Source organism: Brienomyrus brachyistius, chromosome 20 (genome assembly GCF_023856365.1).
Source record: "Brienomyrus brachyistius isolate T26 chromosome 20, BBRACH_0.4, whole genome shotgun sequence".
In the NCBI taxonomy this organism is placed as follows: Eukaryota; Metazoa; Chordata; class Actinopteri; order Osteoglossiformes; family Mormyridae; genus Brienomyrus; species Brienomyrus brachyistius.
In genome coordinates, this window is record NC_064552.1 from 58,346 (window position 1) to 202,524 (window position 144,179).

A 144,179-nucleotide genomic window follows, 5' to 3' on the forward strand; every position below is an offset into this window, starting at 1 on the left:
CATTCCCACATAGGTATGAATTTCCCATCTAGTGATTTTTAGATGTATCTGATTTTAGATGTGCGTTTACACATACACAATACCTACAGGCACACTGCAATTACTCATAGACAGTGGTCACACAGACAATGTTATGTCAAGGCATGGATCGCGGTCCATAATGCACCTTACTTATGGAGGGAACTTTATTGCAAACCAAACACTAATTCATGCTATAAAGATAGAAACGTCATTTAGATGGAAATCTGCCAGAGACATAAAGAAAAAAAAATGTTATAATTATCATCATCAATTTCATCCAGACAGATCTGATAACTATAAGCAGTTTCCACCTTGCGCTATGAAATATATATATTTTATTCCTGTTTCTCCTTTGCACATTATACACATTATGCGGTAAGTCCTTCAGACTAAGAACATCAGATGAAATAATTATGAGCTAAATATGAATGCAGTGTAGCTCCCTGTTGACTCAAATGCTTTTCACTGGTCAGGAGCTTTGTGTTGATTTCAATGTTCCTGCAGTGCCTAAGGTCTTCAGTGAGATTATTCTTGCTTCTGGCAGAGCTGAGAGTGAATGATTAATGCAGTACAGCACCCAGACTAATTTCAACTGCTGTGATGACTTCAAAGGTATAATGAAACTGGTTGAGCAAATGTTTGTTTGTGTGTGCGAATCTATTTGCATGTGTTTGTGTGCAGGCCTATATCTGATTGGAGACAAAAAGAAGTTAGAATGTTCTAACATGGACCTATCCTTTCATTTCCCTAGAACTTTAACAATTGAAGAGCTAACAAACAGTAACTGAGATCTTGCTCAGAATTTGGAATGCAGTCTGCTTGATTTTTGCACTGCTTATTTTATTATAACACCTGAATAAATTAGAGCAGAATTTAAACGTCCTTCCTGCTCGCCCTCCTGCCTCTGATATCCTTCCTGCCTGCCCCCCTGCCTCTGACGTCCTTCCTGCCCGCCCCCTGCCTCTGACGTCCTTCCTGCCCGCCCCCCTGCCTCTGACGTCCTTCCTGCCCGCCCCCCTGCCTCTGACGTCCTTCCTGCCCGCCCCCCTGCCTCTGACGTCCTTCCTGCCCGCCCCCCTGCCTCTGACGTCCTTCCTGCCCGCCCCCCTGCCTCTGACGTCCTTCCTGCCCGCCCCCTGCCTCTGACGTCCTTCCTGCCCGCCCCCCTGCCTCTGACGTCCTTCCTGCCCGCCCTCCCGCCTGACGTCCTTCCTGCCCGCCCCCTGCCTCTGACGTCCTTCCTGCCCGCCCCCTGCCTCTGACATCCTTCCTGCCCGGCCCCTGCCTCTCACTTCTTTCCTGCCCGCCCTCCCACCTGTGACGTCCTTCCTGCCCCCCCCCTGCCTGTGACGTCCTTCCTGCCCCCCCCCCCCCTGCCTGTGACGTCCTTCCTGCCCGGCCCCTGCCTCTGACGTCCTTCCTGCCCGGCCCCTGCCTCTCACTTCCTTCCTGCCCACCCTCCCACCTGTGACGTCCTTCCTGCCCCCCCCCCCCTGCCTCTGACGTCCTTCCTGCCCGGCCCCTGCCTCTGACTTCCTTCCTGCCCACCCCCCTGCCTCTGACGTCCTTCCTGCCCGTCCTCCCACCTCTGACGTCCTTCCTGCCCGCCCCCTGCCTCTGACGTCCTTCCTGCCCGGCCCCTGCCTTTGACTTCCTTCCTGCCCGCCCCCTGCCTCTGACGTCCTTCCTGCCCGCCCCCTGCCTCTGACGTCCTTCCTGCCCACCCCCTGCCTCTGACGTCCTTCCTGCCCGGCCCCTGCCTCTGACGTCCTTCCTGCCCGCCCCCTGCCTCTGACGTCCTTCCTTCCTGCCTGCCCCCCTGCCTCTGACTTCCTTCCTGCCCGCCCCCTGCCTCTGACGTCCTTCCTGCCCGGCCCCTGCCTCTGACTTCCTTCCTGCCCCCCCCCCCCCGCCTCTGACATCCTTCCTGCCCGGCCCCTGCCTCTGACGTCCTTCCTGCCCCCCCCCGCCTCTGACGTCCTTTCTGCCTGTCCCCTTGCCTCTGACGTCCTTCCTGCCCGCCCCCTGCCTCTGACGTCCTTCCTGCCCGCCCTCCCACCTCTGACGTCCTTCCTGCCTGCCCCCCTGCCTCTAACATTCTTCCTGCCCCCCCCCCCCCTGCCTCTGACGTCCTTCCTGCCTGGCCCCTGCCTCTGACTTCTTTCCTGATCACCCTCCCGCCTGTGAAGTCCATCCCGCCCCCCCCCCGCCTCTGACGTCCTTTCTGCCTGTCCCCCTGCCTGTGCCATCCTGCCTGTGGAGCATATAAATCAGGACTTTGCTACTTTGATTTCCTCTGACAGCCCAAGGAGGATGGGCTGGCCCTTTGAGTCTGGTTCCTCCCAAGGTTTCTTCTTCCTAGGGAGATTTTCCTTGCCACTGTCACCTCTGGCTTGCTCTTCCGGGGCTTTGGGCAAGGGATCAAGTAAAGCACTTTGACACAATGCAATGCTTTGAAAATTAACTATACAAATACAACTGAATTGAACTGAACTTCTTTTAGTTAAGTGCATAGACTATTGAGACAAACATTTTTGAATTTTATGTTTCTATAGCAACCATCCACGGAACCAATGTCTCACCACAAGGCTCCATATTTTATGTACAACTGGCATTTTCCCCAAGGCTGAAATTGAATTTCATCATCAGAATGACAGAATATGACAGAATAAGACTTCTTGCTTGCCAGTGACTCCAGCAGATACAACATGCTTTGGGGTGAACAGGGGAGCCAGGAGCAGAGATAAAATGAACACAATGCTGGAAGCTGCAAAAGGTGCTGCTCCTTTGGCTAACTGAAGCATTTCCTGGAGTCTTCAGTGTCATGGGCTGCCCTCTGCTGACTTACAGCAATAAAAGCTGACTGAAAAACAGGTTTGTATGAAAGGTACATGTATCTATTCACAAGTGCAGAAAACGGCACTTGGAGGCATATCTATAAGCAGTCTGAGTATGAATTTGAATGAGATCAGGGCATTTTTCCATTTTGTTTATGATTGCTTTTGCCATTTGTTCTTTTACTGTACTAAAGCTAATGAATTCTAGAAAAGCATGGTGGCAATAGATGTAACCAGGTTGGGTGAGAATCCTTTATAACAAAGGAAAGCAAAACAAAATGCAGTTCACTGTGTGAAAGCTATGCCAATGCACCTGAGTACAATATGGCCAACTAAGAAATGCAGAGCTAAAGGCCAATAAATAAATCAGAATAATGATTTGGGAATGATCCCATGTATCACCTTACATGGATAAGAATCAGGGCTGGATTCTGTTGTATATTCAATCCAACTTTGAATGAATCTTGGTATAAATGATACTTGGTTGCCATGGAAATGGTTTTTGATGCAACAAAATAGCATCTCTGTGTGGGTGTGTGGATGTTACAGTGTGGTTTAGAGCTATAAACAGTGTCAATATAAGACTACATAATGGCTGTAGTAGCTAAATTTCTACAGAGGTTAGCATTGAACTAACATGGTATGAGGTATCATTAAACTAACATCTTAAGTACCACTCAAAACAGTTATTACACTCTATTAGTACAACTGTAGTTTGAACTATGTTAGTTTGAACCACCGTAATTCAAAGTACAATGGTCCCACATATGTTCAGTCTAACTTTCACATAGTGAAACATGCAAAAACTTACAAACTTCACAATATTATTTGTAAATATGACAGTTGTGACAATATTACATAATTATTATTATTATTATTATTATTATTATTATTATTATTATTAAGACAATTCATATTCTAATCATATAACAACAAAAATAATTTAAAAAATTAAAACAGATAATAGCAGCCTGGCTTCTCTAAACAGGATAGTCTCCATCCTAATTGGAGTGGATGCTGAAACATGGCCTCTCTGGTACAGCCTTAGACTGGTTCAGATCATATCTAAGTGGGGCACGAAGACTGTGTTGCACTCACCTATGTCTCAAGGCATCACACTATTATGAGTCCGCTAAGGCTCAACTTTAGGCCCTATATTTATATATTTAACTTTTACATGGTACCACTCTCAAGTATAATAAATAAACATAAAATCAGCTTACCTTAGTATCCAGATACAGCCAATGATGGGGACAGCTAACTGAAAAGCTTCAATAACCATTAATCTGCTAACTCCAAAGTTTAATTTTGTAACACAAAACCGATAAACCACTAAAACATCTAGAGGTAGCTACTGATAACCACTAGCTTTTACAATATGAATTTAGGCTTGGTTTGTTTTTGGGCTCTGAAACCCTTAAAAACACAACTACAGGATCAGCATTTCATTAACAGGCGGTACAACGTCACATTTGTATGGAGCCCCTAAGAGGTCAGGGTGGGAAAATATTTTTTAAAATAGTTTTGTGTTCCCTCACAATAGTTTTGCGTTTCTAATAATGTACTGTAACGTTTAAAGTGCAAAACATACATTGAATGGATTAATAAGTATAAACGATACAGACATGTCCACTTTAGTTGAAAGATATTACAGCCAGAAAACTGAATGTAAAGTTAACTTTAGCATAGTATCATAGTTGAGGTTTAGACCCCTGGTATTGTGACTTGATGATGTATGTGGTCGACATGCAGATTTATCCTGAAATATTCCAGAAAGCGGGTTCAGCTTTAAACCTTAACTTCAGCACCATGCTACAGCTAGCTTTATATATGTAGTTTTCCGGCTATGGTATCTTTCAGTGTTTGTATTATATTTCAATGTTTGTTTGTGTGCACTTCACCTTTAATAGCCCAGCTGTCTTGCTTAAAGTCACTGGCAGTGAATGGACATTGTGCAATTATTAATAAATACGTATAAAAACACATATTAAAGTTATATGGTGTACTTTGTTCCCTATAGTTTAATGTTGAAAGCTCATTTTATAGGACATGTCTGTGTTATTTAGTCTTATCCATGTTGTCACATTGCAGTAAATAGCAATTTAATGGAATTGCAGAAGTATTGTGAGCTTTAATGTCACAATGAAATTATGATCATGTCCGTCTGGGAAGTATGCACTAATGCAGCACGTTGCCGCCCACACCACATAACAAATGCCTCAGGATCCCAGCTGGTGATCACCCCAGGCAGACTCACGGTCAAGTCCCACCCTCTGAAAATGGCCATCCATCTGCCACAGCCAGGTGTTACGTGGGTGTCCCCTTGGCCTGGTCCAGCTGCTTGAGTTCTCAGCAATGAGGATTCTGTGAACCGGATCACCCTCAGGGAAACGTGCCACATGGCCATAGTGCCGTAACTGATGCTCCCTCACAATGCATGTAATGTGTCTCATTAGGGACTCCCTGAGCAACTGCTTGTTCGACAGAAAGTCAAACCAGTGGTACCCAAGGATTTTCCAAAGAGATACAGCACCAAAGGAGTCCAGTCTTCATCTCAGCTCATTGGACAGCGTCCATGTCTCACAAGGGAGCACTAGGGCTCTAAAAACTTGGACCTTCCTCCACTTGCAAAGATATAGGAAGCGTCACACACCCCTTTCCGTTGACCTCATGACCCCCCATGCTCTCCCAATCAGTCTGCTGACTTCATAGGTAGAGTCATGAATGTCGCTGCCGAAGTAAGTGAATCTCTCTATGAGGTCGACGTTCCCCCCGTAGACAGACACACTACTGATGGCTGTGCCTATTAAGTCATGGATCTTGATTTTTATCTGGGACACTCATAATCTCAGACACTCAGACTTCTTACTCAGTCTCTCTCAAGAGAGCCTGAGTAATATCCATGCAAGCATTGAACAGAGTAGGAGCAAGAACACATGTGATGTTGATATTAATATCACACATCGTCCTGCTGTATAACATAATACAGCCATTTTTCAAATTCAGCACAAAATACCCTGGTTTATGTTGTGATGTCATTCAACGCCAGTACCAGTTTTTATGGCAATGCTGTACTTTTGATACTTTCTTAAGTGCGTGAGCAACTTTTCAAAATCATCCATCCATCCATCCATTTTTATCTAATGCAGTATCAAAGCTTCTATATGGAAGCAGAGTCAGGGAGATTGGGGGGAGGGTCCAGGGGACCCTGGATTGCTGATCCATAGGAAGAGTACTGACAACTACACACTGGCATAGTATAAAAATGCAGCCTGCTGCCTGTTTTCTGCAGTCAGTTAGGTCTCGATATGCGAGGACTGGCAGTAAAAAGAGCTGTATCTTGGTTGCAGAATATTCATTCGTGAACACATCATACGTCAAACCACTGTAAATCCACTGTTATTTGTACTATATTACCGAATAAAAAAATGTCACTTAGTCGCAAAGATTCTGTAAGTCTAAATGAAAAATGATAAATGTACATGTCTGTGTGTGTGACTCTGGGTCGTGTCCTTCCTTCTCTGTAACACTGCTCACATGACAACCACCCCAGAGAGCACGGAGTCATTATTTAAGATTTGTGATCACAAGATGTGTGTTTCTCTGCATTGGGCACAGTGGCAGGAAGCATGTGAAATGCTTGACTGATACACAGCTTCTCATGGTCTCATGGTCTGATTTCATCAGCAAGCACAGAAAGGAAAAAGATTTGGTTTCAACAAAATGGCTTATTTAAAGTTTAAGTATTTTAATCCATCCGTCTATCTATCTATCTATCTATCTATCTATCTATCTATCTATCTATCTATCATCCATCCATCCATCCATCCTTCCATCCATCCATCCATCCATGTTCTCATACATATAAACACACACTTTAAATACATTTCACACACCGATGTCCTTCAATAAACTGTCTGTGCTATTACCGATGTCCTTGTGTAATGTGTGTGGAGACGGTCTGTGCTGTTACTGATGTCCTTCTGTAATGTGTGTGAAGATGGTCTGTGCTGTTACTGATGTCCTTCTGTAATGTGTGTGGAGATGGTCTGTACTGTTACTGATGTCCTTCTGTAATGTGTGTGGAGATGGTCTGTGCTGTTACTGATGTCCTTCTGTAATGTGTGTGGAGACGGTCTCTGCTGTTACCAACACATAAGCCTAAAGCTAGCAAGGTATGAGCATTGTTTATGTCTTAGACTCTCTCTCTCTTTCTCTCTCAAACATAAACACACACATTTGTATTTATGTCTTTGTGGGGACTGTCTATTCATTTCTATTCAAGACCTTTAGCGTGTTATTTTTTCGATTGCAGTCACAGACTTTTATCAAATTTAATTTCCCCTTGTGTGGACAAAAAAAAATTCAGTCACTTGCATATCTTTTTGGCACTAATTCTAAAGTTAATACAATGTTTCTTAACCCAGTTTTCAAAAAACTGTTATTTTGCTATATCCCTCAGGAAAATTATCCAACCATCGATCCATCCATTTTCTGTATCTGCTTGTCCCATACATGATCATGCGTGTCTGGAACCAGAAGTTATGGGTGCAAGACAGGAATAACCCAGGATGGGGTACCGACTCACCACAGGGCATTGCTGCTACGTTGCACTGGTTGTGTTAACAAAGCTGGATTCATCTTCTGCTGTACCATGCTGAAGGTGGGGTCAAAGGTAGAGGTTTCTTCTGTTGTATCATGCTGAAAGTGGGGTCAAAGGTGGTATCATCTTCTGCTATGCCATGATGTAGGTGGAGTCAAAGGTGGAGGGTTCTGCTGTACCATGCTGAAGGTGGTGTCAATGTTGGAGACTTCTACTGCAGCATGTTGAAGGTGGAGTCAAAGGTGGTGTCTTTTTCTGCAGTACCATGCTTATGGTGGGGTCAAAGGTGGAGGATTCTGCTGCTGCACCATGCTGAAGATGGGGTCAAAGCTGGAGTCATCTTCTGCTGAACCATGCTAAAGGTGGGGTCAAAGGTGGGGTCTTCTTCTACTGCATTACTTTGGAGGTGGGGTCAAAGCAGGAGGCTTCTTATGCTGTACCGTGCTGAACATGGGGTCAAAGATGGAGGCTTCTTCAGCTGTAACATGCCAAAGGTGGAGTCAAAGGTGGAGGCTTCTGCTGCCGTACCATATTGAAGGTGGGGTCAAAGCTGGAGTCATCTTCTGCTGCACCATATTGGAGGTGGGGTCAAAGATGGAGGTTTCTTCTATACCATGCTGAAGGTGGGGTCAAAGCTGAAGTCATCGTGGGGAAGATGGTGGCACAGGAGGTAGTGCTTTCGTTCGGCAACTGGAGGGTTGCAGGTTCGAGCCCTGGTTCCTCCTGACCCCATCAAAGTGTCCTTGAGCAAGACACTGAACCCCAAATTGCTCCCGGTGAGCAGGTTGGCACCTTCCATGGCAGCCTCCGCCACCGGTGTCTGAATGAGTGTGTGGATGGGTGAATGTGAGGCATGAAATGTAAAGCAGTCTGAGTGCTCGTAGGAGTAGAAAAGCGCTATATAAATGCAATCCATTTACCATCTTCTGCTGTACCATGTTGAAGGTGGGGTAAAAAATGGAGGTTTCTGATATACCGTGCTGAAGGTGGAGTCAAAGCTGGATGCTTCTTATGCTGTACCATGTTGAAGGTGGGGTAAAAAATGGAGGTTTCTGATATACCATGTTGAAGGTGGGGTCAAATAGCTGGAGGCTTCTTCTGCTGTACCATGCTGAAGGTGGGGTTAAAGCTGGAGGCTTCGTATGCTGTACCATGTTGAAGGTGGGGTCAAAAAGATGGAGACTTCTTCTGCAGTACCATGCTGAAGGTGGGATCAAAGGTGGGGTCTTCTGCTGCTGCACCATGCTAAAAGTGGGGTCAAAGCTGGGGTCATCTTCTGCTTTAACATTTTGTAGGTGGGGTCAAAGATGGAGGCTTCTTAGGCTGTACCATGTTGAAGGAGGGGTCAAAGCTGTAGTCATCTGCTCTACCATGCTGAAGGTGGGGTCTTCTGCTGCTGCACCATGCTAAAAGTGGGGTCAAAGCAGGAGTCATCTTCTGCTGTACCATGTTGGAGGTGGGATCAAAGATGGAGGTTTCTGCTATACCATGCTGAAGGTGGGGTCAAAGCTGGGGTCATCTTCTGCTTTACCATTTTGTAGGTGGGGTCAAAGATGGAGGCTTCTTAGGCTGTACCATGTTGAAGGAGGGGTCAAAGCTGTAGTCATCTGCTCTACCATGCTGAAGGTGGGGTCTTCTGCTGCTGCACCATGCTAAAAGTGGGGTCAAAGCAGGAGTCATCTTCTGCTGCACCATGTTGAAGGTGGGGTCAAATATGGAGGCTTCTTCTGCTGCACCATGTTGGAGATGGGGTAAAAAATGAAGGTTTCTAATATACTGTGCAGAAGGTGTGGTCAAAGCTATAGTCATCTGCTGTACCATGCTGAGGGTGGGGTCAAAGGTGGAGGCTTCTGCTGCTGCACCATGCTAAAAGTAGGGTCAAAGCTGGAGTCGTCTTCTGCTGTACCATGTTGAAGGTGGGGTCAAAGATGGAGGCTTCTTATGCTGTACCATGTTGAAGGTGGGCTCAAAGCTGTAGTCATCTGTTCTACCGTGCTGAAGGTGGGGTCTTCTTCTGCTGTACCATGCTGAAGGTGGGGTTAAAAGTGGGGTCTTCTTCTGCTGTACCATGCTGAAGGTGGGGTTAAAAGTGGGGTCTTCTTCTGCTGTACTATGCTGAAGATGGGGACAAAGATGGAGGCTTCTACCGCTGTACCATGCTGAAGGTGGAATCAAAGGTGGAGTCTTCTTCTGCTGTACCATGCTGAGGGTGGGGTCAAAGATGGAGGCTGCTTCTGCTGTACCATGCTGAAGGTGGGGTCAAAGATGGAGGCTTCTTCTGCTGTACCATGCTGAAGGTGGGGTTAAAAGTGGGGTCTTCTTCTGCTGTACTATGCTGAAGGTGGGGTTAAAAGTGGGGTCTTCTGCTGTACCATGCTGAAAGTGGGGTTAAAAGTGGGGTCTTCTGCTGTACCATGCTGAAGGTGGGGACGAAGATGGAGGCGTCTTCTGCTGCACCATGTTCCCACTTAAAGGGAATCTGAGCTGTGGTGGCAGCATAAAATGTACAATTTATAATAAACAAAATCTCCTATAATAAAATCCAAAAAATGTATTCCAATAATTTCACCCTGTAGACTGACATTCACTTTAGCAATATTTCATTTATTTAAATTTCTCAAAACTCTTTTAAAGATTTTTGCTTTGAGGTTGTTAAAGAATTGTAACAAAAAACAAAGCAAAATACTTTGCTTTGTACAAAAAATGTACATTAGAAATAAAATTTAAAAGAAAATGTAAAATTACCATCCTTTTATGGAGAATTTTATTCTCTTCATGTATATGGTTTATATTGAATACATGACAGCAAAGAACGACACACGTGGGCTGTATCCTCTACTCATAGGGACAAAATTTCTGTGCTCTGGGATAAGTTAATTACAGCACAATTGTCATTCAAAAACAGCCTCATTCATACTTGACTCTCACTGCATGTGACGGGGTAACATATGTTACCTGACCTCCTATGAGTGAGAACATGTCATTGGGTAACTGACATCTCACCTATGTGTGAAAAAATATCATTGGGAACCTGATACCTCATGTGACTTTCTATGTGTAAGAGCCAATGATAAATCAAAGTGACAAATCACCTGACTTCCTGTCACCAAAACTATTTGGTGTCCTTGGGGTGATGAACATAATATACTTTTGTTGATTCCCAGATGCTCAGTTAATTTTATCAACAGGTGAATGAGGCAAAATATTTAGACATGGGCAGAAATAATTAACCAATAATTAACAGCTTGAAAAAACATATTTATAAACGCATAAAATGATACGTAACTGAATATTTGAAAATAAATGCTATCATCAAAAACCAAACTTGTGTCAATACCATGAGTTAACATTTAATTTTTTTTATCATTTTGACAATTCTTCTCTTTTAATAAAAATTTGTGAAGAGCAGTTATACCGTAGCATCATCTATACAACAGGCTATAAAACACCACCAGCCACAATCCAGATAGCACACAGAAATGTGTTTTACTGGATAGAAACATATATAATATAATATACTTTGCGTGCAAGGAGTTTTCCCCTCATCCCTGTCAAAAGAAATATAATCCTTAAACTTCACATTAGGATTCAAATTAAGGCTTCCATACTTTTTTTTCTAGACAACATTATTTGCTCTCTTTTTAAAACAAGTCTATTTAGTAACTGTTTTGACAAATTAGCTGGTTGGCATACTCTTGTCCTTTTCATTTGCCTCTTCTACTAGAGACAAACAAAAGGGTTGATTCCACATACTTCTGTTTTGTTCCCCCAAACCAGTAGTTGTGCACAGTTGCCCAAGAAACCCACAATAATCACACATTGATTAGTTATATATATATATATATATATATATATATATATAAAATATCCCAGTAACACAAACAGAAGAAACATTATTGAAAACACTGGCATTTGGTCCCTTCACCCACCCCCCCCTCCCAGATTAGCTGGTTATCCAGCAACAAGAATGGCAAACGGCTCATTTGCCGTGGTTTCTTTCAAGTTGAAAAGTAGTTTTTTTCTTTTTGATGTGCTGTTCTTTTTTGGATAGATGTGCTTCTGTATAACATATTAGTTCTTTTTTACAGTAAACCAAGTTGAAAAGAAAATAAAGCGTAATCTTGAGTTTTATTACTGTACAGAAGACGGCCTCTCCTCTTGGTGCTGAGGCAGGGAAGCCTCAGACATAGTACTCCTTGTCCTTGTTCTTCTTGTTCTTACTGGAGATCTTGATGCCACCCGGTGGTTTCTCCTTGATCACGGCACCATTGGGCTGCGTTGCAGAGTTGCTGATGTAGTTGCGGCTCTCATCCACATGGTAGGAGCCCTCGTCGCGGTTGCGGTATTTATACATGGCGTAGAGCAGGATGAGAATGCAGAGCGCGGCAGCAGCCACGATGCCCACCACCATGCCTGTGGTGCTGCTGGACTCCCGGATCACTTCAGAGGGGCCTGGGTATCCCTTTGCTCCCGGAACAGTGGGGTTTGCTGTAAATGAGGACATCACAGATGGATTTAAAAAAACCATATAGCTATCTGTAATTTAAAATGAATGAAGTCTAAGGGCTATTTTAGCCATTAAATTAATAACTCTAATCAGTCAAAATATAATATGCTGTGCATAAGACAATAAATCTTAAAACAAACTTTTGTATTATAGAATTGGTATATAAAATAAGGTTATCCATCCATCCATTTTCCAAACCGCTTATCCTACTGGGTCTCGGGGGTCCGGATCCCATCCCCCGGAAGCTATAGGGACGAGGTTTACTAGCATTATATGCTGCAAAATAATAATAGATCTCTAATTTAATTACATAGCATTTCACAATTATATATCCTAATATACAACATCTGTTACTTGCACAAAATAACAACAGCACATCTACTGGACACTTTTTGTCTTATTATTCTTAATTTACCAAACAGAATTCTACAAATGGTTTCAGGTCTACGATAATACTGCAGGCACACAAGACACAGCTTGGTAGTACAGTAGTATAAGAACGTAAGACGGTACATCCCTATCAGGGACGGATTACGGACCGGGCCAGCGGGGCCGCTGCCCAGGGGCCCTTGGGGTGCAGGGGGCCCGTGGGGCCCCTAGCCCAAAACAATTTGCAACGCTTATCAACAATGTATTTTCGTTTGTCTATTTTAGAGGACCTACATTCTTTGATCCTCTGCCTACAAGGGCCCCTGACCCTATAGGGAGGGCGTTTGGCTGCCAAGGGCCCTTGAATTGTGGTGGTTGTGGTGGTGGTGGTGCTGTTGGTGGTGGTGGTGGGGGGGGGGGGGGGGGGGGCCCTCGCGAACGTTTTGCCCAGGGGCCCACACAACCCATAATCCGTCCCTGATCCCTATACCTGACCCTGACTTATGTTATCATGTAGAACCTGCAGTCAATTACTGCTCTGGCTGATTGACAAGGGCTGCACATCTTCAGCAGACTAGGTAGCAGCTACCTGCCAATGCTTGTGCATCTATGTGATAAAACGGGCTGGAACCAGTCAAGCCCATAATTCCACCCACCTGAAGGGCACTAATTACCCCAGCTGGTTCCATTCAGACTCTATCTGATGGCAGTAAAAGAAAGAGCACCATCTAAGCCCTAGCCAAAGACACTGATTCCTGAACAGGGCACCCCACTGCTGACTGCATTAGTTGATTTCAACCTCTGAACTGGTAAAGGAAGAGAGTGACTGGTGGGCTCACTGGCTGAAAAGTTCAAGCATTTTAATTCCTGTCACACTATACTGGTCTACTATAGGACCATAAAGTCCCTTTTTCAGAGCACACATACTGTTATGTGCTAATTTAAAGGGCTTGCCTTAGCATAGAGATTATGTTCGCAGTTCGGATCCTTTTTAAAAATACATTTTAAACTAAAGGTGCCCTTTGTATTATGATTGCGACTGATGGATATACTACATGTATTGTGACTAATCTAACCCACCTGAACTTGGCTCACAAGGGTCAATGTCCTCATCATCACTGGGACATTCAGCTGAGGCCACCAGCAGATCATCTGTTGGCTGTAGGAAGATAAGGGCAGGAATGGAGAATAAACACAGCTGTGAGCCGAAGACCCATAACAAGACATGTTGCACAGACCCACTACTGCAGCCTAGACATCACAAGAAGAGAAATACAATAGTATAATAACAGAGGAAGACCAGCATCAGAACTGAAACCCAAATCAGGCATTTTTAAACAGACATTTTGATGACTGGCAAATACAATACGAGTATAACTAGGGTCCCTTAAATAGGACTCATACCAAACAGCTCACTCAGATTGCTAGTTTAACATGTAATATATATTAATTGCATATACAATGGTCAAGATCAGTGCCCATCTGACCCTGTCCTACGTGTCTTGTCCCCATTTGGCCAGCAAGTGCCGCTGGCTATCCTGTTCCTTCCTCTATGTCGTAGCCCCGCAGTTCCTAATGTATTTCTCTACTCCCCGGGCCCTTGTGTAGCTTAATGGACTGAGCCGTCAGTCATCATTCTGTTGTGGGCTCAAGGCCGATCAGAGACCAGCCACAACTAGTTTTTTTCCCCGTGTCTAACATTTGTTTTGTTCTATTGGTTTATTATGGGTATGTATTCCATTTACTGTCCCTTGTGTTTGCTTCCTGCTCCCTGGTTGCATTATGTTCAGTTTTTCTTGGTTTAATTGCCCTTGCTGTTTTTACCTGCTGTATCAAATAATTGACCTCACCTGTCCTTAGTTCCTTATAGCCCACTCCTGCCCCTTGTTAGTCCTAATTATCTGTGTATTTAAGTGCCTGCCTTTGTTGATTTTCTCACTCAGTCATTGTAGTTGTTACTGTGTGCTTGTAGCTGTGGTTGTTTCCCAGTCTTGTTCACAGTTTTTGCTCATTTCCATAGTGTATTACTTTGTGATTCTTTTAGTTATTTCTTATTTTCCCTGTTTTGTTCTTGATCCCACCTGGGCACTTTATTTTCAGGTTTTCCCCTTTGTGTTCTGTTTTGGTTAATAAATCCTGTTTTTTTGTGAGCCACTGCGTGCATCATCCCTCTTTCCTCTTCTTTGCCATGCCATGCCGTAACAACAATATTGCCAAATGTTTAAAATATGTCAGCTGTTATTATTGGTGAAGTCAATCTACATAGATGCACGTAGAAATACATCAAATTTGACAGGACACATTTTTGGAATACAACATTCCGCATGGTCAAAGTGCTGTAAACTGGCCATTATGGGCAGCATGTGTGTGATATCCTTGGCTGCGTGCCGAAGGTCCGACCATCTGGATTACATGCCACAGCTACAAGTTATGGCTCACATCAGTTCCCGAAACTCTATTTTGAGTAAAACAGTTAATCTGATCTATCATTTCCATAGGCATCAGTGTTTCAAAAGTGAATCTGAAGTGAGAAATCGCTCTTATAACACACCTTCCTCAATCCTCAAACAGATTTGTGTGGCTCTGTGGGCTAAGCCTGTGTTCCTGTCATCAGAAGGTTGCAGGTTCAAACCCAGCCTCAGCCTGTGGGTCCTTGAGCAAGGCCCTTAACCCCCAGCTCCCTGGGCGCCGCTACGGGTGGCAGCCCTTCGCAGACAACTTCCTCTATGAAAAAAGCTGATACAGTCATTTTGTTACAAAGGCCATCAGATATAAAATGCCAGAGACCCTGGATGCTGTTCGGCCTGCCTTTTCGCTGCAGCTCCACCCATTAGCCCACAAATCAACCTTAATCATGACACCACACACTGTCCCCAGCACCTCCCACACATCATCTCACACCTTCCAAGATATGTGATCAAGTAAAAGTAAAGAAAAGTGAGAGAGAACAGAAGAATCATGATAGAAAGTGTAGAACTGTGAGAAGAGAACGATGGAGGAAGATGAAGAGAATTACACAAATGCAGGCCAGGAGAGACACTGGCCACCTCTGTTTTAGGAACATTGTACAAAAAAGTGCCACGAAACGTGAGCTAAGGCCAGTTTCTGAGGTTACCTTATGGTAACCAGGATCTTACACTATTCAGGAACATACTAAGCCTCATTCCCGGCTTTCTCTCTGTTCAGCCACGTTATCACCCTGCCATATCTGTAAAAGCCTCGGAATAAGCTTGTCAAGCTTCTGAGTATTTGATCCAAGCCTCTGCAAGTAGGCCACTGCGGGTGAATAATTCAAGCTTTCCGCAAAGCCTCCTCAGAACACCTGGGACGGAATGCAGTGGAATGCAGCTGCCCGTGTTCCAGTTCTGAGTTTGATTCCAAATTGCAAACGGCTCCATTAAAAAGCTATGCTGCCTTGACGACTTTTATTGCGATGAACATTCGGGCTGTGGTGATAAGCTAGGCATCGGCCTGTCGGGATTACCCACTTACAGGTTTCTGATAGCAATTCAAACCCATATGGATCCTAATACTCCAATAAGGTGAATACGGGAAAGAAACCCAACCTTAAGAAGCATTCTTTAAGAAAGAAAAAAAACTATTTATTTTGTAATTATTCCCAGTAGGTTACAGGAAGATAGTGATACAGCAAATGAGCCACTATACACACTCCTCTTTGTCCGTATTACGTGTGTGTTCATGTGGTTCAGGCTTTTCAGTGTATAAATGTTGAGCTTGCAGCAGCTACATTATGCATACTGAGTTCCAAACTGACTCTGATCCAAAAAGGTCTTGAATCAAAAATGCTTTTTCAACTACGTCATGTATGCTAGTCAGTATATAAATGTTTTATTGAAGGAAGCTCAGTGATAGCAGAATGGTTAATGATTTACATGTTTATACTGGGAACGAAGCCAGCTTCCTCCCTTTCATCATCACTTAGTGCTGGTGGGTAGAAGCTGACTGTTTAATTTATGGAGCACAGTGACTGGGGGAGGGTGGATGGAAGGGCCACCAATGGGGAGGTGAGTGGTGGAGGTGTGCATCATGCCTGAAGCTGCCTGAGAACTCTTCTAGTGCTCAGCCACTCTGCATCTCTAATTGGACCTGCTGGGTTCAGACACAGTTGTTAAGATTCTACATGTCCGTAGTGACCCATGAGTACGGTGCCTCCCCTTGTTTATGCTCAGCTGCTGGCTGATATTCAGCGGGAAGCCTGCTGCTACAAGATGTAACTTGGCACATAGTCAGCTAATAAAATTACTAGTTTGAACCCCCCTCACAATCTACTTCAGCTGGTCAGCAAAATCTATGAAACAAGACCCCATTGATTGGTGAAATCTACCAACTCAATGTAGGGTAGAGTCACCAGACCCCCCAAACACTTTACAGTTACAGGCCTGAGGTACACACACATGATCATCCATAACTTTAAATGACTTACAGGTGAAGCAAATATCACTGAATATCTTCAATCTACCTTACCTGTTAAGGGTGCCATTACTGGTAATATCTACCTTACCTGTTAAGGGTGCCATTACTGTATATATTAGGCAAGGGAATGGTCAGTTTTTGAATTTTATGTGTTGTAAGCAAGAAAAATGGGCTAGCGTAAGGATACGAGCAACTCCGACAAGGGCCAAATTGTGATGCCTAGATAACTGGGTCAGAGCATCTCCAAAACAGCAGGTCTTCTGGGGCTTTCCTTGTATGCACTGGTCAGTAACTTCCAAAACTGGTCCAAAGAAGGCCAACTGGCAAACCGGCAACAGGGTCATGGGTACCCAAAGCTCACTGACGTGCATGGGGAACAAACAGTAGCCTGTCTGGTCAGAGCCCATAGGAGAGCTACTGTAGCACAAACTGCTGAAAAAAATGACTATTGACTATGATGATCAGAGCATACAGTGCAGCTCACTGTGTATGGGGCTATGTAGTCACAGACTGGTCAAAGTGCCCATGCTGATCCCTGCCCACCACCAAAAGCCTATAATGGACGTCAGACTCGACCATGGAGCAACGCGAGTAGCCTTGTCTGATGAGTCACATTTTCTGGTACATCGTATGGACAGCATGTGTGCTGTTTACCAGGAGTAGAGATGGCACCATGATGCACTATGGGAAGATGGCAAGTTGGCAGAGACAGTGTGATGATTTGGGCATCCTTAGGTACTGGCATTCATGTGGATGTTTTGACATGTACCTATTACTTAAACATTGCTGTAGACCAAGCACACCCATTCAAGGCAATGGTATTTCTCAATGGCAGTGGCCTCCTTCAGCAGGATAGTGCACCGTCACACTGCAAAAATTGTTCAGGAATGGTTTGAGGAGCATGAAAAAGAGTTGACTTGGCCTTAAATTCCCCAGATCTCAATCCGATCGAGCATCTGCAGAATCTGTTGGACAAACAAATCTGATCCTTTGAGGCCCCACCTCACAACTTATAGGATGTCATGCATGTTCTGGCGCAGCATTTATGAAATGACAGGGACTTTATTACAGGAGCAAACACTCAAACAGAAGCATGAACCAAAGGACCACGAGGAGTGAATACGGGAGGCCGGAGTGGACAAGGCAGGAGGGAAAAGGACTAACTGAGATAGTGGGAAGATTAGGAGCTAAGCGATTGGAAGGAGAGTCGGCACCGGCTTGTCATCACCTCCCTGCTCCCCGGTTGTGTCTCAAATCTTATGATTTGGACAGTGTGACTTGGCACTTAACCATCTCTCCTATTTGACTATCCCTGCCGGCCCCTGGAGGATGGGCTCCCCCTTTGAGTCTGGTCCCTCCCAAGGTTTCTTCCATCTAGGGAGTTTTTCCTTGGCACTGTCGCCTATGGGTTACTCACTGGGGGCTTTCGGTGGGGATGCTGTAAAGAGTTTGAGACAATGTAATGTCGTGATAACGCGCTACACAAAAAAAAATTTGTTTTACTTATTTAGCATGGGAAGACAATGAGGTTAAACTAGAAGCAGGTATGGGTCACTGACAAAACACTGATCACTAGGAATCATACAAAACAGAAAGTAGGTGAGGATAATGGGAGTCAGAGAAAAGGAAACAGGAACACAATCGGGCTGATGAAGACAGATCATCACACAGGATTTAAATGATCTGCTGCTCACATATTGGTGCCAGATACCATGGGACACCTTCAGAGGTCTAGTTGAGTCCCTGACTCGGTGGGTTAGACCTGTTTTGGTGCGTGACAATATTATACAGTTGGTGTTCATGTTATGGCTGATCGGTCAACATACCCTGATGCATCTTTTTGCATTTCATCTAATCTGTATCTAATGGTCCAGTAACATTTGATCATGGGTTACATTCTTCATAATTAAATTATTTCACACTTGCCTTTTTCTCCTCTTTATCAAGGCAGTAGCTGCTGAAATTTGGCTAAATTGCTGTTAATCATCTCCAGAAATAGTCAAAGTGAGATTTGAATAACTGAACAACTAGGCTGTGAGGCACTTATATTAAAGGTTTCATCATCTTCACTTTGACATGCTGCCTTATTATTGCCATGGTGATCAGGATACAGGTTATTAAAAATTAAGAGAAATGCAATCTATAACATGTTTCAGGCTGCAACAGTGAACCAAGCATCTGAGCAGGAATATCAAATCAAAGATACAAGTTTTATTTCACCATATAGTCATTGTACTGTGAATATTCATGAAGGGTCTTTGGTGCAGTTACACTCTTGTACAATGATGAGTTGTGTATGAAATACAATACAAAAATAGAGGCAGAACAGACTGGTCAAAGTGCCCTGCCTAATCCTCTGTGTCTGGTGACTAGACGTGCCAGCACCTTGCAAACTGAATCATTTACATACCCATCACTGGGCTGCACCGGTACCAAATCACATCCAGATCAGACCATTACTTCTGGGTGCTTAATTTATTTTGTCACTGAGTGCACATTGCACTTCATTGTCGATCTGCTTTATACTGGTGTGATCAGAACTGATATCAGCAGGTGAAGAAGTGAAACTAATGCAAGTTTCTGAAGTTCCTCAATCAAAGCATTACACCAGTAAGGTATCCAGCTGTATAGATATACATTCCTGTACTCTGCTTATTTTCATAACTAAAGAAAACTTCAATCTGACCATCCATCCATCCATCTTGCATAACCACTAATCCAACACAAGATCACAAAGACCCTAGAAGTTAGCAGGAAACACATGTGTGGACACTCTACCCTCAGTTGAGTTCTAAGGGGAAATTCTGGGCCTGAGGCAGCAGATAACCGTTTGGAAGTTCCATTCCATGGATACAGATATGATTCAAACATGAAAAGTCCCATTCCATGGATATAGATATGATTCAAACATGAAAAGTCCCATTCCATGGATACAGATATGATTCAAACATGAAAAGTCCCATTCCATGGATACAGATATGATTCAAACATGAAAAGTCCCATTCCATGGATACAGATATGATTCAAACATGAAAAGTCCCATTCCATGGATATAGATATGATTCAAACATGAAAAGTCCCATTCCATGGATACATATATGATTCAAACATGAAAAGTCCCATTCCATGGATACATATATGATTCAAACATGAAAAGTCCCATTCCATGGATACATATATGATGCAAACATGAAAAGTCCCATTCCATGGATACATATATGATGCAAACATGAAAAGTCCCATTCCATGGATACATATATGATTCAAACATGAAAAGTCCCATTCCATGGATACAGATATGATTCAAACATGAAAAGTCCCATTCCATGGATACATATATGATGCAAACATGAAAAGTCCCATTCCATGGATACATATATGATTCAAACATGAAAAGTCCCATTCCATGGATACATATATGATTCAAACATGAAAAGTCCCATTCCATGGATACATATATGATGCAAACATGAAAAGTCCCATTCCATGGATACATATATGATTCAAACATGAAAAGTCTTGCACCAGTCAGTTTATCAGTCATACGGTCTATCTGCCTCAGGTGATGGACCTTCATAAAATTACCAGCAGTCTGGATCACACATACACCGAGGACAGAGAATCACTTTAAGGTAGCATGATATTCATTAGTGCAATCTGCTGATCACCAGAATGGCCAACACTGCTGCTGTGGAATAAAAAGCACTGCACTGGGTTCCACTGGGAGCCAGTGTCCCCAACGCCAAGCTAACAAATTACAGCTTCATTTGCACCAAAGCCACACTTTCAGTCCAGGGGAATCTGATTAAAACTTCACTAAGAGTCAATAAATTCGGCCCAGGAAATTGAATTATCATTATTTTTATGATTAGGAAAGAAGCGTAACATGGGCTTTGCTTTTCAGTTGCTTTATATAACCAGATATCCTCATAAAATTATTAACATTCCTGGTATTTTAATTAACCAGTCAGTCACCTGTATTTTCCCAGGGACAGAATGAGTGCCCAGTACATGTAACCCAGTAAAACACAGCAAACCACAGAAATGCCATAAAAGGTCTTACTTGACCATCTTGCCTTTACAGTAACCCAACATTCAGCAGCTGCCGCCCATGACGATGTGATGAGAAACAAAGAAGCTGGACTTGTACAGATGATCTGAACTGCATCCAACCCCTCCTTTCCGTATTAATCTAGTGCTGGAGGGATGCACTATCTATTCCATTCACACAACACCCCCGCACCCCGAAAGGGAGGCATGCACAGACCTTCTATCTACTTACAGAACCCCCCCCCCCCCCGAAAGGGAGGCATGCACAGACCTATCTACTCACACGAACCCCCCCCCCCACACATGGAGGCATGCACAGACCTTCTATCTACTCACACGAACCCCCCCCCCCCACACATGGAGGCATGCACAGACCTTCTATCTACTTACAGAACCCCCCCCCCCCCCCCCGAAAGGGAGGCATGCACAGATCTTCTATCTACTCACACGAACCTCCCCCCCCCCCCACACACACGGAGGCATGCACAGACCTTCTATCTACTTACAGAACCCCCCCCCCCCCCCCCCGAAAGGGAGGCATGCACAGACCTTCTATCTACTTACAGAACCCCCCCCCCCCCCCCCCCGAAAGGGAGGCATGCACAGACCTTCTATCTACTTACAGAACCCCCCCCCCCCGAAAGGGAGGCATGCACAGATCTTCTATCTACTCACACGAACCTCCCCCCCCCCCACACACACGGAGGCATGCACAGACCTTCTATCTACTCACACGAACCCCCCCCCCCACACATGGAGACATGCACAGACCTTCTATCTACTTACAGAACCCCCCCCCCCGAAAGGGAGGCATGCACAGACCTTCTATCTACTCACACGAACCCCCCCCCCCACACATGGAGACATGCACAGACCTTCTATCTACTTACAGAACCCCCCCCCCCGAAAGGGAGGCATGCACAGACCTTCTATCTACTCACACGAACCCCCCCCCCCCACACATGGAGACATGCACAGACCTTCTATCTACTTACAGAACCCCCCCCCCCCGAAAGGGAGGCATGCACAGATCTTCTATCTACTCACACGAACCCCCCCCACACACACACACATGGAGGCATGCACAGATCTATCTACTTACAGAACCCCTACTCCCGACCCCTCCTAAACGTGGAGGCATGCACAGACTTTCTATCTACTCACACGAACCCCCCCCCCCCCACACACACACACACACATGAAGGCATACACAGACCGTCTACCTACTCACACTAACCCACCTTACACACTGAGGCATGCACAGACCCTCTATGTACTCACACGAGCCGCTGATACAGCTACAGTACACCCCCAACCCCCACCTCCCCAACGCCCTCCCAGCACGAAGCACGAAGACTCTGCGGTTCAAAAGGAGCACGGGAGGCAGGCTACCTGCGAGGAGAGGCAGTGCCACCTGGCATCCATGGCGCTGGGCTACCAGCCGTGTCTTACACACGCTGCTCTGTGACGCACTGCTGCTGGGCCGCTGGCTCCCTGGGCTACGGGCACATTCACTCCATCCTCAGTAGCGGCTAGCGCTGCTGGGGACGCTCCACTCTGGGCAGGGACATGAGGAGGATAAACGGTCTGCGTATCAGCAGAGCCTATCAGTGCCTCTGTGCGGCGAGGAGAGAGAGAGCCAGAGCTGCACACTCCCAGCAACTCTGCTCAGATCATGTGACCCATGGCATCCAATAGCAAGCCACTAAGCTCACACTGCCAGCCCAGTGATGGGGGGCTCATTATGTATCTGACTGTGGGAGAGAGGTAGCCAATGTATGGAATCCTGGCCAACCAACGATCCGGCGCCCAAATCACAGGGCCAGCCAATTATACCTGAGGATGGGGAAAAGGAATAAACAGCCAAAATGTGCAAACACACTAGGACCAGTGTGTAACAATGACACCCTCAAGGCTACTTAGTACACGAACAAAGTAAATTAAACAGTCACAGAATCTCTTACAGATCACCTTTGGTGAACATGGTGCAAAAGAAAAGTAAAATAAAAAATATCATGGATCCCAGACTGTTATGTCTGCCCTGGCAGCTGAGTAATCTCAGTAATTAGCATCTGTGTCGCTGTGTCTCCTTGCTTTTGCGCCCCAGTCATAAACCCAGGCCAGGCATTTAGGACCCTCCTCACCTCCCACAACAGAGCTCTACGGAAATACCATCTTTAGTCTAAAGAACATGAGTGCCAAGTTGCCATGGCAATATGGGGAATATTTCAAGGTTCAAGGTACTTTACTGTGTCTGCTTCTTGCAAACAGTACTTTTACGTAAGAACAAGACAATAAATATATAACAAAATACACAATAAGTTCACCAGCTAACAATATATAATAAATAACATATAACACAAGATAATACCACCATAGAGTGTATATAGTATGAACATTATTGCTGGTGAGCTGTAGTGATGCCGTCAGTGATGGTGGCTCCCCGGATATTGAAGTTCTGGACACCGTCCACAGCATCCCCAGTAAAATGGAATGGAAAATGGCACTCGCTTAGAAGAGCCTTCGCTTCATGATGACCATCTTCTTAGTCTTGCTGATATTTTGGATATTTCCATTAACTAACTACTTTTTTCGCAAGTAGTCGTGTTATGTAGCAAAATATTACAGTTTTTTTTCTTTGCAAAGACTGGTACTTTCCATTTCCAAGTCTATCATTTCTGATTGATGTTGAATTCACAGGACGTGTGGATGGCTACAGCACCCTCGATGTCAATTGTGCAAATGCATCACATCACGCACCAGGCAGCTGAATGTCTGAAATTGGACTTGGAGAAGCAGAGCTAGATGTACGAATCCATGGTTACACTTATGACTTTGAAACTTCCACCTAAAACTTACATGTGGAATAAATATATTCTTTCACTACATTGTGTGTACTAAACTGAAAATGATGCACCAAATGGTACATGACAAATATGCGGACTGTTACAACTTTAGTTAATGTTAACAGCAGCTATCTGTTGGCCTATTGTTGGACGTTATTTAATTAGCTGACCTAAATGCAGAAAATGCTGACTTGATTGATGTCTTTGTTTCACTTTCAGGAATTCATGCTTCAATACTGTGGGTGTGGCTACTACAGAGTTGGAAAAAGACATTTTTTGATAGGAAACCAATCTGAGATCTTTTTGTTTCATCAAATTGCATGGGAGCATTTTTGTTTTTGCACAGATCTCTATCTGTCATTTTTTTATTTTGCCGTAACAATTCTTCTGCACACTGGAGCCTGTGCAGATCTACTCTTGGTTTACAAATAAAGTAAACCTTTTTGAAATCATATTGTGATTGTTATGGAATACCTTTCATAAAAAATATAGATTTTCATATTACTTTTAACATTGTGTACCACAGTTTTGTATTCAGTTTTTTTTAAGAGTAGCGTACAACACAAATACTTAGTATTGCCACTTGGAGTAGCTTTAGTGTACTCAGCTACATTTTCTCTGGAGCCTGTAGTGTACTTATGCACCTTATTAAAAGAGTAGCTTCCTTGTAATCAGCCACATTTCCTCTGAGCTTGTACTGTAATTACCCATCCATCCATTTTCCAAACCGCTTATCCTACTGGGTCACGGGGGGTCTGGAGCCTATCCCGGAAGCAATGGGCACGAGGCAGGGAACAACCCGTGATGGGGGGCCAGCCCATCGCAGGGCACACTCACACACCATTCACACCTACGGGCAATTTAGCAACTCCAATTAGCCTCAGCATGTTTTTGGACTGTGAGGGGAAACCGGAGTACCCGGAGGAAACCCCACGACGACATGGGGAGAACATGCAAACTCCGCATACATGTGACCCAGGCGGAGTCTCGAACCCGGGTCCCAGAGGTGTGAGGCAACAGTGCTAACCACTGCACCACCATGCGCCCCCTACTGTAGTTATGTACCTTATTAAAAGAGTAGCTTCAATGTACTGTACTCAACTACATTTTCTTTGGAGCTTGTAGTGTAGTTATGTATCCTATTAAAAGAGTAGTTTAGCTGTAGCTTAACTACGTTTAAGAGTAGCTTGAAAAGCAACCGGTTTCTCCAAGTTACTTTATGGACTCAAATGGAAAAGTATTTTAAATAGCCTAAGACTAGAGCTGGGCAGTATGACCAAAAATTTATATTGTGGTATTTTTTAAAGTTATATTGGTTTCACGGTATATAGTGGATTTTAAAAAAGAAATATGACTGGGCGTTTACCACATTTTACAGGATTTTTTTGTGTTACGTTTTTGCATTGTTCCCACATTAACTATATTATTTTATCATTAGCCATTACGCTTATCCGCTACCTTAATGATAACATACGGCTAACGTGTTTGTCGGCTAACTGCCTATAGATATATAGCTAATGTTAAGGTGTGCGCCGGCCAAACTAACATTTTTGATAAGTGTTTAATGGTTTAGTGTTGCTGGAACGCGAGCTTTACTCACTTTGTGAAATTTCTCATAACGGCTAGGATGTCGGTCTTTAAGATGCTTCGCGAGGTTTGACGTACTACTTGACTTTGTAGCACTGTTTGCATAGAGGTTTATCGACATCCTTAGCCTTTCCATGCTCGTCTGCAAAATACTTCCAAACAGCACTTTTGCGTTGTTTTTTTTACTAAAGCAGCTTGCGAAGTGCCTTCAACTGCAGCACATGCCATGTTTGAGTAACTCGGTATGTGTGTGTTAACCAGCACAAATGCGTTCAGCGGCTTTTGAGAGGAGTGGAGGGGCTGCATGAGTATGTGTGTGTGTGTGTGTGTGTGTGGGTGCACGCGCGCCTGTGCTGTAGTGGTGCTATGTGAAGTGTGGCAAAAACTGCACTGTTAGTATCACTAATAGTGAAAATGAGTATCTAATCAGATACAAATTTTGAATATCGATTAGTATCTGAGAATCTTAACAACCCCAGTGTCTCATTATTTTCAACTCCAGTGTCAGCTGTATCTTCCGTTTCTGATCTTTCGCGGTACATGACAACAATAAGAAATGGTTTTTGGTATGAAACTGTGTACCGCCCAACACTACCTAAGACTCTTACAAGCTTAACCCAGACCATATACTGCAAGCTCTTTATGAGACACTCAAAATAAATGTACAATGCTTAGTATGTCCAGAGTTCATGCAAAATATATATAAAATGCTCATGCTGGAGATCGCACAGAGTGTGACATTTACACAGACAGTGACAAGTAAAATCCTTTTCTGTCTCGCATCGATGTCTAGCACATGGTCATAAGAGACAATTAAATGGGTGAGATGTACAAACAAAAGGAAATCAACACTCACGATTTTAGAGCTTTTTCATGAGGAAACCAGTAAGAAATAAGTATTTATGATGACAAACATATACAAAACTGCAGACGTAAAATTAGCATAGACTGATATCATTACTGGGGACTATTCATACTTGTCTCTGAATTCTTCACAATAATTTGTTTGTAAAAGTACATCCAACTTCCTTCTATTCTTCCTTCCATCCATCCATCCATCCATCCATCCATCCATACTCATGAAAAAAGTTCTATGGGGGGAAGTGGCTTAGGTTTTTGTGCCTGTGATTAGAAGGTCACCAGTTCAAATCTCATCCTCAGCAGAACAGTCACATTTCTCTTTGGCCCTTGAGCCAGATTTGGAGTGCGAGTTTCACTCTAAACTGTATACATGTGTGTATATCTCTCAAAGGAGAATAGGATAGGATTTGCAAAAAGAAGCATTCCAATGTACTTCCACTTGTGCAAATAAAGCATCATTTCGTGTCAGAATCTATCCCAGACAGCACTGGGCCATCACAGGACACACATGATCAAATAATACGGGCCCAGTTCACCTAAGTGCATTTACAGTATATATCATGGACTCTATCCTATTGATCTATTCCTTTCCATATCTTTTATTCTGTAAAAGGTCCCATAGTAAGTATAGTCCAGACTTACTTTGTGTTAAGATGTTAAATGAGTAGTTAATGCTCATAAATCCTCAAATTCCACAGAATCGAAGCACTTCTGGATTAATGAGTGGGCAAGAATTCCTGAGACACAATTAGCAATGTAATCAATAACTACAAGAATTACTCCACTGCCATGATTGCCGATAAGGACGACCAGTTTTCCGCACAAGAACATTAGTTGTTCTTATGTAATATCCATCCATCCATCCATCCATCCATCCATCCATCCATCCATCCATCCATCTTTCATCTGCTTATTCAATTCCGGGTCATGGCAGGTCTCCTGCCCATTTCAGGAAGCACAGGGCATACGGATGGGGACTTTGGAAGGAATGCTGGACTACAGCAAGTCACACATTCTCACAATGCTACACTTTAAATGATTAACCTAAACAAATGTTTTTGGACTGAGGGTGGAAACTGGGATATCTGGAAGAGACCTTCATGAACACATGTTATCTAAAAAACTTAAAATTAGAGGATTTATTTAGAAGTTCTCAATATCCACAGATGACAAGCCTGCACTTACACACTGATATATTATAAGGGTAACAACATAAGACAGGTTGAGGCAATGTAAAAAGCAGGTAGCGGGCTCTCGCCATGCTAACAATGTCACTGATTCAGATACGAGTCAAAGCTCAGAGTCATGAGAAGGTCAGAGGTATGCAGCCTGTAAGGAAGGCAAATCTGACCTACTGGGGGTCTCTGATAGTCAAGGTCAGAGGGATGTGGACTGTAAGGAAAGCCAACCTGATCTGCTGGGAGTCTCCGATAGTCAAAAGAAGGTCAGAGGCATGCGGACCATAAGGAAGGCAAATCTGACCTACTGGGGGTCTCTGAAGATCAAGAGAAGGTCAGAGGCATGCGGACTGTAAGGAAATCCAACCTGATCTGCTGGGGGTCTCTGATGGTCAACAAAAGGTCAGAGGCATGCGGACTGTAAGGGAAGCCAACCTGATCTGCTGGGGATCTCTGATGGTCAAGAGAAGGTCAGAGGCATGCGGACCGTAAGGAAGGCAAATCTGACCTACTGGGGGTCTTTGATAGTCAAGAGAAGGTCAGAGGCATGCGGACTGTAAGGAAAGCCAATCTGACCTGCTGGGGGTCTCGCGGGGCGGGCTGGTTCCTCCGGTTGGTGGCGGTCGTTGTGCTCATCCCGGTGAGTGAGGGGTGGCTGTCTGAGCGGTTTCCTGCAGCGCTGGACTGGGGTGTGTTGGAGGCCGGTGAGTCTCCCACGAGCCGTACACTGCCCTGAACCCTGATGTTGGAGTCTCCCTCAGCTGCCATGCTGAACACCTTGAGGCCATTGTAGTACATGCCTGAAAGTTGGCCCTGGAATGGGCGGTCACGGTCCAGGCCTCCCACTTTTATGGTGCTCTGACTGTTAAAGATGGTGAGCTGTCGCCCTGCAATATATCGCCACATAGAGGTAGGAGGTATGAATTTCAGTTTTAAATGATGGATCTGGAAAAAAACATAATCATGGCAGTAGAGGATTTTTGTTATTCGTATAATGGGAATGATAAAGTAACCATTGCTGTTGACAACAGTCATTTATCACCTTATTAATGATGAGATGCCTGTGAAATGCTGGCTAATAAATAAGGGATAAGCTAAAGCTTCACATTATGCAAATATGGGCTTCACCTCTGTGATGCCTTCGAGAGTATGTGTACATTTAGATACACCAAAAACAAAATAGGGTTACATTTATTAACTCAATTATTGAAACCTTTTTGAACGGTAGTATAAGCATGCTTTTATTTGAATGCAGTTCCACCTTTCTGAAATTATTTCACTGGCTTGCAGTAGAATTTGTTTCAGTTTAAAATGAATATTAATAAAGATTTCACACCATAAAACTAATCAGCTAAGGCTTTTGGTGGTCTGTGTTGATGACTATAACTTCCTCCAGACTGTGTATATATAAAAATATATCAAAGTAAAATAACGTGTAAATTTCATAAACTACAACAAACTGTCTGTGTAAAATAATGACAGCAAACTGGTGACATCACACATCACTGTGACATCACAAAACACAAGTCCTGTGTTTCTATGGTGATGAATGAAATGGAGTCATGGTGACATAGAACAAAATAGCTGAGTGATGATGCTGCTCATGAACAATCACCTTCATCATGAAACACTGGTAATTCCAGTTCAAAGATTACTTTAGCACACACAGAGAGACATGCACTAATAATATTAATGTGTATGTACTCAAATATGTCTTAACTGTCCTCTTAATTGTCAGTAATTTCCATAATGTATTTAAATTGGTGTTAAAGGGACTTTGTTTCTTTAGTCAATACCGTACATATTTTCCATTCTATATGTGACTGTTACAAATTTTCAAATGTGTGGTTTTCCCACAATTCATAATAAATAATAAACACAAAAACAGCACATAAATGCATAAAAGCTGTATGTCAAATTGTGTTTAACAGGATTAAAAAAAATTAAGAAAAGAATGCACATATGTGCATACACACACACACACGTGTGTGTGTGTGTGTGTCTGCACACTTATGTATAGTTGTACTTGCTTTACTTAGGTTTGCATTTACTTACAGTCCCTTTAACCTGAACTTTATATGGAATCATATTTAACATACAGTGCATCATTACAATTTAGCACAATGTTACAACAAAGTGCCAGTATTTCAAACTACATTTTGATTTCCATTTTTATTGTCTAATTTTACTCATAATTTATTTTGGAGGTTTATCGATGATGCAAACTTTGACTCTTTTATGTTCAAATTAATTTTATTTAAAATTTTAATGCGTTTTTACCTTTGTCGAGTAGCCATTCATCAACTACTCGACCGAGTCGATATGGGATTCGCTGTCTAGCAATCGCCAGGCGTTCGTTATCAATGTTGCCTTTAAAGTTTAAAGAGACATTTCATTGGTTAAAATATGTAAGATCAAATGTTAAGTCATAATACTTAATCCTTAAACTATACAATTACCACATGTTGTTTTCTGTTTTGAAAATTTAAAAAATTCCATCTACAACATTTCTCTTATCAAACTTTTCACTCAAACACCTATTTTTAATTATTTTATTAACAAAATTAATCCTATATTAATAAAATATTAGTAAGTTAAACCAATATCTATGTTAATAAACTTGAGGTATAAAAAAAAACAAAAACCACCTTCAAAGAAGCGCCTTCAAGGTACCTTTTTAAGTTTTTTTTTGGAAAAAACTTTATTCTATTTTGTGTAAATCGCTCTTGATATTTATTGTATCTCAAAATGCATTCCACCCTTTTTTGTTTATAATGGGGAAAGCACGTTTCCATTCACAGACATTCTCACAGGCCATTCATCGTTATGAGAAAAAGGGAGATTCAACTTGTTAGCTGGTTGAAAGAGTAACTTAGACAGAAAACACTGAGAGCTAAACTAAGAATTAAAGAGGCTCCTTTGGCTTTGACAAAAACTGAAACAAAGAAAATTCAATTTAAACATGTATTTGTGAAAAACGTAATTCTAATCTGAAACTGATTCTTACGAAGCCCCTGAAGGGACCTGTGCAAACAAGTAAAATGCTCTTGCTATATCCGTGTGCAGACGAAAGTCAGTCGTGCGCACAAAGTATCTCGTGCACAGGTGAAAGTAAGAGCATTTTATTTGTTTGTACAGGTCCCTTCAGGGGCTTCATAATAATCAGTTTCAGATTAGAATTGCAGCACTGACTCTGTTGAACATCTACATGTAAATACAGGGAAAGAGAAAGAGGCGAGAAAGGAAATAACCTTGATTCCATAAATTACATGGGTGACGCCAAATATAAACAGTAAAGAAAAACAAACAACAGGGTTTTAAAACAATCTGATTCCAAAGACTAATGTAGACTAATGAGGAAGAAGTAACTTGCCTGGAAGATCTGAGTTTATCTTTGAACAAAATTACCCTGAATGATAACAGCTGAAGCTGCACTTATATTTTATATTTTTACACATATATTTTACACAGATCTATCCTTTCTGACTAAAATGTTCCCTGCACACACAAGCTGTTCTAGTCTCTGTTTCAATGTTATGTCTGCTTATGTAAACAGCACTGTGGGTGTTATTCCTTGGATTTGGAATCAGAACAACAGCGGTGTGTGTGTGTGTGTGTGGAATGCTTTTCCTCCGTTACTGAAGTACTGATATATGTCTGTGAGTCAGGTTGATATGAAGCCATGCACAGAATTATGTGGGTATAATTCAGTTGTCTGAATTGTCATGTAGGCTTATTTAGGTTCGACTAGATGGTCTAAAAGGCCATGGAGGCGGCAGAATTCATAACTTGTCCATGTGACAGTTCACATGCACCTTAGATAATTTGCACTCCAGCTTTATTCTATTGTTTCTCCCCGCAGTCAGTATTTGGTGAGTTCTCTATATATTGTCATGTAAATCATGTGTTATAATTGCAATATAATTATTAATGAATGGGCATCCTGTCCTGGGTGTACCCTGCCTCATTCCCAGCATCCTACCCTGGCTGTTCCCTGCCCCATTCCCAGCATCCTGTCCTGGGTGTTCCCTGCCCCATTCCCAGCATCCTGTCCTGGCTGTTCCCTGCCCCATTCCCAGCATCCTGTCCTGGGTGTTCCCTGCCCCATCCCCAGCATCCTGTCCTGGGTGTTCCCTGCCCCATTCCCAGCATCCTGTCCTGGCTGTTCCCTGCCCCATTCTCAGCATCCTGTCCTGGCCGTTCCCTGCCCCATTCCCAGCATCCTGTCCTGGGTGTTCCCTGCATCATTCCCAGCATCCTGTCCTGGCCGTTCCCTGTCCCATTCCCAGCATCCTGTCCTGGGTGTACCCTGCCTCATTCCCAGCATCCTGTCCTGGGTGTACCCTGCCCCATTCCCAGCATCCTGTCCTGGGTGTTCCCTGCCCCATTCCCAGCATCCTGTCCTGGCCGTTCCCTGCCCCATTCTCAGCATCCTGTCCTGGCCGTTCCCTGCCCCATTCCCAGCATCCTGTCCTGGGTGTTCCCTGCATCATTCCCAGCATCCTGTCCTGGGTGTACCCTGCCTCATTCCCAGCATCCTACCCTGGCCGTTCCCTGCCTCATTCCCAGCATCCTACCCTGGCCGTTCCCTGTCCCATTCCCAGCATCCTGTCCTGGGTGTACCCTGCCTCATTCCCAGCATCCTACCCTGGCCGTTCCCTGCCCCATTCCCAGCATCCTACCCTGGCTGTTCCCTGCCCCATTCCCAGCATCCTGTCCTGGGTGTTCCCTGCCCCATTCCCAGCATCCTACCCTGGCTGTTCCCTGCCCCATTCCCAGCATCCTGTCCTGGCTGTTCCCTGCCTCATTCCCAGCATCCTGTCCTGGCTGTTCCCTGCCCCATTCCCAGCATCCTGTCCTGGGTGTTCCCTGCCCCATTCCCAGCATCCTGTCCTGGGTGTTCCCTGCCCCATTCCCAGCATCCTGTCCTGGGTGTACCCTGCCCCATTCCCAGCATCCTGTCCTGGCTGTTCCCTGCCCCATTCTCAGGAGAGGCTCCAGCTTGATTAAGAACTTTTACTAGCTAGAGGAAGATGGAAAGATGGAATTCAAAGTTGAGAGTATTTTTCCTTTCAGAATTACTACAGCCAAAAATAAAAATATTTCTTCAACCTGTCCAATTTTTCCTAGCATAATCATACTTTGATCTTCTACTTTAGGGGACATTTTATTTACAAATTTGTTTTCAAAATAATGTACCCCCATATACAGAGACTCAGGAAAGGCACAAATAAATGCATGTTTATGAAAACATTTTATTTTCATCTTGATCAAATTTGTATTTTAGTTGAGTTAGTCAATTCTATGAATTAATTTTATTATGAGAGTTGATGGTAAGTGTCAGAGAGAAGCACAAAATATACTTCTGTATTGTTTGCACAAAAACTCTTAGCTCTGCCACAAAACATCTCTGTCTCAAAACAGTAATTACTTTCAAGTGAGTCAAAGATTTTGTCAAAGCCTTTAAGCCCTTTAAATAGACAAGTAAGCTGTTCACCTGTGTGAACGTTTTCACACTTTACAGAAGCACTTCTCTGCAGATAGGTAGCACATTTCCTCGACATTCATTCATGTAGTACTTGTCTGGGTGGAGACTCACCTGTGGGGTAATGCTCCATCACAGGCAGCTCATCTAGCTGCAAGGTAGCATTGCCGCCACTCCTGGTGAAGCGCACGATGTGGTACTTCCCGTCGTTCACAAATTTGCTTGTTTCTTTGATGGAGATGTCATCAGTGCCAACATTGAAGATCACACCAATGTTTCCCTTTTCCTAAAAGGAAAAAAATGTGAAAAATGCTTTTAGAACTTTACATATTTGGGCTACCTATTTTAATGATCTTAGCTGCATGGCAAAAGTTCTTTTAGGATACAGTCAACCTATGCACAGATAGACATTACCAAATTTACAAACAGTCAAATAATACAAAATAGTACATTATACATCATTATACAGTACTGTAATCTCTTAAATGAAAGGGTATATCACTTTTAGCCTAATTCTCAAGAAAAAAATATAGCAATGGAAAATATCATGTATCAAGGAAGACACATCAATGGAAAATATGCTTTTTATACCCCTGAATGGACAAAGTAGAACAATGTCTACTATTCCGGATGTATTGAATGGATATATATATATACACATACAGTGATACCTCAGTACTCGAACTCCTTAAAAGTCACACCAACCAGTTCGAAAAAAAAAATACCTAGAACTCAATCTGAATCTCAGAAGTCAAACCGTGAATGTCAAGCTAAGATAATGAGTCACGCGGCACGTCTCTCGGTGGAAACAACGCTTCAGTCTCAGCCTCACATGTGCTGCCATAGCATCGTTTGCTGGTCATAGTGCTTTTTAGTGAAAATATCAGGTAATACACTGAACTTTATATCATTTTGGTAGCCATTGCTCACCAAAAAGTTATGCAATAGTTCTACAAATGTTACAACCTAAAAGTTTGTGATTTACGAACAAAATTTATTTAGTAACGAATACGGAGTAATAATAAAAATAACAATGGAGCGCATGGCATAGTCTAGTGTTGGCGCAGTGTCTGGGTTTATGAAAAAGGTGTCATTGGTTTTTTTGTAACTTTACACATTGTTTGGATACATTTATTTTCTTATATTACAAATTACCGTTTTGATAAATGTGCTTAGATGTGTTTAGTATGTGCTCTTCGTGTTTTATCCTGTTCATTTTGTGTTTATACACACACACACACACACACACACACACATGCGCGCGCACACGCACAAACACACACAGATATATATATTTTCCTAGATATACATATATTTCCCCTGTATCTTTACTGCCTCAATATTAGCCCTATAATATTTATCTTTAACTCAAACTTGTTCATCTTCATTGCACAGTCTCAGGGCCGAGTCAGCGTACATTTCACTAATGTTATACTTTTATAACAGTGTATGTGACAAATAAAGAATTTTGAAAACTTTTCTTACAGATTTTACAATGAAAATGTACCTGTACATAACCTACAGTATAATGAGAAAAAAGTAGTTTTAAAATATCTCATCCTTTTGTGAGTGCTTACCAGTTTATAGTACTCTTGGCGCATGGTTTACAACTTACAAACTATTTCTGGAATTCTTAAACACGGGGTCCCACTGTAATAATTAGCAAATTTCGTCCATCATTACAGCAATTAGCTGATGAATATTGTAACTAACTATTATGACATAGATTTCTTAAAATATTTTGATGTACACAATGATCTTTCACATTGTAACCTTTTTTATCCTTTGCATGTTTGTGTGCTGCTGTGCATACCTGTGTATGCACACTGCACATGCGACGATGCAGGAGCATGTTAGTAAAGTATGTAAAAAAAACAGCCCTTACTTGTGGTCAGTCAGCTCAATTGTGTGATATCCACAGATACAAGACACCTGCAAAGCAGAGACAAATCCACCGAGTAGAGAGGCACCCACAGTGAGTAGACACACCCACCGAGTAGAGAGGCACCCACAGAGAGTAGACACACCCACCGAGTAGAGAGGCACCCACAGTGAGTAGACACACCCACCGAGTGGAGATGCATCCACAGTGAGTAGACACACCCACCGAGTGGAGATGCATCCACAGTGAGTAGACACACCCACCGAGTAGAGAGGCACCCACAGTGAGTAGACACACCCACCGAATAGAGAGGAACCCACAGAGAGTAGACACACCCACCGAGTGGAGATGCATCCACAGTGAGTAGACACACCCACCGAATAGAGTGGAACCCACAGAGAGTAGACACACCCACCGAGTAGAGAGGCACCCACAGAGAGTAGACACACCCACCGAGTAGAGAGGAACCCACAGAGAGTAGACACACCCACCGAGTGGAGATGCATCCACAGTGAGTAGACACACCCACTGAATAGAGAGGAACCCACAGAGAGTAGACATACCCACCAAGTAGAGATGCATCCACAGAGATTAAACATATCCACCGAGTAGAGATGTATCCACAGACAGTAGACATACCCACCGAGCAGAGATGCATCCACAGAGAGTAGACATACCCACCGAGCAGAGATGCATCCACAGAGGTTAAACATACCACTGAGTAGAGATGCATCCACAGAGATTAAACATACCCACCGAGTAGAGATGCATCCACAGAGGTTAAACATACCCACCGAGTAGAGATGCATCCACAGAGGTTAAACATACCACTGAGTAGAGATGCATCCACAGAGAGTAGACACACCAACAGACTATTGTTATTTTTTCTCTTTTCTTTTTATTGCACTGAAAAGGAGCAGCACTCCTAGTTTTGTTGTGTATTTATTACACAATGACAATAAAGCTTTGCTTCACTTCGCATCTATTCTATTCTATTCTATTCTATTCTATTCTATTCTATTCTATTCTATTCAGTATAGACATTGTAGAGACACACCCACAGAATAGAGATGCACCTAAACAGCAGGGGTATGCCAACAGAATAGACACATGTCCACAAAGTAGAGACACGCCCACTGAGTAGAGACACACCCACTGAGTGAACACACCCCCATTGAGTAGTGGCATGCCTGCAGAGTAGAGATATGTCCACTGAGTAGGGGCATGCTCGCAGAGTAGAGCCACACGCACTGAGTAGAGGCACGCCCATTGAGTAGAGGCACGCCCACAGAGTAGAGCCACACCCACTGAGTAGAGGCACGCCCACAGAGTAGAGGCACGCCCACAGAGTAGAGGCACGCCCACAGAGTAGAGGCACGCCCACAGAGTAGAGGCACGCCCACAGAGTAGAGGCACGCCCACAGAGTAGTGGCACACCTGCAGAATACACACACAGCCACAGAACTGGCACACATACTGAGTTGTACTCACACCCTAACATACATACACCGAAAGGCTAAGCTGAGCTGTTTCTGTAGCCAAAAATAAAGTTAATATAAGAGATCTGGCACCTCTGTGGTTTAAGAGTCGTTATATTATGTTATTATAAAAATGGAAACAGAGATATCTGCCTTGCCAGCTCTTTCTTTTGTCCTCACTGAAGGTGGAAAGAGACTCAAATGGCCATGATGCTTCTCCTCTAAACAGACTTATTTTGAAAATTGCACTTTAGCCCTGATACTGGTCTCATGGTATCACATTTACAAAAAACATGCCAATAAACAGTCCAATAACTCCCAGTACGGTCGATATAAGTCAATACCTCAAGCACAGTTTGAGGCTTGTTCTACCCGTTTTTCCCTAATGAACTAATGAAACAATTACGCTTTTGCAAGCTGGTACAAAAACAACATGGTCATGTGGGCAATTGATCACCAAAATGACGTGTTGTTACTGGTCTCCAGCTGGCTTTATATTTACATACTAACATTGGGAAAGGCCAGCCAAGCTGACAAGCAGATGAAGGAATGACGTCACTGACAAATGGTCTGCTGATGCTGAGGTCCTGATACAGCCGATCAGCCAACCATTAATATTCACTCGATATCTAGGGTTTCTGTGTGATTTTCTGTGATTTTTATGACTTTTTCTGGAAGAGGTTTTGGCAGGTGGCCCCCAATAGTCATGATTGCATGATTGCTTTATATGACAATAATTATTTTTATCACCTAAATTGATACATTTCTTTTATTTTATGATGATAAAATAAATCACATGGTACAAAGTGACCCATTCATGTTATACCATCTGCTTTAAATCCAGTCTGATATTTCAAGAAGATAACCGCAATGATTCCACTGGGTTTAATTAACGGAGAAAATAAAATGTTCACACTCAAGCCATCACACCTAATTATTCTGCAAAAATATTTCTAAAAAGCAGCAAGCCTAGGTTTAGCCTCTAGTAGATAAGTACTATATATAGAAAAATCTGTTGAAATATAATTAGAGACATGGGAAATACATGAGAAATACTTGCATTTGATGGAACTGTTTGTTTGATTATACATAAGAGATTCATTCAAAGGATGACACTTTAACACAAGTTTTCATGGCCATGGGAAACAGGAAAAATAATTCCTTGATTTGCCAAGAGTTTGGATTCTACTAAGATAAACAGTGTTGATGTCCTGCTCCCATTTGCCAGTTGATAACACACACACAATCATTATACACGAATGCACCTGCACCCAGACACACACACAGATTAGGCATCTGTATCATTGAGGAGATTCTCCATGCATTTCTATGGGCATAACCCTAATCCCAACAATGATAACCCTAACCCCCATCCAGCCCTAACCTTAACCATAGGTAATCAAACATAATACAACACATTTGGCTTTTTAGTTTTTTGACTGGAGTCATAGATTTTTATAAAAATTTAATTTCCCCTTGTGGAAACTTAATTTTATAAAAGGAAAACAGCAGGAAAACAGCAGAATCCATGAATCAGAAGACAGATGACACTTGACAAGCTTGTGGGCTAAAATTAAATATTTGTCTCATGAATAAGGCCAGCTGGCTCCTTCTGACTTGTCATCACTTGCTACTTCATGTGTTACACTTTTGAACCAGCTTGTAAGGTTTTCCACTTTTTTGACTAATCTAGGCTCCAGGCCCACCACTAACCTGTACTTGATAAAATATCACGGAAGATGCATAGTTTGTGATTAAGTATAGCAGCATATACAGAGGAATGGAAATTGTCTAAATCCTAAAAGCAATCTGATAATGTAATCAACTGTTCCTTTCATTTTACATTTTTTTTCTCTCCTTGGAAGATACGAGCGTAAGCCTTTAACAATTTCCAGAAAGCTTTCTGAAATCACAAAAGGAAAATGTTGCAACATTCACTTGTAAAATAAGCTGCAATGAGAGCAGCTTCAGTTTATTTAGAATGTTACTGTCACTGTACGTCATGTCTCTGATGTATACAGGTTCCAAGTCTAATACTTTAGCTCAGTTGATATGAAAGGTTCACTTATAAATATTCTACACACACTCTGGGGGTGTATAAATTTATAGGGGGTGTGGGGTGTCAGACAGTGAAAACTTACAAGTATAGACGATGATATACGGCACAGACATAAAAGACAGGCAATGTGCATCTGTGGTTTGTACAGTTGTGTATTTTATGAGTATGAGCAAGGGGGGGGGGGCAATGTGTGTGCTTCTGCAGAGTACTAAGCTAGTAACTAAGTAGAATGCTTCTTTGTGATGAATTGTGCTGTAACAGCTTATCACAAATCTTTGTTTTTTAGAAGCTGGCTGATTAGCACAGTGGGAACTTCAAAGTTTTCTTACGACTACTCATACTGTTACTGCAACTGGTACTACTGGTTTCCAGTTAGATTATCAGTGTATTTAAAAAATAAGGCATCACAGTATAATGTAGTTAAAATATTTGGTATTCATGATAACTGCTTTTAAACTACCATTATGTGTGATTTATGTAAAGTCTGTGCCGGCTAGCCATTCCACTTTGATCTGAATTTCCAGAGATACTCATACTTTAGTGCAGAATGTTTGCCTGTGGGGGTGTAATTTTGTCATTTGATATTTATTATTGGCTGCCATACGTTTTAAATGAATTTGGTATTATAGTCCGTAGTAGACACCCAAGTAAGAATTCCATTGTACTAGGTATACATGACGATAAAACACCTTGACTGAACATGTAGTTGTTATCACCATTCCCATCACCAGCACCATGTCCAACCCCATCACCAGCACCATGTCCATCCCCATCACCAGCTCCAACACCAGCACCATGTCCATCCCCATCACCAGCACCATGTCCATCCCCATCACCAGCACCATGTCCATCCCCATCCCCATCACCAGCACCATGTCCATCCCCATCACCAGCACCATGTCCATCCCCATCACCATCACCAGCACCATGTCCATCCACATCACAATCTGTGCTCAGACTCACGATGTGCAGCTGCAGGAAGTCCCCCAGGCCTGATGAGCTCTCCACACGCATCAGAACCGCTTCCTTCACCTGTGTGCTGAAGCCCATGGCCAGCCGATCAGAGCGGGTGCTGGGTCGCTCGTTGGGTGGCCAGGTGTACACGATCACCCCACCATCACGTCCAAAAATGTATGTTGTTCCCACTGCAGAAAAAAAAGATCAAGCAGAGATTTCTTATGATCTATTCATAAGGATCCTGAGAACGAATGTGAGTATGTTTAGAAGTGGATGTGTGCTTGTTATGTTCTCTATGTGTGCATATTTACTGTGCTCTGCATCATATTGATACAAATAAAAAATATATATGCAAAGAAAATATATTTCCCTGTTAAAGTTAATTTTCCTCTTGGCTAAATTAACTGATACTGCTAAAAATGACCTGAAAAAAGGTAACACTTAAAGCACGCATGTATAATGCATTATAGATACCTTCATAATGCATTATAATGCATTCATAAACTATTATAAACACGGCTATAACTATTTTTAAAAGGGCATAACAAATTATAGCCATGTTAATTATGCATTATGAATGTCATATGAAGCTTTTATCTATAATGCACTATAAATACCTACATAATGCATTAAAATGACTTATACTAATCATTATAATGCGTTATGGAAGTATCTACAGCTAGGAGAGAGTCCAGCATCCCCACAGCACCATCTTGTAAAGACATTATGTGTTGTCAAATATAACTGATATAAGAAAAATGTATGATGGCCTTATATGAACCAAGCAGTTTTATGTTTATAAGGCAAGGCATGACGGATTGGTGCTCTGCACAGCATTGAAGAGAATTGCAGAGGGGGGTGAAAACTGACAGACGACAACACTGACAGCAAATTGCCTTGAACACTGCAGTGACCTGGGACTGTCAGGGGTCTGACTAAAGGCTGACTTTAATTAAATGCTTTCAGTGCACTTTGTCTGAAGGTGATATAATCAGGCAGGCAGGGTAGTATAGGGTAGTAGACAGTTCTGAGTACCATTCCTAGCTATATTGTAATTATCTGGGTTTGATAATGATACAGGTTGTAACTGGACATAACAAGCAGAAGTGCTCTTGTACTCGAAATATCAGAAACTCGAAATATCCCTATAATTTTTTGTCTAGTGTTAAATTATGATGCCTCCTTTGTGGTCAGATCTTCTCTACAGCAAGCCTTCCTCTCAGGGTGGCATGTGTCTGAATGTGTCCCCATGTACAGTAGGCAGATGATGAAGCAGGAATTGCTTGAATGTCAGGCCTGATGACTGCTGATAACTGAATGTCAGCCCTAATGATTAATGTGCTATTACGAACCAAGAGTGTGAAACAACTAATGCTTGTAACCCGGCGTGTCCCCAGAGCTGGCCATCTATAGAAAGTCCTAATCTCCCGAGACACTCCCATAGGTAACTGTCTTTAACATAACTGACTGACTGCCTGCACACATAGCACACCTAAGTAGTCTGTCTCCAGATCCTTCTCATAACAAACCACATCCATGTGCATAACACTTGCTGAATCGGCAAGTTAATTAAATGTGAGAATTTCAGCTTTAATACTTCCTGGTGTTCTGCTGAACATTTGGTGAACACTGAGTGAACATTAGGTGAACATTTGGTGAAGATTAGGCATATACCTCACCTATCTGCATCATTAGACATGAATACCTGTTTCAAAGCAGGAATCAGCATGGATCTTAGATTTTCAGTATATTTTGCATATGATTGAGAACACTCATTTTTTTCTAAATCTGCATTTTTAATTCCTGGTTTAATTCTGGTTCTTCTGGCAGAAGGCAACACAGCAGGCTGCTTCCAGGCTCAAAAAGACAGCGGTGCACAAGATCAAGGTGAAACAAGACACTGTGAACGACCAAAAACCCGTCAGGGAGAGGGGGGCAGAGACTTTCAGATGGCAGAGATGACCATCCAACAGCGGAGGATGACACCATGCAACCTTCAAAAAGAATGGGAAAGATTAAGTGCAGGTGTGGATTGGGCTGCTAGGACAGGGTAGTTTGTATCAGGCTCGTGGATGCAGGACTGAAGCCTCATAAAGGAAGGAAGAAGCACTTCATTAATGAGAAATGGAGAAGAATTAGGCTGCAACTTGCAAAAACATATATATTATGCACAGATGCACACCCATAAATTGAGAAATGAGTGAAACAAAAAATTGTGCTGAGGTCTCCTAAATTTTCCAGCACTGTATTGTAGCACTGCACATAGATATGAATGAGAACACCCTGGAAATTGCACTTTTAGATACAGAATGCAACAGTAAGTAAGTAAAGTATAACTAACCTGGCAATTCAACAATTGCAATTATTTAAGAAAAAAAAACAGTTGTTTTGTATTTGGGATACAAATATGTGTTCCACTGTTGTACCTCCAGTGCATTTTCATCAATTATACCACTCATCAGAGAATAAGAAAATAACTATTGTAAATCATGATTTCAACAACTTAGGAATCATCTGCATACAAATTGTACTGCTTTGATGTTTTTAAAATAGATGCTGATTTGAGGTAAATATTGTATATGTATATGTTTGTGTGCATGGGAGTTTATGTTTACAAAGGTACAAGTGATTGTATGTACCCATGCATGTTAGCATTTATGTGTATTTATGTTTACAAAGGTACGTGTTATTGTATGTATCCATACATGTTAGCATTTCTGTGTGTTTATGTTTACAAAGGTACATGTAATTGTATGTATCCATGCACGTTAGCATTTCTGTGTATTTATGTTTACAAAGGAACATGTGATTGTATGTATCCATGCATGTTAGCATTTATGTGTGTTTATGTTTACAAAGGTACATGTGATTGTATGTATCCATGCATGTTAGCATTTCTGTGTGTTTATATTTACAAAGGTACATGTGATTGTATGTTGGATGAGCTGCTCTGCACCTCATTAAAAAGAGCCCCGCTTCTTATCAAAGCCAGCTTCTTCCCTCATAAGTATGCTGCTGCTCTGCACCTCATTATAAAGAGCCCCGCTTCTTATCAAAGGCAGCTTCTTCCATTATAAGCATCCTGCTGCTCTGCACCTCATTATAAAGAGCCCCGCTACTTATCAAAGGCAGCTTCTTACCTCATAAGTATGCTGCTGCTCTGCACCTCATTATAAAGAGCCCCGCTTCTTATCAAAGGCAGCTTCTTACCTAAGTATGCTGCTGCTCTGTACATCATTATAAAGAGCCCCGCTTCTTATCAAAGGCAGCTTCTTACCTAAGTATGCTGCTGCTCTGTACATCATTATAAAGAGCCCCGCTGCTTATCAAAGCCAGCTTCTTCCCTTATAAGCATCCTGTTGCTCTGCACCTCATTATAAAGAGCCCCGCTTCTTATCAAAGGCAGCTTCTTCCCTTATAAGCATCCTGTTGCTCTGCACCTCATTATAAAGAGCCTCGCTTCTTATCAAAGGCAGCTTCTTCCCTTATAAGCATCCTGCTGCTCTGCGCCTCATTATAAAGAGCCCCGCTTCTTATCAAAGGCAGCTTCTTCCCTTATAAGCATCCTGTTGCTCTGCACCTCATTATAAAGAGCCCCGCTTCTTATCAAAGGCAGCTTCTTCCCTTATAAGCATCCTGTTGCTCTGCACCTCATTATAAAGAGCCTCGCTTCTTATCAAAGGCAGCTTCTTCCCTTATAAGCATCCTGCTGCTCTGCGCCTCATTATAAAGAGCCCCGCTTCTTATCAAAGGCAGCTTCTTACCTCATAAGTATGCTGCTGCTCTGCACCTCATTATAAAGAGCCCCGCTTCTTATCAAAGGCAGCTTCTTCCCTTATAAGCATCCTGTTGCTCTGCACCTCATTATAAAAAGCCTCGTTTATCAAAGGCAGCTTCTTCCCTTATAAGCATCCTGCTGCTCTGCACCTCATTATAAAGAGCCCCGCTTCTTATCAAAGGCAGCTTCTTACCTCATAAGTATGCTGCTGCTCTGCACCTCATTATAAAGAGCCCCGCTTCTTATCAAAGGCAGCTTCTTCCCTTATAAGTATGCTGCTGCTCTGTACATCATTATAAAGAGCCCCACTTCTTATCAAAGGCAGCTTCTTCCCTTATAAGCATCCTGTTGCTCTGCACCTCATTATAAAGAGCCTCGCTTCTTATCAAAGGCAGCTTCTTACCTCATAAGTGTCCTGCTGCTCTGTCTGATCATTAGAAATTCCAGCAGTCTTTTCACATACTTGCTGAAGTCATTCTATCCTATCTAGGTACAAACCTCTTTCACTCCACTATGAGACAGAAGAATGGTCACCAGGAGCACCTTTGTCTGTGTTTTCTATATTTTTGTGGAGAAGAAACTGGGCTACAGCCTAAGTTGATGTGAATATATGGATCTATTGTTTTCTAAATGGACAGAGAGCAGAAACCACTGCCTTAAGAATTGTTGTAGATAGCGGATGCTGTGTTTGTATACTGAGAATCTCCAGGTCTTATTTATTGAGTCTTTCCCATGCACCCAGTGTCAATTTCATCCCCATAATTTACATTCATGCTTACAATGTATTTATGCAGAAGCAATTTCACAAGCATACAGCAGTCAAATACGTAATTAGGCATAAATTCAGCTAGGCTGAGATTCCAATGGGAAAACTGTAACAAGTGCAAGCTAGCACTGGATCAGTACCTGCATGCACTGCGAAACAACAAGAACCTGATTAATGAGTTATTCAATCAATGGACAAAGAATAGCATTCAGGTCATGCAGCAGACCAGGTGAAGGACCAGAGGTCATTGGCTGGAGAGCTACAGAAATGCTTCCTGAACAGCACGGTGCCTGCCTACTCTATCCCAGACCAGCACACACAGGGTCACAGAGGTTCCTGGAGATCAGGGTTGTCCTAGAATCTTGAGACATCAGGGGTTGGGCCCGAGCCCTAATCTGGCCGAGGATCATAATCATGCTTCTTCATCCTTTCCCTTCACTCTGCTCTTCATCCTCTCATTCTTCCTGCCCCTTCATCCTTTCCCTTCACTCTGCTCTTCATCCTCTTATTCTTCCTGCCACTTCATCCTTTCCCTTCACTCTGCTCTTCATCCTCTTATTCTTCCTGCCCCTTCATCCTTTCCCTTCACTCTGCTCTTCATCCTCTCATTCTTTCTGCCCCTTCATCCTTTCCCTTCACTCTGCTCTTCATCCTCTTATTCTTCCTGCCCCTTCATCCTTTCCCTTCACTCTGCTCTTCATCTTCTCATTCTTCCTGCCCTTGCTTCTTTATCCTCCCTTTCATCCTCCACTTCATCCTGCTTCTTCATTTTGCCTTTTCATCCTGCATCTTCATTCTACCTCTTCTTCACCCCTTCATCCTACTTCTTCATCCTGATTCTTCATCCTCCGCAGACTCTCAGTCCTGCTGCCAGCACATGACTCTAATGGTGCTTCCAGCTTAGTAATGCTGTGCTACATGAACTCAGCTGTGCCAGCAAGGAATCAGTAAACTCTGCAGCAGTAAATCTGCAGTCTTGCAAACCACCACCATTAGGCACCATTAAAGAATTAAAGCCGGCCAAGTGTATTTGTGTAATTGTGTAACAAGGTCTGTGACCAATTGCGCATATCTATGTGATTACATGATGAGGAACCATATAATCAATATTTTTGTGGTTTCGATATTTGTGCTTAGTGGGAATGTGTCAGTGATTTTTCAGACTGCACTGAGCACCAACAGCCTCCAACGTGCCTAATTTTTTTCGCGTGTTACATGGGCTCCTCCCAGTGGGAACATTTGATAGCTGCACATTTTGAGAATACGATTGCACTATGTCTTTTGAAACATTAAGCTCTCACTGGAAATATCTAAATTCACTGTTATACTGTAGCATTTATTTTTCTGCCATATTTTTTATCTTCTGAAAGTTCATATTAAAATTGGTATACAAAGCATCTGAGGTTGTATACACTCCAAACAATGTTTATTCAAATATCTGAGGAAGATTTATTGATGCTATCTAAGCATTTGACCTTTAGAAACTGGGTATGCCCTCTTTGGGGTGTTATTTACTCCTCCCAGTGATAGCTGTCAGCTCGCTGGTGCAAAAGGAAAACACCAACTCATTCAATAAAATCCCAAAGAGCTTGTAACACAGCAAGTTAATACGACAGCAAGAAAGGTTGGAGTACAAAGAGGTTGCTGATGGAACAGAAAGGTGGGGACAAAAGGACAATGATGGAACAGAGTGGTGGAGACAAAGAGGACGACGATGGAACAGAAATGTGGAGAGAAAGAGGACGATGATGGAACAGAGCGGTGGAGAAAATGAGGACAACGGTGGAACAGAAATGTGGAGACAAAGAGGACGACGATGGAACAGAGCGGTGAAGACAAAGAGGACGATAATGGAACAGAGCGGTGAAGACAAAGAGGACGATGATGGAACAGAGCGGTGAAGACAAAGAGGACGATGATGGAACAGAGCGGTGAAGACAAAGAGGACGATGATGGAACAGAGCGGTGAAGACAAAGAGGACGATAATGGAAGAGAAACACAGGAAAATGATGTAACAGAGGTGGAGACAAAGACTACAATAATAGAACAGAAAGGTGGAGACAAAGAGGACAATGATGGAGCAGAGTGGTGGACACAAAGAGGACAATGATGGCATAGAGGTGTGGAGACAAAGAGGACAATAATGGCATAGAGAGGTGGAGACAGAATGGATGATGAAGGAATAGAAAGGTGGAGACAAAGAGAATAATGCATGAGATGGAAGAAAGCCATATCGAGGTTATCAACATCAAGGCACCATGCTGGTATCCATCAATGAATCACATCAACAGTCCAGGCAGATATATTTTTACAATAGGGCCATCTAGGTTAAAAGTGGCTTTGATCTAGTAGATTCTGCATGTGACTGAGCCATAGGTTCAAGACATAAGAAAGAGCAGAAGGCTGAGGAAATGGGATTAGTGAATGGGAAATCCAGAGCTCACCATCATTGCAGAAGGGTCCTCCAAAGGAGGTCATGCTGCAGTCGCAGCTGAAGCCCTCCCACTGCTGCAGACACACACCCTGGTTGGAGCAGGAATCCTCCTGGCAGGTGGTGCTTGGGCCTATCCGGGAAACACAGGGCAGGGTCACTGACAGTTTCACTCAGCCTGCCGACTGTTCCTCAGCCCCAAAGCTGCATACTCTGTGCAGGGAGCTTCCGTTTGCTCACCTGCTCTCTGACATCCAAAAGCACACATTGCAAAACATCCTTCAAGACATGAACGGATGAAAAAATAAATCATGGAATATAAGTCCTACAGATCAGCAAGAGATTAACTTAAATTAAAAGTTAGCACTGAAGTACTAGTCTAGTAGTAGTTTGCGGTCATCCATCCATCCATTTTCCAAACCGCTTATCCTACTGGGTCTCGGGGGGTCCGGAGCCTATCCCAGAATCAATGGGCACGAGGCAGGGAACAACCCAGGATGGGGGGCCAGCCCATCGCAGTTCACACTCACACACCATTCACTCACGCATGCACTCCTACGGGCAATTTAGCAACTCCAATTAGCCTCAGCATGTATTTGGACTGTGGGGGGAAACCGGAGTACCCGGAGGAAACCCCACGACGACATGGGGAGAACATGCAAACTCCACACACATGTGACCCAGGCAGAGACTCGAACCCAGGTTCCAGAGGTGTGAGGCAACAGTGCTAACCACTGCACCACCATGCTGCCCCCAGTTTGCTGTCATCTACAAGTTAATACTAATATTTATGACAAAATGTTACCTTGAATATATTGCTTAGCAATGCACTGCTCTACTGGACAGCTTCAGTTTATGAATAAATGAACCTCAACTTTTCAACAATAACACTGGGCATTCATTTCATGCAATGGTCAAATACAAAGACAAGTATTTATGATAAAGAAAAAAACATGCGTTTAAAATGAGAAGGGAGCATGAGCCGAACACAACCTGTGATGTTCAAATAATTAAAGCAGTAGGGCACAGTGAAGCGGAATTTCAGACTGGCAACCCCATAGCCAGACAGACAAAACGCCTCTCAATCATTTGCTTTGCTGCACAGGGCTTATCCAATCATTATGCAAACATTGTGATTGACAGGAAAACAGGGAGGGGCTTCAGACTTTGGTGAAACAATCAGGTCTATCTACCTTGCAAGTCAGCTTTCATCAATGCAACTGTTGTAGGCCAACACCAAAGAAAAGCAAAATATATAAAATGTTAGTAAGAGCACTGAAATGGCAGTGGAGGAAACACACAGACAGACAAGTACTGCCACTGAAAAGGAGATAAAAGGGATCAAGTAAACAAATGAATGGGGTGACAGACAGCTTCCAGAAAGTCAGAGTCACGTGATGTGCATGTAATAATACACGTATGAGAATATACTTGTAAAATATCAACAAAATGGTCAGACACACAACGCTGCTAGTTTCCCATTTTCATATACTGTAGTATGGACATTAAAAATGACAGATAGCTATCCAGATAAAATGAAAGCCAGTGGATTTGCACAAGGGGCCAAGAGACAGCTGTGGCATATAATTACATTTTATATTTTGCTTCCCTAGCAGATGCATTATTCACCTTTTGATTTTATTGGCTTACTGAACTGATTAGTTCAGTAAAATTGTTGTTCTCCCTGCTGATTTCAGAATGACAGTGTTCCAGCTCCTTAACTAAATGACATCTATTACTCTTTGCTAAGTATCTACATTACTGAACTGATTTTAACAATGAAGGATGTTTTTTATAAGCACAAATGAAAATTTATTTTGAAGGGGACAATGAAATAACTGTAAATTCACGCTTCATGAAAACAGCATTGATGTTAGCCTGTATTGCCCCTCTTGCTGTCTTCCACTCCCAGACCCTCTACGCTGGTCTTACTTCATCTAGGTACTGCCCAAGGCACACCCTCTCTGTTGCCCAAGCCAATGTTCATCCCACACGCCAACAGCACACCTGCAATTACCCAAAATGCATCACTCAGTACCAAGCACACCACAGATGGTGGCCCACCTCACCTTCACATCCACGCTCCACCTGCCCCATACTGGTCAGGGCATCTGACAGCAAGTCTGGGAGACGCCCGTTCAGGTCCAGTGAGGCCAGGCAGCCCTGGAACCCCTCCCTTGCATGCACCAGCTTGGGGAGGTCCCTGTACATGTCTTTAGCCACACCCCCTACGTACAGGTCACCTGAGGGGTGGGGTGGAGTTACAGCAATATCAATCATCATGGCCCTTTGGCTGTCTTTAAAGATGGATCACACCAATCCTACATAACATACAACTACATAACATTCAATTGCTGGATATCAATCATAGTTTGTGTTATAATTGTCAAATCTGAAGGAAAAGTGAATAGGATGAACCCAAGAAAACAAATATTTCAGGATTGAAAAACCCGGATCTAAAAAACAAGATGTCTGCTCTTTAGATGCATTCATACCGCATGGCTCTTCAAATCAGTATGCAAATCACATGACTGACAGCAGTGTTCTAAGGCTACACCCTACAATGGACAGGTTCCTTGGAGGATGTGAAGGTCTATCTTACCTTTCAGATCCAAATTCTTGGCACCTGCAGTGGTTTGGGTGGTGACCTTGGTGTCAATTTTAACTGTGTGAAGGTTGTTGGTGTCCCGGGAGATCATCACATTGTGCCACTGGTTATCATTTAGGGGCTTGTTGGAATTGCCTTTGATCAGATTGGCCCCATTGCCAAGGTCCCACACATAATGCAGATACCTGCAGGCAAGAGTGCGGTGGCACGTCACATTGGTAGGCTTTTGTACATTAAAACCTTCTCCCAAACTTCTCTTCCCGTGTATGACCTACCCCTTGACCAGTTCCACCACAATGAAGTCATTGCCATCACCACTGTTGTAGAGAATAAGCCCATCAGGTGAGGTGGTCTTAAACTGGAAGAAAAGATGCATGGTGTAATATGCCTGCAGTGTGCTGAGCGTGACGAAGCTGGACCGTGACCGGAAGGTCACGGGGTCGGCAATGATGTTCTTAAAGCCAATCATGGCGTTCAACTCGCAGTAGTCAATGTCTCCATTCTTGCAGAGGTCGATGTAGGTCATCCCATTGAAGGAGAGGCCCTGCAGGTGGCCAATAAAATTGGAAGGCACAGCGGGGACAAAGCGCCGTTCCGTCACAATGCCTGTTTCTACATTGTGGAACTCTAGCTGGGTGTGGTCACCAGCCATCTGACCTGGGGAACAGAGAGTTTATGGGGCATCATCAGGATCTCCCAATGCCTCTGTATCATCATAAATAATCAATAAAATTCATTTACACATGCTCTGTAGCTTGCATGACTTACACGGCTATACTCAACAAATGAGCACAGCTTTTGCTGTTGAGTGAGGATACAAATCAGGGCCTTGTGAATTTTTTTGTTACTTATCTAGTAGTTACACAGCTGCAGTTCTAACTGCACGTCAAATATATAATCAACCAACTGCAAACAGCTACACTGGAAGTTGCTGAGACATGCTGATAAAAGTCAGATCAACTGGCCAAAGAAACTTTGCATTTGCAGAAGAGGGTAGAATATGGAAAAATTGTTAATATGTAACATTTAATTGTCAAAGTCAAAGTCAGTTTTATTTGTCAATTCCTTCAAATGTACTTGACATACAAAGGAATCGAAATTACGTTTCACACTGTCCCATGCGTAGACATTGACAACAATAAGTGCAGATGCACACAAAAACCGTTCTAATTGTTCCCAGTCACTTAAAAATATTAAATTGAGTATGATCATTACTTTTTTCATTTGTAAGGAGCACAATTTCTATAGCACTTAAAAAGTAATAAGTGACCATTATTTGTGTATGAAGGCAGTTGTTAAACACCCCCTGAGAGGTAGCCACCTTCGGAGGATGGAGACTCATCCACAGTCAGTTTGAGGCTCCGCCCCCTCCTCATCACACGAACTGTGTGCCAGTCATCGTCATTGAGGTTGGAACCAGCGAAGATGGTCTCCGGGCCTTTGCCTGAAAGTCCAGACTGTGATTAGCATAACCAATGACATGCCAGGACACAGAGGTAAGGAGCAGAAAAGGTGCTCTACAGAAGGAACGAATGAAAGCAGAAGAAAGAGCAAGAAAAACAGACACTATATCCTGTCTGTTGTCACTGGGACACTTTTATATGCATTACCAGACTGTGTACATATGAAATAAATACCTGTGTATGCTATCATTTTATATACAGCAGCTCACCAAATTCCACAAGATGGAGGCATAGAGCCGCAAAGAGACTGTTATGGAAGTGAGCTAGAACTAACCTTGTCTTTCACGATGCATATTTGCAGCTCATAGCCAGTAACTTTTCATAAAAATCATTCCCTACTTTAAAAATCAAAACATGGTCCTCACTCTATGCACTGTTACAATGAATTTATTTTTGCCTGGTTTCTGCATGGTAACTATGTTTACTTTGATTTGTGACCCTCACTATCTTTCAGATCAATAAATGTGGTGACCAGTGAGACAAAGGAAGCCTGCACTGAAGATCCACTGGAGAAGAGCAAGTGGTCACCTTTGAACATGTTGAGAACATCCATTTGGAATCACAGAAACCACTACATTTGCAGATGGCAACTCACGGAAACACGAATACACAAGCCCAGCCTACTGATTCCATGATTTAAAGCTCTGCTATTTAAAAATATGTAATATAGCATTGAAAAAAACTGAAAATTATAATAAGAATATTTGTATAGTTTTTATTTAGCGCATACTTTTGTCCAAAGTGACCTACAAGTGAGGCAAATAGTGTATTACAAACATATGGCTCTCAAGCAGTCAACTAGGGGGCTAGGTAAATGCCCACTTACATGTATACTCAAAACTGGAGCAACACTTGAATTTCTAGTTTGCAAAATATACCACATAGCGTAGAACATAGTGCCTAGCAATGTGAATGTTTTTGCCTGCTTTTTAACCTGAATTTTACTCCAATACACTGGTTGCTGATTTATGTTATCCTGATATACACCAGAAAATGCTGCTGTATTTAAATATCATTTAGAATCGGCTGTGAGTAAAAGATTCCATATGCATGTATTTCAACAGCTCTACTGAAGTTTACCGCAAAATTCACTTTTTTTTTTGTAGAATTGGCATCACTTAAAACACTACAGAGGAACCTACCATCGATACTGCAGTCCATCATAACCCATCTGTAGTGCTGGCTGAAATTCACACAACCTTCTACTGTGGAGCTGAGGGAGAACCCTCTCTGTAATTACTTCCCAAAGTTCCTTGCTCGACAGAGATCCCCCCTGCACAACTGCTGACGTTGCTCCAGCACCATTCTCTTTTGGGTTGGGGGGGAGTTGGGACAGCCATTAGAGAGACATGGATTCCAGGCCCAAGCCGCTGCAGACTTCAGTGCCTTACTGTATGTTGCTGATGTGTTTACAACCTGACATTAATGCTCAGGTACCCCCGCACAGTGGCAGACTGACCAGGGGACAGCCAGAGAAGTGATGGATGCACTATACAACCACATGCTTCTTTACGTGATGCTGGAGTTCCCTTCATTTCAGAGCGAGCTTTGTGTGTCCTAGGGGTTTGCAGGGTAGGCCTCAGTACATTTTGTAAGGTTGCTCCCAATACCAACAGAAAACCCCACATACACTGTTCGAATGGGGCTATTTTTCAGCCTAAATAACTCAGCATCACCTATGTATGCATGGCAGATTAAAACGATCTGCTTCTCTTCTTGACAATGTCCCATCCACATATCAGTACTACATGCGTCCTGTATGGAGTCAGCTTTAATTCAATTTGAACTGAAGTGTAAGTATTCAAGTATTCAATGCCTTCTGTTGTTCAGCAGTGGGTGCATTATACAATACACACACACACACACACACACACAGATATTGCTAAAGAAGCAAACACCATACATCACAGATCCTGACATGCACAACGTTCCTTCATAACATCCCAAACTGACAGTGATTACCATTTACAAACTTACAAACATGTAACATCTCACTGGCCTTCTCTCTCTCTTCCTCTCTGTCCTCTGCCCTGGCATCTTCCCACCTTCATTTTACCTTATTAATAAACATTGTTGCCTTATAACAATGGCTATATGGACCAGCATGGCTACATGTGATTCGGACCAATATGTGACATATTGAAGATGGTCTCATAATACAGATGAATCTATCAAACTACCATTGTTTTGGCAAAAGACACAGTTGTGTGTGTGTGTGTGTGTGTGTAAACGTACAGTTTAACAGAAATATCATCAGTAAATTATTAATTAGCTAAAATGATGTTTGTAGGATAGCTTGTTGCTTACTAGGGAAAAGCTAGCTAGTTTTTCTGAACTCTGTCATTCATAGAAAATTTACTGTAAATGATCATTTATATTTTAATGCTGAAAACTGACTAACGGGTCTGAAGGTCTCCCACCACCATGGCATTTTCTAATTAAGAAGCAGTATAACTCAAACAGAACCTTTAGGTGAGGCTTCTTCTTACTGCGGATTCTCCCATCCCTCTTTATTTGGAACAAACAGAAAGTGATGCTGGTGCTTTAAATGCCCATTAAGCAGCTCCATCAGAATCACAGCCTTATCTCTTTCCACTACTGTTGTATTTAGTTTCAGTTTTCTGGAAATGTGCTCCTTCTTTAGAACAAGTAACTTTGATGCACTTGGGATTTTCTACACCTGAGACAATAAAAAGCCTACACACCATCTGTGAAACACATCAAAGGCAGCACATTATAATACCAGCAGAATGTTTGTAGGAGGGAAGGGATATCAGACGGGAGAGGGACAGAGATCACAGCACAGTACAGAAGAAATGGAGGACTCACTTACTGGAGGTACAGTTTATCCTGACACAGTCTAGATGGGGAAGAATAGACAAAATGTAAAATCATCCTTCAAGGTTGCACTGCAGACATCCATTAAAAGAGTTTCCACCCCCTGGGGACTGACGTGCGAGCAGGAAACCCAAACAATATTCCTGGCAAGACGGCACCTGTTCATTTCCTGTTCCCATCAATGCTAAACCGTTCCAAATGAGATGACACTCTGTCTCTGTGTCTACATGAATAGTCATAAGCAATCAAGCCGTTAAAGAAGAAAGGATTCTGAAATACTGGCAACCATGAATAAAGACTCCATACACATTTAGACTGATTAAAGTCAAAACATAATGAGGAAAGTTCTCTGCTGCTAATGAATATTCATTGACACCTGGAACTCTTGATTTAGCAATGATAGGATAAAGAATATCAGGCCTGCCAATAGAGTAACTTTCAGCATAGGCATTATGACACTCCAATTGACTAACAGTCCTCCAATGAGTGTCAGACAGAATTGTGATACATCTGAATTATGAGAAAAGCTTCTGAAAACAATTATGTCTTATATGAGGGATTATATAAAGGCCATGTTGGAAATTAGATTTTTACATGTCTGTTTTTCCTTTTCTGTATGTGTTAACTGTCATTTATAACATTCCTCAGGCAGCTTCAGACTGTGTGTGAAGACCAGTATGGCTAGTAGGTAGCTAATGGTCAGTGAGATTAGTGCATGATGCTCAGTAAGAATAGTGCACTATGATCAATATGGTTAGTACACGATGGTCCATGAGATCAGTGTAGGATGCTCAGTGAGATTAGTGAATGATGGTCAGTGAATTTAGTGCATGATAGTGAGATTAGTGCACAATGATCAGTGAGATTAGTAAATGATGGTCCGTGAGATTAGTTTAGGATGATCAGTGAGATTAGTGCACAATGTTCAATGAGATTAGTGCATGATGGTCAATGAGATTTGTGCATGATGGTCAGTGAGATGAATGCACAATGATTTGTGAGATGAGTGCATGTTAGTGAGATTAGTGCTCATGATGCTTGATGCTCACTAAGATTAGTGCACAATAACTAATGAGATGAGTGCACGATAGTCAGTGAGATGAGTGCAGGATGGTCATTGAGATTAGAGCATGATGCTCAGTGTGATTAGTGCACAATAACTAATGAGATGAGTGCACGATAGTCAGTGAGATGAGTACAGGATGGTCATTGAGATTAGAGCATGATGCTCACTGAGATTAGTGCATGATAACCAATGAGATGAGTGCACGATAGTCAGTGAGATTAGTGTATGATGATCAGTGGGATTAGTGCAAGGACACTCAGTGAGATGAGTGCACTAAAGTCAGTGAGATTACTGTACAATACTCAGTGAGATTAGTGCATGATGCTCATTCAAATTAGTACGCAAGGGTCAGTGAAATTAGTACACAATAGTCAGCAAGATAAATGCATGATGCTCAGTGAAATGAGTGCACAATGCTCAGTGAGATAAGTGTACGAAGCTCATTGAGATTAGAGCATGATGCTCAGTGGAATTAAACAGTGATGACCAGTGTCTGTAGTGAGCTGGGGTTCTTACAACAGCACAGTTTTGAATGAACCAATAACTAAACCCACCCCCCACTCGCACGTTGTCAACCACAGGGGAAAAGTGGTCGCAAACAGCCAGAGATCAACGCAAGTGTATCCCCACAAGGAATGCCATCCTCTCAGAGGTGCGTAAAGTGTGAGTGTGTGTCTGTAGCATGCATGTTCATCTATGCATGAGTCAGTTTGTGTGCATGTGTGTGTGTGAGGAATCAGGCACTCCCAGTAAGGGCACTGCATGCTCATCTGGCAGTGAGCGATGGGCCGCAGGCTCCGCCCACTGAAGGCTTGTACACCCAGGTCCTCACCCAGGTGTCTAACATGTGCCTAGCATGATGCTGGCACAGTGATTCAGGATCTAGCATAGTCTTGGCACAGTCATTCAGTACTTAATATGGTGTCGGCACAGTAATTCAGTATCTAGCATAGTCGTGGCACAGTCATTCAGTACCTAGTGTGCTGTTAGCACAGTCATTCAGTACCTAACATGGTGTCGGAACAGTCATTTAGTACCTAGCATGCTGTCGGCACAGTAATTCAGTATCTAGCATGGTGTTAACACCGTCATTCAGTACCTAGCATGGTGTTAACATGGTAATTCAGTACCTAGCATGGTGTTAACATGGTAATTCAGTACCTAGCATGGTGTTAACATGGTAATTCAGTACCTAGCAGGGTGCCGGCACAGTCATTCAGGACCTATCACGGTGTCGGCATCATTATTCAATACATAATGACTTCCAGCACCATGTTAAGTACCTAACATGATGTCTGCACAGTCATTCAGTACCTAACATGGCGTCAAAAAGTCATTCAATACCTATCGTGTTGTCAGCACCGTCATTCAGTACCTAGCATGATGTTAACATGGCTATTCAGTACATATCATGGTCCTGGGACAATCAATCAGTACCCAACATGGTGCTGGCACAGTCATTCAGGACCTAGCATGGTGTTGGCACCATTATTCAATACATAACACGGTGCTGGTACAGTCATTCAGTACCTAACATGGTGTCGGCACAGTCGCAATGTTTTCTTTTGTGTTTCAGACACAAGAAAGATTTGCATAATCTATAAGGTGGCTGTTTCATATTTATTATATGAGGAATATCTGTATTGATTCAGTGCAGTCTGTGGACCCAGGAAGTCATGACCCAGCCATTCCTTAACTCTCTGCCAATCAGTTACACTGAACCAGCCATTCCCTAACCCTCTAACTGTCAGTTATCCTGAGCCAGCCATTCCCTTACCCTCTGACTTTCAGTTATCCTGAGCCAGCCATTCCCTTACCCTCTGACTTTCAGTTATCCTGAGCCAGCCATTCCCTTACCCTCTGACTTTCAGTTATCCTGAGCCAGCCATTCCCTAACCCTCTGACTGTCAGTTATCCTGAGCCAGCCATTCCCTAACCCTCTGACTGTCCATTAGCCTCTCCACCATCATAATCTATGAATCCAACAGAATTTTTGCCATTGAATGGCAACATGTGTTCATAGTCATATTGTATGTATATAAAGTGGGCTGTAGTGCACCAGCATGACCATGGGAGGGTGGTACCTAGGTTGACCGTAAGGCGAACGCGGCCAGCATCCAGCTCCAGGCGCAGAGTGTCGGCTGAGTTTCGGGATGTAGTAGCAACCAGCAGGCCATAGGCCCTCTGTGAGCGGAAACGGAGCGATACATCCTCTGCTTCTGTGTGCATGGCCACCGGCAGCTGGATCTTCATAAACTTACTACCATCGTAGCTCAGAATGGTGGCATCTGGTGGGGGGGAGCACAAATATGATGCTGAAATCTCGGTGGATGCTCTGCTAAGCTACACTTAAATATGCCTTCCAAATGCTCAAATACCGTGGACACACACAAACTGTACTCAAACAGATGAAACATGACTGTAATGTCCCATTTGTTAACCTGCATCTCAACACACAGACAGCCACTCTACACTATCATGTGTTACATGTACTTCCTGCCTCAGTGCTGCTCTGTCATCAACACCCTAACTGCAACTCCCAACGGCAGTGCTGCTCTGTCATCAACATCCTAACTGTAGCCCCCTGCGGCAGTGCTGCTCTGTCATCAACATCCTAACTGTAGCCCCCTTCGGCAGTGCTGCTCTGTCATCAACATCCTAACTGTAACTCCCAACGGCAGTGCTGCTCTGTCATCAACATCCTAACTGTAGCCCCCTGCGGCAGTACTGCTCTGTCATCAACATCCTAACTGTAGCCCCCTGCGGCAGTGCTGCTCTGTCATCAACACCCTAACTGCAACTCCCAACGGCAGTGCTGCTCTGTCATCAACATCCTAACTGTAACTCCCAACGACAGTGCTGCTCTGTCATCAACATCCTAACTGTAGCCCCCTTCGGTAGTGCTGCTCTGTCATCAACATCCTAACTGTAACTCCCAACGGCAGTGCTGCTCTGTCATCAACATCCTAACTGTAGCCCCCTGCGGCAGTGCTGCTCTGTCATCAACATCCTAACTGTAGCCCCCTGCGGCAGTGCTGCTCTGTCATCAACATCCTAACTGTAGCCCCCTGCGGCAGTGTTGCTCTATCAACATCCTAACTGTAGCCCCCTGCGGCAGTGCTGCTCTGTCATCAACATCCTAACTGTAGCCCCCTGCGGCAGTGTTGCTCATCATCAACATCCTAACTGTAGCCCCCTGCGGCAGTGCTGCTCTGTCATCAACATCCTAACTGTAGCCCCCTGTGGTAGTGCTGCTCTGTCATCAACATCCTAACTGTAGCCCCCTGCGGCAGTGTTGCTCTATCATCAACATCCTAACTGTAGCCACCTGCGGCAGTGTTGCTCTATCATCAACATCCTAACTGTAGCCCCCTGTGGTAGTGCTGCTCTGTCATCAACATCCTAACTGTAGCCACCTGCGGTAGTGTTGCTCTATCATCAACATCCTAACTGTAGCCACCTGCGGCAGTGTTGCTCTATCATCAACATCCTAACTGTAGCCCCCTGTGGTAGTGCTGCTTTGTCATCAACATCCTAACTGTAGCCACCTGCGGTAGTGTTGCTCTATCATCAACATCCTAACTGTAGCCCCCTGCAGCAGAACTACTCTGTCATCATGTTAGGTTTAGGGTTACCACCTAATCCATGTCAGGGGGGACACTGTGAGCTATGACAGGGTTTGTAAACTACCATTTCAATTAAAAGGACCTGGAGTTAACTTAGCACTGGGTTCTTGCTGCGTGCTGATTGGTCAGTCTCCTATAATCATGCATGTGTCACTGATGTTAATGCGAAACAGCTGGATGAGTCTTTCAGTCAAGGAAAGAAACCAGCAAAAGCATGATAATTAGCTAAGCATGAGAGCTTTTCAGTTTTAAAGTAGTTTGTGAAAGCTGATGCAGCTCATAGTCCCCCCCCTGAGATGTTACTCTACTGACGTTCTTTAAAGCTTCCTTATGCAGTACCTGTTAATCAGGCTACTGCATACCTACTATGACCTATGTTGGACATTAGTAACATTTTTCCAAGTTTAGGTTTTGTTAAGCTGACAAACAGCTTAATGTAACTGATGACATAGTGTCTCAGACACAATTTCAACAGCTTGTGAACACAGAATGACAACATAACTGACAAAGTGCAGATTCAGGAAGCAGAAAGAACACTCATCTGAGGCTCAGATGATTCTTAGAGAGATTCAAATGATGACTTCATCATGACACATAACTGGCCTACAATCCTTGTATTTCAGAAGCATGGGACCTGTCGGGGTCTCTCTTAACTCATTCAATGCTCAACACAAGCACTCTGCCTGTTTGCACAATGTACTGATCCCTCCCACCTTGAGCGAACAGTACAGGGCTAAATTCACAGTGTACCAGCTATGGTTTTGTTACGGACGACTCTGCCACCAAACAGAGTATGAGCACATGTTCAGTCCCAGGGCATGATGCAGGTCTTTGAATACTGTGTCACCCACCTCTTTCACAGGACCGGCCCAGGTAGCCGGTTCCAGAACAGTCACACACATAGCGGTTCCAGCCCTCACGGCAGACCCCGCTGTTCTGGCATGGGTTGCTGATGCACTGCTTGGGAGGCTCTTTGGTGCAGGATGGCTTGACCCCTGCTGCCCTCTGGGCCTCAGCCAGCCTTCGCACGTCTTTGCTCTGGCCGTCCACAAACAGATCACGCACGCAGCCCACGTAGCCATAGTTGAGGAGGGCTGTCCATACTTCCGTGGGAAAGATCAAGCCTTGGCGGTTCTCTGGCAGCCCACCGAGGTAAAGGTGCTCATCAAGGTCCAGTACCTCACTGTCACCCGGTGCTGTGTAGCTGGTGCGTAGCGTGTTCACAGAAATGGTACCTAAGCAGGAATAGGGGAGGGAGGTGCAAAGGGTGAGAAGCAGCTTTGTTGTTGGGCTCCGTGTCCAATACACCAGAAATGCAGTTCAGATGATGCTTCCTATAGAAGTTTGTACGTGTCTAGATGTACTTCTGTGCGTTTATTTCACTGTTTTTATGTGTATTTTCCTGCAAATAAGCAACTCTCAATTTCTGTACATATTTGAGATACAAATAAAGATTGACACACACAGGCATGTGAAGAAGGAAGTTTCAGTTTTATAGTTTTACCTATCATGACATAATAAAAAAATCATCTGGTCCTTACCAGGTTCGAAGACTATTTATATCTAACCTCAGATTCCACCATGTCATTATTTATTTATCAAAATGAAGCCAAAATGGAGAAGCCATGTGTGAAAAACCAAGTACACACTATGATTCAGTAGCCTGTAGAACAACCTTTAGCAGCAATAACTTGAAGTAATAATTTTCTGTCTGACTTTATCCTCCTCTTTACAGCACCGCTTCTGGTCATTGAGGTTTGCGGGGATTCATTTACGTATAGTTTTCTTAAGGTCCTACCCACAGCAATTCAATCAAGTTGAGGTCTGGACTTTCACTGGGTCACTGAACTACCTTGATTCTTTTATTTTTCAGCCTTTCTGTTGTAGATTTTCTGGGGTTCAATTTACCTAACTGAGCCAATCTGGAATAAGGTCCAGATTTTTTCATTATGTCCCGATACGTTAAACCTTAGAACTGAAAGAGTGTGTGCTTTCTTTTTCACATGAATGTATATGTATTAAGTGGAATTTGATATGTGTTATATTAGATATCTGATACGACTAGTTTCAGGGCTAAGAACCTAGATCACACAATATCATATTCAGAACAACTGGACACTCTCACCTAAGCTGGTGTTTTAAATTGCATTTTGTTTTAAGTCTTATGTCTTCAATTCCATGTCTATATTTCACTGTCATGTCTTATGTTTTATATGTGTCATACATTTATTATTATAATTACTATTATTGGTATTATTATTATACTTCTAACACTGTGACTAAGAGAAACTGAATTCGATCTTACTGAGCTGAGACAAAAATAGGGACATCCTGACTTCGGTCAGGAATCCTATGGGAGGAAAGCATGACCTTAAGTGCCACTGAGGCTTTAGCCTGAACCTTTTCCCCAAGGAGGAACAACATTTCAAAAGGAGTTTGCAAGCACTGCATTCACTGTAAGAAACCCAGAACCCCCAGTGGAGCCTGATAATTTTGTCAAAGGATACATTATCGCCCGGCATGGTGGTGCGGTGGTTAGCACTGTTGCCTCACACCTCTGGGACCCGGGTTCAAAATCTCCGCCTGGGTCACATGTGTGTGGAGTTTGCATGTTCTCCCCATGCCGTCGTGGGGTTTCCTCCGGGTACTCCGGTTTCCCCCCACAGTCCAAAAACATGCTGAGGCTAATTGGAGTTGCAAAATTGCCCATAGGTGTGCATGTGTGGGTGGATGGTGTGTGAGTGTGCCCTGCGATGGGCTGGCCCCCCATCCTGGGTTGTTCCCTGCCTCGTGCCCATTGCTTCCGGGATAGGCTCCGGACCCCCCGCGACCCAGTCGGATAAGCGGTTAAGAAAATGGATGGATGGATGGATGGATGGATGGATACATTATCTTTATCTTGTCTTATAACTTTAGACACAAGGACACCCACTCCTTCGCTATGGAGGAAAACTCCTCCCAGTAGGAGGACACCCATTTCTCCACTGTGGTGGACACCTCCTTCCAGTATCAGGACACCTTTTCCTTCACTATGAAGGACTCCTACTTCCAGTATAAGGACAGCTCCTTCCTGCTTGAGGACACCCATTTCTCCACATTAGAGAAAACCTCCTTGCAGTATGAGGACACACGTTTGTCCTCTGTGGAGGACACTTCCTTCCAGTTTGAGGGCACCAATTCCTCCATTATGGAAGACACCTCCTTCCAGTATGAGGACACCCTTTCCTTCACTATGAAGGACTCCTCCTTCCAGTATGAGGACACACGTTTGTCCTCTGTGAAGGACTCCTCCTTCTGATATGAGTAAAAACATGAACAGAAATATAACTGTAATTCAGGTCACATATAAAGAATAAACCTTTGAGTACCAGCAGAAGTTGTGTGGCCCTACAGCACTGCACACATGACCCTGCACACAACTCTAACCGCAGTCAACAATCCATGAAACATCTTTTTGAGGCATCCTGTCGATGGGAAACAGAGCGAATGTGTCAGGAGTGAAGTGCTGTGACAAAAACTGAAAACAGGAGCACGGCAATGAAGGAGAGAACATGAGGGAGATAAAGAGAAGAGAGAGCAAACAGGACGTATCTGCTGCAGCAACAAATATCTTATTCATTTAATATAATTTAATCATGCTGTATCCATCTGACCATTTACTCTAGAGAGGGCCAGCAGGTACCCTGCCTGTGTGTGTGTCTGTGTATTTGGGAGGTAAAGCATCAATGCTGTGAAGCCCAGCCAAGTTCTCTGTCCCATGGGAGAGGCTTGCTCAGGTTTCCACAGTAACAGAGAAGAAGCTGGAGGGGTAAGTGGAAGAAAGGTGTGTGTTCGTGTGAGTGTGAGGTGTGTGTGTGAATGAGTGAGAGATCTGTCTAGCTGAGCTTCATCCCAACACTTGCATGAACATGCAATATTCTCCACAGAGAAACACTCCTTTTAGCATCACTGTGTCTGCGGCAGAGCTGGAAACCAGATCCCACCTGATCTCCCATCTCGCTGAAAGTCCACATGGTACCATTCGCCATCATTGACCTTCTTATTGACAGCCCGGGTCTTCGTGGTGCCAGAGCCCATGTCCAGCAGCAGGTACAAGTGGCCGTCCAGCATTTCGATAGCGAAGAAGTCCACCTTGAGGGCCTGGGGCCCACGGGCCTCTTTGCGGGGCTTGGGGCGGCCGTGGCTAAAGAGCAACAGCCCATTGGGTTCTGTGGTGCGGAAATCGAAGGATATGGAACCGGTCCGACGAGCTGCCCAAGAACTCAGAGCCACAAAGGACTCTGGTGTCTCGAAAGTCACGGGGTCCAGAGTGGCTACGCTCTCGCACTTGAAGGCCACTGTCCCGTGCACCTTCATTTTGGCATCCCCCTGCTGCGCTAACCGAGAAAGTTCCAGCCTGACATCGTTGTTCTTGTAGACCACCTAATCCAAAACAGAGGGCCAGGTGCATAAGGTTATTTGGTCTAAATGGTTATTAAAGCACAAGAGCAAAAGGTACATATCACTCTCCTAATCCCGAACAGTTAGCTGTTTGCAGAATATACATAAACATTATGGTGGCCATCCAGGCAGCAGGCATAAATTAAATGTCCAAACAGGTACAATTGGATAGGCAGTGGAGGCTTAATGGTTAGAGAAAGCTTGCCTATGATTGGAAGGTTGCTGGTTTGAATCCCTGACCAGTAAGGTAACACTGAGCTACAGTTAATGTCCTCCATTAAGAGGTGGACATTTCACTATAACATTTTGTCCTGCTTTTCAGTTGAACTGCAGAGAAATTATTGGTAAAAATGTTAAAACTCCATTTTCCAACAAGCATGTGAATAAATAATGTGATGGTTTTTCCCATTACAAAGGAAACCACTCAGCTCAAGGTGAACTGAGATTGCTTACTCTTGTGATATTCTGACTGACTGAAATTTGTGTTGTGATGTTGGAGACTTTCTGTTGGCTGGAGATAATGAGAATGGCTTGAGATATAATGTCTGTTGTATCTATGATAGCACACAGACACATAAATACATAGATATATTTATACATACTAACAAAAGCGGTCGCTACTAATATACCTCTTACAATCATGCTATATTATATTACAGGGTTATTCAGCAACATTCTACACACACTTATGAAGGACTTTATGCAGTATTCTGGAATATTTAAAAAAAACAAAAAAACCAGTGCTTAGATGCGAGCCCATGTCTGTGTAAGTGAGATAGCTAACATATATACACAGCTGTCTATTCCACTGAGCCATTAAAAAACTATATAAAAAATGATGGATCAGGAGATTATGAGTGTTTATAGTGCTTAACGTGGTTCTAACTACTGTGGTACGATGGTTTTGGGAAAGAGTCGTACTGCAGATGTTGGTTAGTTTGAACCACCATAGTATGATGCATCGTTAAGGCTAAATTCCATCATTGGTAGGGAAACGCACCCCGTTTCTGAGATGCGGGGGCAGCAATATAAACAAACACACTCAGACCTAACCCTAACCCTAAACCTAACCTTAACCCCGCCACCTCCTCTAGGGAATTCCAGGGTCAGCTGAGACACGTAATCTCCAGCATGTCCTGGGTCTGCTCTGGGGTCTCCTCCCAGTTGGATATGCCCAAAACATCACTCCATGAAGGAGTCCAGGAAGCATCTTACCCAGATTCCCGAACCACCTCAGATGGTTCCTTTTGAGATGAAACCAACTGCTATCAAACCACTATCCTACATGCTGCTATCAGGCTTAGTCTGTTGTGTGAAAAGTAGTGTCCTGTAGAGGTCTTTATATTTCATGATTTGTGTAAGAAATGTTACATAATGTTATTTTATAATGGATAAAAACTTAATGTAAATGCCTGGTATCCACTGGGTTGCTCTGACTGTCAAAAGGCCACTAATTACTACTTAACCTCTGCAAACCGCGCTTCCACACACAGCATAGTTCCAATCCCAAATCAAGGATTAGGAGGGGGCAGCACGCAGGTTGGCACACAGCCAATGGTTCAAGTCCACTGTTTGCAAATGCATAACAGGCAGGTGTTTTACCTCTTTCAAGCAACCCATGAAGTTGTTGCTCACAGGAGATCCGGGCAGGTCTGCTGTGCTGGGGCTGCCTCCGACATAGAAAAAGTCATCGGAGCCCAGCATAGTGTAGTCCTCCTGTGTGTATCCGGTGGTGGTCAGAATGCCATCGACGGATATAGTGACCTAGACGACATGAGAGCACAGGGAAAGGACACGCTATGCTAAGAAGGCTATCTGCTGCACTAGCCTTTTCAGCCACCCACAAGGCCAGCACATTTTATCCACTTTCTTTTTATGTAACTATATTTCAAACCCATTTTCATGTCTCTTATTGTGTTTTCTCTTTTTTTGTTTCATTTGATCTGGTGATGGAATCCTATCCACCAACCCAAGTTGGAGAGTGAAATGAATTGAGTAGTTGACGTATTGCCCAGATTATACTTAGTTATTAGTTACCCCTGTTGCAACTCAAAAGCAACTGAGCAGACACAAAAATGGAGTTAGTAGAATGTGTTTGGAAGTATGTTGGCAGGGTACATTTAACTTCGTTCAGCATGAATTTTTATATGAAAATGAAATTAACACAATACAGTGTGATGATGGAAGCACAAAGCTGCTCAGGCCACGGCCATGGCGTAGGTTAGTTTAGGTTAGCGAATTAAGAGCGCAGGAGCACAAACATGCCTTATATGTCATTTTCTTGTGGTACATGTGCATGCAACAACAAAAAAATTTCCATGATAAAAACAAGAAAAAACAAATATTTCAGTAAATGCATGTCAGAAAGGGGTAGAAATTCAAGGAATTTGTATGAGTGTAACTTGGAAAATACGAGTCACAGTGTGGGCAGAGGACTCCAGAATACATGCCATGTGGTGTGAATGACAGCACAACTGGCTGGGCCAATAAGCATCGAGTCAGCCTGGTCATATGAGTGGCTGAGCCAATAAGCATTGAGTAAGCCTGGTCATAGGGCTGGCCTACCCAATGGGCATCATTCCAGCCTTGTCATAGGACTGGCTGAGCTAATGGGCATTAAGCGAGCCAGTCAGGAGAATCCCTCCTGTACATCACTGCAGGATGCAACAGGCAGAAAAGGTGCTCCCTAAAAGGTGAATGAAACATAAAAGAACAGGAACAGGTCAAATGAGAGAAGAAATCTGACAGATGAATAGAGAAAAACAGGAGTCGGGAAGTTGGAAGTGAGCAGGAGAGGGTACCAACCTTTTTGTTAATCACATCTGGGTCATTCCTACTATGCCGTGCATTTGCTCTCCACATCAAATGTGTCTTAATATATCAATAAAATGCTGCATTTTTTAAATGTAAAAGATGGAAAGTCTGATGTAGTTAGTATTAGTTAATTTTCTTCAATCACAAAATCACAAATATATAGACTTCAAGGTCATTTCAGCATTTTGGTTTGAGTACCTGCTGCCTGTTTTGCCAGCATCCTGGGTCTGCTAGGCACTAACTTCCACAAAATAAAACTTTCAATGTATTATCAAATGCTTTAGGTGTTTCTTAATTTTTTTCCATGCCCTAATTAACATTTTGTCTTATGATCATTTAGTAGGTAAGAGAGGCTATTATTTTGTCCTCAGTATAACTGTAATGTCATTTTAAATGACTATAGTCAGCCTTTTAACTCCATGAAGTAATTATTTATGATGGGAAAAGAACAGCACAAAGATCAGTAACTGCTAGCAATTCCATCAGTTGGTCAGTGCATTTCATTTGTTTAATTCTATCATCCATCATACCCAAATGGTCAGGTGAATTTATAGAAAGTAAAACAATGCTGAAATTCTAAAAATTGTATATTTTTTTTGACAAACTTCTCTGCTTTATGCTGACTCCCTTAAGCAATGGCTGACTGAAGCTTTCAATTTCCATCCTCTTTACAGTTTACATCCTGTGTGGCAGGTTCCTCCAAACCAAAATGGTGAAGCACCTTACAATTAAACCTTAAATCTATGTATTTGTGATTTCATGAAAAAGAAAATATATTTTCCATCATTTAAAATTTAAGAAATTAACATTTTACGTATATATTAAAACGTATCTGATGCGGCCTGGAAAAGGTACTGCATAGTCAGAATGACCTTTCTACTGTAAAAGGAAGATAGAAAAGAAAAGGCAAACCCAAACTAAGATACAGAATGATATCTACCGGGCAAAGTAGTTTGTTTACCATAGCGTGTCCAATGCCTGCGTGCTTTGTGGAAAAGGGGAAGAAGGGGAATTAAAAACTGTGAACAGAATAACGGTTGTTACTGAAAAAAAGTTTTGATGGTCTCAGGTTAGTACATTCTGGAACATCCAAAGGTAACGGTTAGTAAAATGACACATTCCATGAATGACAGGTTAGTTGTTTTTTTCTAAAGCAGATTAGTAATGCAGAAAGAGGAAAACACAATTTACAGAAAAATAAAAAGCAGGACTAGTGAGAAAGCTCTGTATGACAAAGAGCAAACAAGCCCCCTGCCACAAGTCATCCCCTAACCTCACCTCACGCGATATTTTCATTTACAGGGAATCTGGCTGGCTCTTTCCACTGACTTCAGCATCCTTTTATGGTCAGGTTCCTCTCTAGAGTTCCTCTCCATGTCCTATGCTTTGATGTGCTTTGAGTCTTACCTCTCAGGTAGATCCTTCCAGGTGTCTTGGGGAGCAAAAGTGTGTAAGCCACATCAAGTAACAACTGGTGTGCCTCAAGGCTCAGTTCCTGGCCCCATCCTCTTTCCTCTATATACCTCCTCTCTGGGTTTTATTATTCGGTTGCATTCAGAAACAAATTCCAAGTAGATGGCATCAAACTCTACCTAACCTTCAGTCTACGGGATAGCACAGGCTCTGTTTGGAGGAGGAATTACTCCTTCAATAAGAACCTCTAGGAAACTGAGCTTCTTGTCTTAACTCCCAAACCTACTATTCAACACAAGATTACTGTCCAGTTTAGATAATTAGTTTTATCTCCATCAACCTGTAAGTAATGATCAATGACCAGCTATTATTTTGTAATTACACAGCAGTTATTATGGAAACATGTCTCATACTAGATCTTTTTCATACTGTATATGATTTCTCAAAAGTGGAACCAGCTACACAACTACATGCTGACTACAGCATCCCTCATGAACTACAATAAACATTTTAAAAGCCATCTCTTCCAGGAATACCTGAACAAAGTTCACCAAACTTCACTGCCACTTATTCCCCCCAACTTTGTCTTTGTTAATTTAACTCTTCCAATTAAATAGTTCCACTCAGCACTTCAATGTTTTGTTTACACTAATTGCTGGTCAGCCATTCAAAATATCTATTTAATTTGGCTCCTTAACAGCTGTATATTTTTGATATAGTGTCTGCCTCATTTGTGTCACTTTGAATAAAAGTACCTGCTGTATCAAAACTATACATGTAGCCTCCATAATGACCGTTTGCAAACCATCGGGTGGCTATCAGGTAAAACCCAAAGTCCCAGGCCTTTTCAGTACCTTTTGACTTACTCCCATTTATTATTCAAGAAGAACTTAGCTACACTACACAGCCAATCTTCTAAACAAAGTCAGAGCAATTAGTCAAATTGATATGATTTTCCCCCAGAAAATGTCAACATTAAGTAGAATTAAGAGGATAAACTTGTATATAATACATCAATAATAAACTAGCCTTGCCATTATATAATGTAATGTGGACAATAAACTAGCCTTGCCATTATATAATGTAATGTGGACAATAAACTAGCCTTGCCATTATATAATGTAATGTGGACATTAAACTAGCCTTGCCATTATATAATGTAATGTGGACATTAAACTAGCCTTGCCATTATATAATGTAATGTGGACAATAAGCTAGCCTTGCCATTATATAATGTAATGTGTACAATAAGCTAGCCTTGCCATTATATAATGTAATGTGGACAATAAGCTATCCTTGACATTATATAATGTAATGTGGACAATAAGCTATCCTTGCCATTATATAATGTAATGTGGACAATAAGCTAGCCTTGACATTATCCCATACATATGGCATATTTGTTATCCTCTAGAAGGCACCACTTCTTAAATAATATAGAGGAGAGGATGTGACATTAAATGTGACTCCTTACTGGAAAACACATTATTTAGTATTTGTTTAATGTAAAGCTTTAATCCCCACATGTTTTTCTATGTTCATACAGTCGGTGTGGTTTGTTTGTCAAGGTGCGGCCCTCCTGACATTGCCGTTTTTGGCTGTTACCTGACGTAAATTCCTGGTTACTTTGACATCGTGCCATTCATTGTCATTAAATTTGCCGTTGACTGGCTCCACCAGGGCCTCAAAGGCTCCAGAGCCCAGGTTGATGACAAGGGAGACAGCACCATTCTTCAGTGCCAGGTTGACGTAGTCGGCCGACTTGCCAGTGTGGAGCATGAGACCATTACGTTGCAGCGTACGAAAGGACAATGTGATCTCATCACTGCTACTCTGGATTGGGTTCAATGACAGGTCATAACGGAAGAACTCCGATCCTTTGAATGTCGCTACATATTCCTCTTTTCCTGCAAAGGAAAGACAAGAAGGAGATGGAAAGGGAGAGAGAAGAAAAATGTGTAAATAAGTTAGACAACAATCCCAATTATACACTAACTGTTTCTGTCCGCTAATTGAGTCGGAATCGGAAAGGATGACCCAGTGTCAATGTGCCACATAAGAGAGAACATTTTGGTGTGAGGGATAATACATCGTTGTAGAAATCAGAGATGCCATGCTGCTCCTTCCGGGTCAGTCATTCAGAGGTTCTCATCTGTCATACGCTAGTCACACCTGCTCCTCACACCATTTGTTTTTCTGGATAAGCCTAAAACACAATACACCAGCTTCTTGCAAGATATGAAGAATTTGCTGTGAGAATCTATAGAATTTTCAACAACTTCGTTATACATTTTAGGTCATCACTTATGATTATTTGTAAAATTAACAAACAAATACAAGCACACAAAGCACACAAACTGTTTTAATCACTACATAAAAAAAGAGGCAGTACTCAGATTGATATACCTGACTCATCTGTACTAAGCTCAGCCTGTTAAAAAAACATGCCTTTTTCACACAGGTCAGAAGTGCAGCCATAATGTCACAGGACCAGATGGAGAGAACAGGTGCCAAGGATTGCCGTAAAATGCAGAGATACTGAGCTAATGAAGGAGGCTTGTTGGATCTCTCCCATAGTAAGTTTATTTGCTCCTGCACCTCCACTGTGATGACTCATTTGCTGAGTCATATTTGCCCCCCACCCAACTCCGAAGGAACATTTTAATATATTTTTGAATACCGCACAAAAGAACGAAGCTCCACAGAAACATGTAACAAACGTTCAATTAAGATTTAACCTATATTTCCATTATGTTGATAATCTGTTTGGATTGATATCAAACATAAATGTTTTATAATTGCATCGATCCGTCCCTCTGCTTTGTGTGAGGTCATCGTGGAGGTCATCATTTCAAGGAATGAATCAGCTAGTTTCCATCAGCTTCATGTTGCCTTCTGGTGACCATATAGATGGCATTACTCCAGAAAAATAGTCTTCCTTCTGTGTGGGTCTTCAGGCTTCCATTGTGATGACTGAACCCATCCACCTTGTCAATCGTATTTCTCCTTTACCTCCAGCTTTTCAAAGTGTTATGATCTTTTCCAAAGTTATGAGTCTTAAAAAATTTGCAAAATAAGATAAATCTCATCATTTGCAAGGTCAGACTTAAATTGCACTTGAAGCCAATGGTTCAGACTTAAATGGATTTAGAATCGACAGACAGACAGACAGACAGACAGACAGACAGACAGACAGACAGACAGACAGACAGACAGACAGATCTTTATTAATCCCTCGGGAAGGTTCCTCTGGGAAATTCTAGAATCTACTTGTTTGTTCTCTTTGCAGTCCATGGTGTCCTTAAAAGTTCATCAACATCAAAATTCAAAGGCAACAATATTCCTCATGATCCATTTATTCATATTTACAACAAATCAGATTTACAAAATTAATTTGTTCTTGGAGATATGTGCAAGTCTACAATGTATTTCTAGACTGCTGGACCCACTGTTGTTGATAATTTCTCCAAGGAAGCGAAAGCTGTCTGTAACCTCAAAGTATTCACCTTTATTACTGTACTGAGGTTAGCTGCCATTCCCAAATTCACAACATTTGTTTTCCTTACATTGCATTCTTAGTAATTTCTTACTACTGTCCTCAGATCTTCTTTATTATTGTATATAAATGCTGTGTTTAATAGCCAGGTTATTGATGCTTCTTCCACTAATGTTTAGTCTTGCTTTAATTGCTTGTAGGATTTCCAATGGGACATCATGCATCCTCCTCCTTGAGTCAAGGTCATTTTAGTTACAGTTTTTAAACTTAGTTTTTATATTAATAGTTTAATTAATAAATTAATTTAATTAATTAATACTTTCCTTTTTGATTTTAGTTCCAGCTTACTGGAACTGACCATTTTTACTTTTATTTTACGTTTTTACTATAATTTAGTTGTAATTTTTGTTTTTAAAATGAAATCCTCAAATGAAAATACACCACACAACATGTATTATGAATGATGCCTTACTAAAGCTTTACTAAACACTGCAATTCTTAGAAAATAACCATAAAAATATGTTTCTAACACTTCTCTCACATTTTCACTACATGTTGTACAGTACTTGCATGTATAAGACAAATAATGAATCTGAATTGTAGTAGTGCTCATATGTTGAAGGAGCAGACTAATAACTAATTTTGAACTTTGAGGCAAAGATTTTACACAACGGTATGGAGGCCAGTATTTCATACAACCTCATCTCAACTCGATAAATATGGGAACCAGGGGAGTCTCCCTCTTTTTGTGTCTGATTGACTGAATTGGCCAGAGAGCACCTTCATGAACAATGCAGTTAGCATTTGCTGTATAGGGACTATACCTTTTACTAAGGCTGTCACAATCTACATGTTATTATTTCTCTGATTGAGAATAACATGAAGCGATGCTAGAGTTACAATAGTGATGTTATATGGAATCCCAGAATTCATAGATAAAATCAAACCATTCTGTTAGTGGCATCCCATGGGGAAGCTGATAAAGCGGAGAGGCGAGGAAGCATTGTTACTAGTTTCATTTAGTTCTAAGAAAATTCTACACAGGAGTATAAATAGGATAAAAATATCATAATTTGCAATATTTGTTTTATTGTACTGAAGGATAATACCATACAATGAGGATCTTTTCGGTTAACCATTGTCATTGTCAAGCTTCTGTTTTCAGAACCATTTTCAAAATATAAAGACCCTTGAGAGGCTGGGACTGAAACAGCTCTGACCCCTGATAACAGACCAGCTGGATCCAAACTCAACAGGGAAGCCATCTCCGTCACAGGACTGACCCTGAACAAACTCATCAGGAAGGCCATCTCCATCACAGGACTGACCCTGGACCCACTGGAGGCAGTAGCAGAGATGAAAATATTAGCAAAACTGGACAATAAGAAGAACAATTCTGCCCATCTGTTCCAGGGGGTGCTAGCCTGGACCACATTTAGCCACTGGCTCATTCTGTCTCACTGAGCTAAAAAACTACTGGCCCTAAACCTACACCATAGCACCTTCTCCTGATGTGCCACTCTACATCTACAGCCAGAAGATGCCAGGAAGCATCCTCTCTCATTACAATACAATCTGGTGCTTTCTGTTCTAACTGCACATAATAATAGTCATGGGCAAATAAATTATTATCTTTAAATATTAATGTGTAGTCTCACATTCTTTTTTTCAGAATATTTCATTTATCTGTGTCCTGGGTATGATGTTAAACTGCATCCGGACCTGCAAGTGGTCCTCGAACTTGCAGGAAAACATTTTTTGGGGGTTGGTGGCAGGATTGGCATTCCAGACACCATATAACAACAATTCACAACTGCTCGATATAAACAAGCATGATACTGCTCTCCTCAGGAGAAGCTCTGCTGCACCCGCCCGCAGGAAGGCTGCACGCACCATGAAGGGGATGGGGGAAAGCCTTCGGGAGCTCCATCCTCGGATGAGTTGAAACCATCGGAGTGCTAATAGGATCAGGCCTGTTGGGGATCGGGGCTGGTGTGGTGCTGAGGCGTTGCCTGCTGCATGGCGGCACTTGGGTCCCAGTTTGAGGTCACCCATCCATCTTGTCTCTCTGGCAATCTGACCATCTTCCCCTGCTTTTGGGAGAGCTTCGTAACCTCAGCGTTTTGATGGGAGCACTCTCTGAGGTACGCAGACCAGGGAGTAGCCAGATCTCTGGAGGTGGGTATATCTACTTTTGCTCTAGTCGGTCAGATGGTTGCCATACTCAGGGAGTAGCTGTTGTTGCTTTAACAAATCGGCTTCTTCCGATGGTGTCTGATGTCACTCCTTTTAATGAGCATATTATGATGCTAACGCACTCCTTGGGTGTCTTGTCTGTTGTCTCAGTGTATGTTCCAAACACGGTGAGTGATGTCTCATTGAGGGAGACATTTTACTCCCAATTTCATTCGGTGGTTGAAGGGTGCCCACGAGGTGACACTCCTCTGGTTATGGGTAACATCTTCGATGTGACCACTGGCACTGACAGGGCTGGCTATGAGGATTGTGTCAGTACCCATGGGTCTGGAGACCAGGGTGAGAGTGGCTCCCTGTTCCTTGACTTTGAAAAAGTCACTGTTTTTCAGTTTTCAAATCTGACTGCGCTATGTTTGCTTTGTTTCAACCATGTGTACTGTCTTTGTTCCATGTCTGTTTTGCATTCCTTCGGTATTGTGTCTCTTTGCAGAATCCTTGGGTACCGCTAGTTTGACTTTGTGTTCAATGAGCAGTTGGAGTCCTGAATGAGGCACATTACCTGCATTGTGAGGGAGCGTCAGTTACGACACTACGGCCATGTGGCACGTTTCCCTGAGGGTGATCCGGCTCGCAGAATCCTCATTGCTGAGGACCCAAGTGGCTGAACCAGGCCAAGGGGACGCCCATGTAACACCTGGCTGTGGCAGATGGATGGCCATTTCCAGAGGGTCGGACTGGACCATTTATCTACCTGGGGATCACCAACCGGGATCCCAAGGAGTTTCACTGTGTGGTGGGTGTGGCAATGCAGTATTTTCCAAAAGTTCAGCAGATGTGGGCGGCATGGCTGCCCAGAACCGGATGTTGTGGAATGCACAAGGCTTTACAGATGCAGCACCTGAAGACCAGCTTCCTAATAGCTGCAGCACTTTCTGGGACAATTCCTTCTTTCTGCTGTCCAGACTTCCATCATATGTGTAGTTGATGTAGAGAAAGAAATTCTGATTCTCTTGTACGGGTGAAAAATTCAAACACTTCTTGATTGTTTCTATCTAACATAGAAAAACAAGACAAGCGCTGAGAGCTACAACTAATAAAGTTGTAAATCTCTAATTTAGTCAAATTCCCACAGAAAATGTTATAAAGTCAGTGTTCTTGTTGCAACCTGTGACTCCTTCAACCTGTGACTCCTTCAACCTGTGCATAATGACTATGCAACCCAGTCAAAAGTAGCCAAGACGAGACTGATCTATCGAAAAAAAATCCAACTGTGGTGAGTGTACTTCAGTCCACAAACAAACATTCAATACTGGAATCATTTCAGGCAGATCTCAGAACTAAAATGTACTCCAGAATTCTCAGTCTCAAATGGAAACCCCACAAAAAGCATGCGAGATAATCTGATTTTTTTCCGGTATACTCGATACCAAACAAACACCCAATAACCCAGAATCTGCAGTCAAGCACTTCATGCAAGCAGCTCTGAAAATACCACCGAACACTGTAAACAAAATAACATTTCATTGAGTGCACAGCAGTGGAACAGTGGAAGTCTGAGAGCAATCAGTAAAATTTGAACATTATAAACAAAAAGAACTTGTTAAAAACAAATAACTGGACCTGAAAGGGACCACTTATGGCTTCAATGACCAAATTCCCAAATAAATACTGGAATGAAGAAAAAAACTTCTCCCGATCCTGAAGCAATTCCGGGAGACGGGTAGACGAGCTGTACTAACAGTGGATAAACTTCACTGGTGCCACAATATGACCACTGGCTTTGTCCTCCATAACATACAACAATCCATACACCAATATAAGAACTGAACTTTAAATGTTCACCCAGCTGTCATTTGCTTAAGCAAATACTACTGATTCCAAAGTAAACTTTCTGCTTTTCTTTTTCTCTCTACTGCACTCTGTGCCTCTTCCTCTCAATTCAGATTTTTCTATTCACCCTTTTCATGTCATTTCTGTTTATGTACATGTGTGTGTCTGTCTGTTGAAATCGGACCAATGAATGTTAAGAAGGGGAATAAATGGTAATATACTGGGAACAAACATGGTGGAGGCGCTCCATAGTGACGTCAATAATTATTACTGTTATTGTGCTCATTGCTGCTATTATTATTATTATTTATTAATTTTTTTTACCACTACTACTGTATCCTTGATTTACTGGATTCTTGCCACAGAAATAGCAATGGGATATCAAATGCTAACGTAATCATATCAATGAATCCACTAAAATTTATAACCTAGAACATTCGTGCAGTTAGTTCAACAAACACACTTAACAGAATCCAAAATTCAAAGATTGAAAAACCCCACAATTTAGTCAAATATATTCATCAACTTATTATTCTACGAAACGATAAACAAAAGAATTACATTAACCCATAACTATACAAGCACGGACCCCGAAGGGCGATGTGTCATTATTTACCCCACACTCAACAACAAAAACTTCATCATTGTAAACATATATGGACCCAGTTCTGACGACCCCCCTTTCTTCCACACATTTTTCCAGTGAATATCCAATTTATCAAACTCTACAATAGTAATCAGGAGTGACTGTAATGCGGTTATCAACCCCACTTTAGACAGATCATCCACTACTGTTAATCCTAGAAACTGGCACTCCATGCAAATATTAAAACAGTATATGGCTGAGTTTGGCCTTGGTGATAGCAGGTGACTAAGGAATCCTAATACCAGACAATACTCACCCCATAAATCATACTCCCATACTCTGATTTTATCCTTACTAGTAACCCAGTTATATCCGAAATCCTAGAACCCAAAATTCATCCCATTATAATCTGTGATCATGCTCCCGGTTCAATAAATCTAAACATCAATCAAGCCAAACAAACCATTGGTCCATGGAGATATAATGTATCTCTGCTTAATGACCCCGACTTTAACACATCCTTCATAAAAGGGTGGACATCCTTCATGGAACTAAATGACTCTCCTTAAATCACATCCGCACTACTCTGGGAAACAGTGAAGGCAGTGGTGAGAAGAAAGATTTTCATTCCTGTCATACAAAATAAAAGGAAGAGGCATCCAACTTGGAGCCCTACTTACATTATTCATTCTACATTTACCTGAAAGCAAAGCAAACACCTGTCTAGGACAGCAAACATCACATACAGGGCTGGAATACTTGGCTGTTCAAAGATACATTGGCCTGTTATTAACAGTCATGTTGGGTACAAAGTCAATCCTGTCCAAATCCTCTTCTCAGTTTATTCTTTAAGGTACCCCCCACAATTCTCTCATGACAGCTTAACAGTTACATGTCATTATTTAAAGTGGACATGAAACAAAAGATTCGTATAATTCACAAGATGGATCCCCACTCTAAAAATCATAATGGGTTTAACACCATTGGTGAAACATAAAAATAAACAATCCAAGTTACATTTTTCAGGCAAGAGATGCGCCATCTTATTCTGGTGTAAGATGTGACGTCATGAGGTCGGCAGGCTTGGAATTTGTGCATTAGTTCACATTAAGTCGCAGCCAACTGTTTGTGAAACAAAGTCTGTGATATTATACCACCTTAAACGAAAGTGTTTCAGTCTCATACTAAGTGATCTAGTATCAAAGTTTTGTGGTTCAAACTAGAAATCTCACTTCCGTTAAGAGTAGGCCTTAATCTAGAATCAGTTCCTAATAAACTGCTTTCTGAAACACAGACTAATCAGAGATTACTAACACCTGGACTATAGAGTCTTAAACTAAAGCAGTCAGGACTAATTAAAAACCACCAGTGCTAGTCTGATTTAAATAAACTGAGGTTGCCTATAAAACATGGAGTGGAATCAAAATATCTTACATTTCTATGAAATTGGAGAAGAAAATCTATAAAACTATACTAATGGCAGCAGAAAAGAGACAGTGGTCAAAAAACTTCACTGAGCATGAGAAAACTCTTTTGAAGACAACCAGATAGCCCATCATTGAAGAGAAACGGCACACTTCTGCTGTGAAATCAAAGAAAAGGACTGCGTGGCAATCCATCTGTAATGAGTTCAATTCAAATGAACAAACGTCTACAAGGACAATTCACCAACTTCAGGTAAGAACTGTTAACTTTATGTAACCCTGTTAGCGGCCCTGCTTCTATTACTGTTATGTTATGTTAATGGGTTCTCATTATAAAAATGAATGTAAAAAAGACCGCAGAAGCCAGAAGAGAGAGGTTTAAGACTGGTGGAGGACCTGCAAATAAGGGCACGGAGCAGTTGGATGAATTGCTGACAGGAGTAATGGAGATCCAACAATCTTTGTAGAACATGCCAGATGATGACCATCTACACAGTTCATACGAGGGATCACACACACCTGAACTGAGTATATTACTGCATTGATTTAGCCTTTCCCTACTTTCAGACTATTGATTGTGTCATTCAACAACTGTCTCATTTAATGTGTTCATTTGATCATATTATCTGTTCTTGTGTGTAGGGGACAGTCAAATGGATAGAACTGAAGAGTTGCAAGGCAGTTTACCTTCCACATCCTCAGAAACTGATGTCTGTCAGCACTGGTCACAGGAACAGAAGACTCACAATCCAACTCAAGTTGAAGTATATAAAGGAGGAGCATAACATGAAAAGGAAGATACTCCAAGTAAAACTAGAAATGAACATGGAGAGCGAGACGCAATGGTCTCATTATACCAGCAATAAATAAAAAATGTTCATTACATCATACTGTATGACTATTTGGTATATCAGACACAAATACACATTAGAATGCAGTAATCTGACCATGGCATGTCAAAATGTATATTCGAGCGGAACAATGGAAAGGTAAATGTCAAAAACTGCTATTTAAAGTGGCACAATGCAAAAGCATCTCTGTATGCAAATCCGTCTCTGTGGTTTGTTGGAATTGAAGGTACATCTGGATCATCATCTTCTAGTATTGGAGGGACTGGGCATCCATGCTGTTCCAGGTAGTTATGAAGAATAGCTGTTGTAATAATGACAAGGCAGCATCTTCCTGGCATGAATCAAAGTGTTTTCCGAAGACACTGAAAACGACTCTTCCAAACATGCTCTCCACTAGACTCCTAGAGCGCAAATGAACTTGGTTGTAGCACTTTTGCTCAGGTGTGCAAGTATGGTGTAAACAAAAATTCCTTTGAGCATACTCACTGTCACCAAGCAATACTCCATTATGATCTCCCCTTTCAGACTGAGCATACAGTGATGAGTTGAATAAAATCCGGGAATCGTGAGTGGCACCTTTCAAAGGTGCAACAATGTTCGAAAACTACACTCTGGACATTAGTGGAAAACCAGTTCTTGCGATTTCTATATTCTTCAGCATCTGGGCAGAGACGTTTTATGGGAATATGGGTTCTGTCAATGCTGCCTATGACTCCTGGAAAGTTCCCATATTCATAGAATTGTACCTTGTAATTCACTTTGGTTTCAGATCTTCTCAATGAACACAAATGGGCTTGCATACTCTGTGAAGCACTTTACAAACTGCTGGTTCACTGACCCCAGATACTATAAAACCCCAGTTTCTCTGTGAAAGGTGCCACATGCCAAAAAAGGTAAAGTCCTCTTTGGGTAACAGATGAAAGATGGGGTTCCAAAAGAGAAGTGACCTCCACAGCATTTACTTTATGCGTTCGAAAACGATCTTGAAAGCTGATTTCATCGAAAAATTGCAGTGGGTCACATCTGTCAACAAGAATTTGTCTAGCAAGTGGTATTCACTGATCATCACTGACATACTCCATAATCCATGTGTCTTCTTCAGCAAACAACATTAATCTGAAGTTAAACCTGCCTGCTGGGAGGTTTTATTTAAACCTCAATTTATGCCTGGACTAGCTCTAATCTTCCTTCAGGAAACAAACTTAGTTTAGTCAGGATTAGGCTTAGTCTAGTACTGTTTTACAGTATACCTTGACTGAGAAAGCAGATTTCTGTTAGTCTGCATTAAAAGTTTGTTTAAATCTAGGACTAGCTTTAATCTCTGTCTGGGAAACTGCCCCATAGTGTTTTATTAGCTGTGATGCGTGACCCCACCGTCTAGCCAGCTGGGGATATCGCGACTTTGCTAACTAAGCAGCAGGCTGCTAAATCCCAAACTAAATGGAAATGTTTTCATCAGCCAGACAGTGGCTGCGAAAATTAACATCAACTTAAATTAGTGTCTTGGCAAAAGCTGGTCGAAACATCCGTATGAATGAAACAAACTTTATTTTTGATCTTGTTGGAGTTTGCCAAAAGGAGGCAGAAACTCGCAGGCCAAAAACAGCCTTCTAACGGCATGATAACATGATGCTATCTGACAGTGCCACCAAAGAACCACCAGGCAGCCCTTCTGTATATCATATAAAAGAGTGTAATGCATGAGACACAAATAAAGTCAATGCCAATTTTACAGAAATCAGTACTTCTGCTCACACATACAAATAAATATCCCTTATAAAAAAACTAAATCCATACAGGCAAAACTTCCAGGCCCCAGATGAGTGTAAAAATACAGTAAATATGTTTAAATGCATGCATACAAAACACATAAATACATGAATAATATATACATAATTCTGCTGTGAAGGAGTCCATTAGTCCACCTATATATACTACAAGCTCAGTTTATACTGCTCCCATGTTCACACTGTCGTCTTCCTGATTTAGTGCTTTTACATGGATCAGGGAATATGGAACAGTATATTAAGAATAGCAATTATCACACCTTCCCGTTCCCAGTGAAGAGGCTGCTTACTTGTGCCTTTGAAAGGTCACACAGAATACACCACATCACCAGGGATTTGCACACTTACTTTAATAAGATTATTATAGTACACTTAAAAAGCAAATGGTTTGTAGAATTCAAGAAAGAAGAGCTGAGTATTTCAGCCTCAGGTCACTCTGCTACCCGTGCAGGAGGGTGAGGTCGGGGTTACAATGTGTCAGTGCCATCTTCTGCAAGCGCCACAAGATGCCACCCACAGCACAGTCTGCTGACGGGCAGCTACAGTTGCCAGGCAACAGTGTTCTGGAAATCCCCAATAGAGCGAGACAGAAGGGTCTGACGGCCCTCGACTTCCTCAGCTTCCCAAGGAGCCTCAGATAAAACGCAACAACATTCTTACATCACAGGTTCTCCATCTTTATACATAAGCTTATTGGCTCTCTGCTCCATCAGCTTTTGAGAAGATGGTTTGCAGGTCTGCAACAGATTGCTATTTTGTTAAGTATATACAGGTATGTTAAGTTTCCAGATCAGGAAATTCTGCGAATTCAGTGTAATGAGACTTGTTTTATATTTCATCAGTGCAGTCTGTATATTCAGTGCAATCTGTACAGTCAATGCAGTATTCGGTGCAATTTGTAATTCAGTGCAATATTCAGTGCAATATGTATATTTCTAATATAAATTATTACTCTTTTTATACCTGATTGAGTCAAATTGCATTTTCAACTTCGTTGTCCCAGTAACAATGACAATAAAGATTATCTTTATCTTTAATATTTTAATCATATTTTTCTCCTTCCATTAAAAAACATACAAAAATTAACTCTAAACTAAACTAAACAACTAAACAAAACTAATATTATTACAATTAAATAAATTTTTCTATTGAACAATTTAATCATTTTAAATTAAATATGTGTTTCCAATAAATAAGAACACAAGAAGATGTGTGGAACATTCTGGAAACTCCCTGGGACTGGTAAGCTCTGGTCATTTTTACTATCTGGGTATCATCACCAATTTTAATGTTTATGTCAGTGTTCATTAAAGCATATTCTGCAGCCTAGAAGCCTACTGCTATCACGTGAATGAAAGGAAGAGGATTACATTCTGCTGCAAGTGAACAGTGTGTCCTGCTACAGTCAGTGGTGTGGAGGCTGTCTGACTATTTATCACAGTACATCTGCCTGCGCTAGAAAGCCTTTGGGAAACAAAACTGGCTGATTCTTCCTTCTGGAATGTCTAATAACAGAAGCAAAATAAATGTTCTTACTCCAACAGTACCAAAATGCGCAATTATCACACCATTGTAATTTGTGCATTGCACTTTACTGCAGCCATTACTAGCCAGTGATGCTTTAATCACTCTCTCTGTATGTTCATTCATATTCTGAATTAATAAATTCAGTTCCATATATTCATTCATATACCGACATGACTTAAAATAAAAAAATATGAAGACATCTGCACAACAATATGTTGAATCTCCTTTTATAAATTGTCAGTTTCTACTGATCAACTAGGATATTCCTTTGACAGAGCTTGGATGCGGCATTAAATGGTGCACAGCTCACAGGAGATTTAATTCTTGTATAAATAATTCAGTCACCCCTCATTGGCTCCCAGGAGGTGGCCCCACCCACACTCCGCCCCTTCTCCCCAGTAACCTAAGCCATGTGAACAAGGACATTAGGAAGGTGCAGTATCTTTTTATTATTCAGTTTTAATCTGCCAGAATCTCCCTCTGCTTCCAGTAGAGTCCTGGGGCCCCTGACTAACATGCCTGGGCTTGGGGAAGCTCCACATGATGAAGGAAGCCCACAAGACACCAGAGAGACATTCACTGGTGCAGGACACCTGCATGTAGGACTGAACCTACTTTACTGAATAAGAAATTATGTAACTCCATAGATTTTAAATATCAATATTACTATATGGTACTCATAGTACTGACTAGTGGACTACATGACTAGTGTTTGGCTAAAAAGGTAAAGTCCAATAGAACTACACATAAAAAACAATTCACCAATCTGACTACCACTGAAGCTCAGCGTAGAGCTAAGTTAACTGCAACTCCTGAGGACAGAAGGCCCTACGGCAGCAGACTGGTGCAGCAGATTACAGTGGCTCAGAGGTAAGAAGAAGCAGTGCACACTGAAGCAGCAGAGGACAGTGAGCTGGTCTGCTTGCCAAGCTACAAGCGAACGGCAACATACCAGCAGTTCCTTTGCTCTTTTTACCCTTCGTTTGTTCACTGATAATAAAATGGTTCTTATTCGATTGAGCCTGTGTTCATCAAGAAATCAGGAACTGCAAAGTTTTTCTCCTGAGAAAAACCTGGCTGAATATCAACATGTTGGACTCAGCTGTTCAATTCGACGGACTGATATTCTTCTGAGTGGACCAGAATCATCAGACTGGGATAACCCAAGGAGTATGTGTCTACACATACATTAATAAAGGCTGGCGAGGAACCAAAACGCGTGACTGCATGTATACAAACAGACGGGGGACATACAAAGCCATCCCACGCCCCCACCATACCTGAATCATGTTAGTCCCTGCTTACCGCCCTCTGCTGAAGTCTAGGAAACCAGTAAGAAAGACCATCACAGCGTGGCCCTGTAAGGCTGCCTCCATGCTCTAGGACTGTTTTGAATGTACAAATAGGCAGATCTTTGGAGAGGTAACAACAAATGCTGGATATGTGGACTTGGACAAATATGCATCCTCAGTCATGGGGTACATCAGCAAGTTAATGTAACCACCAAGAAGAACAATCACCATCCACCCCAACCAGATACCCCGGCTGCATGCAGAGGTTCGCGCTCTACTAAAAACACATGAATCTGCTGGTGATGCAGCCGCACTACAGACATAAAGATGGCTACAGCTACCTATGCTCTCAATGATCTCTGGAGCACTTGGACGGAGATCTAGAGCACCACAGACTAGATCAAAAGAGATGCAGAGCCCTGATGCTTTTATGCTTATTTGGAAGAATCCATCACCTCTCCTGGCTCCAGGCTCACCCCACCTCCAGGGGAGTTGCCTCTCAACATGACCACAGCAGAAGTGAGGAGGGCCCTGCAGAAGGTCAACCCCCACAAGGCTGCAGGCCTCGACAATATCCCAGGCTCCATTCTTAGGGACTGTGCCACCAGCTCTCAGAAGTGCTAATGGACATTTTTACATCTCACAATTGTCCGCACATGTCTGAAGACCACCACTATCATCTCCGTCCCAAAGAGCTCAACTTCGTCATGTTTGAATGACTACTGCTCAGTAGCACTCACCCCAATAATCATGAAGTGCTTCGAATGGCTGGTCACGGAACAAATGAGGAAGTTAATTGCTCCACTGTAGACCCCCAACAGTATGCATACAGACAGAATTGCTGTATTGCAAATGCCATCTCATTTGTGTTTTACCTGGCTCTCACTCACTTGGAGAACGAGGACTGATATGTTAGGCTGCTCTTTTTGAATTTTGGGTCTGCCTCCAACACCATCATTCCACAAACCCTGATAGACAAACTGTCAGTTCTTGGACTAAGCCTGTCTCTATGTAACTGGGTGCTTAACAAGGAGGCCCCAGTTCGTCAGAATTCATGACTTCTCACCCTCTCTCATCATCCCCAGTAGTGGTTCTCCCAGGGATTTGTCCTGAGCCAACATGGCAGGGGTGGGACTCATCTCTCACAACGATTAGCCTGAGTACAGGCAGGAAGTGGAAAAACTGGAGGTCTGGTGCAAAGTAAACAACCTCTCCATTAATGCAAAGAAAACAAAACTCGACACCACTCCCGCACCCCTTCACATCACACGTTTAAGGGGTCTCCTCTTTCAAATATTGGCGGTTACACATCTCTGAGAACCACACCTGGAGCATCAACACAGGCAGCATTGTGCAGGAGGCCAACACACATCACTACTTCGTCAGGCGGCTGATGCGCACTGGCCTTGGCCTCAGTCCTCACATCCTTCTACAGGTGTGTGGTGGAGAGCATCCTCACTTCCAGCATCGCTGTGTGTCACACACAGCAACAGGACCAGAAGCTCTTGACTAAGGAGCAGCTTCTTCCCAGAGGCATCTCATCCATGGTACAACATGCTGCTATGAATCATCAGTGTTACATGTCATAGCTGGGAATATTCTCCTAATATTATTATTATTTATCTTAATGTTTTAATTTTATTTTTCATTGTTATTTTTTATCATAATTTATCCATTGCATTACTCTTTGGGATTTTATTTCTGTTTTATTATTGCTACCTATACCAGTACCCAAGTACCTCATTTCGTTCCCTTCATGTACAACATGTTTTGGAATGACAATAAACCAACCTTTATCCATTTCTAACTGTTATTAATGTAACTGAAAGCACAGGTGGGATGATGGGTAACCATAACCATAATACACCTTACAGATCTCGACTGTACAAACACATGCTTTCACAATTAGAACCAAAATAACTCCACATTAAATATAAAAATACATAAAAACAGACATATTCCCCACACAGGCCGACTCTCCAGTCAGAGCTGCAAGGCAAACAGCCACGAGCCAGCATGGTATAGAAGCCTCCTACTTTATTTTGGTGACTGGATGTTTTAGTTCCATTCTCTCTCTTCCAGCATCCCAATACAAACACCTTACAACAAAAATACAGGTTCAGCAGGAATTTGTGGCTTGAGGCTCTGAAGACGAGAGTTTTTCATTTAGCCTGGTGCACGGCATACCTCCTGGGGCCCCCTGCTGCCTTTCTGCTCTCTCCTCTCTGCACAAGTCCCCAAACATCTTCCATAAAACACAAAGTGCATGTGGATTTACATTTAACACAGGTATAGAGCTGCTTGGAGCTGAATGTGGTTATTAAAGATTAAAACTAGAAACATGGTTTTAACAAACACTAAAATATGGATACAGAAAGACATATAACTCAATACTGAGATGGAAATGCATATTTATATAACCTAAGCACAGCAGAAACATCAAACTAAAGTTATAGAAATGTAACAGGAAGTGGCTGACTGAAAGCTCTGTGCTTTGCACTGTAGCTTCGTGCCCTGGGCTCTGCCTGGGCGCTCTGTGCCGTCGGCATGGTCTCCCTGTGTTGCTGTGGTCTCCTCTCTCCACTTGGCATTGGTGTATCTAATTTTATATTTAATTTATTTAGCAGGCGCTTCTATCCAAAGTGACAAGGGCAGCAGGCCCAGCCAGTTCCTGAAGCAACTGGGAGCTAAGGGCCTTGCTGAATGGCTCAATAGTGACATGAATCTGCTGATGCTGGGAGTTGACTGGTTGCCGTCTGATTACGGGCCACTAACCAACACACCTCACCCCTCCCCACAGAGGGTATACACCGTATATGTGTATGTGTGTCTGCCCTGTGACGGACTAGCCCTCTCTCCAAGGTATTTCCTGGAATAGGCTCCAGACTGACATTATACTGAATAAATTATTATGGACGGATGGGGTGATGGATAATCCAAACTCTGGTCATATGTCAGCTAGAGCAGACAAAGATGCAATCATGGTCTAGGACATTTCTGCCCAAACAAATGAGGCTGAATATTTCATAAATTGCATCAGCTGTGCAAAAGGTTTAAACGCAGTTTGCTTGCACTACCTCAGTCAATCACAGTCCTGCAGCTAAAAAAATGCCCAAATGAAATGCTCGGAGTAAGCCGCCCACAGTCCTAGAGGATGACCTCATAAAATATTCTGTGTCAGCCACCCACAGTCCTGGAGACTCGCCTTGTAAAATGCTCGGGTCAGCTGCCCATAGTCCCACAGGCTCGCCCCAAGAACTGTTCGGGGTCAGGTGCCCACAGTCCCACAGGCTCGCCCCAAGAACTGTTCGGGGTCAGGTGCCCACAGTCCCACAGGCTCGCCCCAAGAACTGTTCGGGGTCAGGTGCCCACAGTCCCACAGGCTCGCCCCAAGAACTGTTCGGGGTCAGCTGCCCACAGTCCTGGACGCTCGCCTGGTCCTGGTCAGTCCTGGTCAGCTACCCCAAGTATGGGATGGCGCCCTCTTCTGAATTATTCCCTGCCCTCTGATGGGTTGGTGCCCCCTCCTGGTCATTCCCTGCCCTGTGATAGGATGGCCCCCATCCTGGATTATTCCCTGCCCTGCGATAGGATGGCTCCCATCCTGGATTATTCCCTGCCCTGCGATAGGATGGCCCCCATCCTGGATAATTCCCTGTCCTGCGATGGGTTGGCGCCCCCTCCTGGGTCATTCCCTGCCACCTGATGTGTTGGGGCCTCCTCCTGGATAATTCCCTGTCCTGCGATGGGATGGTGCCCCCTCCTGGGTCATTCCCTGCCTTGCCAGGGGTTGGCACCCCCTTCTCGATTAATCCCTGCCCTATGTTGGGTTGGCACCCCCTTCTGGGAAATTCCCTGCCTTGTACTCATCATTTCTCACAGATAAGCCCTCTAAGGAGTACAGAGGAATTTTCCATCAGTGTAAAACGAGAAATTATTAGCTGAATCAAGTGTCTTAAGGAAAAGGAATAACAGGCAGAGGTTAGTGGTCATTGTTAAACATACAAAACCGCACTTAAACTGAACCACCGTAGTGACGCCCATTTAATTACACTGTGGCCAGAAGCAAAGGGACCACTGCAATCACACGCTTTCACATTTGACTTGGCGATACTGGAAAGTGATCATTCAGCCATAATTGCAATACAGATAAGAGAGCAGCAATAATGATATAAATTATAAAGCTATATGAAGTAAATCAGAAATGTTTTCTCAACAATAATGTGCTGAAATGGAGCCCTTCTCCTCGGGTCTCTGGTGACATTTCTGCTCCCATGAATAACAGATGAGAATCATAACCTCGCCTGTAGATACTGCCTTCTGTGCTCGAACCTATGCTGCTCCTCTCCGTCAACATCTGCCTGCTGTCGGGTGACAGTCATGTGACACCGAACGCGCTGGCCTCTCTGGACTGCCACCAGAGGGCGAGGTTTTCACAAAGCACAAAGAAACAGGAGGACCGTGGCTGAATGGCGGCTTCTCACTCACCTCCATTTTACGCGTGAGAAATGTATCAAATGAGGAGTGTTAGAAACAGTGAGGGTCACTGCAAAATCCTGACACAGGTGATTTCACATGCCTGCTTCCCATTAGCACTGTTGTTGTACACAACAATGCTGCCCTCGCTGGCTGAATGGGCTGAGTGCCCCTGCCAAGCACCCTGCATCCCTTACTATAATTTGGGGGGCGGCGTGCGCTTAGCCGACTCTGCCTGTGATCAGAAGGTCACCGCTTCAAGCCCTAGTAGAGTAGATGTATGTCCAAAGAACCATGAGCAAAGGCCCTTAACAAGAGAAGGATTGTCATTGACTTGCATTATATTTGAGAAAAACCCAAAGCCTATAGCCAATACCTCCAAAACTAGACAACTCCCAGCAGAACAACCTATATGGATAGATAGCACTCAAACTCCTTTAAAAATGTCTTCTTTCAGTTTTGGGGTGACGTGCCTCTTTAACCTCCAGCTCCAGGCGTGTTCCACATTGACTAACCCTGCACTGTGACCCCCAAACTTGCCCTCACCTGTATACGAGTCTGTGTGCCTCATGGAGAACAAGCTGGGAAAGGCGAAAAGAGCTTCAATACCGTATTATTTTTATACCAATCATAGTTACATACCAAAGACGTAGTAATTTCTACTAAGAAACCATTTCAAAACCACTAAAGGGTTATATGCTTTCATCCTTCCCAGTTTCATCCTTCCCATCAAAATGCTGGTACAGGCAACAATACAATACCTTTAATCATTTTTTAATTTTTTTTTTTTTACAGATACTGCAGGGGTATGAACAGTAGAAATGTGGGTTACACTGCAGTAGCAATGGCTAGATGGCTTTGACCAGCCCCAGATAGAGTACATGAATGCATACTGTAACCTATGAAAACATGACTAAATGGTTTGTTCAATGGTATGGCAGGAAACTGGAAAATGTAGTTCCATGATAAAATGCATGCAGCCTTGATCTTATTCTGGGACAATAAATAATGACTATGTTATAGAAAAGCTGATCCACTATCATCCGGCATGGATCCATTAAACAAGAGACTGAGTACAAAAATGCCAGGAATCATCACAGCCACAGCTTGTCCTCATGAATTCCTGAGATTTCTACCAGCATGTACGGGTCTTAGGTGGGCCAAAACTGAGTAGGCTCCTTCAGAAACAGATTTACCCCTGACAGATGGACAGCACCACAAACATGGCATTGTGTATATCAGAGTTTAGTGTGCATGCTGAAATTCCACATCAACAGGAAAAACATCTAACAAAGTCATCAATCTAACCTTAAGGAGTGTTGGTCTTATTGGCTATGTCTGAAGGAGATCCATAATTTAACCTGTTAGATGGACTTATGAGTCACAGCAATCAAACAGCAAGGATAGACAGACCATTATTTTGCACCACAGAAGCAGTCTCCTACCAGCTCTACTCAAACCAGTAAGACAGTATTGAGATGGTGACCTTACACACAACATTCCCTCTCAAACAGGAGACTGAGAGCTACGTGTGAGCCTAGTGAAGCTATTATCCATCTTCTTCTGACCTTCAGACCTGTGTAACAGTCAAGGCCTAAAGGCAAGGAAATGGCTCTTACCTGAGAGTCAGGACTGTGACACTTCAGTAAGGACACCCAGAACAGTGACTGTGTGTAAATCAGCTAGTCTATGTGCTGATCACAGCCTCCTTACCTGAGAGACAGTCAGCACCGTGACATTAAAGACACCTGAAGCAGTGGTTGTGCGTAACTCAGCAGGTCTGTGCGCTGAACACAGCCTCCTTACCTAAGAAACAGTCAGTACTGTGACACTCAGGGCACATAACAGAGTGACTCAGACTCAGCCTGTCTACAGCAGATATACTGAAAAACTAAGGTAATTTTGTTATGGTTCAAGATTCAAGGGAAAACAGTGTGTTGTTAGAGTATTGCAAAGACCTACTCTAAGGCAACACAAGTCACATGGTGTCTGACCAACAGGGAATTCAGAAATGTTGCATTAACGAATACAATAGGAGCACATGAGTCCGCTGCTGGGTCTTAATGGGCTTGTGGTTAAGACCAGGATGGGCGTTAAACTTTTCACTTAGAAGGCACTGAAAGGTCACACCTCAGAGCATCCAAGTTGTTTAATGCACACACATCAGATGCAGGATGAAGACCTACATTTAATTCCATAGGCACTTAACACCAAACTCATGTCCAGCTGTAAAGTTTATAGGAGTTTCTGATTGCCATAGGCAGAGACTTCCCCTTTGTCTAGCTGTTTAAGGTGAGTGCTGCTTACCTTGGGTACCTGCTGCATATCCAGCACGTTTCAGCATCAGTACCGCCCCCTGCATTTCTGCGCCTGCATGCAGCAGCTCAGATGCAGGTTTCCTCGCCGAGTTCTAACTTCCTGCACAGAGCACTGGGAACCCAGCTACCTCTCCACCCAGGAGTTCAGGTCAGTTGAATAAGCTTAGCATTTCTGGCTTTTCTGTAGCCCGCTGACATTGGAATGGGGCATATAAGAGATTCAATGAATCTTTTCACTTCAGAAATATTTGACTACACCTCTGATTCCTTCCGAGTGAGGAAGTGCCAGAGTAGCATTTATAAACCAGCCCCTCCGTGGCTGAGAGGTAGAGGATCACTTACCCCCAGAGCATGTAGCTAAAAAAAAACAGCTATTAAACATGGTGGAAAACTGCTTTCAGGAGAAATAATCCTCACCTTGGCTGTATGTTTTGACACCGTGCATTAAGCCAAAGGCTCCTGCTGTGTGTCATGAGAAAGAGGCCCTATCCTTACCTAATCGTGCCACGAACACACTCAGATACCATCAGGCGAGTTCTACTTCATGCATTCACTCATAAGAAACACATTAGTAAAACAAAGATGCATAAGTAGGAACTATTTCATGATGTGTATATGTTGACTAAATAAAACAAAACATATACCTTTGCTTTTACCTATGATATTCCATATATGGGTCCATGAAGAAGGTTGCCAGACAAAGATGGGGAAATAAAGCAGAGGAGAGAGCAAGAATCACCACCATGTTTAAAACACAGTGTGAACATCACAGGGAGGAGGAGGACAGCTGTGAATTCCAGTCCCATTGCATGCTGGGACCTATGGCCTACAAGGCATCAGGCCAAGCAGAAGGTGGGATTAATTCAACAATAGCCAATCAGATTCCACAGAAGAACTTGAACTCTTCGATATGACAATGTAATGTATAATTGAATGGAAGGCATGCTTCAAACACCTATAAGTGGGTGAGTCTACGATAGTTATCAAGCTGGTATATGAATGTGACACTGACTGACTGACTGACTGACTGACTGACTGACTGACTGACGCACAAAACTGTGATGTGCAGTGCAGGAACAAAGTATGGTTACAAAAAGCTAAGGAAATCAAAAACAAGCATACAAAAGAACAAAATACATGTACACAGCATTCCAAGGAATGCACTCCATCTCAAACACACATATATTAAATACGAAAACATGTTTGAAGCAGCAGGCCTAAGCAATACCAAGGTAGAGGATGATGGGTGGGCGTATGGGATATGAAGCAGGTAGCGCAAAAGCAAGGAGGCCGTACCTTGGTCGCCCATCATCAGGTGTGCCAGACCTTAAAGGAAAACAGAGGCAGAGTCAGCAGAGAACAGGGGATTATGGGAAGGCTTTTTCATACTGACACACAGGCACCCCCGTTACCTGGGTATGACCCTGACAACGGGGAGGGAGGTGGCATAGAGGAAGGAACAGGGGAGCGTGGGAGGCAGGGGAGGGCAAGGGAACTGGAGGAAGAGGAACTGGGGCTGGGTATTTCGAGCCAGCTGGTCACGATCAGAGTTTAGGAACAATAATAATAATAATAATAAATAGAATCCTTTAGTAATAAATAACAAATAATAATAATACTAAAACCCTTTATCACTAACAATGACAACAACAATAAATAATAATAATAAAAACCCTTTAAGGCTAAAATGTTTCTTGGACTCCTCTGAAGGACATCTTGGCATCGTTCCTGACAGGTTTAAGGTCAGCACTTTCACAACCAGAAAAATTGCTCTTTGCTGAAAGGTGACTGATTATCAGTGGCTGCAATGAATACAGGAAAGCTTTAGTCTGAGCAGCAATGCCAGCTTCACTTTCTCATCCTGTCGGTTTCCAGCCCTGGCTGTTATGCGACCAGCACAACACCAAGGACACGTCTAACAGAGCGAGATGCTCCGTCTGCTGCTTTGTGCACAGAATGATCTCCTGGAGCAGAGAGTCCTGGGGGCAGAATGCCAAAGCCTGGGGAAGGAAGCCGCAGGGCTGCCTAGTGACACTGACTAGGGCACCCTGTACAGGAGCCACTGCACTTTGCTACACAACAGAGGGCTCCAACCTTTACACTGCAAACCTTAGAGGGAGAAGAATCTGGGGAGCCACCGAGTCACCAGGGGGTGCCCCTTGGTGGATTTTACAAAATGGGACAGTTTCCTTGGTTGACTTTTTTGTGTACTGGGGGGAGGCCACAACAGAAGGTGCCGTGATCGACTGGGAACGTATTAATTAGCAATTGACTGGTCAATTGTGATCAACTGGAAATGTCTCAATTAGCAATCGATTAGTCGACCAGCTGGTGACGGCTAGTATAGAGGGTGGAGAAAATTTAATTCTGCAGACAGAAGACTGGACACACTCAGGGAACACTGTCCATAGGGCCTGTAGTCATTGAGGACATCATTGAGGACATCCATTGCATGGCACCCAATAACACAAAATGATAATAATAATAATATCTTTCGTTCTACTACTTCTAAGTTGTTGCTTCAAATAAAAATTTCATACTAACTGAAAGGTAATTTTAATCTCTTAAGGACTGGAATGCCCCAGTCCATTTATTAAATATAATGAAGGTATTATGAATGTTTTACTTGTGTTTATTAAAGCCCAAATTTGACCTGCTGAGGGATAGTTTGTCTCCAAAAGCAATGGGTATTTCAGCAAAATCACTCACCTTATCACAGGGCCCAAAGCACCGACAGTGGCAGCACAGGTTACACCCATTTTTACACCAAGATTGCTGTAGACACCAACACAGACGCAGTGACCAAAAGCTTACAAGGGAGGAGAGGTACCCACCTGGCATATAGACGTCTTCTGATGGCACAGCCAGGCAGGAAGAGAAAGAGGGAGACATTCATTAAGCTGCATGCAGAATAAAACCGGCTGCTATGTGAATCAGCAGAGGCCAGATGTCTGGCCAGCAGGACTCGGTGCTGCCTAAATGCTACATTGACCCCGCCTCGACACTGCCTTACCACCGCCTCGACACTGCCTTACCACCGCCTCGACACTGCCTTACCACCGCCTCGACACTGCCTTACCACTGCTCAACTGCTGCTTTAGCTCCGCCTCAGTGCTGCCTTAACCCAGGCTCAGTGTTGCTTTAACCCCACCTCAACATTGCCTTAGTGCTGCTTTAACCCCACCTCAGTGCTGCACTAATGACGCCCTAATGATGCTTTAACCCCACCTCACTGCCACTTGAACCCCGCCTCAGTACTGCCTCAACCCCACCTCAATGCTGCCTTAACCCCACCTCAAAACTGCTTGTACACCACCTCACTGCCACTTTAACCCTACCTGAGTACTGCCTCAACCCCACCTCAATGCTGCCTCAATGCTGCCTTAACTCCACCTCAATACTGCTTGCACCCCACCTCAGTACTGCCTCAACGGCACCTCAAAGCTACCTTAACCCCACCTCAATACTGCTTGTACCCTTTTACCTCGCCTATAAAACTGCAATGATGCCATTCTAACATTTCCCCGATGCTTCTTCAGTGCCCTTTTAATCTTACAAACAAGCTCTCTTGAGGCTGCCTTAATACTGTCTCAATGTTACCCATATGCTGTTCAGGCACGATCCCAAGGCCGATGTGGGATCTGGGTGTCAGTAAGTGCGTTTTTAATTTTCCTTTTAATAATATCATATCTCACCTCTTGCAAATTTTGTGTTTTCATTAATTAAATTCATGATTGAAGACATCAATAAAGTATCAATTAGTATTATTATGTTTTTCTGTCTATTAATTTGCTTGTACAAGTGTTCTTTTCCCTTTTGACAGTATGTAGGTATCTTCGTGTTATAATTATATATGTAAAATATTTTAGTTATAGATATTTTTGTTTGAATTCACACATCTGCATAGTTCTAAGGTCTATGCTTAATATCTCAGCTTGGATCATTAATTGGGTGAGAGTGACTCAACCAATCACAAGCAGATCAGGACTGGATCACCTGTCCTGGCCATGCAGGCAACATCCCAGAGCAGCCATCTAAATTAAGTGAATATCTCAGCTGAAGGTCACAGAAGGCTGTGATGGCAGTCTCTGCTCATTATATTCTGGAACTTTTGCTTCACTGATATTCCCCTGTACTGCAAACTTTCACTTCTAAACTAGCATGCTTGTTAAACTCCACTAGTCATTAATACATAGTAAACATGTTTGCCTCACTAAAAACAACCAAGGAAATCAAGCAGTTTTATCCTGGTATTAATTGTAATTAATTGTGCTTTCTGCTGCATTTGGTGATGGAATTGTCAAACATTGGAGTGCTGTTCTAACCCTAACATGATGCAAATTCCTCTATGCTTACAAATGTCAAGAACCATTTAAATATGAAACTTAAACAGCAAATCTCTGCATTGTACACTTCTTGAGTGAATTCACATTGTCAATAATTGTTTCCAAATTGTAAATACGTTTGTCCATCTTATTACTGTCCTGAGCCATTGTTATATTGTTCTCTGTATGTTATGTAGTTTTGTGCTGGCATTGGGGTTGAAGAATTTAAAGCAGTAATGTTCACTGTAAGACAAAAGCTCTGCATTTATAAATTAAATGCTATGAGAGATATAAAAATCCCTATATTGATTCACATTCACTCTCTACAGAGTTCATGCCTATATCCGAATCCAGAAAGTGACATCGACGGCAGGTACAGGTATTAAGATCCCATCACAATGTGATGCAAAGGTGAGAGACTATTTCCAGGTCATTAATATAAATAAGAAACTGTTCTTAGTGACTTTTCTGGAAAAATAAAGGTTAAATAAAATAAACAAATAAAAAAACTTCATCTTTGCTGGAAACAATGGTAAACCAGTCAGGGTTAGTGGAATCTTTGTAAATTTAACAGTGAAGTTATACCTGTAACCAGCAAGATAACAGAATGACCTGATAAATTACAGAATACAAATAAAACATTTCATTGTGAGTGTGGTGATCCATCCACTTTCCAAACCCCTATCTAATATAGGATTTGGGAACAATCTGAGGAAGCACAGGGATGGCCGTCTATTATAGGGTGCATACACACATACACATGCACACGCAAACACACACAAACATACACATGCACACGCAAACACACACACAAGCACAGACAGACACACAAACACGCACATTCGCACACGCAAACACACACGTAGACACACACATGCAAACACAGACATACACACATCCGCACATGCAAACACACCTCACGCAAACACAGACACACGCGCACACGAAAACACACGTACACGTGGACATGCAAACACATACACGCACACACTCGCATCCGCACATGCACACACCTCACGCAAACACACGTGCACACGAAAACAGACATACACATACACACGTACACACGCACATGCAAACACAGACACACACACACGCAAACACACGTACATACAAACATGCAAACACAGACATACACGCAGAGATGCACATCCGCACAGGAAAACACACCTCACGCAAACACAGGCACACACACACGCAAACGAAAACACACGCACACACACACGCAAACGAAAACACACGTACACACGCACATGCAAACACAGGCATACACACACACACACACACATATGCATACTCGCAAACACACGAGTGCACATGCGCAAACACACACAGGCACACATTCCATGTATTTATATCCTTGTGGGGACTCTCCATTCATTTCTATGGGCATAGCCATAATCCCCACAATGACACCCCTAACCCCCACCCAGCCCTTACCTTAACCATAAGTAACCAAACAAAATACTTTTGTCATTACAAAACATATGGTAACATATACTGATAATAAGACCGTTCTGTGGCATCTCAGTATTAGAAACAGCTAAAGGTTAAAGCTAAACTAGTGTGTTACTGTATATTAGGGCTGCAGTGAAGCTTTGCAGAGTGGTAGGCCTCCAGCAGCAGCGCTGGGCAGGCCTGCCATACGTTTTATAGGAGTGTTATAAGAATGCGACGCAACAGCAACCTTTCACTATTGTCATTAGCCACCATCTGTGGATTTGGGAACTTCGCAGTAATAAAGCAAACATTTTCATAAGTACAACAAATATTTAACTGGAGTCTAGTAATAACACCTTTATATCTTACCTTCATAATATTCTTACCTTATAATTACAGTCTAATTTATATTATGGGCCTATAAAGTCCACTGTTTATTATTCATGTTCTTTTTTCATGTTTATTTAATAACAGTTTTATTGTCCTTTAAAACGTCCCCATTAAACTTCTCCGGAAAAAGTGACTTTCCATTTTTTTCATCATACCTTCTGGGGGCGCTCTCTGGTCTCGTCTCCCTCTCACTCCACCCCACGGGAAAGAGCCCCAACCTTGTTCCAAGAGCAACAGGTTCCTACCTCTTTATCGGTTCTGGCCCAGTAATAGCCCAGGAACTTACCAGCTGAAAACTCCTCTCGTTCCAGTACAGAGAGAACATAGTGGAACCAAACTACCTCAGTACATGTTCCAATGACCAAGAATGAATCAACAGAGGCAAAGAAATGTGATGCATTACAGCAAGGCATGGGATACTCACACCACAGGAAGACCAGAGAAGGGGTGTGTGAAGGGGCAAGGCATTGTGGGGTTTCCCAACCTGAGTCAGCACTGGAGTGAAGGAGTGTGATGGTATCTATGTCCGGTAGTCATCCACACAGAAAGGATTCACCATATTTTTGTTTTATATTATACCTTTACTGGTATAAAGTTCTCTAAGAAATGGAATATTCTGTTCATCTTTTCATTAGGCTTTCTAGGTCCATCAGCATATAAAGCACATCTCTCTGTGGTCTTTTGTTTATTTCTCCTTCATTCAGTCACCAGAAGATGAGGTGTCTGAACCCAGTATGTGGCCTTCAAGTGTGTGTGCTGCTCATTTTGTGTGAAACCACAGCACAACCCCTCTCTCTATTAGAGAAAATGTTTACTAACAATCATTACAGGCTCCATGGAAGTTTAGAATATAAGCAGCTGTTTGTGTCTTAGCTGTCTAGTAGGATGCAATCAGCCAAAACGGGTACAAACTGCCCTCAAATCCAAGCATGATCTGAAACTCGCAAACACACAATCCTGCATGGAGGAGGATAGTGCGCATCCTACCCAGCATCCCTCAGGGCAGGTACTACCCAGCATCCCTCAGGGCAGGTACTACCCAGCACTCCTTCAAATAGGAAATATCCGGAATTAGAAGGGCTGTACTCAACTCAGAATTTTGTCAGCTGAATCGGATTTTGTTCTAAATGAATATTCAACTGTGCATGTTGTTTTTTCCATATAGACTCTCTGTCAATTAGAAATTGCGCTGACATGAGCTTTGGTGATGATTCAGATGACATGCCGCGGCTATCAGGGCAGCAGGTACAGAGTACTTGCGCTATGTTCTTTGAGTATGTCATAAATTTGCTGGAATAATGAAACCAACAGCACACATGTATTTCCATTTAAATAAAGCTCTTATACCCTATTTTTTTTTATTGTGAAATATGAACTGCGTGTGCCCTCCCCACAGCACACAACAGGACAGAGTCACACACACCACCAGTTAATTACTCTGAAATGATATTTGTTCTTTTGAAGTGTTGAATTACTGCCATTTTAGGTCTTTTGTCCAATACATGCCATATACAGCACAATATACTAATCTGTAGGAGTCAAGCACACACCTCCATTTAAACAGAACCGCAGTGATATCCCACCTTATTCTATAGCTGCGAATATCCTGCTGGCCTGCTGTTTAATTGACAGAGGGTGAATATGAGGTAGATATAACAAATAGTTCATATCTCAGTCACCCATTATCTCCTCTAACGCTTGAACATTATGCCCTAAATTAAAGACTAGTTCTACTAGGCCGTTTGGTTTTTACAGACGCTGAAGATGGGTGGTAAGGGTGCTAATACGCTGTGCTAAGACGTTGTGCTAAGATGCTGGGGTAAGATATTGGGGTAAGATGCTGAAGATGGGTGGTAAGGGTGCTAAGATGCAAAATATGGGTGAAGAGGGTGCTAATATGGATGCTGAAGATGGGTGATAAGGGTGCTAAGACACTGTGCTAAGACGCTGTGCTAAGATGCTGAAGATGGGTGGTAAGGGTGCTAAGACACTGTGCTAAGACGCTGAGCTATGATGCTGAAGATGGGTGGTAAGGGTGCTAAGACACTGTGCTAAGATGCTGTGCTAAGGTACTGAAGATGGGTGGTAAGGGAGCCAAGATGCTGTGCTAAGGTACTGAAGATGGGTGGTAAGGGTGCCAAGATGCTGTGCTAAGGTACTGAAGATGGGTGATAAGGGTGCTAAGACGCTGTGCTAAGATGCTGAAGATGGGTGGTAAGGGTGCTAAGATGCTGAAGATGGGTGGTAAGGGTGCTAAGACACTGAAGATGGGTGGTAAGGGTGCTAAGACGCTGAAGATGGGTGGTAAGGGTGCTAAGACACTGTGCTAAGACGCTGAGCTATGATGCTGAAGATGGGTGGTAAGGGAGCTAAGATGCTGTGCTAAGGTACTGAAGATGGGTGGTAAGGGTGCTAAGATGCTGTGCTAAGGTACTGAAGATGGGTGAAAAGGGTGCTAACATGGATGCTGAAGATGGGTGATAAGGGAGCTAAGATGCTGTGCTAAGGTACTGAAGATGGGTGGTAAGGGTGCTAAGATGCTGTGCTAAGGTACTGAAGATGGGTGAAAAGGGTGCTAATATGGATGCTGAAGATGGGTGATAAGGGTGCTAAGACACTGTGCTAAGATGCAGTGCTAAGATGCTGAAGATGGGTGGTAAGGGTGCTAAGATGTAGAATATGGGTGAAAAGGGTGCTAAGATGGATGCAGAAGATGGGTGGTAAGGGTGCTAAGATGCTGTGCTATGATGCTGAAGATGGGTGTAAGGGTGCTAAGACGCTGAGCTATGATGCTGAAGATGGGTGGTAAGGGTGCTAAGATGTAGAATATGGGTGAAAAGGGTGCTAAGATGGATGCTGAAGATGGGTGGTAAGGGTGCTAAGATGCTGTGCTATGATGCTGAAGATGGGTGTAAGGGTGCTAAGACGCTGAGCTATGATGCTGAAGATGGGTGGTAAGGGTGCTAAGATGTAGAATATGGGTGAAAAGGGTGCTAAGATGGATGCTGAAGATGGGTGGTAAGGGTGCCAAGACACTGAGCTATGATGCTGAAGATGGGTGGTAAGCGTGCTAAGATGCTGTGCTATGATGCTGAAGATGGGTGGTAGGGGTGCTAAGATGTAGAATATGGGTGAAAAGGGTGCTAAGATGTAGAATATGGGTGAAAAGGGTGCTAAGATGGATGCTGAAGATGGGTGGTAAGGGTGCCAAGACACTGAGCTATGATGCTGAAGATGGGTGGTAAGCGTGCTAAGACGCTGTGCTAAGATGCTGAAGATGGGTGGTAAAGGTGCAAAGATGCTGTGCTAAGACGCTGTGCTAAGACGCTGTGCTAAGACGTTGTGCTAAGACGTTGTGCTAAGATGCTGGGGTAAGATATTGGGGTAAGATGCTGGGGTAAGATATTGGGGTAAGATGCTGAAGATGGGTGGTAAGGGTGCTAAGATGCAAAATATGGGTGATAAGGGTGCTAAGATGGATGCTAAAGATGGGTGGTAAGGGTGCTAAGATGCTGAAGATGTGTGGTAAGGGTGGTAAGACGCTGAGCTAAGATGCTGAAGATGGGTGGTAAGGGTGCTAAGATGTAGAATATGGGTGAAAAGGGTGCTAAGATGGATGCTGAAGATGGGTGATAAGGGTGCTAAGACGCTGAGCTATGATGCTGAAGATGGGTGAAGAGGGTGCTAATATGGATGCTGAAGATGGGTGATAAAGGGTGCTAAGACACTGTGCTAAGACGCTTTGCTAAGATGCTGAAGATGGGTGGTAAGGGTGCTAAGACACTGTGCTAAGACGCTGAGCTATGATGCTGAAGATGGGTGGTAAAGGTGCTAAGACACTGTGCTAAGACGCTGAGCTATGATGCTGAAGATGGGTGGTAAGGGAGCTAAGATGCTGTGCTAAGGTACTGAAGATGGGTGGTAAGGGAGCCAAGATGCTGTGCTAAGGTACTGAAGATGGGTGGTAAGGGTGCTAAGATGCTGTGCTAAGGTACTGAAGATGGGTGAAAAGGGTGCTAATATGGATGCTGAAGATGGGTGATAAGGGTGCTAAGACACTGTGCTAAGACACAGTGCTAAGATGCTGAAGATGGGTGGTAAGGGTGCTAAGATGTAGAATATGGGTGAAAAGGGTGCTAAGATGTAGAATATGGGTGAAAACGGTGCTAAGATGGATGCTGAAGATGGGTGGTAAGGGTGCTAAGACGCTGTGCTAAGATGCTGAAGATGGGTGGTAAGGGTGCTAAGATGCTGTGCTATGATGCTGAAGATGGGTGGTAAGGGTGCTAAGACGTTGGCCTAAGATGCTGAAGATGGGTGGTAAGGGTGCTAAGACGCTGTCCTAAGATGCTGTGCTAAGACGCTGAAGATGGGTGGTAAGGGTGCTAAGACGCTGTGCTAAGGTACTGAAGATGGGTGGTAAGGGTGCTAAGACGCTGAAGATGGGTGGTAAGGGTGCTAAGACGCTGTGCTAAGATGCTGAAGATGGGTGGTAAGGGTGCTAAGACGCTGTGCTAAGACGCTGAAGATGGGTGGTAAGGGTGCTAAGACGCTGACCTAAGATGCTGAAGATGGGTGGTAAGGGTGCTAAGATGCTGTGCTAAGATGCTGAAGATGGGTGGTAAGGGTGCTAAGATGCTGTGCTAAGATGCTGAAGATGGGTGCTAAGGGTGCTAAGATGGGTGCTAAGGGTGCTAAGACGCTGAAGATGGGTGGCAAGGGTGCTATGACGCTGAAGATGGGTGGTAAGGGTGCTAAGACGCTGTGCTAAAATGCTGAAGATGGGTGGCAGGGGTGCAAAGACGCTGGGCTAAGATGCTGAAGATGGGTGGTAAGGGTGCTAAGACACTGGGCTAAGATGCTGAAGATCGGTGGTAAGGGTGCCAAAACACTGTGCCAAGACGCTGGGCTAAGATGCTAAAGATGGGTGGTAAGGGTGCTAAGACACTGTGCTAAGACGCTGGGCAAAGATGCTGAAGATCGGTGGTAAGGGTGCCAAGACACTGTGCTAAGACGCTGGGCTAAGATGCTGAAGATGGGTTGTAAGGGTGCCAAGACACTGTGCTAAGACGCTGGGCTAAGATGCTGAAGATGGGGGGTAAGGGTGCTAAGACACTGTGCTAAAACGCTGGGCTAACATGCTGAAGATCGGTGGTAAGGGTGCCAAGACACTGTGCTAAGACGCTGGGCTAAGATGCTGAAGATGGGTTGTAAGGGTGCCAAGACACTGTGCTAAGACGCTGGGCTAAGATGCTGAAGATGGGTGGTAAGGGTGCTAAGACGCTGTGCTAAGATGCTGAAGATGGGTGGTAAGGGTGCTAAGACGCTGTGCTAACTTGCTGAAGATCGGTGGTAAGGGTGCTAAGACACTGTGCTAAGATTCTGGGCTAAGATGCTGAAAATCGATGGTAAGGGTGCTAAGAAGCTGAAATGACTTCAGTGACAATATATGCTGGTCATTCAATATGCTTACAAAGTAGACCTGCGCAGCCCTGCTCCAACATGAGTATAAGCTTGAGAATGCATTTTTTCTTTATTATTTTACATCAGCAACACTGCTTTGGCCCTAATCCAATCCCGCCAGACCCGTGACGTTTTCTGGTAAGCTGACGCGAACCCACTTGACCCGTGATATTTTCTGGTAAGCTGACCCAAATCTGCCTGATTCACGATATTTTCTGGTAAGCTGACTCAAACTCGCCCGACCCGCGATGTGTCCTGGTAAGCTGACCTGAACCCACCCGACCTGCGGCTCCACCTGAGCATCACTGCTGCCCAGATAAATGCTAATGTGGATATTTTCTAGCAAATGCCCTGCTAGAATATACAAATATACTCCCCAATTTATAATTCCTCATTAAAATGTCATCCTTTTTGTAAGCATCTATCTGTTTTTATGATGTTAATGTTTTTTTTAAAAAAAAATTAGTGTTGGACTTTAAAAATCACAGTCAAGTCACGGCCTCTGATCGCGACTTTCAGAAGGCAGCCCTAAGAATTAGACTAACATCCACTGGGCTTCAAACGAGAGTCTGGTCCCAGATAATATCTTGCCTTGCTGGACCAAGCAGTCTGGTCCCAGATAATATCTTGCCTTGCTATGCTTCTCCAGTGACTACAAGCCAATGACAGTCACACACTAACTTCCAATTTTAATCAAGGCACTGTGGGAGGCAAGAGTAAAATAAAGTATCAAAGACACATCATGCTGTTCATGTGCGCTGTGGTTGTGTGATTTACTGTTGTTAATGTGATACACGCTGTTTGTGTGCGCTGTGGTTGTGTGATTTACTGTTGTTAATATGATACACGCTGTTCATGTGCGCTGTGGTTGTGTGATTTACTGTTGTTAATGTGATACACGCTGTTTGTGTGCGCTGTGGTTGTGTGATTTACTGTTGTTAATGTGATATGTCCGCATCACTGATATGACATAAGACATTTTACTACCATTCTTTTGGATTGAAGGGCCAGAATCTATTCCAACATTTCGCCGATATATTGAACTTGTGTGCATTTCTAGATCAATCACTTCAGTTTGCAATAAACAAAATGAACATGGAACACGTGAATTTTTCACGATTCCCAGAAAATAATCATTACTTTCTAATTAGAATTAAACTTTCCTGGGTCAAAGTACAGTACTGTGCAAAAGTCTTAGGCAGGCAAAGAAAATGATGCTTAGATTATCCTCGTGTTGGTGTAAAACTATGATATTATGCCTGTCAAAGTGTGTCAGCTTAGCCATTTCAGAACCTCTGCTAAAATCATCCTAGCATTTGCAGCGACCGTATAGTGCAGCCATGTACTTTTTGACTTGACCACTAGCACACTTCATACAGCTAGTCAATCTGTCACTGACTTTTTAAACCAATATATTTAATTATTTAACTGAGCTGTTGGTGAAATTTAAAATCATGGAACGGCTGAGGTGCCCCTGAGGAGAAGCTTGGGAACTGAAGCAGTGTTCATCTAGCCATCCAACTAGATATCAGTAACTTTTTAGAAAACAGAAGAAATTATTACTAATTATTACTCTTAATTTTCACATGTTCTAATGTTAAATTGTGTTTTTTGTTCCAAGCCAAAGTACACTTGCTACCCAGATAAACAGCTTTAAGCATTTATTTGTACTGCCTTAGACTTTTGCACAGTACTGTACATTAAAATGAATTTAATGAAAGTATAACAAGCAAGGTCACTGGTTGGAATCTAGTGGCTGAGAGAGCAATCATATCTCTGTCACTCTGTGCAAGGCCCTTAATCCCAGAACACTGCTCTAGGATTACAGGAAAGATAACTGAGCCTATGCTCTGACACCAAGCGTCATCCCCACAGGAGAACACAATGGCCCATACAGAAAGCAAAGAATTTATATGCACTTGCATATGGCAGAAAATGTATGATTATCATTAACAAACAAGAACATAGGGTATAAAAACTAGGAAAAATATCTTTAAAAACCTTAAAACATTTAAAAAAAAAAAGGAAATGTCTTACATCATTAATAATTCCTTCATTTTACAAGAGAAAAATCAAAATAAACTGCAATACCGGTACTAAAAACAGATAATTAATAACTATTCAGAAATGCGGATACTAGTAAATGTTAATGGTTGGCTTATCTGATCAATAATTCCTTCACATTTCCACAGGAATAATTTCAGTATCTAATCCCCTTTGCACATTAAAGGAGAGCTTCCAGATCAAAGGGCTTCATAAGACCTTCACCTGCAGATGAATGAGTGTGGACATCACTCAGTCAATCTTTATTTATATAATGTGTTCTAACTGCAAGGGCTTTACAGACATTTTAAAAAGAAGAAAAAGAAAGAAATTAAAGTAAGCACCCAAGAAACTAAAATAGGCACAAAAAATAATCGCCAGAACCATGAGACTTTAACCACTCATGTTCTCCGTTGGGGCCTCTAGCCACTACCTCCCAGGGGACCCCGGCCACTACCTCCCAGGGGACCCAGGCCACTACCTCCCAGGGGACCTGCCATCTAAACCACGATAACAATATCACGATAACTTTTGTTGGTTGGATTTCCACTGAAACAATTGTGGTAAATGATATTGTTGTAATTGTAAGACCATTTTATGCCAGTGATATAATGATAATATACAATATACAAAGAGACAACTAGATCTGTGGGTAACAGAGGTGATCTCAGGTCCAGAGAGTACAAATCCAGACCAGAATTTTGTTTCAACCAACCAGTTGTGTATGAAGAGTCACAGTCACAAAGGACTCAACTGGTTGGTTGAAACAAAATCCTGGTCTGGATTTGTACTCTCTGGACCTGAAATCTCTACCTCTGCTACCCACATATGTGCCCTTGAGAGGTAATGTGGGTAATCCCACGTCAGTCAAAAATTAATATAGTGTCCAATATTAATTGAGGGTTTATCTGTCTTTTAAATATACCGAGGTCTGTGCTACCTATGATATATCAATTGTAGGGTATATGCACACATTTTTTGAAAAAAATTCAACTTTGGAGCTCATTTTCTCAAAACTTTGTTTTTGTGGGACAGCCCACTTTACCTCTCAAGGGCACATATCTAGTTGTCTCTTACATATTTATCATGTTCAGATATGATTAAATGTATTTATCAATGGTTTATTTCGAGCTGATATCAAAGATTGGAATTGGAGCCGTACAGAGATTTTTTAATTGCTTGCTATCGGCTACCTCAGCCTGATCAAAAACCCAATCTGTTTAATTTTCCACATCTGCCTCCTTTACGTCAGTTGAGCAGATTATAAAGGCTCCATCACACGCTGCAATAAACCTGAGTCATATGGCTTGAAACAAACTATAAAGATGTTGGCCGTGTGGAAAATCTTTAAACTGGAAACTCAAAGTAGCCCAACAGCTGCCTGCAATGCCATCCTTTCAAGAGGAGGTGGCAAAAACCTTCTTTAATACAATTAATCTAATTGGGCACCTGCAGAAACAGCATAAGGAAAAATGCTGCCAAATCGTGAGCTTTACTCAGACGACGCCTACTGTGTAGCCTATGTATATTCAAATATTTATTTAAAGATCAGATCGGGATTGGAATCTGCAAATATAAATATTGAACGGATTAGTTTGGATGAAAGTACCAAAAAAATGGACTGGGAGATCTCTAAATTAGAGATGAGTTGTCTTCCCTTGCAGTTAGGTTTACTCAAGCCTTTGCACAAAGCTGTCTATATTCATAAATGGCATTACAGAAGGTTTTAAAAAATCCTTTTGGTCTGTGCTGCATTAAGGCTCTATTACATGATAGAGTTACAGCAAAATAAAATGGATGAATACATTTCTAGAGTAAACATCAACTGCTGTATTGCGTCCCTCACATGCTAGTGTGTTAAACCAAGGACTGCTCTGCTCTTGAGAAGAATGAAATTTCCCAAAAGAGGGAGACCATTCATGGCTGTCCTTTACTCTTCAGGTCAGGTCTCTCACCTTGGGTCACCGGGCCTAAACATCTGCATTTCAGCCAGCGTGATGCCGTCATTCATGCTCTCCCATTCAAGCCCTGGCACGCTTTATGCACTTCCTACTGAGCCTCATTAAAGGGCTTGCAAACTTTCTAAATTTATAAAAATTCCACCTGGAAACGTATCTAAAAGGCCATTCTTATTATTTCAAGTCAGGCAAATCAGCCACTTCATATGACAGAAGCAACATTAACTGGGCACCAGCAAGGAACATGGGACATAGCAGTCTGTCAGCTCAGCATCACGGGCATCAAGAGAGGAAAGCAAAACCAAACCACTGCGACAGTCCCTTCAGCTACATGAAAGCTGCACACCCAGGGGATAGAATTAATCCATCAGCAGATTACCTTTAGTCCTTTTCATTTGCTTCAGCGTTACCCACCATCTTTGAAAAACAGTGAGTGGCTCACAACCGTTTTGCTTTCAGTGTGTGTGGATGATATCCAGTAATATCCTCTCTCTCTTTATGTTTTTATTTAATTTGCTTTTATGTAATGTTTTACATAATATTGTTATGTAAAAGACTTGTGATTTGGAGGGACGATCTCATTATAATCATAAAGAAACAACTGTATTTCATTCAGCCATTTAGCCAAGAGATCACAATTATCTTGAGTAACCAAGAAGTACCAATCCATCATTTCTCTATGTACAATCAATAATTACATTCCAAAGTGATCATTCGTTCAACATCTTACTACAGAAATGTTGAAAACATTACTTAGGTATGTAGTCCTTGAAAATAAGAATCGTGTATACTTATTTTCAAGGAAATTTTCCGATTTTCTACAAAGGCTGGTACTTTTGTGCAATTAACAACTGTTTTAATAAGATAGGTTCTCCTCGGTCCACTGTCAGTATATTGTTTTGACATCATACTAAAAGTCTTACTAAGTCGTACTGTAATTTCTACTTCTCTACTTTAGCCAATAAAAAAATGATTGAGGTAAATATCCATGTTCTGCTATTGACATTTATGAATCAATCTGTGAAATAGCAGTCCGATGGGTAGCATGACGTAAAGCTTTATTCCTCCTATGTGGGAATGAAATCTAAAACCTGTCACCATGACACCACACGTTTCTCAGCTGAGACAGGTGCATCAAAATGATACATGTCTAAATGATTTCACCTCCCACTTTCAGGAAAAGGTTTTCCTATGAAGAAAACAACTGGATTGACATTCAAATGAGGAATCTTGGCTTGAAATTGAATGTTACATTAATTATTGATCCAAAAGTATTAAAGAACATCCAGTTTAGAAAGTCTGAGCAGCTGAGGAGGAACAGTCCAATATGAGATAGGCGTCCATGCTTTACGCCTGTCCCAAAAAAGTTCCTTCTATATCTGAGATTTACAGTCATACTCTGATGCATTTATATTCATGTTCAACTTCATAAGGCAGAAGCTTAAAAATCTGCGTTTAATACCGAAAACTACTGTGAAATAAGAATAAATTTAAATAAAAATATAAATACAAGATAAAGATTATGTAATCAGATACTCTAAGCAAATGAGTTAAGCCACTAGTGTAAATCCATAAATAAAAGCATGGAAAAATGCAGCTATAGAAGTAGCCCTTGTGACCTGAAGGTGGCGCTATAGCTCTCCGAACCCAGAGCCCACAAACTGGCTATACCTCTCTTTCAGCCATCTCAGTTAACTACAATTATTTTTCTGTTTTCTAACAAATTGTCACGTGTATTAACACATTTCAGTATGAAATATTTTAATTGTGCTGGTGGTCTAATGCATAAATATTCTCTTAAAAAGGAGTATTCAGATGCACACAGGGCCTCTAAATTTATTTGCACTTCCTTCCCCAGAATTGTACACAAAAGCAAAATATTAATGAGAGGCAGATGAATCCATGAATCTTACCTTCGCTGCAGTCCTTTCCCTGGAAGCCAGTCTGCGAGCAGTCACAGGTGGGCTGGTCATCCACTACACTGCAAACCCCTCCATTTAAGCACATGTCCGTGGCACAGATCTCGTTTCTAACCTCCTCGCTGCTCATCAGTACGGGCTCTGAGCCGTTGACCTTCAGGTCAGCTAGCCACCCTTTGAAGGGCACCTGGTCCCTGATGGCTGCCGAGGTCAGCCGCAGTGCCACTGCTCGCAGCTCAGGGGGGATGCCACCCACAAAGAGGTGACTAAAAACAGTCATGTCCCTCCTTTTTGACTTCACTTCCACCCACTTGATCTCCTTGTCCACTATAAGCGTGGTGTTTTTGAAGTTCCTCCTGATGGCCACTGAGTGCCAGAGGCTGTCGTTGACGGCAGTGTCTGACAGCACGGTGGCCGGCTCAGCACAGAAGATAGAGAAACGCAGGTTCAACTTCCCATTGTGTATCAGCAGCTCCAGGAAGTCGCAGAAGCCCTCGTCGTCGAAATAGACGAGCAGGCCGTGGGAGCTCCTGGTTTTCATGTTGAAGCTCATCTCGCTCTCGCAGCAGGCATTCCACACCGGGAACCGGGCCCACTGGCCTTCTGCCCCCGTGAACTCCAAACTCGAGCCGACATCTGCCAGACAGCACAGAACCAGGCTAACCCAAATCAAATAGGCAGCACTCCTCGCTGCGACAGCCATGCTGCAAAAACGTGTGAAACTCTCCAGGTTTGGAAGTTACGAGTACAGGGACAATGTTTAGGTGGGGGAACACGAAAAGCTGAGCAATTCAGCCTCTCTGCAGGACGCTATGTATAATGGACTATTGGCACTGAATTGGCATTAACTGTCATATGAAATCCTCTCCATATATGCAACAATCCATCTGCTTGGCTGCGGCCTTCCCATTGCCAAAAAATGTTCCTTGAATTCATGTCTCACGTCATGCTGAAAGAAATAAAGCTTCCAAAAAAATATTATTTTTTGTATCCTTGTTTAAAACAATGGGTTAAAAACAGTATGTGTGACAGGATAAATCCACAATGTACTGTTCTCTATTCCAGGCAAAAAATGAAAAGTCCCCTGCAGTAAACTGCATGCGAAGCACAGGGTGGTTTCTGGAACATGTCCACATTAGAACCGTCATGTCATGGAAATGCAGGGTTGCAGGGTAACTCTGTAATGATCAACACAGCCAATATCACCGTAAAACACCATGCAGCAATCTGTGGAGAAATATGAAAAAGATTATTCAAACACAAACAAATAGCCTTTTTCTACCAGTACTAAACATGTTAAAACACATGTTGAAGCCTTGCATGAAACAAAAAGCATGATCTCAGCATCTTATTCATGCATGACTTAAGGAAATGTTTTCCTTTCAGGAAATAGGAGAATAACCTAGGAGAATGTGGTTATAGGAGACAACAGGAACAGGAAGAATATGTTTATAGGACATAGGGGGACCCCAACAGAGAAGGATTACCAGGTTGAGTAGAGGTGCAGGAGACTGAGAGACCAGAAAGATAAGGCTTACAGGAGAGAGAGGAACCAGGCTGAGTAGGGGTAGAGGAGACAGAGACCAGAAATAGTAGGGATACCAAATACAGAGGGACCAGGCAGAGAAGGGTTACAGGATACAGAGGAACCACACAAGAGTAGGGTTACAGGAGACAAAGAGACCAGGTAGAATATGGTTTTAGCAGAAATTGGTAGGATTACAGAAGACCGGGGGCCCCATAATAGTAGGGTTACAGGAGACGGAGGGACCGGGCAGAGTAGGGTTACAGGAGACGGAGGGACCGGGCAGAGTAGGGTTACAGGAGACGGAGGGACCGGGCAGAGTAGGGTTACAGGAGACTGAGAGACCAGAAAGATAAGGGTTACAGGAAAGAGAGGAACCAGGCTGAGTAGAGGTACAGGAGACAGAGACCAGAAATAGTAGGGATACCAAAGACAGAGGGACCAGGCAGAGAAGGGTTACAGGATACAAAGGACCAGGCAGATAGGATTACAGCAGAAATAGGTAGGGTTACAGGAGACCGGGGGTACCATAATAGTAGGGTTACAGGAGACAGAGCGACCGGGCAGAGTAGGGTTACCGGAGAGGGAGGGACCGGGCAGAGTAGGGTTACAGGAGACGGAGGGACCGGGCAGAGTAGGGTTACAGGAGACGGAGGGACCGGGCAGAGTAGGGTTACAGGAGACGGAGGGACCGGGCAGAGTAGGGTTACAGGAGACGGAGGGACCGGGCAGAGTAGGGTTACAGGAGACGGAGGGACCGGGCAGAGTAGGGTTATAGGAGATGGAGGGACCGGGCAGAGTAGGGTTACAGGAGACAGAGGGACCAGGAAGAATAGATTAAATGAGGAGTTTTGCAGGACCTGGCAGAAGATGCTACTAACTGCCTGTCTTTTCTCCATATATGCAGCTAATAATGTTTTAACTGGTACCTCCTAATGTGAATGCATTTTACTAATCAAAAAACTGTAATTTTCTTTATTCTCTTCCTCCAGTTAAAGGTCTGTGTTCAGTAAAATAAAAGAATGAATAAAGTGAACCTGTTTTGCTTACACGTGTGTTGCGTTTGGTGAAGCATATTATACAGATTGCTATAATTATAGCAATCCTTTGTTCTAAAATCCATTTCTTTAAAACCACAGGAAACTTCCGTTTAAATCAAATATCAGAAGTAAAATATCTGCCAATATGGCCAAACGCAGTTACCCATATTTCCATCGTTAAAAAGAGGTTGAAATAACAACAAACAGCAAACCAAAATCGGATACCATTCCAGATAAAATGCAGGCAACCCTTCGCATCCTACGAACCGTCGCTCCAGTAGCGCGTCTCTTCTATAGAAAGCAAAGAGCAGCGTCTGATCAATACTGGCGACCCACGAAAAACACGAACGGCGGGCCGGACCCTTCCTATGAGCTCATCCCGCCAGCCAGAAAAAAAAAACACGAACCCGCGGCCGTACCCTGCCCATGTTCTCATCCTGCCGGTCAGAGAAAACACGAACGCTGGGCCGGGCCCCGCGCATGGTTATATTCCGACGCCCACAAAACGCACGAACCCGGGGCCGGACACTGCGGCTTATTCTTCCGGTCACAAAAGATACGAACCCAGAACCCATCCGACGGTCTAATTTTAAGACGAAATCGCTGCCGTGGGTCTGCCTTGCGCCGCTTGACGGCGTGGCCATAAGTATCCGTCCTTTACATGGGCTATGCGCTCTCAACACTACACCTACAGGGCACATTTATGACCAGAATGGGTATCAAAGGCATTCAGGACGTGTCTGCTTAGTGAAGTGAAGCAGCCATAAACAGCAAGACATACCGATAGATATAGTATTTTATTACGCATACCTAAACATTAATATAATAGTAATTAATTACATTGGTAATAACAATAATAAATAAATAAATAAATAATACATGACGGGACTCCGCTGTTATGTCATATTTATTTTATTATTTTATTCGTTGTATTATCACGAGAGCACTTCGGCTTATTTTATCTTAACTCACCTTACTAAATTATTTGCAACGATTTGACGCGAATTATTTTGATATTGATATTTTTAAATTATGATTGCAAAGCTTACATCTTAGGCTACAGATTGAGACGGCCCTGCATCGTGTGCCTGTCATCACCTGCCATCTTCTGCTAGCTTAAAGCGCATAGACCGAGCCACCATCACTCAGCACTAAAGCATAAAAAGCGAAAGCTAATCCGAAAGCTACGAAGAGATGATCAGCTATAAAAGCTTTCTCCGTGTCGATGAGTGCGTCTATGCATTCCCCGCACTATAAGCAAATGTATCGGTCAAAGAGAAAGATCTCACCTGCAGGGAGGACCTCGGGATGCATCTATGGCAGCAAATGCTGCCTATCGATAGGGGTGGGGAGAACCATGAAGATCTTACATAAAAGCCATGTTACCAAACGCGAAACTTTCACATCCAGAAAGCGGCCAGATCAACGCCCCATTCGCCTCATTAAGGGGGACCGGCCGCGGCTCCCTGTAGGCGCAGCTGAATCTCTGCACCATTGAATGGGAAGACGGAAAATGCGGAGAAAGCTCAGCCACATAAAATCATCAATAATACTGACGCATATAAATTAAAGATGCCCGTAGTGTTCCTGTCTTACACATCTCTCCACGCTCAGTCTTCCGTAGAAATCGACACAATACGCAGGATAATGGGAATCTTCATCGATGGTTTTTGCGTCGCATTATCGTTCTTATACCTTATATTCATGATTTATATATTTGTGGAGCAGGAGAAGGTGCGATCTCCTCCCTGTACGGGGTTTGCTGTAAGCAGGGAGACGTGCGCTCGGTGCGGAGGGGGGGGAGGGCGGAGCAATGCAGCAGCGCGGACAGCAGTAACGCCGTTCAGAAAGCCCCCGCGAAACAGAGGAGCGCCGTTTTCCGAGCCGCGCGACAGTGAAATCGGCGTGCAAAGGATATAACAGCTTCATACAATCCTGAGCATTGGGGCATGCCTCTATTCTAATCTTCCTCCTGCTTCTGGAGCTTCTCAATGTGTTTAGCTTTCAGAATGTATCTTAACTCAGAAGCTGTATCTGCATTTATTAGGACGATGCCTTTAGAATGACAGGAGATTCATAGCTGACACTATGGATAGCTTTTCTGACTCATCTCCTTGTGGGCTGTGAGTTTGAATGGTCTCTCACCCGTGTACAGAGTTTGCGCTCTCAGTCCATATTTGTGTGGGTTCTATTTTCCACCTACAAAAATGTGGCTCATGTCTCCTCTGTGACCACAGCACTGGACATGAATGGCATATACAGAGTCCATTATGAGCATTTCTTTCATGTGCTGCACCTCATTCTTCCTGGAAGAGGCTGCAGCACTTACCAGGATCAGCTGTGATGGAACCAGGACCCATGGATGCACATTGTCCTGAGCCTTGTTGAAAGGGTAAATCAGGTTGTCAGGAAATTATAATCCTCTACATACAGCTGGGAAATGCTACAGAAATGCAATAAGATGAACAAATCCATACTCATTTTTCTTTGGGGGCTTGAATGATAATTAATGTGGCTAAATTGTCACAGGACCAGTAGGGATACATGAGAGATGGGAGAGACTGTGGTGAGACATAGCTGATGAGCTCTCATACCAATGACCAGTTCTGTTAGGGCATTTAAAACCAAGAAAAGAACAAGTCAAAAGTAGTCAGTTCTTCATGAAGAGGAGTAACAGATTTTATACCATCTGGAAGTAACAAAAAAATAAAAACTTAAGACCTCACCAGAATATCGACATCAGGTGGCACTGTACTGTGTATTCTATGTTTCTCAGTGTGGCATGGTACAGATGGGGAAAAAGAGTGAACAATCCACTTGTAGCTCCAAGAAAACTGAAAGGGGAACCACAAGGGGTCAAAACAAACAGGAAAAATAAAGAACAAACTCAAAATAACACCATAAAGAAACCAAGCACCACAGAGGACCAAGAGCAAGCTGTAATACACAGTAATACAAAACCAATTATCAACTAAAGAGCTAAACACAGGCAGGCACTTAAACAGACAGGGACACCAGGGCAAACATGGAACAGGTGCAACGCATAATCAAATCAGCAAATCAAAAAGGACTCAGGACAACAAGGAACAGGTGGGGCAGATTACAATTAAGAGCACAGAACACTAAGGAACCTTAACATACAGCAAATCTAGGAGGCATAGAAACACAGAGGACTGACTACACAAGACAAAACTAAAATCAAACAGGACACAAGCAGGGCAAACCAAACAGGAAACAAAATAACTACACCAAACACTAGGAACAACAAAAACCAATAATTAACCAGCTAAAGCTGGTTCCAAGCCAGCCTCAAACCCGCAACCACCAGGTTCTCCACCTGAGTCACACATTCAGCCCACTAGACCATGCAGCAGGCCAGGGAATCAGGAGGGCACACTTGGGCTAAAGGACAAGACACAGAGTGGAGAACAGGCTGGCCAGCAAAACCTGCTGGCCAAAGGGGGGGAGACACTTAGTGTTTCTGTATTATTTTTGATGGACTCAGAGCTATAATGGAGATCTTTAACAGTTTCAAGAAATAGTTCCTAATATAATGTCAGGTTGATATCAAAATGCGCAGCACACAAGTTAACTAAAGACAACCAAGAAAATGACTGGTCTAGCGGACGTCTCAAAGAGACAGAACTTCATAGAACAGTCCAGTAGAGAATGGACTTTGGCTTTTCTGTTGCTGTTATTCACCCAAAACAGACCTGTGGGAAAGTATATGGTCCAGGGCATTCAACTCACATCTGTTTCGTTATGTTCTGAGCATCATGTCCACCTTCCTGTCTCCCCCCTGATGGGGACCTGATAAACCTCGCTTGTTATCATTTGTTTGTCTTTGTATTTAAGTACCTGTTTGTCTCATCAGCTCCAGCCTGGTCATTGATGTCACTTATTTTGTTTGCCCATTTTCTCCCCCATACTATCCTTCTCGTTTTGATTCCCTTGCAGTTCCGTGTGTTTTCCAGCTCCTGTACAGTTTTTGGTTAAATAAACCCCCCTTTCATTCTCCCAACACATGCCCTGGAGTCCTCTGGTTTTTAGTCATGACATTTTTTGAAATCTGCACTCTCCTTTCCCACCACATCAGCTTGAATAAAATATATAAGCTTTTGATAGACAGCTCGAAGCTCAGAAGCATTTTTCCCACCATGCAGTTAATCTCCTATGTATGCATTTATTCATACTGCGGCTTTTGTTAATCTACTTACGCTGTTTTATTTTCTTCAAGTGTCACTCTTAGCAAAGCGACTCTTGTCCCCGCATGGCTAATCTAGGCCTGACCGATGTTCTGCTGACTGGGCAGAAGCACCACTGGTTCTCTCATCCATCAAATGCAGAATGATGGGGACCCATGGGGGGTGGAGGCCCCCTGGGCAATTAGCTGGGCGGGGAATGCAATCATGAGTTTTGTGCCTTCATGGTTTGGGCTGAGTGCTATCAGCTTTGGCCTTTTTGTGGTGGATTAATGAAGAAATTACTCCTTCATGCCTCAGTGACAAGGAGCATTAAAAACTGTGGCCCAAAACGTGACAAAGCCTTTTCATATCATGAGACTTGAACACTTTTGATTGCCAATGCAGCCGTGAAGACCTTTTTCTTGTGAGTTTGTTTTACTTTTGTGCTTTTGTCCAGAATGTTAAATGTTCATTCAAACTAAATGGGTTCCAGTTAACATATATGTCATGTGAGGAAACACTCAAAAACAAATTTAGAAAACATATAAAAAAATAATTATATATATATGTGTGTGTGTGTGTATGTACTGTATATTTATATGTACAGCCGTGGAAAAAAATCAGAGCCCACTCTCTGTTTTTAAACTGTATTTTTAAATCATGGTTTAATGGTGGTTCTGCTGGCAGAAGGTGACGCTGAGCAGCACGATGCTTTCAGGTTTAAAGACAGCAGGACACAAGAATAAGGTGAAGCAGGAGACACTGGGAACGACCAGAAACCAGCCAGGTAAAAGGCGGAAGCGAAAGTCTAATGCCAGAGATGAGAGTTAACTTATCCGACAGTATCTCATGAATCGAAGGATGGCATCAAGTGACCTTCAAAAGGAATGGGACCCATTAAGTGCAGGTGTGAAGTGCACTGCTAGGACAGTTAATATCAGGCTCCTAGAAGCAGGACAGAAGTCCCATAAAGCACGGAAGAAGCCCCTCATTAATGAGAAACAGAGAAGAACCAGGCAATTGCAGTTTGCAATTAAAAAAAAAAATTAATAATAATATAGACACACACACACACACACACACACACACACACACACACACACACACACACACACACATATATATATATACAGTACCAAGTAAGTTTTTCTTAGCTGATGTCCTGCTGATGACCGGAAGGCAGATCTTTTGGGATGAGGCTTCAGTCCTAATTCTCTCTCTGATTTACCTCTATCTATGCAGTGGTGGGTGATGTCTTCCCATTCCTGTGGCACAAACTGATGTCAGCAGCCAGTCTTTAATCCCTGTCAGGAAAAACAGACATCGTTTGTTGGGTATCCCTTTACATTAATTGCACCTACATATTGCCTTTATAATGCATTCATAAGACATTCATAAGCAGCATGTAAGTATGCCTTATCATTCTATCATACCTTAATAGCTTGAATATACATTAATAACAAACATTATAATCATATAATTGTCACAGCAGCTTCTGACTAATCATTCAGGAGACTGAGCCTGCTTTGGGCTGGGGTCATTTAGAGCCCTGCCTCATTTAAGCAGAGCAGTGCTCACTGATCACTCATCAGCAGTGGCCTCCATAGGTACGGCAGCAGTGGTTTGGTTTTTATGGCTAGTCTGTGTAGGTCTGTTTCCTCCATGCCTGTCAGTAGCCAGCAGCCGCTGGCCTGGGGGGGTTGGGTGCCTTGACTGGCATCTATCTGCCTTGGGCTTCTGGTTGGCCAGTTTCTGTGTTGGGGCTTCAAAATCCCAGCTAGCCATTATTCCACAGCTGCTCTGCTGTGCTGTGCTGTGCTGTGCTGTGCTCTTGGCATCCTGTCCCTGGGGGTGTAAGTCTTTGGGTTTTGTGTTCTTTCTCCTTTAGGTTCCTGGTTTGGGTTCTCCAGTCCTCTGCAGCTGAGTCTGCCTTCTGTATCACCTCATCCTGGGGCTAACGGTGGCCCTAGTTCCCCTGGATTCCTGCTCCCAGCAGTTTTGGGGCTGTTGGTTTTGGTGGGGCAGGGGGCGGAAGACCAGGCATGATGGTCCGCGGTGAGCAGTTCTGTCACAGAGCCAGTTTTATGAAGGCTAATAAATGTTTTTAATTTGAGTGCTGAATCCAAGTCGTGAACATTATTATGATTGTTAAGGGTGATTAAAGCTGCTGAGTTATAATTACTTGGTGCTTATGAATGCATTATGAAGGTGCACTGACTGTTCTGTGAAGGTGCAGTTAATGTAAAGCGTTGCTGTTTGTTTATAAACCCTGCTAGAAGTCCATTGTCAAATTACTGTTGCAGACAAAGCTAGTATTTAGTGAATGCAGACATTATTAGGACAAAATGTGCAACTGAATACGTCACCTCTTGGTCATTAGCCAATCGAATAGCTTTCCTCTTTAGCTGGATGGGCTGACTGCAGAATTACAGCATTTCTCCCTCTTCTTGATAACTGTTAAGTTCTGAAATGGATAATTAAGTTTTTTTGTTGAATCTGCAGAAGAGGGCTGTGAACAACTTCATTGGCTTCTCCCTGCTGAAACAGCCTCCTGTCCTGCTGAAAATCTCGATCCCTTTAAGCACAAAAACAGTAATAAATTTTATTTATAGTACACTTTACATTTTACAAATAAAATCTCAAAGTGCATACAAACAGTGGAAAAAACATTACATTAGAAACAGCATTAAAAGGAGGAATAAAACATTTAAACATTAAGACAGTCATTAAAAGCATTGGCTAAAAAGAAACGTTTTCAGGCTTTTTTTTTAAAAACATGTCACAGTCTGTGGAGCCCTCAGATGAAGAGGTAGGGCATTCCACAGCCATGGGGCAGCGCAGGAAAAGGCCCTATCTCCAATGCTACGGGAGCGAGTCCTAGGAGGGAGGAGAAGGTGTGCGTTGGTGGAGCGGAGAGTGCGTGGGTGACATTGGGGAGTGAGGAGTTCTTTTAAGTGTACAGGCGCACTACCATACGGACATTGATAGGTAAGCAGGGAAATTTTGTAGGTGATCCGAGCAGAAACGGGAAGCCAGTGAAGTGAACGAACCCCGGGGGTGATGTGCTCATGTTTCCTCACTCTCATCAGGACCCTGGCAGCACAGTTCTGAACATACTGAAGTTTTTGTATGTTTTTGCCTGTAATCCCAATGAGAAGCGCGTTACAGTAATCCAGTCTGGAGGAGACAAAGGCATGCACTAGTTTTCCTGCATCAGAAAGGGAAAGTGTAGGCCGGAGTTTAGCAATATTTCTGAGATGGAAAAAGGAGATTTTGCAAATGTACTTCATATGGCTTTCAAAAGTGAGTTGAGGGTCAAAAATAACACCAAGTTTGGCGAATGTTTCAGAATGGGAAATGTTCTGACCAGAGAAAGAGATACTGAAGATTTTTTGTTGTTGAATTTGGTGTGGGGTACCAATTTGAATCACTTCAGTTTTTGAGCTGTTAAGGTAAAGGAAATTTTGCTCCATCCATGCCTTTATCTCATCCAGACAGGCGGTGAGTGTGGGGGGAGTGGAGGGCGTAGATGTCGAAGGGACTGGTGAAGTGGGAGGGGCCTCAGACACATTGCTACCTAGCTTCAAGTAGAGCTGGGTATCATCAGCATAGCAGTGGAATGAGATCCCATAGACGCTGATGATGTGCCCAAGTGGAGCCATGTACAGGTTAAATAGAATGGGCCCCAATACTGATCCCTGAGGAACACCACAGGTGACAGGATGGCTCAGTGATTTAGCATGTCTAGGTTAAGCTTTTTAAGAAGGGGTTTGATTATGGCTGATTTCAGAGTAGAAGGAACATAACCAGACTGAAGGGATTGGTTGATGATGATAGTAATAAGGGGGCCGATGGAGGCCATATTTGCCTTGACTAGGACCTGTTGGGAAGGGGTCAACGTAGAGGGTTTCATGGCCCTAACAGCTGCCTCAACCTCCTTCACACAGACCTGAGGAAAGGAGCAAAAGAGGGACGGGTTCCCTAACAGTGTGTAGGCATCAGTAGTGTGTGCAGATGGCGGAGTTGCAAATGAAGACCGAATTGTTATAATCTTATTTTGAAAGAAAGAGATGAATTTATTACAGAGGTCATTAGTGGGGTCAGTTAGTGATGACGTTCAAGGCTGCAGGAGATGACTAATGGTAGAAAAAAGAGTTTTGGAGTTACCTGGGTTATTAGAGATTATGGACGTGTAAAAACATGATCGAGCATTTTTGAGGGCCCTAGCATATAATTTGCGGTGTTCCTGGTAAGATAACTTGTGGACTAGCAGACCCGAAGCTAAAAAGTGTCTCTCAAGTGCTCGACAAGCTGCCTTTAATTCATTTAGCTCTGGTGTAAACCATGGAGCTAAGTGCAAAAATGCCTCGTTTTAGCGGGGGCGTGCCGGTCCAAGATAGTGGAGAGGGTGGAGTTGTAGAAATCCACTGTATTAGAGGAGATTAATATGGGGGCAGGAATGTGGTCCTTAAGATCGGCTGAAAGAAGATCAAGGTTAATGGTCAAGACTGCTGGTACGCGGAAACATATTGTCTGTTACCCCTGTGCATCACGTAGATGCTGGATGGATTTACCTGCTTGATTCTGCTGTTGCTTATTTGAGTGTTATGCTTTGGCTGTGAGAGAGAGCTGGGCACCGCTGAAGCAGAACTGCAGGTTTAGGCAAGGGGCCATCTTCACCTGCAGAGCATCAGTGTGTGGCTCAGTGTAAAACTGCATGTAAATCATACTTAATGCATAGTGAAGCCACTCTAATTAAATGACATCTTTGTTCAGATTTAATAACTCATTTTTTTTAACAAATTAGTAATAATAAATGCTTTATTTTCCATTTCCACAAGTACATTGGAATGTTTCTCTTCACCTGTCCCATTTGCTCTCCATAGCTTCCTAGTTCACACCTCCATGCTGTGGCTTATAAATCCTGTCTGAGTGGTGGCTTTAGCAATCAAGTAACTGGTATTTTGTGAAAAATCTTCAAATTATTCAGGTTCCTGACCTAATATTAAATACAAGTAGCAGAGTAAAGCTTCCCCTAGGACAACAACACTATTCAAACGGCAATTTATGTTTGCAATTTTTAATAATACACTTAAGTCAGAGAATGTATATGTTATAGAATTATAAATTCAAATAAGAAAAGAGCAAAGTACAGATCCGCTAAAGAGACAGGGGTACATTTATTATTATGTTTTTTTACAATTTTGCACTGTCCTGTGACACACGTGCTGTGCACTCACTCAGTGTCCTTTGACCTGCACTTGCTGTGCACTCACTCACTTACTGTCTTGTGACTTATACAGGCTGCACACTCACTGTCCTGTGACCTATACATGCTGTGCACTCACTCACTCACTGTCCTGTGATCTAGACATGCTGTGCACTCACTCACTCACTCACTCACTGTCCTGTGACCTATACATGCTGTGCACTCACTCACTCACTCACTCACTGTCCTGTGACCTATACATGCTGTGCACTCCCTCACTCACTGTCTTGTAATCTATACATGCTGTGCACTCACTCACTCACTCACTGTCCTGTGACCTATACATGCTGTGCACTCCCTCACTCACTGTCTTGTAATCTATACATGCTGTGCACTCCCTCACTCACTGTCTTGTAATCTATACATGCTGTGCACTCCCTCACTCACTGTCTTGTAATCTATACATGCTGTGCACTCCCTCACTCACTGTCTTGTATTCTATACATGCTGTGAACTCCCTCACTCACTGTCTTGTATTCTATATATGCTGTGAACTCCCTCACTCACTGTCTTGTATTCTATACATGCTGTGCACTCCCTCACTCACTGTCTTGTATTCTATACGTGCTGTGCACTCAGTCACTGTCCCGTGACCTATATGTATTGTGCACTCACTCACTGTTCTGTAATCTATATGTGCTGTGCACTCACTCAGTCATTGTCCTGTGATCTATACATGCTGTGCACTTCTTCACTCACTGTCTTGTGACCTATACTTGCTGTACACTCACTCACTGTCCTGTGACCTCCACGTGCTGTGCACTCACTCACTGTCTTGTGACTTATACATTCTGTGCACTCACTCACTTTCCTGTGACCACCATGTGCTGTGCACTCACTCACTTTTGTGTTACATTCCATCAGATCCAGTGGTAATGGATCACCCTATTTTTACTTTGATTTGATGAAAAATACAGAGATATAGTTATTAATGCTGATTTGCCATGGTATTTCTTATTAAGTAATGCAAACGAATGCAAAACCGGTTACGAGAGAACGCAAAACTTTTTATATTATATTTTCGAACCCTGACCTCTTAGTGTCCACATACCAAAGAGAAAGAATTTTCAGATCAATAATTTCTGCATTTGCTTATAATATTTTTACATTATATATTGTAACTGGCGCAAAGCAGGAACCAGCCCTGAACAGTGTGCCTGTCATTGCAGGGCATACACTTACAACATATGCACATGGTCAGTTTTGCCACTCCAGTTCAGGTCCAAATGGAAAGTTCCGCTAGTGTGAGCAAAACTCATCATCTGAATCAATGTATAGTGGTGCATATATGAATTATATACATGCAGTTACTCAATGAATCATCAAATTGATCTGAGGATTACTCGATTACTTAACTACTGAATGTGCATCACTATCACATCATCGAGAAGTCTAAAGTCTAAATATTCATCTTAAGTTCATCATAACCTTGCAATGGGAGGAGTATCTATATTCCATGACTCCCCAAACCTGTTCATGGTGCATCACACAGCATCCTGCTGAGAATGAAATGCTCAGTCTTTCGGCCAAGTGATCCTTTCTTAAATCAAGGGAGACAAGAGCGTAAGAACATTATTCACTCTTAAGGACCTTTGTGTCAGCTATAGATTTTATCATTCTGGATGCCAATACTACAAGAGCTCTACACTGCAGTCCATTCCATCACTGCGAAGCTGACATGATTTTGAGAAAGTCTTAGTCCAATGAAAGCTCATGCAGATAGTTTGCTCTGCACAAGTACCTAGGGAAAGTGTGTAGATAGAAATCTACACACAGGAAAATGTATGAATGAGAATGTTGAGATCCTATTGAGATTGTATTGATGTTCTATTGAGATCTAATTGACATCCTATTGAGATTCTATTGATATGGTATTGAGACTCTATTGAGAACCTGGCAGGGGAGATACCATGATCACGAAGGTGGTTCACCCATGGTGAGGCCTAGCCATTGCACTGCAGCTGTGCTGACCCATGTGAATTCCCCCAATGTGGGAATCTCAGCATCTATTTGGTGGGCAGCATGTGGCTCTGTGGGCTAAGCCTGTGTGCCTGTAATCACAAGGTCACTGGTTTAAACCCAGCCTCCTCACATCTGCAGGTCCTTGAGCAAAGCCCTTAGCCCCCATCTTCCTGAGTGATGTCTGTGAAGGTGGCTGCCCTTCACAGACAGGTTACTCTACAATGAGGCATAAAGACAATAAAGTATTAATTATTATTACTGTATTCTACTGAGATCATACTGACATTATATTGAGATCCTATTGAAATCTCACTGTACTGGCACCACCATCTGTATAAGGGTCGACCTAATAATCAAAATGAGACTGATCAGCTATCAACTGGCTTGCTCTTCATACTACTAAACAAACAAATTCCCCTTTAAGGCGATCAGCCTGCTCCATACCAGCTTCCTAGTCAGCTGTATTTCACAGTCCAGTGCATATGAATGGGCACTTTGACCCTCAGAGTCTCCACATTTTGGTCGTGTTGGGGCATGGAGGAGGAGTGACCTACAACAGAAGGGCTGCAAAGCTCTCGGCTACACGCTCAGCCCATCCTGCCATGTGGCAGCGTAGGGAGGAAAAGAACACAATGTGAACCAAGAAAGGTGCTAAACACTGAGCAAAGAACGGGATGGACAGCAACACCTGCTGGGCAAATGGGGAAAGGGCAGACAAAACAGGACATGGCAAGAGCTGATCCAAGCATCTTTATAGCCGCCACACCTCTTTCCTGAGAAAGTGTGGAGGAGAGAATTTTTATTTGTGTCTATCTCCAGTTATCTTGTGGGGATCAAGGTGTTATGAAATATCCATTGCCAACCAGGAACCCAGTAAAATAGCTTCTTCCTGTGGTATTTACATTAGCAATGTTTTATTTAAGAAAAAAAAACAGAACTGTTCAGCACCACAGGCAAATTTAAAAGGAACTGTAGCAAGGTGTGAGAACTAATAATTAGTTAATACATCTTTCTAAAATATGTCAGCACATTATATATCTCGGGTTGTGATTAACCTACTGCCCTTTCTGCTTAGCGCATGTAAAACACAGGAAGGATGTTTCAGGAAGAGTACGAGATCAGGGGATGAGCCCCTCTACTCACCTGCATTCTATTTCATTAACAGAACAAAGAGAGCTTTGCTGCATGAGTTAGAGACACCCAGCAATGGTCCAGGTCTTGTGGATTATGATTTGGAATAAATTAGAGAAAGAACTGGTAGTTATTTTATAAATTCATGACACTTTCTGGAATAATTGGTTGGCATGCTGTCCTGGGATGTTCCCTGCCTTGCACCCATAGCCTCCGAGATAGGCTCTGGACCCTGAATAGGACAAGTGGTTTCAGAAAATGGATGGATGGAGGGACACATCCTGGGGGTTTCCGTTTGCTCCTCCAACCTCACTCCCTGTAGGTCTGTTCAGTGTCCAGAAGAGTAGGATAAGTCCGCTAAGCTGAGGGAAGCTGGACAGCAGAAACTGCTATGATCTGTTCTTTATGCCACAGAAATATTTATCCTAAATTCTTTGCTCTGAAATTCTCTGTATTTCTGACAGTCTTAGTTGTCTTTTATAATTCTATATTTCTGAGGTAAACTTGGAAAATGCCATGGCACAGACCTGGGATGCGCTAGACGGACTGCATCTCAACTGGCTTGAGGATGGCTGGGAATCCCCCAATAGTGGCTAGAGTTGGTGGTTGAGAATCCCCCAGAAGCAGCTGCAGTCAGTGGTTGGGAATCCCTCAGAAGCAGCTGGAGTCAGTGGCTGGGAATCTTCCAGGAGCAGCTGGAGTGAGTGGCTGGGAATCCCTCAGACGCAGCTGGAGTCAGTGGCTGGGAATCCCTCAGAAACAGCTGGAGTCAGTGGCTGGGAATCCCTCAGAAGCAGCTGGAGTCAGTGGCTGGGAATCCCTCAGAAGCAGCTGGAGTGAGTGGCTGGGAATCCCTCAGACGCAGCTGGAGTCAGTGGCTGGGAATCCCTCAGACGCAGCTGGAGTCAGTGGCTGGGAATCCCTCAGAAGCAGCTGGAGTCAGTGGCTGGGAATCCCTCAGAAACAGCTGGAGTCAGTGGCTGGGAATCTTCCAGAAGCAGCTGGAGTCAGTGGCTGGGAATCCCTCAGACGCAGCTGGAGTCGATGGCCGGGAATCCCCCTGAAGGGGAAGGAGTCAGTGGCTGGGAATCCCTCAGACGCAGCTGGAGTCAGTGGCTGGGAATCTTCCAGAAGCAGCTGGAGTCGATGGCTGGGAATCCCCCTGAAGGGGAAGGAGTCAGTGGCTGGGAATCCCTCAGACGCAGCTGGAGTCAGTGGCTGGGAATCTTCCAGAAGCAGCTGGAGTCAGTGGCTGGGAATCCCACAGAAACAGCTGGAGTCAGTGGCTGGGAATCTTCCAGAAGCAGCTGGAGTCAGTGGCTGGGAATCCCTCAGAAGCAGCTGGAGTCAGTGGCTGGGAATCCCTCAGAAATAGCTGGAGTCAGTGGCTGGGAATCTTCCAGAAGCAGCTGGAGTCAGTGGCTGGGAATCCCTCAGACGCAGCTGGAGTCGATTGCCGGGAATCTTCCAGAAGCAGCTGGAGTGAGTGGCTGGGAATCCCTCAGACGCAGCTGGAGTCGATGGCTGGGAATCCCCCTGAAGGGGATGGAGTCAGTGGCCTTAAGTAGAAGAGTCTGCTCTGATGTGCTGGGTGTGCTGCCATCACAGCTCTTGCCAGGAAGAGCCACTTAAAATAGATACATCTGAGATTCTCAGTCCTTATTAAGTTTCTTTGTTTCTGAGACACTTGTCTGTAGTTCCTGAGATTCTCTACTTCCTGAATTGGATGGTCAAGTCTTCATGTGGAAGACGATTGGCTCTCTGATGTCTCTTAATACTCTGACAGGAGACCATGTGAAAATCAAGACTGTGCCACTGCAACCCTAAATTAATGGATGTTGTCAGCAAACACACACCTCAAATTTGTTAAAGGTTATTATTAGTAAAAATGTACTCCTTATCCTAAACATAAACTGGCAAACTGTTCCATAATCTAGGAGCCCTGATACTGGTTCGGTAAAAAAGGGTTTAATCACAGTTCAGTAGAAGTGAAGATCACATTCAAGCCCATGTCTTATCGTGACTGTGTCACGTCCTACGTGCAGAATCTGCCTAATGACCATCAATAAAGTCATAACAGCTGCCTTATAGTCCTGCTGTGCCTCGTACCTGTGTAAGGGATTGCTAAGGTTGTAGTGTTTTTCTATGCGACTTAGAGAGCGCTTCTGCCTTGTCTCTCATTTATCGCCGACCCGCTCTTCCTACTCCAATACTCTCCTGTCCTGTTCCAGTCTTCAATCCCTTCTTCTCCTATCCTCCACGTCTTCACAGGGATGACCCTGGTTTCCGACTTTCTTGCCTATGTAACCCCAGTGATGCTCCCTGATTGCCAATTTAATTTCTGCTTGCCTGCTTCCTCAGTAAAACCTCTATGTACTGCATTTGGGTCCCTGGGCTTCTGTCCTGACAGGCTTTGTTTTACATATTTTAACAGTCCGTGGTTGAGCTAATAAACAGTCTGTTCCTGGTAATAGTATCCATTGTATACAGCAAAGTCAAGCATAGATGTTCCCATATTGATCATGTGACCATACAACCTAGAATTCCTTTTTAAATAATCACAAGGATTTTTTTTTATTAAATGATTAGTTTTTGTTACATTAGGTGAAGTGGCATTAACATTTAATGTCATTGCACTTTTTGGCAGATATGTGTACATTTTCTGTGTGTAAATTCAGCACACGTCCTTCAGCACCGGTGACACGAGTAACAGGAGTGCTGTGTGACATATTGCCAATTCTTCACTTTCAGTAACACACACTAAATCCCTGGCTTGTAGTTGGGATATATATTCTTACTCTACCAGAATAGGTTACGAACAGTACTGTGCAGGAAGTGGCGCCCCCATCAGGAGGTGGATGACAGTGCTCTTCTACTGCTGTGTCTCTCAATGTAACACACTGGGTTGTATTAATTCAATGTCTCCTTCCTTTTCCTACTGCTCTCGAGCTTAGACACACAGACACACACAGACACCCAGACACACACACATTCTTAGATCTGACTCAAAGCCAAAAATCTGACTGACTTCTTGGATCACTGATTTACTTCAAAAACCTCCATTATCCGTGAGAGTTATGGTTAGTGAAGTATAAATCAAGCAGTATACCATCTTACTATTGTGTGTAAGTCACACATTCCAGCTAACATCGAGTGCTTCATGTATTTCTTAGACGTTTCTTCAAATCACAGCCACAATCACAAATCACACCAGAAGCACATTAACTGTGGGCTGGACAGGTCAGCGAGATAATGGGTGACACAAACAGAGCGGTACAGACAGACCTGCGCTGAGCTGTGCATGTAGGCGACCTGAGCTGTGACTGGGACGCATGCCATGGAGAACAGGGTCGGATGTTCACCTGGATCCATGTTAGATGCTATCTGAATGCGACATGCATCTATCTGAAAAGTAACGTATGATGTTCCCACTTGCGTGGTGCATTGCAGAGCATTTTGAAAATGCACTCCTGCATGCATTTCTCTGCGCTGAGCACTTCCATTGATGACAGTGGAAAATGGATAGAAAAGCATTTCCAAAGGGTCTGAATGCCTTTTTTACTCACATTTTTTCCCACGAACACTTGATTTCCTGGTATATGAACAGAATTTCCCTGGATATTTCAAATCCTCATACAGGGTCCAAAACTTGTCTTCTCTCCTAGTAAGCAGGGGAAGGACCCAGAACCTACAGGTAGACCTACTGCGGCATACCATTCCCGATATAAGCACCAAAGCTACACGAAGCTCTGAATACACCAAAACACCAAAATCTCCAGCCTATTTCCTCAAAATCTTAAATATTTCCCCACTGTGAACATACCCTTACTGCTGGCCGCCATTTTTAAGGATAATGCACCCTAATACAGCCCTCCTGAGGCAGCGCCCAGCAATGCTGGTATCCCTATCACCGCAGCAGGATTCCCCCACAATAGGTAAAGTGGTCAGCGCGTGAAGCCAGCTGTTCGTCAGTGACCACAGAATTAACAACAATATGCAGGAAATATTTCTGTGGGTTCCTCTGAGATGCTGATAATGGAAATAAACGAATTCATGAAATGCAGCAGAGCAAACTGAAATCCCTTATGAGAGAAGACAGATAATAAGGATGTGAATCCATTGTTTACACATGGTAGATTTTGTTTGGCCTGAGTGAAACATTCACCTCATTATTCCTGTCCACAGACAAATTAGAAGAGTAAGAGTGAAGCAGCAGTGCTGGCAGATTGAACAAGGACAAAAAGTGCTGCCTGCAGGACTGGCTGCGCATGTCGCTTTAAACCACCAGCAAGCAGCTTGTGGGCAATTCTGTAAATATGTGGCATATAACACAGGCATTAATATGAACAAAGTTTATAGCGTGTTAATACCACAGGCCATGTGACATTCGCGCACTACAGGTGAATGATGAGAAAAGGCCCTTTGACCGGAGCGATTGTGAAGAGCCGCTGTGTCACTGAAGCATATCATTGCTGCAGATAATCACTGATTAGCATTTAAATAGTCATGCTTCTGACATGTTTTTGGAGATGCAGCATTTCACAGAGCAACGTTTCATGGGGAATATCTACAACCTCTCAGAAACACTCTGCCTCCCCCCTCCCAGGCCCTTGGTGAGGAAGAACTTTCACTCTCAGCCTCCCCCTTCCCAGGCCCTTGGTGAGGAAGAACTTTCACTCTCTGCCTCCCCCAGGCCCTTGGTGAGGAAGAACTTTCACTCTCTGCCTCCCCCAGGCCCTTGGTGAGGAAGAACTTTCACTCTCTGCCTCCCCCAGGCCCTTGGTAAGGAAGAACTTTCACTCTCAGCCTCCCCCAGGCCCTTGGTGAGGAAGAACTTTCACTCTCAGCCTCCCCCAGGCCCTTGGTAAGGAAGAACTTTCACTCTCAGCCTCCCCCAGGCCCTTGGTAAGGAAGAACTTTCACTCTCAGCCTCCCCCAGGCCCTTGGTAAGGAAGAACTTTCACTCTCAGCCTCCCCCAGGCCCTTGGTAAGGAAGAACTTTCACTCTCTGCCTCCCCCAGGCCCTTGGTGAGGAAGAACTTTCACTCTCAGCCTCCCCCAGGCCCTTGGTAAGGAAGAACTTTCACTCTCTGCCTCCCCCAGGCCCTTGGTGAGGAAGAACTTTCACTCTCTGCCTCCCCCCTCCCAGGCCCTTGGTGAGGAAGAACTTTCACTCTCTGCCTCCCCCAGGCCCTTGGTAAGGAAGAACCCCCACGGTCTGCCCCCCCTGGACCTTGGTGAAGAAAACCCTCAGTCTCTACCCCCCCCCCCAGGCCCTTGGTAAGGAAGAACCCCCACTGTCTGCCCCCCCTGGACCTTGGTGAAGAAAACACCTCACTCTCTACCCCTCCAGGCACTTGGTGAGGAAGAACCCCCACTGTCTGCCCCCCCCAGAACCTTGGTGAAGAAGAACCTTCACTTTATGCCCCCCCAGGCCCTTGGGGAGGAAGGTCCCCCCCCTCCCGTCTGCCCCCCAGGCCCTTGGTAAAGAAGAACCCACACTGTCTGCCCCCCCCAGGCCCTTGGTGAAGAAGAAACCCTATTGTCTGCCCCCCCCAGGCCCTTGGTGAAGAAAATACCTCACTCTCTGCCCCCCCAGGCCCTTGGTGAGGAAGAGCCCCTGCACTCTGCCAGCCCCCCCCAGCCTCATAATATAGAGCATCTTGGTAAAACTACAGTCAAAGTGATATAATCAGACCATGTGCGAGACCATGGAACAAGGCTGAAGAACTGTCACAATGGCAAAGCTAACGATACTCAGGATGTATTAAAGGCAGGAAACCAGCATGGATGGTCCAATCGCACACCAGACCCGCTCAGTCATGTCCTTATGGACCTTGCTTTGTACACTGGTGCGCAGTCATATTGGAACATAAACATCCCCAAACTGTTCCCACAAAGTCGTGAGCATGAAATTGTCCAAAATGGCTTTTAATGCTGTAGTATTAAGAGTTCCTTTCACTGGTACTAAGGGCCCAACCCCTGAAAAAAACCCCACACCATAATCCCCCTCCACCAAACTTTACAGTTGGAACAATGCAGACAGGCACGTACCGTTCTCCTGGCAAACACCAAACCCAGACTCATCTATTGGATTGCCTGACAGAGAAGCGTGATTCGTCACTCCAGAGAACACATCTCCACTGCTCTAGAGTCCAGTGGCAGCGTGCTTTACACCACTGCATCCGGCGCTTTGCATTGCACTTGGTGATGTAAGGCTTGGATGCAGCAGCTCAGCCATGGAAACTCATTCTATGAAGTTCTCTACGTACTGTTCTTAATCTGATGGCCAGACGAAGTTTGGAGGTCTATAGCTAATGAGTCTGTGATTTTACATCATGTGATGCGTCATCAATGAAACCCAACACCATGATTTCTATTAATGTTACCAAGCGGTACTGTAGCATATATAAAGTGAACAGTAGCGGGCCAGCACTGATCCCTCTGGGACACCATATTTCACTTTAGTGGGTTTGGATTGAGTAAAACCGAAACCAAGAGAGAACTGTCCCCTTAATGCCAAACACAGATTCTAGCTGGTCCAAGAGAACATTATGCTCCACAGTATCGAGTGTTGCAGTAAGATCTAGTAACACCCACAAAGATATACAGCCACATTCAAAAGCCATAAGTAAATCATTCATTACTTTGATGAAGGCTGTTTCTGTGCTATGGTTTGGTCTAAACCCTGATAGATATCATTTTTTAGCATTATCTTTCTGTAGGATCTTTGAAATGAAAGGAAGTTTTGAGAGAGGTCTATAATTTCCTAAATCACTATAGGTTCATGATTTGGTTTCTTTAGAACAGGTCGAATACCAGCTATTTTAAAAGGTTTTGGAACATATCCAAGCCTACTGTAAGAGATCAGTTTAACATGTTTAACAGGGTAGTACTAATCAGTGGTGCAATCTCCTTGAGGAATTTCTTAAGAATTGGGTCTAGAAGGCTAGTAGAAGAATTGCAGGAGGAAATTAAACTCGAAAAAACATGACTCATTACCTTCTGCGCTCACACTGAGCCCACACATACTGAGCTTTGTAACATTGCATTATGCAATAATGTCACATAATTTAATGACAAATGTAACACATTTTCATCATATAATGTTATGTTATTACACGATGCGTTGTTACACCACGGAACAACAATAACACCACCACATTATGTAATAATGTGACAAAATGTAACAAATTTACAAAATACATTACAGAAATTTTTAATTTGCAACATTATCATTATTATCATTATTATTATCATTATTCAATTTGTTACATTCACTCAAGTTATTATATAATGTTTTGTTACAAGCTTCAGGGCTGCTGCTCATGGGTCATTAGCTTCAGCACTAATGCTGAGTCCAGACACACCAAGCTTCAGGTGTTACGTCGGGTGCAAGGAAGCAGGTGAAGGGAGCCGTGAATACAGACAAAAGGGGTTTTATTCGGGGAAAGAAGGCAGACATGTAACATTAATGACAGATCTGGGGAAACAGACTTGAACGCGGACTGAAATACACAAGACAAGCCGAAATAACAGGAAACAGGTGATTACAATCAGGGCAGCACACGCGATTAATGAGGGGGCGTGGCACACATGAGGACCGGATGAGCTGGGCGTGACATCAGGGCTGCTATACATAAACTGATACAGAGGCCACCCACACTGAGCTTCAGGGTTGCTGTACATGGGTCTTTAGTTTCAGCACTGATGCTTTGCTCACACACCAAGTCTTTGCTGATTTTTCCTAAATGCATCTTGATTACAGGCATTTATATGACCCAAAATGTTACCTACTTCGACATATTCTGCAGGTGATCTCTCTCAGATTGGCTGCCCTAGTTTCTAGCTTCATGGTGCTTTGTCATGTGGCTCCTTGTCATGTGACAGGCTGAGCAAACAGGAAGTCTGGCTGCATGTTGAAATGTCAGGTGAGCAGTGCTTGGGCGATACCTGCTATTGCCAGATGACTGTTTCACTCACACATGTTTTTCTCTAATCTCTTTTCTCTGGAATTCAAGTCTTTATAATCACAGCAATAGCAAATGTGTCTCTTCCTACAAGTCCATTTCAGACTGAAAAAAATATAATTTTCACCGGAAATTTGGAGAATTTACACCACGAACAAATACTGCTGAAAAAATGTTAAAATGTGAAGACCCGATAATGCATGTTATAATAAACATCTTCCTGCTGGGTGTTGATGAGATCTACAAAATGTAAAAAAAAGAATGAAAGCTAATGAAATAAGTAAATAACTAGGCCTACAAAGACTAGGGTCCGTAGTGTGTGAATAGGAATTTTCATCAATAGCATTCAATGTTGCCAGTTTTCTGGAAGGCTTAATTAATAACAACTCACAGCAAATGTCACTATGTTTCAATCTGGAAGCAGCTGAAAAGGCCAACAAAACACCATTGTACCTCAAGGGACTAATGAAATCATATAAATGTGCATCAGGCCTGGATTTTCGCACTCAAATAGCTCTATAAATCATGAAGGGTCCTGCATCTATCTTTAGCCTGCATAGCTAAGGAAACCTTTGATGTGACTGATGAAAACAATCCATTAATGAGTCCATCAAATTTAATATGTAGGCAGTATAGAATAGTCACCCCTCAGAAGTGTGTCTAGACATGGTCACCTTGGAAATATGTTAGCTGCCAATTTATCAGAGAGCTGAAAAAGAGCATGTGTGGTTGTGTAACAGAGGCAGAAAGTTAGACTCTTCCTTTTCAAGAGGATAAATGCAGGGAACCCCGATTATGCATTATTAAAAATATCTTTATTCTGGCATTCTGACACTGTCACTCTGAAACTGACATTCTGACACTCTGGTACTCTGACATTCTAACATGCTGACACTCTGACACTCTGACATTCTGACACTCTGACACGCTGACACTCTGACACGCTGACACTCTGACACGCTGACACTCTGGCACGCTGACACTCTGGCACGCTGACACTCTGGCACGCTGAAACGCTGACACTCTGAAACGCTGACACTCTGAAACGCTGACACTCTGACACTCTGGCACGCTGACACTCTGGCACGCTGACCCTCTGGCACGCTGAAATTGTATCTCCAGTGTGGTTCTTTGCGCGTGTAAACATTTGCTTGTCATGTTATTTATCAAGCATTATTTAATGTCAGCTGCTTTAATTATTTATGATCTTTATCTGGTCTAAAAATAAGATTATAATTTTCCTATGTGGACATGGAGGAAATAAGAAAAATGGAGGAAATGAGAAAAGAAAGGTGCCACATTTAACCATTTATCCCATTGACCACATTTACACTATTCACTACATTCAGACAATTCACACCGTTTACCACATTCACAACATTCACACCATTTACTACATTCAGACAATTCACACCGTTTACCACATTCACAACATTCACACCATTCACTACATTCAGACAATTCACACCATTTACCACATTCACAACATTCACACCATTTACTACATTCAGACAATTCACACCGTTTACCACATTCACAACATTCCCACCATTTACCACATTCACACTATTTGCCGCATTCATCACATTCACACCATTTACCACATTCATCACATTCACACCATTTACTACATTCACAACATTCCCACCATTTACCACATTCACAACATTCACACTATTTGCCGCATTCATCACATTCACACCATTTACCACATTCACAACATTCACACCGTTTACCACATTCACAACATTCACAACGTTTACCACATTCACAACATTCACACCGTTTACCACATTCACAACATTCACACCATTTACCACATTCAGACAATTCACACCATTTACCACATTCATCACATTCACACCATTTACTACATTCAGACAATTCACACCATTTACCACATTCACAACATTCACACCATTTACCACATTCAGACAATTCACACCATTTACCACATTCACAATATTCACACCATTTACCACATTCAGACAATTCACACCGTTTACCACATTCACAACATTTACCACATTCACACAATTCACACCGTTTACCACATTCACACAATTCACACCATTTACCACATTCATCACATTCACACCATTTACCATTCACACAATTCACACCATTTTCCACATTCATCATATTCCCCACATCCACACCATTTTCCATACGTATTACATTTACACCATGTACTGCATTCACCATATTCACACCATTTACCACATTCATCACATTCACACCGTTTACCACATTCACACAATTCACACCATTTTCCACATTCATCACATTCCCCACATCCACACAATTTTCCATACAGTATGTATTACATTTACACCATGTACTACATTCACTATATTCACACCATTTACCACATTCATCACATTCACAGCATTTTCCACATTCATCACATTCCCCACATCCACACCATTTTCCATATGTATTACATTTACACCATGTACTACATTCACCATATTCACACCATTTACCACATTCATCACATCCACACCATTTTCCACATTCTTATCAATTACCACATTCATAATTTTCATACCACATGTGTACCTCTTATTCACCACACTCACACCCTTCTGACAAAATGAACCTGCAGAGCACTGCATGAATTAGTATAAATTAATAAACACACAAACCAGCTGCCATTTCAAAGTTATATACGTGACACATGCAACACGCACATAACCAAAAACGCAGAAAGGCAAGGATCCCGATGACAGTGTATGTGAAACTTGCATGGTGATATGATTCGAGCTGAAGTGGTGGTGAATGGCTGCCTTCACATCTTCAAATGATTGAAGCAGCTTGCATCTTGTGTGACAGCTTCTAGAAATAATTTTAAATAAGGGTACTGAGCCATAGAAACACAACCTGCCATAGCAACACCAACTGGATAGGTACTCACAGCAACACGGAGCTGAAAGCTGTTTTCTTTCATATACTCATATGCATGTGTTGGGTAACTACTATCTAGCTAAACAGCTAGCTGGTGATTCTTTACTAACTGGCCTGAAACAGTAACCTGGACCAACCTGCTCATTCACCTGACCAGCACTTAGCTTATCACATCTGAGCAGACCAATAGCAAACTCCTTCATGTAACACAGAACGAGAATACTGTACATAATCACTAACTCAGATCAGCAAGTATGATCCAAAAAAGGCTGAAGGAAGAACGTTTATATCCAAGAAAATATATCGCTAAAAGTGCTGAACTGCAAGGACAATGACATGGCTATTTGCATTTACCTCCTTTTTCAGAAATACCTCATAGCATATGGGATGGAGCAATCCTCCTGACGGCTCACCGCCTGCAGGGGGAGCCATGGGGATCAGGTGTGACGTTGATCTGGTGGCAGTTGAAGGCAGGGATCTCGACAGACCGATCATCTGAAAAACATCTTCCTGCAACCAAAAAAATACTGTGTTTAGGTACATGGAATGTAACCACTCTGGTGGGAAAGGAGCCTGAGCTGGTGCAGGAGGTAGAGAGACACCGAGTAGGTCTAATTGGGCTCACCTCATTACATGGCTCAGGCTCTGGAACCAAACTCCTGGAGAGGGGTTGGACTCTATTCCACTCTGGAATTGCTGATGGTGAGAGGTGCTGGGCAGGGGTGGGTCTACTTATACCCCCCTGGTTTGGTGCCAGTGAGTTGGAGTTCACCCCAGTGAATGGGAGGTTTGGACAGTTGGGTAAAGAGAGGAGCTGAGCTGTCAACTGATCACCAACTGGGGGTGAGTTGGATCTGATGGCGAGGGAAGATGCCAGATAGACCTGCTAGACCCAAACGCGTAGTGAGGGTTTGCTGGGAACATCTGGCAGAGGCTCCTATCCAGGAGATCTTCAATTCACACCTCCAGCAGAACTTCAGGGGACATTGAGCCAGAATGGGCCATGTTCTAATACTCCAATGCTGAGGCAGCATTGTGGAGGTGTGGCTGTAAGGTTGTTAGCGCAGAGGCAATCCCTGAATCCGGTGGCTGACACAAGTGGTAAAGGGAGCTGACAGGCTGAAGAAGGCGGCCTTCCAAACTTGAAGAAAGACTTTGGAGAAAGACTTTGGACCCATATTGTTTATAGCACGGAGGGAGAATTGTATGTCACTGAAGTAGTCAAAAAAACTCTTCAGTGGTAGGGCTCCGGGGGTGGATGGGTGTTCTTGACAGCTTGGCAGACACACTTCTTCAACATTGCGTTTTGATTAGCAGACTGGGGTGGTGGTCTCAATCTTTAAGAAAGCGGAGGATGTATTCCAACTTCAGGGTGATTCCACTCTTCAGCCTCCTCGGTCTTTGGGAAACCTTCCCCCAGTAGAGTTGGAAGAGGTGGCTAGAGAGAGAGAGGTCTGGGCATCCCTGCTTAGACTGCTGCCCCATGATCTGACCCCAGATAAGCGGCAGGAAATGGATGGATGGATGAATTTCATAGCAAATATGTAGTGACTTCCTTCATGACATGGTTAGAGAGCACTTGTATATTGCATGTGTTTATGTAAAAAGCTTCAGTTCCTCTCTCCATCTCCGTTTGAACCCCCACTCATAACCAGCCCCCATCTGTCTGTTTCACTTCATGAGTGGCTTTTATGTTTTTCCATTTTTATTTTGATTTCACACTCTGTTGGTGTTGCGCTGTATGGATAATCATATTTGTCGTAAGTTGTTTTCACATGAGCCTATTTTAGCAGAACAGAAGTTTCTCACTTAAGTGGAATTAGCACCACGCTGCACTGTGTGCTGAGGCCTGTCACCCAGCCGTCTGGCGGAGCCTCGCTGAGATTCATTCTCCCTCAATACATGCTCTTGTGTTTTTTCAATGGTTCTAATTTTAAGGGTTTTCTTTCTCATTTTTGTGACGGAGAAATTTCCTGCTGCTTTCTGGGGATTTCTCAGAACACACCTGCAGCATTTTGAATCTTTAAAATCCTGTGTTTTCTGAATCTTTTATGAAATACCTAATTAAAATAATCCTGTTACCTGCTAAACCAGTGGTGCACATAAAAATTCAATAAAATTTCATTAACCATCTCATTCATTTTTCTCTTTTTCTTAGCAAGATAAATTGCTTGCTGCATCAGCGATAAGACGCACTTGTTATCAGACGCACTTGTTGTCAGGGCTGAAGCCATGTGATGTCTTTTCAGCCAGTTTGGCAGTTTCTAATCTTAAACTCACCACGAAACACAGACATATCATTTAACCTTTACAAAAATGACCCCAACATTGACTGTAACAAGATCTACACACAGAGACCAAAAGACACCTTTCCAGTTCACAAATGCAAATACACGATGAAGCCTGCACTTCCGGCCACTTCCCCACACTAGCCACACCCCTCTGAGCACTCCCCCACAATGGCCACTCCCCCATAATAGCCACTCCCCCACAACGGCCACTCCCCCACAACGGCCAGCATTCAGAGTTTCAGACTTATTTGTATAGCAGACACCATTATCCAAAGAGAAACAGAGTTGAGAGAGCAGCGTCAAGCCAGAGGGTCTTGCTCAAGGGTCCAACAGTGAAATTACTCTCCTAAACATGAGATTTGAACTTCTGCACACTGTGCACCTCAACAGCTCTGTGATTTTTGCATCCTACCACTTTGTGGCTGAGTTGCTGTTGTTCCCAAATGCGTCCACTTTGTTATAATACCGCTAAAAGTTGACAGTGGAATATTTCACAGTCCTCTGCAAGGAAATTTCACGAATGGGCACGGGTGTCATCCTATCACAATACCATGCTTGAATTCACTGAGCTCCTAAAAGCGACACATTCTTTTGCAAATGTTTGTAGAAGCAGTCTGCATGCCTAAGTGCTTGATTTTATACACCTGTGGCTATGGAAGTGATTGGAACACCTGAATTCAATGATTTGGAGGGGTGTCCCAATACTTTTGGCAATATAATATATGTTGCTGAAACTCAAAGCTAACTGATCAATCAGTCAGTGTATTTGAGTACCACAGTGCTGGATAATGAAGGATAGACCAAGTAACAGCAAACAGCAGATTAATAGCATGCAACATTTTACAGATTGTGGTAAAATGATCTTTTAGCCACTGCCATCAACATTCAGTAGTTTAGAAATATTCTATAGCTAAGTATGTAGCACTTTTATTTGTCACCAACAGCTTGTCAGTAAAAAGGATGAAAGAATATTAGAATCAGTGGTCATTGTTGACACACCACAGCACACAACAACGAATTGTGTTCTCTGCATTTAACCCATATGGGGCATTGTGACATAGCAGGGGGCAGCTAATTCTGCGCCTGGGGAGCAGGGCTTGGGGGCGGCACCTTGCTCAGGGTACCTCAGTGGTGCCTTGCTGGTCAGGGATTCGAACCAATCTTTCAACTATAAGTGCACCTCCCTAACCATTAAGCCACCACTGCCCTATGAATCTTTAGGCTTGTGGTATGTATCATGGTTTGGCATAAAATACTCTCCTCGAAATGCACGTTTATTTTTTGCCTCTCTTTCTGAGACAGTCATTCTGTTTTTGTATTGCACTGAATCCATTTCTGTGTGGTTCCTGCTTCCCTGAAAACCTTTTGTTAGTCTTTGATAGTCAGAATAAGGCACATAAGGAATACAGTATGTTGATTGTCTTACCTGCCAGAGAATATTTTTGTATATAATTTGAATGTTGAATGGCCCTCATTACTGTACACCACAAGGCTGTGAGTCACCATGGGATCCAGGAAGTCTGTGGAGAGCCACAGATCATATCAGGCCAGTTTTGCCTACAAAGCACTGTATTCCACGCAAGCAGGGATCAACATATTCCCCTAGCATCAGACTCAGAATGCCTCCACCTCAGTCTGCTGTGTAATCAGAGGCTCCAGGTAACAGCTGCTCAGGCTTTAGGGGACTAAGATGGTCAGCAGGGGATGCAGTGGTTGAGGAATCCTCTGCTGTTTCTGTCCCCCACAGAAAATTAAATTCGTAAATGTGCAGAACCAGAAGAGTCTGCTGTATTGGGTTAGGGTTAAGGTTAGCCACAGAACCAGCCATAGGAACGTGAGCATGTGGGCCCCTAGCATCCCTTACAGGGTCTTTCCTGTACTGCCTGCTATGGTACTGATAGCTCCCCCCCCCCCATGGCTGTCACTCTGCTGACCTCGAGACCACGGTACTGATAACCTCCCCCTGCTAGTACTGTAAGCAGGGCCATGTCAGTTCAGGTATGGTTTGGACATGGCTTGGATATACCTCACAAACTTTACAATGGAAAACTGTCAGTTTGTGGTACAGCTAGGGTATGTCTCAATTCTTGGTAGCAGTGGAAATGCATCAATAGTCCACATCACCCTGCAGTCAACTACTAGAGGAGAGGCATTCGGACAGTAGTGACTAAAACACACACACACACACACACACACACACACACACACACACACACACATAGACACACACACACAAACACATACAGTACACACACACAAACACACACACAAAGAATACCTTCTCAAGGTATTTAGCTTTTGGTGTGTTCCTGTAACGTGCTATTTGAATTAGAAGAGGTCTGTAAATGAATGTAGAGGGTGGGGAGCAATTTCAGGGTCATGTTTTGAATAATATCACAGGCTGATGAAAGTGACACAATCAGAAAAGTAATGAAGTGAACAGTCGAATAACTAAGCCATTAGCATGAGGGATGATAAAGACGAATTGCAAACAGTACATATCATCAGTACACATCATCAGTACACATCATTGTGATGTCACGTTCAGCCTGACAGGCTGATGCTACTTGCTGAGGCCTACTTCTAAAAGTGTGGCTTATATAATGTGCAATCATAGCCATCCCAAGAATACTGCCCTACTGAAGCAAGCATATTAGTATGGACAAATGGCAGGACAGACACAGGGATGGGCAAGAGTCAGGACAGACATAGGGATGGACAAGAGGCAGGACAGACACAGGGATGGACAAGAGGCAGGACAGACAGAGGGATGGGCAAGAGTCAGGACAGACACAGGGATGGACAAGCGGCAGGACAGACAGAGTGATGGGCAAACAACAGGACAGACACAGGGATGGACAAACGGCAGGACAGACACAGGGATGGACAAACGGCAGGACAGACACAGGGACTGACAAACAGCAGGATAGGCACAGGGATGGGCAAACAGCAGGAGAGACACAGGCATGGACACACAGCAGGACAAAAATATAGATGGACAAACAACAGAACAGAGAGAGGGATGTACAAACAGCTGGACAGAGAGAGGGATGTACAAACAGCTGGACACACAGAGGGATGGACAAACAGCTGGACACACAGAGGGATGTACAAACAGCTGGACACACAGAGGGATGGACAAACAGCTGGACACACAGAGGGATGTACAAACAGCTGGACAGACAGAGGGATGTACAAACAGCTGGACACACAGAGGGATGGACAAACAGCTGGACACACAGAGGGATGTACAAACAGCTGGACACACAGAGGGATGGACAAACAGCAGTACAAAAAAAGAGACAGAAAAGCTAAAGGAGGCTTATGAGGACAAAAGCTGCAGGGGGGAAATGGGGGAAAACGGTATCTATCCAGAGAGAGGAAATAAAACTGTATGCTGCTGTTCAGCATTTCCCTCAGAGGTGCAATAATATATGGGCAGTAAATATAGTGATTAAATTTGCAGCAAGACAGCAGATATTCTGTAAGTATAAATAGATAGATAAATAAGCTGTAGGGCGGCTCTGAGAATTGCAGAATGAGAGTGTTACAGACTGGCTCTCACAAACCTGGAATGCAGTGCAGGCATACAGACTGGCTCTCACAAACCTGGAATGCAGTGCAGGCATACAGGCAGGCTCTCACAAACCTGGAATGGAGTGCAGGCATACAGACTGGATCTCACAAACCTGGAATGCAGTGCAGGCATACAGACTGGCTCTCACAAACCAGGAATGGAGTGCAGGCATACAGGCAGGCTCTCACAAACCTGGAATGGAGTGCAGGCATACAGACTGGATCTCACAAACCTGGAATGCAGTGCAGGCATACAGGCAGGCTCTCACAAACCTGGAATGGAGTGCAGGCATACAGACTGGATCTCACAAACCTGGAATGCAGTGCAGGCATACAGACTGGCTCTCACAAACCTGGAATGCAGTGCAGGCATACAGGCAGGCTCTCACAAACCTGGAATGGAGTGCAGGCATACAGACTGGATCTCACAAACCTGGAATGCAGTGCAGGCATACAGACTGGCTCTCACAAACCAGGAATGGAGTGCAGGCATACAGACTGGCTCTCACAAACCTGGAATGCAGTGCAGGCATACAGACTGGCTCTCACAAACCTGGAATGCAGTGCAGGCATACAGACTGGCTCTCACAAACCTGGAATGCAGTGAAGGCATACAGACTGGCTCTCACAAACCAGGAATGGAGTGCAGGCATACAGACTGGCTCTCACAAACCTGGAACGCAGTGCAGGCATACAGATTGGCTCTCACAAAAATGGTATGCAGTGCAGGCATACAGACTGGCTCTCACAAACCTGGAATGCAGTGCAGGCATACAGACCACTACCATAAAGATTCCTTTGACTATCACCTTAGTATGACAGGGTTTGTAATATGCTCTGGTAATTTCTTGAAATTTATCACAAGGGATTGCCCTCCCATGCAAAGATACTAAAATAGCATTGGTATCATCTAAATACCTTATAGCAGCATATCTCAAACTTATTTGTCCTGGGGAAAAGTCATGTCAGGTTTTGGGGCTGCAGGGCCCTGCATAAACGACCTCCCTCAACCCCCCGCGGATGCGTATCGGCATAGGTACCATCCATTTTCGCAACTGTCATGGTCGCGGGGACTCCGGAGCCTATCTCAGAAGCTATGGGCACAAGGCAGGGAACAGCCCAGGATGGGAGGCCAGCCCATCACAGGGCACACTCACACACCATTCACTCTCACAGGCACTTTAGCCAATTTAATAACTCCAGAATCAGCCTCAGCATATCTTTGGACCATGGGGGGAATCCAGAGTAACCTGGAGGAAACCCCACGAGAACATGGGGAGAACGTGCAAACTCCACACACATGTAACCCAAGCGGAGACTCGAACCCAGATCCCAGAGGTGTGAGACAACAGTGCTAACCACCAATCTGCATGGAGAGAGAGAGAGAAATAGATAGATAGATAGATAGATAGATAGATAGATAGATAGATAGATAGATAGTATTATCGTTATTTTTATTTTTATTACACCACTACCACTACTGTTATTATGACTATTAGTATTAGTATTATTAGGGCTTATGCCTACTGTATGTAAGAACAATACTAAACATGACCAAACAGAAATGCTTTGGCTAAATTTGAGATTATTGCCAAATAAATACATTATTGCCAAATAAAAATACGCGTACAGATATATAGTAATTAGGCTGTTGTTGTTGTTATTGTTAGTATTATTGTTATTATGTACCTATGCCTATATATGTAAGTACTTTTATGAAGTTTTATGTTTTTTTTTAACTACACTTTTGAATACTGTGAAATGGTGCTGAACGTGCAAATTAGCTTTTAGCATAAATTAAACTACAGGTCTAGTCACCCACAGGGATTGTTTGTCCTCAATTTCAAATCAACATTTTAATGTGATGGGTGTGCCCGCTTTCTCGCCACTAACTAGTCGAAACGAGGGAGGCAGGCTGCCACAGCCACTCGGAGTGTGTTTTCTCAGTTCAGCCTGTTTCTGTCCTTTGTTTTCATGGTTGTCAGTTGAGAAAAAGTGGCCTTGCACAGATATGTGGAGTGGAAGGGCTAAATTGTTTTAACTGCCATCTCACTCAGCTGGGGATATTCCTCATGGCATGACAGCCAGAACTCATACAGGGACAGCCGGCCGAATCTCAACTGTAACCCAACATCGCACGAGAGCTCCAAAGTTTATCCTGGCTCATCCTGGAAGTCGGCATCATTTGATGGACGCTTCCGAAAGAAAAAATCCAGACTCGCTTGCTTTGAACACGCAATGATTTATTGACAGCTCTGGTAACGTGGTGCGTGTGTGTCTGTGAAAAGTTTGGAGTGAATGAGACAAAGGGCGGGAATGCTGAACATTCTAGAATGCTGAAACAAGGGATGGGCTGTGAAGTCGGGGGACCAGTAAGGGGCACAGTGACAGCAGTGCTGAGATAAGACCTGATCTTACTGAATTTTGATTGGTGCAGAAGCGAGGCTCCGCAGACCGGCAGGAACCCTCTCCCAGACTGGCAGGAACCCTCTCCCAGACCGGCAGGAACCCTCTCATGGACCAGCACCAGTCCGCGGCCCATAGTTTGAGAAACGCTGCCTTATAAGCATGGTTTAACCTATTGACACTATGACAGTATGAAAAATGAGACACCACACAAGCCTAGTGTAGGGGGCTATAGATAGAGTTTGAGGGATGTGGAAGGAGTAGGAATTAAATGGGCTGATGGAGTAGTCTAAGGAATACTGTGTTGTCATGCCAACAGCATGTAGTTCTCATTATTATTGCTACTTGTTTCATTTATTCATTTAGCACAGAATTTACTACCAGGATTCAGCCCTTGAATAATCCCAGTGAGGTTAAAAAAAAGAGCGATCAAGGTTTTCATAAATAACTAACAGAGTCACATATCTGACATATGGTGCGTTTCCATTACTGGAAACTGTGTATGTCTATATGTGTCCTGTGATGAAGTGGCATCTAATAATCCTGCACGATCTGTGAGTGTATATGTATTATGAAGCCCTGTGATGAAGTGGCATCCTGCACGATCTGTGAGTGTATATGTATTATGAAGCCCTGTGATGAAGTGGCATCTAATAATCCTGCAGGATCTGTGAGTGTATATGTATTATGAAGCTCTGTGATGAAGTGGCATCTAATAATCCTGCACGATCTGTGAGTGTATATGTATTATGAAGCTCTGTGATGAAGTGGCATCTAATAATCCTGCAGGATCTGTGAGTGTATATGTATTATGAAGCTCTGTGATGAAGTGGCATCTAATAATCCTGCACGATCTGTGAGTGTATATGTATTATGAAGCTCTGTGATGAAGTGGCATCTAATAATCCTGCAGGATCTGTGAGTGTATATGTATTATGAAGCTCTGTGATGAAGTGGCATCTAATAATCCTGAACGATCTGTGAGTGTATATGTATTATGAAGCCCTGTGATGAAGTGGTATTTTTTCATTGTCCACAGTGCGTGAGTGAGCATCTGTGTGTCCTGTGATAAACTCAGGGGGCCCCAGTGTGACCCTGAAAATGCACAGCGGAGCATTGGGGATGCCCATAGGTGTGAATGGTGTGTAAGTGTGCCCTGCGATGGGCTGGCCCCCCATCCTGGGTTGTTCCCTGCCTCGTGCCCATTGCTTCCGGGATAGGCTCTGGATCCCCCGTGACCCAGTAGGATAAGTGGTTTGGACAATGGATGTTTCAAAACTCTAGTTTGGAGTTCTGGATATTACAAGGTAACCATGCAGCCAAACCGCAAACTGTGGAGGACTAGCATGCTGACAAAGCCCAGTGCCTGACAGCTAAACGTCTGAAAAGCTAAGGCCCCACACTGTACAACCATAGAATAAAGAGATCCTTTCTCTGATCATAAAATGTCAGCTGTTATATAAATAAAACACACACACTTTTTGGCTGAATGGGCTGAGTGTTCAGCTATGAAACATGTATCCTGAATTGTTCAAGGGCAGCTTCACCTGCCTTGGATGTTTTGTGCCCCAGAAGATGTTTTTGTAAGACACATTAAATCATGTTATGTTTGTGTGCTGTGGTCTATCATTGCCCTTACTGCCTGGAAACACGTCCAAATTTAAGAGATTGCATAACTTTAATCCAGTTACTCCAGTTACGTTTTTAATTCTCCTGTGTATGATATTTGTAAACATTCTTTGATTCTTTATAAACATTACTGCCAATATTCTTGTAGCAAAATTTAAAGCACAATGCCAAAAATGCTAGGTTTTTCCACAATTGTGGCCACTAGTGTGTCTTTCAAATCAATTCAATTCAATTTTATTTGTATAGCGCATTTTCACAACATTACGTTGTCTCGAAGCGCTTTACAGCATCCCCCCGCCCCCAAAGACCCCAGTGACCAAGCCAGGAAAAACTCCCTAGAAGGAAGAAGCCTTGGGAGGAACCAGACTCAGAGGGGGAGCTCATCCTCCAGGGGCTGACAGAATATATATGGGCGGGTGACACCCTGTTTGAAGTAGCATTGCTTGAAATGTAAAATTTCTTTGATTTTGGGTTCAATTTTTAACAGTGAGTTAAAAATAGCTGCCAGGTTGCCTCCACACCCAGAGCCACATGGTTTCTGTATGAAACTAAACCCATCAGGTGAGACTTTAGCAAGAGGAATAGTGTCTGAGACACTACTACTTAATAAGTGTACTTAATAAGCACAGGTCCACACCAGTGTCAAGCACCACGTCGTTCACAAGAAGTGATTATTATCTAGAGTGAATGTTTAACATACTTATTTCATGCCAGTCACCAACCTGAAAAGGAAAACGAGGCTGAGATGGAATGAAGTCCACAGAATTCGTTGATGCTAGTATGGGATGTTGTTGGTTACCAGATTGTACATCATTTCAAAGATGAGAATGTGTTCAAGACCTGACTTTCCATAAATTTCCAAGTAACCCAGAAACTGTTCACCAGTGGATTGCTAAAATAAAAAGAGATAATGTTAGCTAAGCTAGTGTCTAAATTATCTGGATACTCTTGAGAAGTTCGTGAGATTATTTTACAGGTTAACACTCACATTAGCATATCTCTCATCTGAGATCACAGGCAACACAAGAGTGTGCTCCAAACATATTTTCAAGGACTGCATAGCAATACTGCTCACCATTTTGAACATATTAAAAAACAGGAGTATGCCATCTCTGTTTACATAGTGTCAGCCGAAGACCAGACGGAAAATGAAACACTTTCAAAGGTAACTGTCAAGTAACATTAGCCAACTCGTTTGTGTATCAGCATGAAAAATGATAATAAATGCATCGGTATTCATCCACAACTGCCACACCAGTGTATGGATCTATTTGTGACAAAAGAGGTTAAGAACATCAACATTAAGATCAGAAAGGGATCCTTTGTATTTGCAGTAACATTTTTAAACTTTACCTATACAAATATGAATTGCCTGAAATCACTGAAGTAAGATTATGAAGAATAATGTTTCTGTCAGGATTTTGTAGTGTGACTGGTAAATTCTGCATTTGGAAGAAAAGTGAGTTACCAGTTATGTATAGACATGCTACTAGTGAATCCACTCATCAATAAATTTATCACCTTTGTTACAACTCTGTGTCTGATCTGTAAAATGCGAAAAAATACTGTCCATCACATTTTGGTGCATCAACTAAAGTAACGTCTGATAACCTCCAAGTTGCTTTGTATGTTTCAGTGTCCTCGTAACATAACGTGTGATGTCACACGGGGTGATGTCCACTTACAGCTCCCTCTTAATGTAACGTGTGATATGATGTGGGGCGATGTCCGCTTACAGCGCCCTCTTAATGTAACATATGATGTGATGTGGGGTGATGTCCGCTTACAGCGCCCTCTTAATGTAACGTGTGATGTCACACGGGGTGATGTCCACTTACAGCTCCCTCTTAATGTAACGTGTGATGTCACACGGGGTGATGTCCACTTACAGCGCCCTCTTAATGTAACGTGTGATGTCACACGGGGTGATGTCCACTTACAGCGCCCTCTTAATGTAACGTGTGATGTCACACGGGGTGATGTCCACTTACAGCGCCCTCTTAATGTAACGTGTGATGTCACTGGGGGTGATGTCCACTTACAGCGCCCTCTTAATGTAACGTGTGATGTCACAGGGGGTGATGTCCACTTACAGCGCCCTCTTAATGTAACGTGTGATGTCACAGGGGGTGATGTCCGCTTAGAGCGCCCTCTTAATGTAACGTGTGATGTCACTGGGGGTGATGTCCACTTACAGCGCCCTCTTAATGTAACGTGTGATGTCACAGGGGGTGATGTCCACTTACAGCGCCCTCTTAATGTAACGTGTGATGTCACAGGGGGTGATGTCCGCTTAGAGCGCCCTCTTAATGTAACGTGTGATGTCACGGGGGGCGATGTCCGCTTAGAGCTCCCTCTTAATGTAACATGTGATGTCACAGGGGTTGATGTCCGCTTAGAGCTCCCTCTTAATGTAACGTGTGACGTCACGGGGGCGATGTCCACTTACAGCGCCCTCATAATGTAACGTGTGATGTCACGGGGGGCTATGTCCGCTTAGAGCTCCCTCTTAATGTAACGTGTGATGTCACGGGGGCGATGTCCACTTACAGCGCCCTCTTAATGTAACG

The 144,179-nt window shown here is 43.1% G+C and overlaps 1 protein-coding gene and 1 non-coding gene across 26 annotated transcripts; one reads left to right on the plus strand and one right to left on the minus strand.

Annotated features, from left to right (window-relative positions):
• Positions 1-11,371: 11,371 nt before the first annotated feature.
• On the minus strand, positions 11,372-110,057 carry LOC125715787 (neurexin-1a-like). 25 transcript variants are annotated; one of them, XM_048987707.1, is made up of 25 exons: positions 109,881-110,057; positions 109,574-109,770; positions 105,714-106,946; positions 91,016-91,033; positions 89,478-89,507; positions 88,826-88,837; positions 68,004-68,305; positions 65,947-65,970; positions 63,774-63,935; positions 61,715-62,153; positions 58,583-58,966; positions 56,190-56,393; positions 53,035-53,061; positions 50,060-50,182; positions 49,014-49,395; positions 48,733-48,923; positions 48,200-48,373; positions 47,324-47,350; positions 46,144-46,263; positions 39,161-39,342; positions 32,893-33,064; positions 29,574-29,663; positions 27,870-28,180; positions 13,418-13,496; positions 11,372-11,949 (listed from the first exon to the last, which is right to left on the minus strand). In XM_048987707.1, the coding sequence occupies exons 3-25, from the start codon at positions 106,420-106,422 to the stop codon at positions 11,642-11,644; spliced, it is 4,470 nt and encodes a 1,489-aa protein (XP_048843664.1). In that variant the 5' UTR covers positions 106,423-106,946; positions 109,574-109,770; positions 109,881-110,057; the 3' UTR covers positions 11,372-11,641. The 25 variants fall into 25 exon arrangements, with proteins under 25 accessions (XP_048843664.1, XP_048843665.1, XP_048843669.1 ...); XM_048987708.1 differs by having other exon boundaries at positions 91,016-91,030; positions 109,574-110,057; XM_048987712.1 differs by lacking the exon at positions 91,016-91,033 and having other exon boundaries at positions 109,574-110,057.
• A 9,565-nt stretch (positions 110,058-119,622) lies between these two features.
• LOC125716102 (U1 spliceosomal RNA) lies at positions 119,623-119,784 on the plus strand. The gene has a single exon (XR_007384261.1). It is a non-coding gene; the product is annotated as a U1 spliceosomal RNA (small nuclear RNA).
• The last annotated feature ends 24,395 nt before the right edge of the window (positions 119,785-144,179 follow it).

Coding starts and splice junctions, on each gene's coding strand:
- LOC125715787 (XM_048987707.1), bottom strand. CDS start 106,422: ATGGCTGTCGCAGCGAGGAGTGCTGCCTATTTGATTTGGGTTAGCCTG. Junction 53,062..56,189: donor TCGCCTTACGGTCAACCTAG/GTACCACCCTCC, acceptor TTCCCCATCTAG/ACTGTGTCAGGATAAACTGT. Junction 39,343..46,143: donor AGGACCCTTCTGCAATGATG/GTGAGCTCTGGA, acceptor TTTTTTCTGCAG/TGGGAACAACATACATTTTT.